At 35.7% G+C, this 143328-nt stretch overlaps 12 protein-coding genes and 2 long non-coding RNA genes across 22 annotated transcripts in view; 5 read left to right on the top strand and 9 right to left on the bottom strand.

The window, feature by feature from the left end:
• The window catches only part of LOC116298085 (glycine receptor subunit alphaZ1), a 15563-nt gene extending 7208 nt beyond the window's left edge, over positions 1 to 8355 (bottom strand). The window contains exons 1-3 of one of the 3 annotated variants that reach the window (XM_031706446.2): positions 3273 to 3382; positions 2641 to 2681; positions 1063 to 1155 (exon numbers count right to left, since the gene is read on the bottom strand). In XM_031706446.2, the coding sequence (XP_031562306.1) occupies positions 1063 to 1130 (68 nt within the window). In that variant the 5' untranslated portion in view covers positions 1131 to 1155; positions 2641 to 2681; positions 3273 to 3382. Of the gene's footprint in view, positions 1 to 1062; positions 1156 to 2640; positions 2682 to 3272; positions 3383 to 8280 lie in introns of those variants that run through there. The other 2 variants (XM_031706445.2, XM_089031015.1) reach the window with 2 other exon arrangements.
• Positions 8356 to 10805: 2450 nt separating this feature from the next.
• LOC116298090 (glycine receptor subunit alpha-3) lies at positions 10806 to 20125 on the bottom strand. Its single transcript, XM_031706454.2, has 9 exons — positions 20006 to 20125; positions 19613 to 19695; positions 16083 to 16230; positions 15426 to 15643; positions 15269 to 15351; positions 15015 to 15152; positions 13431 to 13645; positions 12822 to 13001; positions 10806 to 12354 (listed from the first exon to the last, which is right to left on the bottom strand). Exons 2-9 carry the CDS (start codon positions 19675 to 19677, stop codon positions 12085 to 12087), a joined length of 1317 nt encoding a protein of 438 aa, XP_031562314.1. The 5' UTR covers positions 19678 to 19695; positions 20006 to 20125; the 3' UTR covers positions 10806 to 12084.
• A 4432-nt stretch (positions 20126 to 24557) lies between these two features.
• Positions 24558 to 35562, bottom strand: LOC116298087 (gamma-aminobutyric acid receptor subunit beta-3-like). 2 transcript variants are annotated; one of them, XM_031706448.2, is made up of 10 exons: positions 35463 to 35562; positions 31847 to 31935; positions 30775 to 30842; positions 30368 to 30585; positions 30142 to 30224; positions 29900 to 30031; positions 28718 to 28932; positions 27810 to 28130; positions 25639 to 25697; positions 24558 to 25453 (listed from the first exon to the last, which is right to left on the bottom strand). In XM_031706448.2, the coding sequence occupies exons 1-10, from the start codon at positions 35555 to 35557 to the stop codon at positions 25309 to 25311; spliced, it is 1425 nt and encodes a 474-aa protein (XP_031562308.2). In that variant the 5' UTR covers positions 35558 to 35562; the 3' UTR covers positions 24558 to 25308. The 2 variants fall into 2 exon arrangements, with proteins under 2 accessions (XP_031562308.2, XP_088887413.1); XM_089031287.1 differs by lacking the exon at positions 25639 to 25697.
• A 1648-nt stretch (positions 35563 to 37210) lies between these two features.
• LOC116298083 (uncharacterized) lies at positions 37211 to 73847 on the top strand. Of its 3 annotated transcripts, XM_089031211.1 has the most exons (24): positions 37211 to 37317; positions 45145 to 45474; positions 47711 to 47782; positions 61281 to 61658; positions 61846 to 62109; positions 62612 to 63184; positions 63356 to 63463; positions 63603 to 63667; positions 64132 to 64194; positions 64312 to 64432; positions 64721 to 64828; positions 65889 to 65946; positions 66345 to 66444; positions 66988 to 67040; positions 67568 to 67697; positions 68624 to 68730; positions 69212 to 69314; positions 69785 to 69938; positions 70548 to 70614; positions 70733 to 70799; positions 71029 to 71108; positions 71388 to 71517; positions 71713 to 71754; positions 72552 to 73847. In XM_089031211.1, the coding sequence occupies exons 2-24, from the start codon at positions 45450 to 45452 to the stop codon at positions 72735 to 72737; spliced, it is 3054 nt and encodes a 1017-aa protein (XP_088887337.1). In that variant the 5' UTR covers positions 37211 to 37317; positions 45145 to 45449; the 3' UTR covers positions 72738 to 73847. The 3 variants fall into 3 exon arrangements, with proteins under 3 accessions (XP_088887337.1, XP_088887338.1, XP_088887336.1); XM_089031212.1 differs by lacking the exons at positions 37211 to 37317; positions 45145 to 45474; positions 47711 to 47782 and adding an exon at positions 49243 to 49343; XM_089031210.1 differs by lacking the exons at positions 37211 to 37317; positions 45145 to 45474; positions 47711 to 47782 and adding an exon at positions 57060 to 57283.
• Positions 73848 to 77548: 3701 nt separating this feature from the next.
• On the bottom strand, positions 77549 to 82960 carry LOC116298075 (uncharacterized). Of its 2 annotated transcripts, none has more exons than XM_031706423.2 (2): positions 82825 to 82960; positions 77549 to 79532 (listed from the first exon to the last, which is right to left on the bottom strand). In XM_031706423.2, the coding sequence occupies exon 2, from the start codon at positions 79432 to 79434 to the stop codon at positions 78397 to 78399; it is 1038 nt and encodes a 345-aa protein (XP_031562283.1). In that variant the 5' UTR covers positions 79435 to 79532; positions 82825 to 82960; the 3' UTR covers positions 77549 to 78396. The 2 variants fall into 2 exon arrangements, with proteins under 2 accessions (XP_031562283.1, XP_031562285.1); XM_031706425.2 differs by lacking the exon at positions 82825 to 82960 and adding an exon at positions 81202 to 81574.
• A 203-nt stretch (positions 82961 to 83163) lies between these two features.
• On the bottom strand, positions 83164 to 84253 carry LOC116298076 (uncharacterized). The gene has a single exon (XM_031706426.2). The coding sequence runs from the start codon at positions 84198 to 84200 to the stop codon at positions 83169 to 83171; it is 1032 nt and encodes a 343-aa protein (XP_031562286.1). The 5' UTR covers positions 84201 to 84253; the 3' UTR covers positions 83164 to 83168.
• A 1923-nt stretch (positions 84254 to 86176) lies between these two features.
• LOC116298074 (adhesion G protein-coupled receptor D1) lies at positions 86177 to 99848 on the bottom strand. 2 transcript variants are annotated; one of them, XM_089031181.1, is made up of 20 exons: positions 99643 to 99848; positions 97856 to 98380; positions 97400 to 97690; positions 97154 to 97218; positions 96804 to 96875; positions 95591 to 95708; positions 95276 to 95389; positions 94592 to 94661; positions 94181 to 94292; positions 94036 to 94079; positions 92686 to 92794; positions 92197 to 92303; positions 91798 to 91906; positions 91207 to 91357; positions 90452 to 90518; positions 90296 to 90362; positions 90081 to 90160; positions 87294 to 87423; positions 86876 to 86917; positions 86177 to 86416 (listed from the first exon to the last, which is right to left on the bottom strand). In XM_089031181.1, exons 1-20 carry the CDS (start codon positions 99713 to 99715, stop codon positions 86279 to 86281), a joined length of 2484 nt encoding a protein of 827 aa, XP_088887307.1. In that variant the 5' UTR covers positions 99716 to 99848; the 3' UTR covers positions 86177 to 86278. The 2 variants fall into 2 exon arrangements, with proteins under 2 accessions (XP_088887307.1, XP_088887308.1); XM_089031182.1 differs by lacking the exon at positions 99643 to 99848 and having other exon boundaries at positions 97993 to 98119.
• LOC116298078 (dickkopf-related protein 3) lies at positions 97988 to 107244 on the top strand. Of its 2 annotated transcripts, XM_031706429.2 has the most exons (5): positions 97988 to 98057; positions 105205 to 105332; positions 105696 to 105891; positions 106556 to 106769; positions 106939 to 107244. In XM_031706429.2, the coding sequence occupies exons 2-5, from the start codon at positions 105228 to 105230 to the stop codon at positions 107051 to 107053; spliced, it is 630 nt and encodes a 209-aa protein (XP_031562289.2). In that variant the 5' UTR covers positions 97988 to 98057; positions 105205 to 105227; the 3' UTR covers positions 107054 to 107244. The 2 variants fall into 2 exon arrangements, with proteins under 2 accessions (XP_031562289.2, XP_031562288.2); XM_031706428.2 differs by lacking the exon at positions 97988 to 98057 and having other exon boundaries at positions 105117 to 105332.
• LOC148910558 (uncharacterized) lies at positions 102175 to 103983 on the top strand. The gene is made up of 3 exons (XM_089031350.1): positions 102175 to 102886; positions 103215 to 103365; positions 103450 to 103983. The coding sequence occupies exons 1-3, from the start codon at positions 102608 to 102610 to the stop codon at positions 103527 to 103529; spliced, it is 510 nt and encodes a 169-aa protein (XP_088887476.1). The 5' UTR covers positions 102175 to 102607; the 3' UTR covers positions 103530 to 103983.
• LOC148910557 (uncharacterized) lies at positions 103411 to 104807 on the bottom strand. Its single transcript, XR_016119987.1, has 2 exons — positions 104467 to 104807; positions 103411 to 103517 (listed from the first exon to the last, which is right to left on the bottom strand). It is a non-coding gene; the product is annotated as an uncharacterized LOC148910557 (long non-coding RNA).
• Positions 107245 to 109358: 2114 nt separating the features above from the next.
• LOC116298077 (dickkopf-related protein 3) lies at positions 109359 to 116895 on the bottom strand. The gene is given in 6 exon segments (XM_031706427.2): positions 109359 to 109665; positions 111102 to 111126; positions 111129 to 111380; positions 111586 to 111772; positions 112446 to 112630; positions 116668 to 116895. Coding segments are annotated over 5 exon segments (657 nt in total). The 5' UTR covers positions 112593 to 112630; positions 116668 to 116895; the 3' UTR covers positions 109359 to 109619.
• Positions 113874 to 122193, top strand: LOC116298112 (dickkopf-related protein 3). The gene is made up of 5 exons (XM_031706481.2): positions 113874 to 114071; positions 118206 to 118338; positions 118561 to 118750; positions 119175 to 119333; positions 119683 to 122193. Exons 1-5 carry the CDS (start codon positions 113928 to 113930, stop codon positions 119729 to 119731), a joined length of 675 nt encoding a protein of 224 aa, XP_031562341.2. The 5' UTR covers positions 113874 to 113927; the 3' UTR covers positions 119732 to 122193.
• A 7412-nt stretch (positions 122194 to 129605) lies between these two features.
• LOC116298103 (histamine H2 receptor-like) lies at positions 129606 to 132499 on the bottom strand. The gene has a single exon (XM_031706473.2). It carries the CDS (start codon positions 132458 to 132460, stop codon positions 131282 to 131284), a length of 1179 nt encoding a protein of 392 aa, XP_031562333.2. The 5' UTR covers positions 132461 to 132499; the 3' UTR covers positions 129606 to 131281.
• Positions 132500 to 133941: 1442 nt separating this feature from the next.
• LOC148910556 (uncharacterized) lies at positions 133942 to 139000 on the top strand. Its single transcript, XR_016119959.1, has 2 exons — positions 133942 to 134160; positions 137250 to 139000. It is a non-coding gene; the product is annotated as an uncharacterized LOC148910556 (long non-coding RNA).
• The last annotated feature ends 4328 nt before the right edge of the window (positions 139001 to 143328 follow it).

The raw sequence follows: 143328 nt of genomic DNA, 5'->3' as shown, positions 1-143328 counted from the left end.
ATATTTAGTTGTTTAATAATGGAAATAGATAATAATGAATAATCACTTTGACAGACCAGAACTGCATGTCAGCACACAATCGAAATCACCTGTATGAAATAGAAAATATAGAAATATGAAATTTAGTTTTCAGTTTCTATAAACTTTTCTCGAATTTTCTAAAACCTATGTGATATTATTGAAACTACGGTTCTGACATAGAAACTAAAACCAAGGTGATTCGTTATATATATGTATGTATTTATTTTGCGGTTCAATGGCCAAGAGTCAGGTACTAGCTTTTAAAGTCTCTTTATCATAAAGCTCCTAATTGAAATCATGTTCTGGAGGCATTTAGCAGCAAAACTCCTTTGTAAGTCAAAACACGAATTTCAAGGTTATAGTGTTGTTTCCTGAGTCAAAGGAACCATTTTAAAGCTCTCGATTATTTGTGCTTAATTGTACAATTGCATCAGTTGGAATGGCCTATCGCCGTTGGCCTCATTGCTACGACTCCGACAACTTTAGTTTGAATAATGTCACGTATAAAAAATATTTTTAACGACTGAGAAGGTGGGGTCATCTTGTTCCCTCAAATATGATATGAAGCCTAATGACTTTGTAGCAATAAAGGTCAGCTTTAACTTCTTATTTTCCTCATATAAGCTGGCTTAGTATTCTATCTACATTGACATCCTTAGTCTATGTTTAAAGGAACTGCCATTAATTTCAAGGTTTGAGTCCATATCCGTTTTCGTAACTTTTAATTTTGCATATTATTCATAATGCAATTTTGATTCATTTCCACATAGTTTCATGCCTGTCTCATTTGTCGACTAGCATCAATCGAAGAACTGAAATATTAAAAAAAAACATTGCCTGTCTCGAGGGAGATGGATTGACTGAATTAAAGATTTTAGAGGACTGGAGGATTAAAATCTTTACTTTAGTCAAAAATCTCCTTCAATATATTGTAGAAGTTTTGAGTAGGGATGTCTTTAAACTATTTTTAAAGCTTTTAACGTTATTTAGGAGATCTTGACCTAAAAAAGTAGCTATTACCATTAATTCTAATCGGCTTACCTTTGTAGCTTTGCAAAAGAAGGAATTAGAACGAATAAAAGAATATTCAGCAAAACCTTTTCATTCATCTTGGCGTTCAAGGAAGACGTTATGCTGGAAAGTAATGAAATAATTTTCTTACTAAGTATATATCATGGAAACACTTCGTTGCAATTGCAGACTTGTTAAGAACAAGTGACTCATAATTTTCATGGTCTTTTCTAAACTCTCATTATAACTTTTTCTCAGTAGTATTTATACACGGAAATAAGAAAGCTATGAAGGCAATCTAAAAAATACAGGCATTTGCGATCAATACTCACTGTCTCAATGTTTTCAGTAGCAGTGAATTTTGACGGTCAAATGATATTTTAAATTCGAAATATCCATGGGTTCCTGCTATTTGACAATTTCTTATGGTATAATATCAGTAGCCTATATCATGGTTGCAAAACCTGTTAGGCTTTCCGTCCACTATGCAATGTGGTAAACGATTCAATTAGACTAGAACAGAATATCGATATATATTCAAATTAAATATATACTATATATATATTTGAAATTATAGCCAGGTGTCATGCTTATAAGAATTTTACTTGTTTTCTCTGACTCTTGAAATGTTTACATATGCATGTTTCTTTCCTTGTGATAGATCTTCTTCAGTATACGATGTTTACATTTATTTCAAATTATAAGAAACTATACGGGCTGTTTGGTTATATCACAACTCTGAGTCATCTAACAAGCATAAAATATCTGATAAGTCATTCATAGCTTGCGGTATGTTCTTCGGTTAACGCTATCATTGATAACCCTCGTCCTATCTTCAAATACAAACTTTTGTGTACGTTATTAAATTTTGAAATATATTTGTATTTTCTTTCCGATAAATTCCTGTGAATATAAAGAGTTACTTTTTTCAAGCTTGGCATAGGCGTAGGAAAGATGCTGGCATTTTTTTTCTATATTTCTTTCATTAATTTTGAAACTGATCTCCAATTACCTTGAAAGTGGTTTCTGCGACCAAAACCAAAATCCCTCAGCAATCTTACCGCAAAAAATCAAGCGATTTATGAGATTTATGAGACTGAGAAGAATTCAAGCTACTTATCTCTTACATATAAAAAAATTCTCGAAAACTGAAAAATGTGGATTATGAAAAAAAACAAAAAACAAAAAACAAAAACAAAACAAAACAAAACAAATAATAAAATGAAATTAAAAACACGGAAAGATGAAGCTTAAGACAAACTTTTTAACGAGGAAAACAATGGGAAAAAAAAAACAAAAAACAACAAATAATAAAATGAAATTGATAACACGGAAAGATGAAGCTTAAGACAAACATTTTAACGAGGAAAATAATGGACGCGGGATCGAACGAGTATCGAAAGTCCCTCATCAGTAACACTAAATCGAAAAGGCTCATCAGTAACCAACTCGAACAAAAACGAAATTGAAAAGCTAAGCATGGAAAATGAAACTGTACACGTGCGCTAATGTAATAGCATTTGCTATAGAAGATAAAATCAATAATTTTGGGTAGGAGAAAAAATTAAAATTGGTTATAGATTAGAAAATAATCGTAAAATATCTCACCTCTTTTGTTTTGAATTGTGCGAAGTTTCAAAATCTGTTTACTGAAATAATTTAGACTATATTAGTCATCACGATCGACATCAACCTTTAGATACAGGTGGAAATATATATAACATAAACGGAATAACTGATAAGCTTTCTAAATATATCAGTGAAATATATATATTCATTAGTTAATAAATATTGTCAGTGACAACCAATATTTCAAAATAGGCCTTTGACTAACGGTGCAATAAACAAACACAATCGACCACAGTCGAATCCTCAGTAATTAACCAAACATTTCAATGCAAGGAGTCACTACCACTGAGTTATGATATTAAAGGAATTGACTTACCATTTCGTAATAAAGATATCCGATTTTTTTAAGCTTTAACAGAGCCATGACATTGTATTATCTACTTATTTAGGATTTTAATCAAAATGCATGGGATTACTAAGGTTTTCAGAATCTGACATCAAGCGGTTGGTCCGTCGATTCAAAATCCTTTACCCACAGCAGCGCGTGCAAAATCTATGCGAACTGAGGTAAACGTAAATCTGGCGTTACTATAAAGCATTTCGTGAAATGATTAATGATTTAATCAAAAGGAATCAAAAGGTTGAATAATTTGAAATTAAGGTATACTAACCTGGTATATCTTTTTTCTGGTATATCCTTTTGGCTTTGGAACAGTTTTGAGTAAGGTCGTAAACGTAATTCCGAATTCTCTTTCATGTGACTGCTGAGTCTGCCCTTTCGAATATGAAAATTACCGCTGTGTTCAATGATTACAGTTTCATATATACTGGCTGAGTAAAGATTTTAAGTGGGATATCAATTCTCAAGAGCTATGTAAACACAAGTATCCTTCGAGCAAGTGTTTTTGAAAGACAATACGAGGAAATGAGATATTCCGCGCTAGTGTCAAGTAAAAGCATTTTATGACTATTTTATATCATTAACATTTAAAAAGAATCGTCTCATTTTCGGTAAATAGAATAAAATATAGACATACTGAAATACAACTCCTTTTTTGCGTCCCGATGGGCTTTATTTTCTGTGTAATACATAAATAATTTCAACTCTTCCCACTATCCCTTTCCTCAAAAAAGTGTTGTTTCACGTATGCGCACATCAATTTCCCTTAATCGTGACTCTTGCACCACAAACGAGTTTAGTTTTAATTTAAAGTACTTAAGTTATCTTGGTTCAATTATTATCCTCTTTTCATAATATCAAAATGCCTTTTTTTTCTTATTATCATTATAATAACGTGGTGCGTTAGGAGTGCGGAGAAAAAACATGCAAAACAGGTATAACATTAGAGAAGATGTAATATTTAGACCGCTATCTTTTATAGTGATTTTCGTCTAGTTATTGTTACTCTATCCACATTGCCCCACGTTGGATGATAACGATGATGAAAACTGGATAATCGTATCATTGTATTGGTATGACCATTGAAAGCGCTCATATTCCGCGAGGCCCGTTCGGCTAAATCCGAAGTTGGTTCGTTAGGTTTCGTTGGTTACACATCTGTCATCGCTGAGTAAACAAATTGCCACCGTACCTTTCACTTTAATCCTATTATACGAGCAGACGAGAGAACAATAGATTGGCCTTTCCTTTCCTGCCCCTGTTCATTCTTGGTTATTCAGGGGATTAACTTATTAACTTAGTAACCGACGCGTACGCTTACGTAAGCGGTCACGAGGCAGGTATAGGATACAGTAGTTCGTTACGTACGATTGGACCGTTGGTCACAGCAGTATTTTTGGCGTATACAGACGGGAAAACTGAAAAAGTCAAGCCAGCACATAACAGAACAGATAAGTAACAGTTTAAACAGTTTCTAGCGGCTAAAAAAAACACCAATATAACGGAGTCTAACCGCTAAAAAACCACCAACTTTTGCCCTAGCGCCCTGTACTGACTAATTTTTTTTAAAATTGTCAATGAGATAATCTGTCTAATTTTAATGTCATTGAACAAGCAATTTTAAAAGAGGCAATGTCTGTAAAAATCAAACATATTCGAAAATCGGTGGCCACGTTAAAAAAAATCGATTTTGTTCATATTTGGTCCAAAGATGTGGATACCACCCAAATAAACGTACTGATGTTCATTTTGAATAATTTCACTTTTATCATTTTGAACAAATAGTGAAAATCGATTTTGGCCGTCGGCGCCCTCATTTCAGCCTAAATCCGATGTGAAGGTGGTAGGTCTAAGAAGGCAAGAAAGGCGCTCGCAAATAAAAATGAAGCAAACTAGAGAAGATCTGTTTTTGGAATATGGTAAAGGAAAGATTAATGATTATTCTAAGCCAAAATGTAAATAGGGAAACTCGTTTTAAAAAGTGAACAGGAACGTTTTGTAAACTACATTTTTTTCAGGTTCTCAGACATTTAAATTTCACCCTTAATTTGCAAAGAACATTTTCATACGGCACCGGGTGTTCGGATTTATCTGAATTCCAGCCATAATACCATCAAATGTTAAGCTAAATCTTATATAAAATTCAGCTTGGACACTTTTTCGACATTAGTTTAAAATACTGTTACCTATGAATTACAATTTTGAAACAAGCATGCAAACACACGTACCGGTACGATCTATATGATACTTCGCAAGCCCCGTATACAACTTCAGAGTCCTAAAAAGAGTTACATTTAGGCCAGCTTTGGGACATTTAGACTGAAAAACACCGGGATATCCGAACTAAAAGATAAATTGTTTGATTATTGTTCATTACTGAATTTCGGCTTCTATAATTTTTACTCGTCGTATACTTAGACAGTATTGCGTAAATTACCTTTGATCCATCTGGCTCAAAATGAATCGGGCTGGAGCTGAGATCAATAAGCAAAATGAAGAGCTGTTAAAATTGATCTTGGGCTTTCTAGAAATGAAATTTATGAATCTAAAGAAAATACTTTGATGCAAAATTAGACGTAAAATAAAGTCATCCGGTCTCTGCTGAAGAGCCAATTAAAGGTAATTTACGCATTACTGTCTAAGTATAAGACGAGCAAAAATTATAGAAGCCAAAATTCAGTACTAAGTATGAACAATAATCAAGCAAGTACTTGTAAGGTATCATATAGATCGTGCCCATCCGTGAATTTACATGCTTGTTTCAAATTGTAATTTATAAGTAACAGTATTTTAAACTAATATCGAAAAAGTGCAAAAAAATACGATTTATTACACTCAATATTCAATCAACAAGTAATAATGATAATAATATCAAAACAAATGTCAGAACTGAACACCAAGAAAATATATTAAGGATATTGTTATGTCTGCCTCGAACAGGTTTCGTCGGATGCCGAGCCCAAACAACTCAAATTTCTCTGAATTCGAGAGTTTCGTATAAAGCGCTCATTGAATAACCTAAGCTGAATTTTATATATGATTTAGCTTAACATTGGAAGATATTATGGCTGGAATTTCAGAAAAATCCAAAAACTCGGTGCATATGAAAATGCGCTTTGCAAACTTATGGTGAAATTTATATATTTGGGAACCCAAAAAATGTAATTTGTAAAAATTCCTGTTCACTTATATAGCGTTTTCACGTGACGTCACAGCGGCCAGCATACCAAAACAATACATTTTCTATCCTCCGGGAATTGAACTCTATTTTTATGCAAATACTTTGCATAAAGTTTCTATTGTTTATGGTTGCCTTCTCACGTGAGTGAAAACGTTTCATTAGAACGCGTTTCCCCTATTTATATTTTAGCTTAAAATAATCATTAAACTTTCCTTTACCATATTCCCAGAACAAATCTTCTTTAATTTACTTCATTTTTATACACGAGCGCCTTTCTTAGACCTACGATTTTCACCTCGGATTTAGGCTGAATTGAGGGCCCCGACGGCCGAAATCGATTTTCACGATTTTCTCAAATAAACGTGAGATTATTCAAAATGAACATCCGTACGTTTATTTGGGTGGTATTCCACATCTTTGGACCAAATATGAATACGTAATCGATTTTTTCAACGTGGCCGCCGGATGTTTGATTTTTACAGACATGGTGCCTCTTAATGCCTTTACGAAAAAAAGCGAAAAACAGTGGGAAAATAAAGGGATATTCTTATTTTCCTATTGAAAAAATGTATCAAAAACCTGTTTTCCTTTCTTGTTTTGTTTTTGCCTTATTATAAATGACTAGCATGAAAGTTATCATGTACAGGTGACTAGATGGTGTCAATAAATACAGACTAAAATAAAATAAAGCGAGCTGGTGCCAAGTTTATTTTTTAACCTTCCATTTTGGTCCAGATACTTAAGTTTTTATACTTCATCTTCGTCATCAGTACTTAGTACTAATACTCTAAGTGAAATTGGTAGCCGTAAAGCAAACATTTACTTATTCCATCGAAATTCATCACATTTTGTTGACAGCACGGAAGATAAGTTGAGTCTCTTTTTTCGTAGGGAAATATAAAGCTTGAAGCAATAATGATGATGATGATAATAATAATACATAATCGAAATGCAGAACGTAAAACATGATTAAATACGATTGCTTAGCCACGACATTTTGTGGAAAATACTTCTTTAACTTGACTTTGTGCGATACCTATCTATCTGATACAATGCAAGATACAAGATACAAATATATTATATATATATATACTCTGGATTGCAGAAAGGTTGTAGTATACATTTATGCATATACACAAATACTAATTAGATGCAACAAAATGAAAAAAATGAATAATTCTTTACCCGTTCCTTAAAAAAAGTATATTTTTCGAGATGTTGTATCCGTGAAGAATATAAAATATTTTGTTTGAGCGCAATAAGATATTATTAAATATATATTAGAGAATTTTTAGGTGTAAAAGGTGAAATTATATAGATAAATATATTCTATTAAATCAGTTCTGGTACTTAAAAACCTTATGTATTTGACTTGTCTCGCATCAAAGTAAGGCATAATAGTAATAATAATATTTAAAATTTTCAATGAGATACCTACCTACTTTCAAGAAGTACTAGATAGATATGGCAGTGCGCCGTGTGGGATGGGCTCGGATATCAAATAAGAACATGCGTAATAAGTAAATTACGAGCCTTAGATGAAACGACTGAAGAAGAGTGCCATACAAGCCTTTCACAACTTCAAGTCGCGTAAAAAATGAGCCAGCTCAACTAGAAACTGTGGACAGCTGGCTCATTTTTTACGCGACTTGAAGTTGTGAAAGGCTTGTATGGCACTCTTCTTCAGTCGTTTCATCTAAGGCTCGTAATTTACTTATTACGCATGTTCTTACTTTCAAGAAGGTTGTCTTACAAGAATAGAACACTTTTAATTTAGTAGAATAGTGATTTAGTAAATTTACCGATTAGGAATAATTTTCCTATTGTCTATCCTTGAAAATCCAGGTAAAACAATAGGAAAAAATATGTGTATGTATATATATATCGCTGAAGTTGTCATGGAGTTTTAAGGATAATATATCAGTCCCCGATGAGTAAAAACAATAGGCTGCCGCAGTTATCACGAGTTATCAATGCAGAAAGCCAAGCATTCATGCGACATGCATCAATGATATATCAACAGTACAGATACGAATTAGTAAAAAAAGCCAAGGTCGATAACGATAAAACTTATTCCATTCATAAATCACCAACTTACCTATTAAGCAAATCTAAAGCACTTTTGATGTTCAGCTTCATGATATTTTCTAGTTAGCACTTTCATTAAGGCTCTTTATGATGTCAAAATATGATACCGTAATTTGTTTGTTTTTTGAGGTTTTTCATGAACGCATCACCTTAGAGATAATTGGCTGTAATATATATGAGCGGCATATGAACTGCCTAGTTCAAACCTCAATATCAAATATGTTATTGTTCTAAATTATGCTGATTCTAGTATTTACGGTCGGGATGTTTTTTTCCCGCGGGGCTGCCTCCTAATGCCATAACCGACAATGCAATATGCGGATGATACCGAAGTTTTAGTTTACACGGTCGAGTTTTACCGACGAATAATCAAGTGTAATCCTACAAATTGAGGTTTTAAAATGCAAATGTAAACTAAAATCTGGGTAATATACAAATACAGACAAAAAATGACAACTATTCTTGATGTTTTTGGAACAGGTATTTACAGTCAAACCACCTCAAGTGTAAACACGTAGAGGTCATTAATGACTTTATAAAGTCAATTTAAAAAACGTTGTCGTCAACCGGCTCAAGCCTACGTGACAAGCCTATTCGTTCTGAATTAGTAATAAGATAATAATGGCCAGAAACAATCCATCAAATGCATGTCTTTGGGTTTAGGGAAAGGAAAACAAAGTAGTTATGATTCAGTTCACAATTTCGAAAATATGAAGGCATTAACAAAAAGTCTAGTTCGACACTTCCCGCTCGCCTACGAAGTTTCGTGCTGTAAACCAAGCATAACTAGTCAAATAAAATTATGGAGTCAACTCGGCTTCAATGATTGCTACCCAGAGTTCCTTTCGGTCCAGTCGCGTAAGCTTGAGCTGGTCGACGACAACATTTTTTGAATTGACTGTATGTGGATTCTTGATTTCATTATTCGATTTGAGCATTCATTAAAGGGAGAGAAGAGGCTAGGGAAGCAAAGATTCAGAGCAATTTTTTCGTTCGCCAGGTTTTTTTTGATGGGCCGCCTGATCAGATTTCTTCCTGCGCGATTATTCGCTGGTTTTCGATTGGCTGTCAAAAAAAGATCACCTGATATACCACCTTGGGGACTCCTTGTTCGCTAAATATCTGCTTTATGATCTCGACCACTGTGTTGCTTGTTTTTGCCTTTCAACATTTGTCTTACGAATTGGAACATGGAGTAGAAGTCGTTGCCATCTATGTAGAGCAAATCAGTTCCCACAGTGTGCCATACCCTGGTGGTATTTCCGTTACAATCGTTGGTTCTCTTGTATTTCTAGGTTGCTGTTCATGGCATGTGCAGCGGGCCGTAACCAGGACTTTTACAGGGAGGGTGCACATCGAATAAAATCGGCCATTGATTGTTTGAGCTGGGAAGGAGATGGATGAGCGGACCTTAAGCTTTTATGGTGGTCCCCACCTGATTACGGCCCTGGTGTGGTGCATGTTCTCGTGATCTCGTCGATCCTTTTGTTCATATTTACCCAGTAAACTGCATGCGAAGTAGCTATCAATTTTAATGATTTCCTCATAAATTATTAGATTTATTCATTACTTGTGTTGAATCTATTTCTCAATTTGAGATTTCTGATCATATTTTACTTAATTTATAGGGAAGCTTTCTGGTGTTCTTAGTTGTATACTCGACAGCCTCTTGGGCTTTAAAAGTGCCTATCCAACCTCGTACAGGATTTCTTCCTGATTTCAGAGCCCTTATAAAATTTTCGCTTCCGAGATATTCAATAGAAGTCACAACATAATAACGTCAAACCAGGATCATTGTGAAAAAGTAAAATCATCAAATAGAGGAATATCTCTGTTAGAACTATAGCCGCTATAGTCCGCTTTTGAGTCAAAATGAATGAAACTTTTTCTTTTTGTGGTCATAGCGCATGCACTGTAACCAACATAATCGACAAACAATCAACAATCAACAATCGACAACAACAACAGCAAAAAGACAACGACGAAGAAAAAAACAACAACAACAACAAAAAAGCCAAACAAACACGCAAACGCACAGAAAAACGAAGACAACCACAAAGATATCGTAGCTTATTTTTACCCTGTGTAGTTTCATTTCCCAATCAAAAACAAACGACTTTTTAAAATTATCTTCATATGGATTTGTTCTTCCTTAGATTTATTGTACCAACTCATTTTATCAGTGAATCCCTTTTTTTTTTAACTGAATCTTTTCATGTTCTCATATCTAAAAACTGCGAAAGTAGGTGGCTTCATTATGGAGGAATCGACTGCAGTTCATTTTTCTCTTATATCAAAGTTGGAATTATAACATAATGACTGATGTAGTACCATGAGTGGAACTCATGCATGCCAATTGATTAATTGATCATCTTGCCGATTTTGATTGGTTGTCATTCCACTTAATTGATTTATTTCTCTGGATACTCTTATTTTTATTTCCTTTATCTCACCCTCTCCCCACCCCCCTCATATTTCAGTCTAAAAGGAGACAACATTGTTCGATCTAAGGTTTAGATATACAACCGACAAGGCTTTTTTGAACGTTTTTTAATTTGAACTAGGTGTATACAATAGTTTTGATAAAAGCTACCGACCTAATTCATATTAATGCATTAAGTATATAGGTATCTCTTAAGATTTCCCACTTGACTTGAGTAAACTCATTTTCTCTCCCGCTCATGCTCGCCATTTGCGCGCATCCAGAGCTTAGTACTAGAAAATAACTGTCGACATTTTTACTCACTGTTTTATTTTTTAATTTTTTGTATATTTTTATAGTTATCATATATTATTGAAAAATGCTTCAAGTTTCTTTTACTTGACATCGTACTGATAATTCGACTAGTTTTTTAATATCACATCTACATAAAATCCTTGTTTCTGAACTGAAGTGATTTCTTCTTAAAATCCGAAAACGTTTTACCATAGAGCTGAATGCTGTCAATTATTTATTTTTTTACTTCAGAAACGCGAATTTTTTATGAAGATTTATTATTAAAAGGAAACAACACCTTAGTTCTTGAAGAATTAATGAAAAAAACCACTGGCATTTTTTGAAAAAGGCTTAATATCACTCCTGCCAGTACGCACTTGTGATATTAAGCCACTTTCATCAAATGCAAGTGGTATTTTTCATTAATCCTTCTTAGTAGTTCTTATAGTAATCAATATCACTGTTCTTTTTATTCTGATATGAAGTTCGCATATGCCACATTGTATGCCAGCATATAAAATATTGCGAATATATGTATATGAAATTTTAAATTTAGCGTGTACCAAGTATACTGTGCCAAAGGCTATAGACGAAATTAGTAAGTTTCTTGAGGCATGCGTATTTAACGCGGAATTAAATAGTATTTAGAACACTCCAAGGTGGTACCTTTTCTCATGTTTTTAATTCAGTACGAGCATTATTCTTGACCGCAGGCCATTCCCATTCTGTGGCTGCCGTAATGGTATTCGTGGCCACTACAGATCAGTTGAAACGCAGGTCTACTGATTTTCATGTACAAGCGCCTACGAAACATGATTAAAGCGGAAGGTTTTATAAATTCATTAAGGTCTATTAATCTGTCATCATATTAGCATATATTAGGTTATTCGTGGTTCCTTATTTACTGTCCGTTTTTTAGATAAATCAGGTTTAGTTTCACAAGGTTAATTGAATACTAGCATGGTATCTTTGCTAGGCCAAACTTGATGCCGTCTAAATGGAAAGCACGATATCCAATGAATCAAAACGTCTGTCTTCCTGTTGCATGCCAAGCCAGCTGGAATGTAGTAATAATTTATTGAAGGAAAAAATAAACTTTCATTGCTTAGAATGCTTCATGGAACCGCTGCTCTTGAACGTTCCAAAAGAGTAATACATCCAATAAGCGATATTGAAAAAGGTGTATGCTAAGGGAAACATATATCTTGAGACCTTGTCAACTTTGCTTGCATTTTGTTCAATGAATGCAAAACGAACTAATTTCCTTGTCTTGTCTATTTTACTTCCACGTGCTATCCTATGTCGGAAACCCTTTTTAGAAAAGACGGTTTCGATGTCATCTCTTTGTTGATCGTTTTCTTGATTTTTCTGTTGATGCATACGATATAAAAATTATGATAATATACTTTTTTACGGATAATGCGGCCATCTATGCTAAGTTTGTTCGCGGTTTACCCCCCCCCCCCCCCCCCCCCCGGCATCCCACGATTCAAGATGGCAATCGTATAAGCAAAAAGGTCTATTCCTATCTTAATTGGCAATAAAGATTAATACATGAGCAAAGCCATAAAACGTAGCGACAAAATAAAAATAAAAAAAGGCTGCTGACATGGGCCCAGTTGCTCAAAAATGAACCACGTATTTGGTTTGATTACCAAGACAAGCAAGCCTTCAGTCATATGAGATTTAATTAAAGACCCTAAAACACTAAATTGACTGTGAACAAATTAAAGCATTTTGGTGTCTTCATTCAAAAACACAACTTGGTTTTTCTCTTAGCAAATTGTGACGTGGTGTACGTTTTTGCTCTTTGGGCTTGATTATGATTTACTTACGTCTAATACATCCAACATGATTTCTTCACTGGTATTGCGGTTATCATCATTGTTTTTGGCTTTTCTCTTTTGCTCGCGAACAGCAGTGCATAGCAAAACGACTACATATTCCAGGACCGCCCCAAAGACGAATATGAAAGATACGATGAAGAACAAATCGATGGCTTTTATGTAAGACACCTAGAGGGAAAATAAAGAACAAAACAAAACCTTATGAGAATTCTTATAAAAAGTGCTCTAGAAAGCAGATTAATTGCTGAAGAGCTTGCTGAAGGTTCTCGTTATATTTTTCTAACCCAGCTTTCGCAGTCTCACGTTCAAGTAGTACTTGGTTGAGTTACCTGTGGAACACATAACTTAAATTCTTAAGAGAGTAGCACTCATAGCAACTAAAAAGTATATTCAAAAATGATAACGATTTGGGAATCGAACCCGTCTGTTGAATCGCATGCAAAACGCTAAGCCACTGATAGGCCATCCGTACTTTTCCAATCCAAGTATTTCCAAATTATGAGTGTCATTGCCAAATACTGCTTTTGTCTTCTTAGTAACCCATGACCTCAGCTACCTCATTAGTCTAGTTAATTAGAAGTTATTTCATTAGTTTACCTTTGGAACCTGTGACCTGAACGATCCCATGAGAGTGACAATTGTAAGGACTGTCGTTACCCCAAGAGCTACTCTTGCTGGGACTGCGTCTTGGGATATCCAGAACGATAACCAAGATAACATAACTATCAATAAGGTCGGTGCATAAACCTGGATCAGGGAATAACCAAGCCGACGACTGAAAGAAAACGTTGCTGTCAAATGAGTCCATCGACCTAAAAATTCAAGCAAGAAGACAATAAGTAAATAAATATATATTATATGAATTGAAGAAAGGCTTCTGAAGGCACAAATTATATATACATATATACGACAATAACGATACTAAAACAATAATAATAACAACAACTCAAACAACAATAACGACAAAACACCAATGATAATAATACTACGAGCAATAATTAGGAGTTAGAGACGGATGTTAGTGATTGTTTACAAATACACGCACTTGAAGTCTGTACAGTGGGAGGATACATTTCCCAATATATGTTTCCAGCGTGAAGATATTTCAAGTTTATTGTACAGTCAGCAAGTGCGCGTTTTTGTTAACAAAACATGAACTTTAAGTCTCTAACTCTTTTGATATGCAATCTGAGTACACTGAGATACACGACTTTCGCCGATTCTGACGATGACAGACCAAACAAATATAAGCAAAAATATTGATAATGCGACTAAATAAGAAGAAAAACCTCAATGTATAAGCCAAAAATTGGGTAAATACATCGTAAACTGAATAAATAAATTTACAATTAGTTTCAGTCAAAGTTCGAAGAAAATAATCATCTTTCTATCTTTCTCTGACAAAGCTACATACGTAGCACAATTACATCCAAGATAACGCTGTGTTTTCGGAATTCAAAACATAGCAAAAGACCCAAAATTTCATTGTTTTTGTCTTGAAAATCGACACATCCCAATCAATTTGTTTTTCCTGTTTGATGGTATTGATTTATGACCATGTTTAATATATTTTCTCCTCTAAATCACTAAATATTTCAATAACACACAATTTTAAGACAAAGCAAAATCACTTGATCGATTTTTACCAATAATTTTGGGCAGCAAACAAAGATTGAATATTAATATTGAAAAATAAACCACCAACAATAACACGAACCATTAATAACGGCATAAACACCAGTAACAACAAGAACACGAACAACAATATTGACAAAAACACCCACCACCACCGCCAACAAGAACACGAACCATTAATAACGGCAAAAATACCAGTAACAACAAGAACACGAACAACAATATTGACAAAAACCGTTACTACCACCAACCACAACAGCACGAACAACAATAGGCAAAAGCACTTACAACAGCAAAATAATAGATCTAATTTAACGGTTGTCCCGTTTCAGATTACGTGTCATTCCGTAGACTATCGTTTCTTTGATTAACGGTTGCACATGAGAAGACACACAAATATGGATACAATTTAAACATGAATGAATATTATTCTCAAGGGAGTGACACGTGGTCTGAAATGGGCAAAACATTACGCTCATGAAATAGATTTGGTCCATTGACATGCCGTTGAACAGGCACGTATCGCCGGTACATCACCTCTCTCACCTGTTACGTAAGGGTATATTTCTTTCGAGGTTTCAAATCCACTCAAGTCAAACTCGTTCATGGCTTTGTTGATAACGATAATGGCTTTCGATGCTTTGCCATCCCAATTGTAATCGAGCTCGTGAGCCATAAATGCATCTAGTTTGAGGGAAAAAATACTAATTTTGTGCATGCCCATAAAGATAGGTGACGAAAGTAGTGTTGTAGTATATTACGCATGAAAAAAAAATAAGACCAATGAATATGTTACTTACAGCTAAGAATAGTTAGGTTACAAGATTGTTCATCGAGTGGATAATCTTTTAAGTTCATCTCACAGCCTGCAGTTATCGTCAACCTTGATTTAACAGATACGTTATGAGTACTGTACTTCAGTAATGATCTCTCTAGTTTATGGCTTGCCATTCTTACCTTGTACTATATCTTGTTCGACCATCAGGAAAGATGGATATTTTACTGTTATCAGCCGGCACGTTATGAAACTTTGCTGTCTTGACGTTGAGAAAAAATGTATCAGGCATCCAAATTAAGCGTCGGTATTCACCACCTAGGGTTATGGGATACCTTAGGTCATGCTTTAGACGCTCGTCATACCATTGTTGATAGAAGAATATATCAAGGGAAAAATCCTTAAAGAAAAAAAAAATTAAATTTTTTACCCTATTGGATTTGGCTATATATCTTTTCCCTTCCTTTTTTCTTCCCATTTCGACTCTTTTTAATTTTGTTTTGATTATTCCCTCTCCTCATTCAAGTTTCAAGTTTCAAGTTTCAAGTTTATTTTTACAAAATAATGACTATATATACGCAATTTATCACCCCCTCCTTTCCTTTCCTAGGTGATACTGATTAGCGGTTTGAGCAATGCGCAAGCCGTTCCTGTTGGTCAGTAGACGTTCTTAGGCGTTTTCTGTTATCGCATCAGTTATTTAGGAGTGACCGAAGCGATCAGGCGACCTGCCAATTGCTTTTATCCTCTACAGTCAAAAAGTAAAGTGCTGCTTTTGAAAATGGCTGTGAAAAAACTTAAGTACGGTCTTGGTAAATATGCATGTTTCACGTACATACCATGAAGACTTCACGGATTTGACCAAAATTGACCACAGACATACCCACTGTCACATTTATCTTGTCTGTTTGGAAAAAAGGTCTTATTCTTCTGTCATATCTGCTTTCATCAAATAACTTCTTCAACGCGTCTGTTGTCATATTATATCTATAAGTTAAGAAATAAAGTAAGTGGGGAATAACATCAAATGACTTGTGCTCAAGTTGAATCCTAGGGTTAAGTTCATTTGCCTTTCTTGTGAGGCAGCGATGCAGCTAATAAAAAAGTGAGCGTATATGTAAATATACGTTAGTCATGGGAATGAATGAATATCAGGCAAGGAACATGAATCTCTTTGATAATTGTTACCGCAGCAGGGGTAATTCACATTCTAGCAGAGCAGAAACCAAGCTGTGCAATTTTATAACATAGCTACGAGCCGGTTATGATTTATTAATTAGCGTGCACGAGCGTGCATCCAGAAACGAATGGTGCGCGCTGAGGTGATTGATTAGCGCGCGCCAAGTAATAAAGATTTCTTTAGAACAAAATTTGAATAATTTTTTTTGATAAAAAAATATTTTTCACGGTTTTGCAATGTTATAAAAGCAATGGTCAATGCGTAGTTGTGCGTATATCCAGTTCTGAATGCACGCGGGAGGTTGTTTAAGCACTCAAAAAGCTAGAGTTGCACTCGGCTATCCTCGTTCGATTCTTACTCTTCTTTCGTGCTTAGCAACCAGAACTGGACATACGCACGCTAAGCATTGACCATTCCTAAAATACAACGAACAGTCCTCTCTTGTGGACCGCTGGGGTAAAAGGGGTGGGGGGGGGGGGGGGGGGGCAGGTTTCTCTGGTAGCAAGAATATGTATAAACTCCGGCATCTTTAGCTTTCACTTATATACGTCTCGATTAGCAATTTACTATTTAAACAAAATAGCCAAAACCCGCTGGTACTTCTTGAGTGTAAGGTAGAAAGCAAATATACCATGTACGATGGCAAGCAAGTATGTGTAAAGAGCCAGTGTCTATAAATATATTCGTCTGTCCTTGTCATTTACCAGACGTATAGCTTAGGTAGTAAGAGCGTCGGTCTGTTGTGCGGGAGGTCGTGGTTCAAGCCTCGGCCGGACCAACACTCAGGGTCTTAAAATAACTGAGGAGAAGGTGCTGCCTTTGTAATTACATCTGCAAATGGTTAGACCTTCAAGTCTTCTCGGACAAGGAATTAAAACCGTATGCCCTGTCTCCCAACCCTTCCTAACCTACAGTAAATGGGAGACATAAAAGAACCTGTTGAATTATTCATGTAAGAGTAGGGGATTGTCTCCCGGTTCAACAGCCTATCCCAATCTGGAGGCATTAATACTAACTTACTAACAAATCACTCATGATTGTAAGCTGCACGGCTGCTACTAGCGCCTAAATACGCAGCCCGTAAAGTCCTCCACTGGTCATGATTGTGAAGCGCATTGAGACCATGTAAAATGCGCTATATAAGAACACCGTTATTATTATATAGAAGCTTGCATTAAAATTACCATTACTATCTACATTATATTTCGTGACCCTGCCTGACACTAATATTCAATTATGCATGAATGATTAATGATTAGAGGGTAATTAGATTAAGTACCCATGACATATGTGACAATATTCTCGGTATAGAATCTATGAGTAGTTCAATGACCAACTGAAACATTCATAGTTTAGATGATGCGTTTTGGAGTTGTAAAAGTTCATTTTTGTCGTATGCTAGTGCCTGTGACTTCAGGGATTTCATCATTATAAAAATCATTTTTCTAATTGGTTTCCACATATATAGTAACTAATTGGTTTCCACATATATAGTAGCTAATTGGTTTCCACATATGTAGTAGCTAATTGTTTTCCGCATATATAGTAGCTAATTGCATGGTTTCCACATATATAGTAGCTAATTGGTTTCCACAGTGTTTTGAATTACAAGGAACAACAAATTAACAAAAATGACTTTCCCGACTTTTATTCCAAACTAATAGTTATCATGTATTGTATGTGTTTGTGTGTGTAATATTTTGTCTTATATTTGATATTTATTTTCTCCTATATTTAATAATATTATTCCTAAACTACAAAATCTTGTACTCCGACCTACTAGTGTAATAGTTATTGCCAGAAGTCAGTGCCCTGCCATTATTTCCCTATTCGAATATATGTATATTTATTTATTATTATTATCTGTAAATATTGGTGGTCAGTGCTTCCTGACGTCACAGGCACTAGCAAACGACAATAACAAACCTTTGTAACTTCAAGAAGCATCATCTCAAACTATGAAAAAAGGTCATATACTACACACCTTATGTAGAATCTATACTGAGAATATTGTAAGATGTGTCAAACTTTAAAGAGCTTATACCACCCAACTCAATATTGATTCTACATAAAGTGAGTATTTGAATGGTGAAAAAAATTCACATGATTCGAGTGATGCATCTTGGAGAAACAGCAGAATAAGACTAAAGAAATAACGAAGAGTCGGACCACAGGTTTTGGTTCTACCGCACGGCGTCATGTCAATCAACAAAACTAGATGAAAAAGAAGGAAAAGAACACATTTTCCCAGATAGAAACTTATCTTTAGTTTCCGTAAACAGGTGATTAAAATGTACTAACGTATATACTGAAGTACTCGAACTTTGTTTTGTATACATGATGTGTTTGTGTGTACTATTCTATGTTTCTGTTATCATTGACTGGCCAGCAGATTCAACGTAACTTTGTCAATAAACTGAAGACCTGTTACAAAAGCAATAATATTTTTTTTCCAATTTAATTCAACAATACAACCTTAAATATTAAAATGAAGCAACTCTGCCGCGTATATTTACTTGCTTGTTACGTTTATCTTTTTACGATGAGAAGCCAATGTTTTTTTAAATATTGGAATTGATTTTTTATTTTATCTTATCGAATATTTATAGCATGATAAATCAAAGCGAAACGGCTAGCAGCTAGGGTTGCCCATATCAGTTCTTTTCGAAGAATTGTCAGTGCCGAGAGAAGATTTTTATCTGTATGCGGTACTCGCTTTAAAAGTGGTGATATTTTTAAATTCTCCTCGTGTTTCATAGTCGATGAAGTAGTAGTGGTAACTCTTCTGCACTAGTCATTCACTATAGTGATCCATATCTATTTATGTACTTTAAATCACAATGAGATTTCTATAAAGCGCTAAACCTATATATGAGCGCTAAAGGAGTTTATATCTACATATATAATTACAGCCAATATGCAGTTATATTCAAATGGTTATTACCCTTTATGATGCTAGAGAGACTCGTTTCCCCTGAGGGTTTTTAACATCCATACTTCAGTTAAAGTGACATTTTACGAATCATGAACATGGAAATTCAAAGGCATCAGAATTTCGCTAATTTTGTCGGACAGAAACACTAGCTGACACTGCACTGGGTCAATGCCGTGCTTGATTTTATAGTCATGGTGTGTTAGGGCAGACTCTCTCTACTTAGCGTTTGCGAAGGACCATGATATTATACTTACTTGTCGCCATGTGTTGAGCACAAGTGCAGTAATATTGACAAGCAAATGAATTCCCGTTTTCTCATACTTGGTGTTAATTAATCCTGTTGGAAAAAAAAAAAAAAAAAAAAAAAAAAAAAACACGTGCAATTCTACTAGTCCAATATCTGAAATATTATGAAGGAAAATCTGTGCTAGATACTTGGGAGAAAAACGAAGAATCCCATTAAAAGAACATATTTACAAAAAACTCAAAGAAGCAACACCTTGTCGCAATGCAACTGCTTGATTGTGATGAATCGAGAAAATAAATTCCAACTAATGTTGGATTAAACATGTTCAATTGTACTCAAGACTGCCTTCTAAGATGTTGTTATTGTGCGAGGGTGTTTTTGAACATTCCTTAAAACTTACCTTCTGGGTATTTGTGATGAGGTGTTTCGAACTAGGCAGGGATCTGTTTGCTCTGCGAACTTTTGTTTGCGGGTATGAGATGTATTGACACCAAACAAAGTGCCCAATGAATATTTATATAGAGAGCAATGGCATTAAGATCTTTCTGAAATCAATAAACGTCTTTGTTTAGGTCTACCACACTCAACATCACCCATTGTTTGGTAATGCTTTTCCTTTTTGACTTCCAGACTGCTAGACACGGAATTTTTTTTGTTATTGTCGTTTATATATATTTTTCCTTAGTATCTTTTGTCGTGTTTATTATTATCCTAATGATAATTATTATTATTTCTAGCCGAGATAAATGTTATGAATAATAAGTGAGTTAATTGTCTGTGACAAAGAAATAGAGAGACTGAATATCATAAATTCTAAAAAAAACACCTTTTATGTATACGATGAATATTTAATAAGACGTGAGAAAGTACTGATAACTAAGATATTGATCTAGATTGCTGTTATGTTCCGAACTAGTTTTCTCTCTATCCATCGATCAAAATCAAATTTGTAAATGATTGGAATTTGAGTTTAATTAAAGTAAAGAAAAAGATAAAATTTATCCAGTTGGAAGTCGTGTTGTGGTTTTCGTATTTTATCAAAAAGGAGTACAGTATGCAAACCCGTCCCTTTGTCCCCTTTTTTTCAAAATCTCTCTTGCGCCTTGTGGGCACAAAGTGGGTTGACAAGGAATTTCTCCCGTTTACGCAAAATCCAATACGGTGGAGGAAGCTATAGAGCCAATTGAGACTGATTTTTGGAACTATTTTTGCTTTTACTACTGAATTCAAGCGTTAGCTCCTCTTTATGCCTTAGGGTTTTAACTTAATAAGGAACAATAAAAGAAATAAGAAGTAAAGAAAAGAAAATCTAAAAATATGTCTACCGTTAGTCCTGAAGAAAATGAATAAAATATATTTTCCTGCTAAACTGAAACAAGAGGTTTGACATCCCGGTTGTAGTAAGCATTTAAATTCAAATTGGAAATGGTTCGATAACTGCCAGTGAAAATAGTATTTCATGATCATGTTAAATGAAATGTTCAAGTTATGTTAAAAAATAAAATAAAATACGTTAAAATTGCTCAGGAAATTATTAAAAAGATCTCAGAAAGAAGACTTTTTAATTTGGCTTTCAGAAAACTGTTAGTAGATTTACCGCAGGTGATTTGGTTGACCTATAAGTCTCCCTATTAAAATTATTTAAGCAATAGAGACTAAGTTCTATGACTCTACCGGTGAAATAGAGCACGCGGGATGTTGGGATAAACACGCTTGTTTCGAGGCGGAGGCGAGTGATTTTTGAACTTTTTCGAGTGTTTATCCCAACATCCCAAGTGCTCTATTTCCCCGGTAAAGTCATAAGAATTTAGTCTCTATCGCTTTAATGATATAGCAGAAGATATTTTAAGATTGTTAAATCGTTTTATCGTCTGATCAAATTTCGATTCTCCACACTTTGGCAAATAAGCGAATCACATTCGTCGTACCTTTTCTCATTCACACTGGAAAGACGAGTCTGAAAAATTAGTTTTCACGAAAATGTCTTGAAAAAATTAATGAAAAGGATGTAAACATAAAGATTCTACAAAAAGGATTGGAAAATCCGACTAAATATTCGAGAACAAGTGACATTTCCTTAAGATTTGTACATGATGTGCACATTTTTGGATCGTGCAAACTCAACAACATTGGGTTTTGTCAGGTTTGTTTTTAACCTGTTTTCCATACCTACATCAAAGCAAACCTCGTATCTTGGGTAAGTTTTATAGCTTTTTTTTTTTGAGGGACTGTTTAGGAACCTTTTTGTTCTATTCCTAAGTGAAACGAGACTGTTTTCGGGCCATAGTTTTCGCCGCTTTCGACCTAAACTGGCTGTAGGTTGCCTCGGCGGAAAATCATTTCGCAAAATTTGCTCTAGCATTTTGCAAGGTACTTCCTCGACTTTTACTTCCATATCCGTCTAAGAAAATCATTCTAATAGGAAAATGTGTGTGTTTGCTTTATATTCGATAGAAAGTTTTAGTTGTTATGCTTAAAAGTTTATAATAAGTCTCAACATTGTTCAAGCGTGTTTGCAAACAAGAAAAAATGTCGAATTTCAACAATCGAAAGAGTTTTCACTTTACAGACATGTTTTTATGTCTTTTTATCTGAAAAACTAAAACTTTATTAAATGAAAGTTTACTACAAATGATTAAAACTAGTCTTGAAAAACAGAAATCAACCATTTTGTGCAGATTTCTTGGAGAAGAAAATGTAGTAGAGAAACTTTCAAATGTGAGCTGTCAATCAAAAACTATGTCTTTACCGGCCAAATAGAGCATATGTTTTCAGTCAATCAGAGCGCGCACACTATCTAAGCGACTATCATAAAAAATAATAATCATAATAACGTTCATTATCATTTATGTAATAATGTAATACTTGATAATTCAAGAGAAAACAATTGAATACCAAACTTATGACCTGAAGTTAAAAGAGAAGGAAGTTTTTTGCTGTTATGTCTAAGATTTTAGCAGAGACTAAGAAAACTTGAAGTTTTTTTTTTAAAATATGCATAGGCTTCTAAAACCTCTGAGATGCCGCCAAATAGCGATTTGAAATAATAAGAAAGTCACCTCCTTAGTTTCTCCATCCTTTCTGTCCACATGAACAAAAGGTATCTTCAAAAATAAACTTTTCCCGAATCCGCTTAACTACTACAAAACAATTGTATCAAGTCGGTATGGACTGAGGGTACACCAGATTAGTGATGCAATAGATTATAAGGATGTCTTCATGTTTAAGTCGCTCACGGGTCAAGCATGCTCGAGAAACCTGTTAAAGAGTAACTGCTTCCGTGATAAAGCTGAGATTAAATAAGACGAAAGAAAATTAATAAAGGTCACTAAATGCCGAAAATCGAGAGTAATTTAAATAATAAAATCTAATGATGATCGTGTTCCAATCACCCTCCATTTTACTGGCTTTTCTATCTCAGCTGCCCGGCCCAAAACTTAACTGCATCTTGATGTGTTGCAATAAGACCCCTTGCATGTGACGTCAAAACAGCTCGGTCTGGGGGCAAAACAAAAGAATTCCAATCTCGTGAGAACTGGAACCTATTTTTTTTGTCCCCCAAATCGAGCTGGATTCCAATGTGTGGCCAGGAGTCTATAGTCAAATTAAGGAAACCGTGAACACCGTGAACAAAATATGCCTGGAATGTTGAACATCGTGTTCTGAGCAATGGCATGCGAGAATGAATCCATTTTTTAATTAAATGTCGCATCCGATTGGTCAAAACACGATGTTTAATGTTGTAGGCATATTTTAGCTGTTCACGTTTTTCATAAGAAGAAATAACTAGCTAAAAACTTGTGTGATCTGCGTTGGTAATATGCTATGTGTTAATTCAATAATAATAATAATAATAATAATAATAATAATAATAATAATAATAATAATGATAATAATAATAATAATAATTTGTTTATATCGCGCATTTTCCAATGTGCCCAATTGCGCCTGTCCGATGGGACTCTACTATATATTAAATGATATATAGCTAATATATAAATATCATATAACTAATACATAACTAAGATATAACTAAGATATGACTTATATACAGTCAACGTCGCTAACGTTGTCCACCGAAAAAAGACATTTAGGCATTTACACACTTAGACATTTACACATTTACACATTTAGACTAAAAGAAATATCACGTTTTTCCTCGAAAGTTCTGGCATAAAACAAACGCTGAAATACCCTTCTTCGTCTTAAATCCTCCCTCACTAAATGGTCGGGGCATTCTGGATTTTAGATCCACGAGTTGAATTTAACATTTAAAGTTCAGGCTGACGCTCACGAGGCAAAGAATACATAATGAAACGCGTGATATTTCTTTTAGTCTAAATGTCTAAATGTGTAAATACCTAAATGTCTAAATGTCTTTTTTCGGTGGACAACGTTAATGACATGGACTGTATACAGTCCTTTGACTAAACGTTGTCGTTGATCGGATCATCCCTACGCGCCTAGACCGAAAAGGATAACGGGTAAATTATCCCAGAACTTGCGTCATCCAAACTGCTCGCCAGTTTAAATCTTCGCCGTATGCTCAAGGCTTTTTTTTTTTGCAAATTAAATGGGATCGAAAAAAGGGAGCTCAAGACGTGTTAGATAACATATGCGGCAGCTAGTAACTGTGAATTAATTATCCCCATGGTCCTTTTCGGTCTAGGCGCTTAGGGATGAAGCCGATCAAACGACAACGTTTAGTCAAAGGACTGTAACTAATATATAACTTAGGTCCAGTCTAGACGTCGCATCCCGCACGCGCCGAATCCAACGCAAACGAGCAAACCTAAAGTTTCAATAATTTTTAATAATCTCTTGTTATAATTATAGAATAAGAACAAAAAAATGATTGAAGAAAACTCTTTCACTCATCTTTAGTAATATCATATATATATTATAATACAATATCCTTAATTTTATTGAATAAGAGAAAATCACAAGAGATCAAAGGTTCAAAGGTTTATTTATTTCAACGCACATACAAAAAAATAGTTGCAATTTAATTGAAAGTATAAATTACGACTATGAGATATAAGATGAAATGTAGAGGATGCAAGAGAAAAACCCTATAGGTTAAGCAAAGCTCTTATATTGCTGCAGCCAGTGACAATCGATCCTTTGCTCACCCTTCATTCCCCGCTAGCGGTAGTCAAAAAATTATGTTGTGAACTTTGTTTCCGTCGCGTGATCTTTTATGTGGTTTCACACTAAACATGCTATTCTATTTACTAGGTTTTGGCACACCACTATCTTTAATTGACGTTTTTTTAAAAAATGGAAATGACGACCATGAAAACATTATACCTATGACGTGGTATTGCAGTTTCGCGTACAACCCGTAGCGATTTATTCACAGTTGCACAAGTGAACACCCATACAGCTTATTTCTTACAATCATTGAAAATAATTTTTGTGATTTGATTTGTCGATGTTAACGCTGACTATGAAATGCTAATTGAAATAAAAAACTAATAATGAACGAATTCGACATACCTAAAAACATTAATACATCCTGTTCCCACATTTAATGATTGCCGCGTAGCGGTCAATTTTTCGTGATAAAAGAGTGATAGCTTGCGTGTCGCCGTTATATTCTATTTCACAGAAACTACATCACTTCACGTAATAACGTTTACATATAGTAAACGTAATAGCCGATGTTGAAGATTATGAAAGAGAAGGGGAATAATATACGTGCTAATCGGTCAAAAAGATCCACTTCATTGTCCTTTGTCGACTGAAAACATTTAAGTTTGGGTTTGCAAAACCAGTCGAAAAAGCTTGGCCTTGGCGGGGTGGCGGCATAGGGGCTGTGCGATATAGCAGGTCCGGGTATAAGAGTCTGAAACAAAATTGAATAAAATAAAAACTAAAGATGTTATAAACCGAATCGAAATATGGCGACCAATTTGAATAACCAAATTTGTCCTGGTATTGACTAGCTTCTCTTAAATATGAAACGGTTTAGTGTTTCCACTTGAACACAAGGCTACTCAGTCCACGTGCAAAATATTACTTATTACTTACATAATACTTATTGAAATATTGGTCGCCATATTCGATTTGATGTTTTTGCCAGCACAAGCCTAAATATAATTTAAAACCGTGATTAAATAATATGGCGGTATATGTGTAGTTATAGATATCTGCTTAGGTATTTTGCGGGTTTTTTCATTTAATTATGGGTTGAAATTTTGGTTTGTGGTTGATTCATTTTCTGGTTGTGCCATTTTGGTCAACCTAGTTAATGACACACATTTGGATTTTTATTACTATGGCTTACAGATGCATTGCGTAAGTTTCACATTTGTAGCTTTAATTTTTTCCCTAGATAGTTATACCAAATAACACCGACCCTAGACCAATTGCCCTATTTCACTATGACGTCACATCAAGACAATCTATTGTTTAAACGCAAAGGATCTTGGTCGTCGGAGGGGGTAAAATCAATGCAAATTCACCGAAAATCAATCAACCCTCATCAATCCACGAAGAGAAGTAAAATAGCCAGCAAACGCTCAGAATATTTTTAGTACATATTAACACACATTATATCTGAAAACCAGGCCATTTTAGATTAAACTGTGTCGCTAGGAGCAAATTTTATTGGATTTGGAGATTTTATACCCCACATAAACAAGCAGTGATATCGTAGTGAAATAGGGCAATTCCATAGTGACCTACAAAATCCATTTTTAAGTAAAAAATTTATACGAGGGGAATACATATCTCACCACCTATTCTGCGACAATGCTAATCGTGTACGTTGGGTTTGTAAGCAATTAGAAATCGATTCATCGTCAAGATTTAAACTTAAAATATACTATGAGCATACCCTCGGGGGTTTTGGTGCAGAATATGTTTTAGTACACAAAAAAACTGATATATATTTCACAATATATTACGTGCAACCCGCCTGCCCATCAGGTAAATTTGGTTTGGAATGAACAAATAATGGAAGATGTCTATGGAGTTACACTCTGTTGCCTTCAAACAATAGACCCATCCCGAATTCGCTTGACTGACCACGAAACAATGGTTTGTCGAGACTGGACTTGATTATTTTGTTCATCATGTTCAACCTCGACTTGAAACCATGTCTTCGTGGCCTGTCAAGCGAATTCGGGATAGGTCTATTGTTTCAAATCGAGGTATTTTGGTTTCAGACAGTGAAATGCACAAAAACTGAACAAAATGTGTTCACCTGCATAGAGTGTAACTCTCATATCTGATATTCATTACTACAGTTTCAAAGTTATGCCTAGATAGTGTTCTGCTACTAAGGCATTCAACGGGTTTTCTTTTGTTCCCAGCCCTTCTTGGCATGATATGCCATAGCCATGATATAATGATACAAACACGATATTACTTTATTGGGTCAATTTCTAAATAGTTGTAAAACAGAATTTATTCGATGTACTAACCCCAACGCTCCCGATTAGCAAAGTTGCAGATGTAAACATTAAGTGAACATTCTTATATTAGAATTATATTATAATATATATATATATGTATATATACTATAATATAATTATAATATACGAATGTTCACTTGACAGGAAAAAAAGGGAAAGATGCAGGGGTGCGTCAACGTCTTTACGCAATGTTTTCTCCTGAGATTTGGCGTGCTGTAAAAACCTTATAAAATTTGAGCTAAATTAGATTGGAAAGTCGCTAATAAGCCTATCAGTACATGGCCAGCATTCCCAATACAGTCATAAGATACATACATCGCGGAAATTTTGTGCGGTTAACAACGGATGCTAATTAGAAATATTTTGTTAAATAGCACCAACATGGCCACTTTGGCTTAATATGCAATCAAAGAATGTGTACACACTCAAATGAAGAATCGTTGTCGGGTTTAGAAACATAGAACATTAAAGGTGAGACCGAAATGGCACATAGGAAATGACATAATTATATTATAATTTATTCATTTTCGCCACCCATACAGTCGGTTTAGAATGCCAAACGCGTATTAAAAACAGTGGGTGATGCCACGGGTCGCCAGTCACAGCATGCATCGTACTTCCCATGTAGCATTTCGGTCTCAGCTTCTATGTTCCATGTTTCTGAACCCTGACAACGATTCTCTAATCGAGTGTATATGACATATTGTCTCCTTCCTCAATATTTTTAAAACTTTAGCTAAATGCAAATTAAAAAAGATTCTATATTCCTAAAAAAAATCTTACCGATCTTCTGTGTGGGTGTTGACCTGGGCCAGGTGGAGCTAGATGAATTCTGCTGGTATGTATGGGTGTAGGATCGTTATAAGAGAGTCGAGACATGGAAGTTCTCGAAGGTGAAGATGCCAGTGAGGAAGGACGATAAGTTATATTGGCAGCAAATCCATCGATGTCCAAATGCGCTCGGCTCTTTATCTTCTTTCCTTTCATTTTCTTTTTTGCGTTGTGTTGGCTGTGCATCAAGACTGCTATGTACTCAAGCAATACGCCAAACACGAAGAGGAAAGAAACGATAAGGTAGCAATCGATTGCCTTGATGTAAGACACCTGCAAGTTGATTCATTTGGTAGCCGTTTTAAGGAAAAGGTTTTGAAAATTACTCCCATCAAAGAACTAAGAAACACTTAGCAAAATATTGACGAGGCATCAGATATGCTAGTGTAGTCTTTACTCAATATAATGAATCGTTTGCGATACCAACGTGGTTGTATATTGTGGTTATTCTTAAAAACTTGATCTATCAATTTTTTTTAACCGGAGATATCTATGTCAGACCACAGCTGACGGTGAAAAAATAAAAATGGAATTTAGCATATGATTTGACTATAACCTGATTGTCAAAGTGCGTCCCTATTTCTAAAATATAGACGCATATTATGAATTGCTTGTCTGTAAATTTATATTGGATTACAACGTTAAGGTAGTACTATGGCAGATCGCTGTCATTTAAACTTTATCTGGGTCGTTTTGCATTGCTGGGGGGTAATCTAATAACCCTGCCCTATCCCCCTTGTTTCTCATGCAGGCCATATACATCATTATTACGAAAAGAAAATAGAAGAAACAGGGCTACCTAAGCACTTATTCCTTAGCTATACGTATTCCTTTTTGATTTACCTAGGGATGATTATTACCTTAGGAACTGTATTTCTCAAGGACCCCATCAAAGTAACAATAGTCAATACAGTAGTAATTCCCAGGGCTACTCGGGCGGGAACGGCATCTTTTGATATCCAAAAGGAGAGCCAAGACAATACAACGATTAGAAACGTTGGGGAGTAGATTTGGATGAACGAATAGGCGAGTCGACGTTGTAATACGAAATTGGCAACGAGATGAATGTAGGTCCCTGATATAAAAAATGGAAAAAACATAATATATATACATAAAATTGTAATCGTATCCAATAAGGTTTTTCCATTACGTCCCAACCATGACACGTAACAGAAACAGGGAAACCCCTTTGCATAAACAGTAGTCGCATAACCTTTTAAACAGAAATTATGTTAGTCAAAGTATTACATGATCATCCGGGTGGATGTAGTCCTGAGAAGGACTGTTTGATGTGGCTGACGTTTCGACAACCTGAGCGGAAGTCATCTTCAGAGTCAAGTGAAGAATAAAGTCAGATTGGTTATATTCATATCCTAATTGGTCATAATTATATACTAATATAAAGCACGAGAAAATTACTAAGTAATTAATAAGAATAAAAACTCGATCTTGTGTGTATGAGCATGGCTATTGTTGTGTTATGTGCTATTTTATGGAACCGTGGCCCAGCGAAAAAAATATTGATGCTCGCACTTTCTCATATTGTGTAATTGTTTCTTGTCTAACCAAATGCTTTTCCAGGCGGCTGATTAGTACCCAGTTTCCCATTCGCTTCTGTTCGCATTTAAAGGCAATCCTAATGGTATATTAACCCTAGCACATGACGTCACCTATCACGTGATCCTAGGAGGTCAATCAGACGCAATGTTTTCGTTATCGTACGATTTCTACTTAAATTAAAATGGCCTGCTTCTGTACGTTTTTTTTTGTTGTTGTTGTTGTTTTTTTTTTTTTTTTTTTTTTTTTTTTCTTTTTTTGGTTTTGTTTTGTTTTGTTTTTTGTTTCTCCAATCGGTCATAAACGCGTAGATTCAGTTTAAACACAATAGGAAAAAAGAAAAACTTAACTCAACTGACAAATTGAAATAGCATGATAAACATGCTAACAAAAATAACAAGTACAAGTAAAGAAAAGAAACTGAAAATAAATAAAAAAATGAGAGCTGCATCTTTGAAAAGATACAAATTGTCTAGTAGTCTTACCAATAACGTATTTCACTTGTTTTCTCTCTCCCTTGTAGTCAGATAATTCAAACTCAGACATCTCAGGATCAAGAATGATAAGATCCTCCTTTGGCTTCCAATAGTAATCAATATCGTTGACATCATAAGAGTCTGTCAACAAAAATACAGGCATTTGGGAAATTAGCGGATTTCTTATTTGAGTAGAAAAAAATCGAAATGAAAAGGAAACTGAATGAATGTGAATATTTTATTACACATACAACTCAATATCTCCAGAGCGCATGTTTGAATGTCTAATGGATATCTTCTAAGGTCCATACGGCAGGAAGCTGTGACAGTTAATCTGACGATAAAAACAAGGAGTTAAGGAAGTTCGTGCGCGGGCACTGTTTGTGCGCATCATTTCTACAAGCAAAATACTTATATTTACACCGTACATATTCCTCACGTCAGAATCAGGCTTTTGTAAAAAGAAATATTTCTTACCTTTCACTAAGTTCAATTTGGCCATTTTGCTCAATGACAATACGAACATTAGAAGCGGGTACGTTGTGAAACTTGGCTGTTTTGACATTGAGAATAAAAGTGTCAGGAATCCAGATATTTTCCTTGAGTTTGCCTGGCAGAATCAGAGGAAATCCTACTGAATGGCTTAATCTTGGGTCATTCCATGACTGCTTGAAAAATAAATCCAGAGAAAACTCCTGTGGAAAAAGAAACAACTAGTAATTTTTTATCATAATTTAAAATGTGAAATTTGAATTAATTCAACCTCATCTTGGGATACTGCTTTATATAAGACGGCAATCTGGTTGAACCTATTTCTGACTAGTTCTGTTTTCACAGATGGCTGTCATTTTCTTTAAAAAATCAGAAATGTTTTGAGATCTCACCATGTCCTTTTCTATGACGTTACTTATGGATACCACGGTTATGTACACAGATATATTCAGTGGTATACCTAAAAAACGATAATGATGTTAGATAAAAAGCATGCATTTGATTTCTATTGCTGGTTATCAATCATTTCTAAGGGAGTGAAATAGCAAAAGACACAATGGCCAAGTTGGTTGATATAACGTACAGAAGAATTCATTGGCAATCGACCAATATGTCGGCTATGATGTGTTGTGTAAACGAAGGTCTAGAATTAATTGAACAACCCGGCAAAAAATACAATGAAACGATTGTTTCTCTTGCTTTTCTATCGAGTGCTCCACAGCTCCCAGAGTGTTTATAACACTACACAGAAACGTATGCAGCCGTTTTATATTGTATTATAATATAACTAGATTATTACGCCCGCTCTGATTGGCCAAAAACCAATGAACTATTTCCCCATGGGCTGCACGCTCGCGCACGCTGATCTCAACGGACGCTCGCCTTTTTTCTCTAAATTTTCAAACCCGATGGCGTCAATAGCGCGCGCACGAGCGAGATGTGTGATATAACGTGCGCTCTGATTGGCTGAAATGCCTATGAACTATTTGCCCATGGGTCGCACGGTAGATTTTTGGTCATATTATAATTCAGTTAGACGACAAAAAAGCGCTCGCCCATGGCGATATAGACGCACTTGAGAAAATATAAATAACTCTTAACAAGCTAGAGTGTCACTCGGCTTCGCCTCGTGCCACTCTTTCGCTTGTTAATCGTTCTTTATATTTTCTCTCGTGCGTCTATATCGTCATGGGCGCGCGCTTTTATGTCGTCTAACTGATAATTAATAAAATCTTTTCGAACGATTTTGTGCGAGCGGGTCTCTTGATGTAAACACTGTAGATAGCCAGCCAATCAGCGCTCACGTTTTTTAGTTTCAATATTTTGTAAGAATCAAATAAAGAAATTAAAATGCTTCCTAAATCAGTTGAGTTTTTTTTCCCCGGTTTTTTTTCTAGGTTGCTATATATGACGTATTTCAAGACCCAAATTAATTTAATGCTGTACCCTAATTTATTTACTTACCACCGAAATAAGGTCTCAGGCGGTTGTCATATCCCACTAATAAATCATCGATGGCTTTTGTTACGTTCTCTGATTTTTTCGAATAATCCCTGAAATAGTTATAAAGAAAGCATAAATTTAAACCTAATCTTATTGAGTTTATGATAACTGAAAAAAGCTGAGTTCTAAAGACTGATCAGACACTACGCGTTGTGCTTCTCGTAACACTTATCTCGTGTTCTACCAACTCCCACTTCATAACTGCAAACTGCACTCGAAAGTTTAAATTCGCAGAGCGCACGCGCGCGCCACACACACACACACACACACACACACACACACACACACACACACACACACACACACACACACACACACACACACACACACACAAAACGCGTTAATTTTAGATACTTTCTTCTAAAATAGCATTTCGATTAATCAGAGCACGTGCATGTTAGAACTCAGTCAGTATCTCATGAAAGTGTATCCCACGAGCATTAATGATTCTTAAGCGGACATGAAGGTGAACTGGTCATTCAAACAGGAAAAAAAAAAAAAAAAAAAAATTGCAACAAACAACGGCTCATTTAGGCATAAAGTGAAATAGTTCATCAACGCTTTTATATTATTGTGAGTATGAGTAGTAGTGTAGGGACCGCACGATCCGGATTTTGGACGGGGAAGGGGACGGGGCGGGAAGGGGACGGGGAAGGACGGGGAAGGACGGGGACATTAATTATTCATCACATATTAGCATAAAACGACGAGCAGGTATCGTTTGAGGTTACCATGACGACCAATTGACCTCATCAGACTATTGTTTATTAAATCGTTACCATAAAATGAGGAGCAGACTATTGTTTATTAAACCATTACCATAAAATGACGAACAGACTATTGTTTATTAAATCGTTACCATAAAACGACGGGTAGATATTGTTATGCAAGTTTGGGCAAGTCTTTTGTTTAGCAATCCAATTTATAGACCTCGGGGATTTTGAATTTTTAACTCCAAAACTCAACCAACCAAGCAAGCAAGCAAGACCTAAAAATTTATTTTTGAGAAACGCAATGGCTACGTTATTCCAGTTAGGCTCTCGAGAATATCACGCTACCGTCAATGAATTCAAAAGACTAATGAAAATAAATGTTTTTTTGAAATGATATTATGTGTTGAGCAAATTCATGATAACATCCTTCCATAATTCTCTTGAAAGCAAACACCAAAGTTCAGCTATCAACCAAGCGTAAATCTTCCAAACTCATCAAACTCAAGAAATACTTCGAGTATTTGCTGACTTTTGTATCCAACACAATGCACTTAATAAACGATAAACAATAAGACCTACTAAGTTCTTCCTAATTCTGCAAAAATCAGCTGAAAATGATTAGTTCTGTTATCTTGTTCTTTATTATAAAAACAGCAATCGTTCTATTTCATACTGGACCATAGTACAATGATTCTGAGTTCCCTTGGCATTCAAGCTTATTAATGCTGTCATATCTCTTTCCTTCAATCATTTTTTGTCACGTGATAAATAAGACACGGCATCAAAACAATCTTGTGAATGCACAAATCTACAGGAAGCCCATATCCGATTTAGTTATTGAAAAACACAGGAGGCCCATGGCCAATTCGTATTTCCACAGGCAGCCCATCCGATTTAGTTATTGAAAACACAGCAAGCCCATGGCCAAGCCCATTTGAAATACCAAAATTAATAAATGATTTTATAATAATTTTATATTTGCCTATTTTTTCTATGATTGAGAGTCGGTGTAAGATTACCTTCTCTCCTCCTGCTATCTACAGGCTATCAATAGCTTAGCTATCAGGCTATCAATAGCTTAGCTATCAGGCTATCGATAACCTGGCTATCAATAGCTTAGTTTCTTGGCTATCAATAGCTTAGCTATCAGGCTATCGATAGCTTAGCTATCAGACTCTCAATAGCTTAGCTATCAGGCTATCGATAGCATGGCTATCAATAGATTAGTTTCTTGGCTATCAATACCTTAGCTATCAGGCTATCAAACTTGCATAACAATACCTAACCGTCGTTTTATGGTAGCCATTTAATAAACAATAGTCTGCTCGTCATTTTATGGAAACGATTTAATAAACAATAGTCTGCTCGTCATTTTATGGTAACGATTTAATAAACAATAGTCTGCTCGTCATTTTATGGTAGCGATTTAATAAACAATAGTCTGCTCGTCATTTTATGGTAACGATTTAATAAACAATAGTCTGATGAGGTCAATTGGTCGTCATGGTAACCTCAAACGATACCTGCTCGTCGTTTTATGCTAATATGTGATGAATAATTAATGTCCCCGTCCTTCCCCGTCCCCTTCCCCGTCCAAAATCCGGATCGTGCGGTCCCTACACTACTACTAGTATGGCATGACCTGAGGGTGATTAGTGACTAAATGTCCACGAAAGCCGAGGGAGGTTTTGTTGAAGTCCCGACGCCGTGAATGACCCGGTTGCTTTAAAAGTTCACTCCCATATACTGTCACACCATCACTGATGCAAATCTTTGAAAAAGATTAATATTATCTTGAGTTATCGTGACATATACAACATTTATGGCGATAGGTTTGTAAAACAAGTGAGAAAACTCGAGTTTGTAATCAAAAACGTCTAAGTGTTCAATTGTTTTAAGTACGATGAGTATGAGTAGCATTGAAGCCGAAAGGTCTACATTCATGTGGACATTCATTGTAAAAAATACAAGATTGTCAAGCCCTGGCTACCAGCTCTTGGAAGCCTGAATAGCACTCAGTCAGAGTGTCTAGTTTGCATGACGTGTGGCTGTTTGCAAAATTTTCGAATCATGATCAGCAATCGTACGTCATATATTATTCCCTCATTTGAGCTATAACAACGTTCAATCAAAAATCTTTATTTAAAAATAAATAAAAATGAAAATATATTATGCTATGTCATCCATTGCCTTAAAGTTTCAAGCAGTGACTGAGAAGTCGAAAACTCTTTCGATTAAGAGAAATATTGCTCAAACCGAGATTAAATACTTAAATTTGGTCGGGGATAGTGGATGTTGGAAGAAAACCGCCACCTTAGAAGAGCATAAAGCACATACAGGGCGGGAAATTTTTGTTCAGGAATTGATCAAGTATACCCATGAACGGTAACGCTTTAAAACACCTGCACACGCACTTTCGATGTGATGCACTTTCTCTCACCCTAGCACATTTGATGCAAGAAGCATTCTAATATCAGCAATAGCTAATGAAAAATACCACAGTATAAAAAATGCCGTTCAGATTATGGCTTTAAGTTGATTCTTTGGGCTTCTTAGGTATAAATTAGGAGGTCTATGACAGTTGTCTAAAATAGGTACCAAATTTTACTTTGATTTTGTTGGTAAGCCATGTGATCAAAGTTTAAGGCCGGCGGCTACTCATAAGGAAACTCATAAGGATTTCAGTTTCCTATGATGAAAAATGTTGTAACCTAATCTGTAAGAAATAAGAGGTGGCCAAAATCAAAATATGTAATGGGCCGCATTGTTTCGTTTTCTGTTTTACTAGAGTATTTAGCAAATAAGTATCGAAACTAATATTTCAAGTTTTGATACGCCCACAGTGGACTGTCTTACTGTCTTACCTTGCTTTTATCGATGCAGCTTGTACTGAACCAATGCAACAAATTATTAACATCTTTTGAAACAGAAGGCTGTCTGTCATCATTTTCTTCCTCATAAGAATAGAACTCTTTTAAAAGTAAAAATAAAATAAATTATGATATCAAATAAGATTATAATGTGACTTTCGACCAATGTGGAAAAGTTTTCTCTTTTATCAGTCAAAGAGTATTGCCTTTTTTCCCATTTCGGAACACGTGTCATTACCTAGAGGATCACTTCTTTGTTTAACGGTTGCAAAGACACGCATTAAATGGATTTAACTCAAACAACGTATCTCAAGGGTATGACAAGTGCTATTTATTGAGAAAAGATTACCCCCAAGATAAATGGGCCTATTTATTTTCGCTTTTCTCTAGGCCATTGGGTCCAGCAGTATGTTATAAATGAAATTAACGTCGCTGCTGCCCATGATAGCGGAGCTCCCGTGGAGCACCATACATAAGGGAGGTCTTACCTATATAAAAGCCACGGTTGCTATGGAAAGGATTAAACTCTGCTTTAAGAGGTTTTTCCTTAGTTTTACGCACATACATAAAGCCAATTTGTGAAATGGATCCATCTCAGATATATAAGATGACGTCATCACGCTCACGTAATTTATGACGTCATATTTCATATAGCAAAAAGCAAAAAACTAGCGTGCATTTGGTCGGTTTGACCCAAGAATAAACTAAAGTATAACTGAGATGAAATGGAACAAAGCTATGCATTAGTTTTGGAAATAGGTGAAAAGGCCAGGCTACCAAGTCATGTTGAAATTATTCAATTTAAATATCTTCCAAATTGCTTAACGTATAGTACAACCTATACACAACTTTGTATTAAAAATTCTCGAAGAATAGTTAAGGCTTATATGAAAGGAATAAAAATATTTTAATTAATAATTAGGATGAGAAAATTATTTTTTTAACTGCCAAATTTGGTTTTGTCGTTAATTCAGGGCCTCTCAAATTTGACAGAAAGAACCTATTGGCGGGGTAGACTGGGACAACTGGCGGATGGGAGTGGAAGGGCTGGTTTCAGCATATGAATGTATACGTAGTACTTAGTTCATGTGAGCTTCCGAAAATACCAGATAATAAAGTAGGTATTGCATGCCATGCACTGGAAAACGACATCGAAATATGTGATGTGATTGCTGTATGCGGATCTACTTTGACGGTTTTGTTCAACAACTTTCACAAGCCCCGCCCCACGGGGAATAAAATAAAAGTGAAGTCCCCGCGTCATCTTTTGAGCAGTTTATTTTAATATGTCAGCTGGATATTATATATATATTTTGCAGCAGAAATGTGTTCTCGCCGACAAAGAAATAGATTTAAGTGTTCAATATTAAAAAAAAAAAAAAAAACTTTCACAGACGTTTTATATGTAATGTAAAAAGTGCGCACCTAGAAGAAACAAGACGCCATAAAGGCTTATAACTAGTTTGCCTGTGTCATGCACAGACTCGACCTAGTACAGCTGTTTCATAAAAAAATAATGATTTCTTTTAAGTCCCCGGCACCTTTATAGCGGATCTCCCGCGCGGGCCACCATAGGTATACAATATGGTAAACTATCCAACTCAGTTTTCGTGGTCATCGCATGGCATGGGAACCCTGTGCGTAACGCTAAAAGTGTCGCCCGCCAGGTGTACATCGCGTTTCTGATTGGTCGAGCTAGCTTTTAAATCACACGTCACTTGGACCATTACGACTTTTTAGCGAGATCTTTAACTATTAAGTTGTTTGGTAAAATTGTAAAAACGAAACAAAAAATCATGGAAGAAATCGTGGAAAAAAAGACTTCGTTCGACACAGTGTGCAGATAGAGGTTAGTAGAAGATAATATAGGTAAGTTGTAGTGCTTGGGAACGAGGTTAGGGTATTTTCTGTTTTGTTTTATTTGTATATAACATAGCTACAATTACCAAAAAGCGACCAATGAACTAGAATGTCAAACGTGCGAAAAAAGTGTACCTGTTATTATGGTAAGAGTACTTTCATATTGACTTTCATTTAATAATTTTATATCTTTCTACAGATAATTTATTTAAATATTGAATGACATATAAAATTACATCAAATATTCAACTGTTTATTGAGCTTTTCGGCCTAGTACATGATTGTAAAAATGAGCTTAAATTTGTGTTGTTGAGAGGTATGTTATTGTATAAAGAGCGGTACCTTGTTTTTCACTTTCAAAAGCAAAAAAATATTCAAAAACATTTACAAATGCTAATTTACTGACAAAAAAATTGTTATTTTGTATTTTGCATTGCATTTTGCATTATTTTCTATTTTGTCTTAGTTGTTCTTGTCAAGTTTAAATGAATGTAAACTTCGTTTTTCGAAAACTTTTGTTGTTCGTGATTTCCCTATCTTTCTCACACATGAAAACGGATGAAGACTGGTAAAATTGAATTTCAAAATCTAGTAAGCTTATGTTTTCAAGCTTCTCGAATCAAAATAGTTAAGGCTTTTATGAATGAAAATACGGTTCTTGTAAAAACATAAAGCTTTTCATGTGGATAACTGACCAAACATTGTTATGTGTAAATGAAGTAAAGTAAGCTTATATATTTTGCTCACCTTTTTTAACCAGTTTCCAAGTCTGTTTAGTCTTGATTTGTCCATAAAAAGTTCGGAAACCTCCAAAATTTTGATTTCAATGAAAGACATCCAAGGTAAATTTCACTAACCCTGATATTGTATTGGATTATCAGTAGTTATCTTTCGTTTTATAATCAAAGTTAACCAGGAATTCAAAGCTTAAAAAATAGCGCTTATAAAACGCATGTGGTTACTGCCATTATCGAAATGCAATAGATGTTTCAGGGGCGTAGCGAGGACCTAGGAGCTGGCGGGGCACTGATCCCCCCCCCCCCCCCCCCAAAATAACTCCTCCCCCCATAAAACAAATAAACGAATAAACGCGCAAACAAAAAAGAAACAAATTCGTATTGGTATAAACTGATTTATACAGCGCACTTTCCTAGCTATATATAGGTTGCAATAATCTATTTTCCTCTTTTGTTTTGGTTTAATATGTTTTGATTTTGTTTTTTTTGTTTTTTTCGAAAAAGTTGTTTAAAAATTTGGGGGGGCACGTGCCCCCCCTTCCCCCCCCCCCCCCCCCCCTTCCTCCCTCGCTACGCTACTGAGATGTTTTGTTCAGTAGATATTGGTCTCATCAGTTACCGCATGCGTTGACACATTGTATGATTTGTATGATATCACTGTGATCAGAGTAGAAGTCGGAATTATTTGAGATAAAGAATATAAAAATTTAAAGTAAGACCAATTCCAATGGAGTTTTGAAGGAAGTTCGGCCAGTTTTGTCATTTAAATAAGCCGTTCTGAATAAAATGCCGGATTGATCGCCACACATACAAGATTACAAATAACCGAAGCAATGCTCAGATTATATGTTGAAATGTGCGAAGGTCTAACGAGAATTCGCTCCAATAAATAATCATTAATTTACAGACTTGGATGAAGACAAAATAAATAGCATTTCTAAACGAATTTCTATAAAATATTTGCTTAGTTCACGGAGTAAATAAATAGTGTCCGTGACCCTTGAAGGTCAAGATAAGTAGTAATGTAAATCAACACGCATAACGCAAAGCTTTATGTTGATTGTCCCCGTGTATCATAAACGGCCGATTATCTTGTATATATTTAGTTTTGAGTTCGTAGGTCGAATGATTCCTGGAACAAAACACACAGCCTGCCTTTGAAATTAAAAACAGAGAAAGCGTTTTCAAAGACTCATTTCGTAGTCGTCTTTCGCCGAGTCTCCCACCACGAGGTTCCAAGGCCGCCATCGGTTGTCATCCCCTTCGGCAATAATCGGAGTACAGCGAGATCTTGTTGTTCAAGCGTTGATTGGTTTCGTGTCGAATTGTTTATTATTGATGATGATTGCTGATTGGTTCCGAAGTTACTCACAATGCCTCGAAACCCTTTCGACTAATTCCGAACGTTTGCCGAGTCACACTCACTCTTACAGACGGACACAACTCGATGACATAGTGGCTTCGCCTCTTCGAGGCAGTAGCCACGAAAATGTCGGTCATGGAAAACATTGTCGAAGAATCTTCCAAAAACAAAACTAGCCCCTGGGGGGGGGGGGGGGGGGTTGATTCGGTTTCAGTACATGGTTTTCATCTCGAATAAAAGAATTAAAGATTTTCCCCCCGATTTTAATTTTATCTTCCACATTCATTCAAATTGGGCTTCCTGTGACTTGCGCATCGGGAGCTCCGCTTTTAGGCAGTGCCTAAAAATATATTATTAAGGTGTTATCCCTGTATTTCTAAAAGAGTTGCAGGCTCTGCAATTAATTTAGCATGCGTAGCAGGCGGTTTCGGGTTACGTTGATTATGTTATTTATGGTGTTATGCATGTCACACTACTTGTCAAATTGCCCAAGCTTGCTCGCTGTCGTGAAAGTGTACTAGGCTGACTGAAGAAGTGAATGTATTTCACTCAGAAAATATTCATTTACTCGCTAAAATAATAAACAAAGCTTTGCTGCAAATTCCATTAGAAATATCATTTACTTGTATTTATTCGGGTTTATAAATCACTGATTGTTTCTTGAAGCAAATTACCCAGTTGTTTACCGCGGAGACGATGTTCTTGTGTCTAATATAGCGATCAACTCGTAACAAGATCAGTTCGCACAAACATGTCTGACTGCTTAAGTCCTAAGAAATTAATTTACTCTCTCAGAAAACTATTGATTTACGCGGTCGAATTAGGGATTTTATAAGCAAATTCGTTCATAGGCCTTTTGCAAGGGTTTCTGTTGGTCTCTACGTTTTTTACTCGTTTTGGACTATACACTTAATTCTCTGGCGAGTAAATATAAAATAGTGCAAGATTTCGACCGTAAGCTTCACGATGAAGCGCAAGATAAGGTATGTTAGCCACTCCAAAATGACAGTCGTTTTCTCAGCAGTGAAGAATCAAAAACAACAACTAGCCACAAATGAAAATCAAAAAATGTCCGGTGGAGAGAGTTTTGTAACTATATAAAATACGTCGTGATCAGGGTGATAAGTCATATGACCCTGTAAGTCTAGAATATGACAGCGTCAATCATGCGCAAACAACGCTTTGTCATGGTACATGTCGAAGTCTTGTCCGTGTCGAACACACAAAAATCTTCATATGGATAACCAAAAATAGTCTTACTTAAAAAAATAAAAGTAAGCTTATATTTTGCATTATGCTTTGTTCATTTTTTTCAATAAGTTTTCAAGTCTGGCTTGTGGTGTTGATTTGTCCTTAAATTGTTCAGAAATTTCCAAAATTTGGATTCGAAAGAAAGGCGTCAAAGCTAAATTTCAGTAAACCTGATATATATTGTATAGGTTTATCTGTAGTTATCTTTCGTTTTTCAAGTCTAATTAACCAGGGATTCAAAGCGTAAGAATGTCGGCCATGGAAAACTTTGTAGAACATTTTTTAAGAGCAAAACAAGCTCCTGAGGTGGCTGGTGGTGGATTGTGTATATGTGACTAAATTCCTAAGTGGGAGGGTAGTAAAGTCGAAAAAAAGACTCGTGTTACGATGTAGTGTATTTCGATTTTGATTTTTTCACTGCATGTTTTTCACAATATCTTCATCTCGTAATAAAAACATAATAATTCAAAATCCCCCCCCCCCTCCCCCCTCCCGATTTTTTTTTTTTTTTTTCACCTTTCATCTAAATTGGGCTGTCTGTGCCTATTGGGAGATCTGCTTTTAGGCAAGGCCTAAATTTATATATTAGTTCATGGTCTGTGGTTGTTCTGTGTAATATACTTGAACCTTGTCATGAGAAATTTCGATCAATAGCAGGTAATTTTATTATCAATCACTTGAAAATAACAATAATAAATATACGAATATCCCACAATCAGTTTGTTATGTGCTTCAAACGGTTACATCTGGGCATCAACTGATATTAATATTTAAAAGAGATTTTGTATTTTCACAATAGATTGGATCCACGAACCTGAAGCGTTATTTAAGTTTGTTTTGATATAAATGTACATGCATGTAAATATGAACACATACATTGTGAGGAATGACTGGAGGTAAACACAGCATGAAAATAATAAATCAAAACTTTAAATAAGGATATATTATAATGATGATACTGATATAACACTAAAAAAAATCTAGATGGATTGAAGTGAAATTTTTAAACAACGTTTTATATCTCATATAGTATATTACCTTATTTATATTCTTTTTTTATCATTTTAAAGTTATAGGATGATCAGAATATATATATTTTTTATGTAAGCCGTTTTAGTAGAGTATATATTTCGATTCATATTCTTATGGTAGCTTGCATACCACGCATCACTTGATGTTCTGATCGTCTTTGTCCCTGCTCCCTCTAAGTTTTATAATTTACAGTATCTCTTTATTATTCGTTTATTTTACCTGATCTTTATTCCTTGCGTTTCTCGGTATCTGCGCAGTCTTACTCGTCTAATTCCCTCGCAATCCTTCTCTTGCTTGTTTTCTTAGCATTTCAGATATTTGTGAATTATTTCAGTGTGCCAATGAACCGATTTGATTCAAAGCAGGTAGTTTTAGTACATCTGAACAAACGTTATAACGGGATGCTTAGTTACGGATTTGCAACTCACCCAACTCACTATTCTATAATTGTATTTCATTTCTTATTGACTAGATTTTAATATTTCATTCTAACCACGTTCGGTTCTGTGGGTTTTCTTTTTCAAAAGATATAATACTTTCAGCATTCTCGCTTTCACCTCATTGGCTGTTACTTATAACTGTTACCGATTTGGGCGATGTGAGATAATTAGATCAATAATAAAGCAGACGTAATTGCCAATAAACCGATTTTAGGGAAGCACGGGTGGTGTAGCGGTATGAGCGCTCGCCTCTCATCAATGTGACCCGAGTTCGAATCCCGCCGGGTTCGGTGTTGTATATGAGTAGAGTTGTTTGTTGGTTCTCTCCTGTACTTCGAGGGTTTTCCGGGTTCTCCGGTTTTCCTCCCTCCGCAAAAATCTACTTCGATCATGGAATGAGGGCCACAGGTTTGTTAGCCACTGGCTATGAAGTGCTCCTCGTGAAAAAAGGACGTTTTTTTTTAATATATAACTTCGGTGGAATAAGTAAATGGGATGTCGATCAGAAGGACTTAGAACATTTTCTTTTTTGTGGTTATGTCAAGATCGTAAGATAAAGGTCATCTTGAATTATGGGGTGGCTGGCAACCAGAAAAGCTTTTAGCTACAATGCAACGCCTTGAAATAGTAGATGTAATTGGCCATTGTTGGGTTAGAACTTTTAATTGATGCAAATGTTAAAAGAGATGAGCAAGCCCCATCATCCCTCGCCTCAGCCAGATAGAGACAAGACCCTTCACAAGTTGCGTTTTCATTTTTATAACAAAAATATAGCCGGTCTAGCCCCAGCTAGTGCATTTTTTTAAGCGGGAATAAAATGTCCCAAAGTTTAAGTGGCGTACATACGCTAGTGATTTTTTTGGTAACCAGGCGGCTGTCATGACAAAACTCAAAACTTGTTAGCATTGACCCCATGCAAATATAAACTGTCTCCAAGGAAAACTTTGCATATTTCGAAATATCTAATTAAAGTGGCTATCTAATATTTTGTGATTAAAGTATAGAGAACTCACGAGCGAAAAAACGGCTTTAGACGTGAACTAATATACTGCATGTTACTGCAAGGGCGGATCCAGGGGGGGGGGGGGGGGGCAAATGAGGGCTGAAGCCCCCCCCCTTCAGCAGAAAAAACTATGCTTTTTTATATTGTTTTCCATTGTCTTGACGGAAGAAACTCAATTAGCAATTAGCCCCCCCCCCCCCCCCCCCCCTCCTTCCCTAACCCTAAAATTTTGGCTGGATCCGCCCTTGTACTGGTATATTTATGGGGCAAAAAAACACACACACGAGCAGTTTTGCATGTCATTTTAGTATGATATTCAACGCAAACCAAACAAGCTTAAAATCAATTTATGTTTTAGTTGAAGTCCCAAGTCATTCCAGACTATTTTCAACTAAACCCCAAATCAGAGTCTATCTCGTTTGAATAAGAGTTCTGCATCAGGAAAAAAGCTCTAAAGAGAGCGAACTAAAAACCAGCTACCCATCACGTTCCTACCAAAACCGAAGCTAATCCAGAGAATTTAATATGTATAATTTCTTTAAGATTGGTGCCTACCATTGCGAACCATTTTTATTTATTTTAAAATTGTGTCAGTCTTTTAAAACGCTCAAAAAGCCACTGGAATGTGAAAAGGGGGGAGGGGTAACGTGCATCTAAAAGCGAGATAATCACGTTAAACACCAATGATTTAAGCATCTTTCTTTCTTGAAGTAAAAGAAAAAATTCAAACTTTTTTGACCGATTTTATTTGAAACTTTATATAACATTTTATGTATCTCATGAAAAAAATTTTTTTAACCAAATTTTTCCCTCAATTCAACATGTAGCGGGCAAACACGGGCTAGAAGGACTGAACAATGTCTCATTTTGGCAAAACGTTATTGTATTTCGTTAAAATTTCTTGAAACTTGGTAACATTGAAGAGTTTAACTGACAAATCCTACAACATTTTTGGCGGGAAAATGACGTAATCAATTTTAACGGAAAATCGAAACACTCCTCAATGGAAAATTCTAACTGGCGCATTTGAAAGAACTGCACATGAGAAGTTCAAAAATGCAAAACTTGTTCATTTTTCAAATATTCATGAAGTCGCCATCTCGTTTCTAAAAATAGAAACAAAATGGCAGCTTCATGAATATTCAAAATATCATATCTTTTGGTTCCCATATCAGAAATAAACAAGCATGCTTTCGAATGATTGTCAAACGCCATGCTATTAGACTGATGGAAACTTCATTTAAAAACGTGATAAATATGTTTTGATAAATACAACCAAACCTTCTTGAATATATTTTGAAATTAAGAGTCTTCTTTTGCTGAATATGTGGAATGCGTCAGACATGTGTCTGAGATAAACGGACACGCAGCGTATTTGCATTGAAGACAAGTCAACTCTTAATAAAATATTAATGATTTGTCAGCCGTGCTTTAATAAGACGATTTTAATATAACTTTGAAAACAACATTAACATTAATATAATATTGCACGTTCAACAAGGATGTTGGTGGAAGAAGACATCGGTCATAAGAGTGACACTGCGTCTTCTATTGAAGATGACAACATCAGACAGATTTGACATGATGATATTTCGTTTTCATGTCAGACATGTATTGGGTCATGCTTCCATCCTTCTTTTTAAAACTGACTATTGTTATTCTTTTTGTAAGTATTTCCTAGACTTGATGTTTAATTTATGCGATAAATATATGCAACATCAATTTCCTAACTTTTTATGCTTTCTTTGAATGTTGAATTTTAAGCACAATTCACTGTCTGACAGTCCGGTTCTGTTGAAGCAGCACGTCTTGGTAACACGCGGAAGAACGACTCAAGACACTACCCTGATCTTGATCCTAAATCAGAAATTAAAGACCTTGAAACGATGTATGAGACCGATGTATATATAGGATAAATGGCTTCGGTGAAAGAATAAATATACCTTACTTAAAAATCCTTTTATCAGCTGACACGATGTTTTCTTTGCAGTTCTTAAAATACAAAGGCATTAGCAAATAACGCTTTATAATCTACAAGTGGAATTCAATAATATCTTGTGAGAGTCAAAGGTTTTGGAGTCGATCAATGGCTTAAGCAAACACTCCTCCCTCGCTATGGTCAACTATTCCAATTAAAAAGACAAGACTATCAGACAAGTATTCTTATTGGTGGAAAAGAGGGACTGTATAAAGTACAAAAGCATCGAGAAGTCATCTTAATCAGACTGCTATTATCTATTTGAAATCGTGCTATTAAAGGAATATTTGGCATTGAGTTGGTGTGGTACTTTGAAGATGGCGATGAAGATCCTAACTTTTGGTAAGTTCTTTTTGGTGTTAACTGCTAAATGTATTCTTTGAGAAAATAATTGTACCACGTTTAGTTTTTCTTACTTTTCGTGCATTTCTTTTCATTCTGATTCCCAACTACAGTTTAAAACTTGGTTATTTTTGGAAGGAAAAATTGAGCTACAAAATGTGTGTCAGTTGGTTGAGCAAATTGCTGATTGTAGTAATTTTTGGTTTATAAATACCTTCTTTTACTCATGCTTGAAATCATTCACTCAATTTAGGATATTGAATATAATTTTATATTTTGTAATTTAAATATTGTTATAAAACCCTGATTGAAAGCTTTGCATGATGTGTCAGGTGGGAATAGAAAGCTGCTAGAACTTTCTTTTCAACATTGCGTAAACGGATTTAGCCCTCTGAGCTCAAAGTCTATTTTTTGAATGTTTCTGAGCGGAGCATTTAATTTTAAGGGTATCAATTAATAATGTACTGTAGTTTGTTATTGAATTTGAATATGCGATTGATATATTCTGCTCTTGAATTTATAATTAGTTGAGGACCAACGAGTCGTGATTAATTCAGAGAAGAGGGAACACTTATTACTATCTCTCTCGCTCATTCTTTGCTTGTGTTCGTAAACGCTAGGTTCGGAAGCTATACATTTATCCGTGATCCCATCGGTCTTCTCTTAGAGGCAATATACTATTTAATTTGGCCCTTAGAGTGCCTATGAGCCTCATTTTTTTACTTTTTTATATCGAAATATAAGCTATTCTAAGAAACGTGTCGATGAGAACTGGAAAAGGAATATTTAGATAATGAACTTCCTCATAGAAGCCCAAGAAAGCAGTTAAAAGTCCAAAGACTGCTAAAAAAACCCAAGAAACGCAATGAAGTTTTCAGTATCCCATACATTTCTTTGTAAATCAAGAAGAACGTGTTGCTACTATGACGTCACCAGCCCAGTCTCCCCTGTCGCTCGGTTTTGGAATCTTCCTATTTTCGCACTTTTGACCGCTCGAAGAAAAAAATAGAAAGAAGCGTCAGAATCAAAAACTTTTTCGACACGTTTCTTAGAATAGCTTATATTTTGATATAAAAAAGTAAAAAAAAAAAAACAAGGGTCATAGGCTTTTTAACCTATTTTGTTGTGAAGTGTGATCGTCCTGGTGAGTTTGTGGTAACGGAAGTTTCGCTCAGGTTGTCGTTCAAACGTCAATCACAACCAACAACGATCTTCAAGACTACACAATCACCTGGACGATCACACTTTACAACAAACTTCGGTTCAAATCAGTTACTCTTAACCTATACTTTTGGGTGGTAGTTTAGAATAAATTCAAGACGAGAAACAACAGTGGTAGCTGAAGCCCACTGTGATGTTTGCTGTTATTTCAAGTTCATTTTATCTGCCGTCAGAATTAAAGGTGACCCAAATGATTCAATCTCCATGTACCATGCATAAAATGGTTTTGAGTAGACACAAATAGAGCTACTCCATGTGACTCACAACTATCTAGCCAGAATCTTATTGACTGTGTGCTTAGTATCTTATACTTTTTTGGAATTTTCTCTAGCCAAATGTTGGCAGCATCGTCTTCACTAAATTTTATCCTTCTCAAGTTAATGAAGACTTATTGTGAACACTTTTAACAGCTAAAAACTGTAAAATTGAAATTATAGTTGTAGATGCCAATCATGCATCCAGTCATCATCATCAATTCGTTTTTTATTTTTATTAGCTAGTACACTCAGCACCTAATTGCAAAAACGCTGTCATAAGAAGGAAAAAAAAAGACTAATAGGAAATAATTATAAATTTTTAATATTGTCGTTCTAAAGCTAGCCCCCTAGATTGATGGAAATAACTATTTTAGTATATGATAAAAAGGTAATATTAAAGATATCAGTCTATACCTTCAAAACTGTAAAAATACAGTACCTTTTTGCTTAGAAATTGATATTGATTAATAATTGCTATCTATTGCAATGAGATAAAAAGCCTTCAAAAATCATTCGTCTTTTGTTTTAATTCTGAAGTAATGTAAATAAAGTTCGAGTCACGATGCTCGATGAGTAACCATTATAGAATAAAGTCAATGTTTTAGAAGAAAAAAACGTAGTATAGTCATAGCTATCATGATGCGAAAGCGTTGTCTCGTAATAAACGTAAATATCCTAAGGGTAATCCATACCTGAAGTATGTTACCCATCACTCTAAATATATTTCTCAATCTTTCTTTTTATACTCTCTCCTAAAGCGTTACTCAAGTGCTTGGTAATATTGTGGACTCACGATTCGACAGCGGAGCTGAGCGCTACACAGAAACCTGGTAAGTTGTATTTATATGCATATCAGAGCAATTATTCGTTATTAACCAGAACAAATCACCATGGTAACGTTTTGATGCCGATCTTCATTGAATTCGGAGGAAAGAAAATTGTCCCAAATCGAAATTTCATCTAACTCAAAGTTTTTAGGTTGCCAATATTAATAGGTAATGTATCTTTTTTTTCTATTTGGAAAGGTCTCGTGTTTCATCAACCATGCACTTGCATGTCAGCAGAAACATAATTGCCATGGAAACGAGACATCGGCATATTTTTAGACCAAATATCAGAAATACAATGACCATTACCATGTATATTAGACTTTTTTCAAAATTTTGCAACATTTGTCCGTATTTCATAAGAAAAGAAATAAGTATTTCAAAACCTGCTACCAGCGGAATCGCGAAGATTATTCTTTCTGGATTTAAGGTGTCTCGAGGTAGTTTTTTAGTGACAACGCCTTCAATTTTCATTATGCGAGTTGATAGACTTCCCCTAGACTGAACGAAACGACTTTTGCACCCTTTATCAGGCTTAGATGGAAGGTTCGATTGATGTCAAATTTGGCTTGATCCTCGTTAACTTGGCAAGGAAAACCAAAGCATTAATATATAATATTGGGGGGGGGGGGGGGTAAAATATCCCTCTCTTTCGATGAGCTCCAGTTAAATGACTATATATGTGATAAACTACACACCAAGGCACAGTAAATGAAAAAGTGTTCACGCTATTTAATTAGAGCGATTTTGAAACAATCGTATAAACTTACTGAGTCATTATATTTTTATGTTTGAAACTAAAGCGAAATAAACAATCTCCTCGGTGTTTGTGAATGTACCAATAGGAGCAGCAAGGGGTATAAACATGCATTTGCAAGCTGGTTTATGTGCGATTTATGTGCTAAGTACGCCAACTTTGGCGCTTAAATGTTCCAGCCTATCAATTCGAATGAGTCATTAAAATATGTTATTGCCAATCAACTTAATAGGTTGATATAAATAGGACACGGGAATGTTAGCCTTATTTTTGCAGCCGTTTTAAAATTATTTTGAAAACGCTAAAAAGTGAAAAACAGGGAAATTCTCCACAAAATACATGATATCAATCAATTAACAGGGTTATCAAAGAAACAATTTATAAGGAGCGCTTATTTTTCATTCGATTATAATGTTCTTATTTAATGTACCGACAGAGAATAGAATAAAATATTTTTTTGGAATGTGAGATTAAGATAGGAATTGATGACCAGTTGGTTAAGTTCCGGCTCGATTAGTAGCGACCTTCAATTCTATCGATAGATAAATGGAATTTTCAATACCTCGAGATTAAAACTATCTAAATGAAATATGACACCAATGGCGATAAGCGTCAGCCAATAGAAATGCGTCCTTGCACATCTGGCGCGCGACAGCAGGGGTACTGGATATTGTACAAGCTAAGATTTATCACTTGAAAACAGTAGCTGCGTTAATGAGCAAAGGTGACTCAACGACATGGAGAATGAAAATATTCTAAGAATGATGGCATACTTAACACTGCTAAGCCCTCTCTACTCACATATGTGTAAGTATATTTATATGTATATAATGGTATATGAGTGAAGTCCTTGGTGCCAGCCCTACGTGCCACACAGGCGTAGAGGATAATGATGATGACGATAGTATGCGAGTGGAAGTTCAGCGTTTGGAAGCAGAGACTATGTATTTCTGTTTTTTCCCCCTTTATGTTTATGAATGAATTTCTTTTCTCTAATACAAGGTCATCCTTGTCATGTCCAGGCATAAGGTTAACGCAATATATCCATACAACATATACAGGAATTCTATGTTTAGAAGCCCATGATTATGAACAGTCATTTCTGCTCGCGCGGTTTTAACTGACAATGTCTTTCCACAGGACTATTTGTTGAAAAAATTTACATTTTTTGACAAGTTTTACGTTTTACATTAAGTTTTCTTTCAGTGTTTTCAGGCTACTTTCTAAGTGTTTTAAAGTTCATCTTTATTGAATACTTTTTTTTTCATCATGGCATTCGCTACAACAGTATGATTATTTATTTGGTACCAGGTAATATTGGAAGAAGACTCTTAACTATTTCCCGGAATAATTTTAAATTGATGAAACCTCATGTAGGCGATAACTTAGATTTAAGCACTCAATAATAGTCGAATACTAAAGACTAGACATGTTTATTCTTGTATTTTCTTGTAACTCAAATAATACTTTTCTGATACTTCAAAATGATAAGAATCTTAACGCGGCCCTTCAAAGCCAGACCAATGAAAGCAGAATACAAATTAAATTTGCCGAGAAAAATATCTAAAAAGAATTATGTTTTTTAACCTTTTTCATTATTGTTCATTGATTAATGCACATAGCAATTCTTGTGATGACGAATTCCTAATAACAACTGATTTCTATAAACGAACTCTAAAAAAAAATAAATAATAATAATTAAAAAAAAAATAATAATAATAATAGCCGAATCACTTTCTAAAAAAAGATGCTTCGTGCTGCTGGCTATTAGTTTGATGTGGATAATTTAACACGGATCACACCAATGACTCTCATATAGTTATGCCTTGGAAAGTAACCACGTGGCTCTTAGTTCAAAGGCAGACCAATGAAAGCAGAATACAAATTAAATCTGTCGAGAAAAACATCTGAAAACTTTTATGTTTTTATCCTTCTTCATTATTGTTCATCGATTGATGCACATAGCAATTCTTGTGATGAAGAATTCCTAATAACAACTGATTTCTATAAACGAACTCTAAAAGAAAAACCAAATTAAGAGCCGGATCACTTACAGATGCTTCGTGCTGCTGGCTATTAGTTTGGTGTGGATAATTTAACACTGATCACACCAATGACTCTCATATAGTTATGCCTTGGAAAGCAACCACGTGACTCGAAATCCCTCGAGATATAAATAATATTGGTTGGTCTAGCAAGAGAAGCTAATGAAGAATGAATCGTCAACCAACAAGGTGGCTATGACTTAACACTATTCACCCCAACCTCAGAAAATCATAAAACGTACCAAGCACACTCGGTAAATTGATTACCTTATTGGTTTTTGGACTGGATAATCAAAGATAATTGATGACACCATCAGCTTTAATATGATGAAAAAGGACGCGGTCATAAGATGTGTTAAGTATTGCACGGTGGCTCACCATTTCTAGTTTCTTTAATATAATTTTAATTTCAGAACTTTTTATCTTACTTGTATTTTGATTAGAAAGTTTCGGCTAGGACCGAAGTTTCTATAGTTATATACCAATATGTTGTTGACGTCCACATACAACCAAAACGAAGGGCATAAAAACCTCCTCCAGCAGGGTAGCTACCAAATGAAAAGCTTACAAAGTGGGCGGAATGCCCCGAGGGAATGAGGATATTTTTCATTTTTCCCATTATTCGGCTGGCGATGTCTCCAAACTAATAGAGGATGTACACTGAATAGGGTCGTTAAGCTAAGCTAAGTTGAAGCTGAGGTTATAATAAATCATCACGTACATCAGAAAAAATCTGTTAACATTTGGTCAGCTACGATTTCAAGCCCACGCCCCTCATATGAGCCCATACAAATTATGTCTCAAAAACACGGTTTTGGATCTTTTCTCAAAATAATCTAGACAAAAAACAGAAGTGGATTCAACTATTCACGGACTGTATTATATGGTTTAGATTGAATTCTATTGAAAAAAAACACCGTACTTTTTGAGTTGAATGTACGCTATTGGACGTATTTTACAAAAGAAAATGCATGACATAACCGAGGTCAAGCTAGAAAATCGTCTCTCCTTGAAATAAAACAGAACCTGTCAAAAAAACAGAAGTGGATTCAGCTAATTATTCAGCTAAAGATTCAACTATTCACGGACTGTATTATATGGTTTAGATTAAATTCCATTGAAAAAAACCACCGTACTTTTTTGAGTTGAATGTACGCTATTGGATGTATTTTACAAGGGAAAATACATGACATAACCGAGGTCAAGCTAGAAAATCGTCTCTCCTTGATATAAAGCAAAGCCTGTCAAAAAAAAAACAGAAGTGGATTTGAAAACCCCGGGCTTTACTGAACATTTTGGTATATAATTCATAGGAATTTGTTGAAGAAATAGAAAACGCGCGCGCGTGCTGTGTGCTGCCATAAAGCACGCAGGCGTTGGCAGAACACGAGAGAAGTGTTAGGAGAAACACGACGCGTAGCAGAGTGCTTCTCGACACTTCTCGAGTGTTCTGCCAACCCCCAAGTGCTTTATGACTGCACACAGCACAGCAAGCAAGTTTTTTATTTCTTTTATAAAATACAAATTACAATAATAGATAGGAATGACGCAACGGAAAGTGCGAGCGCGTGCAATGTGCTCTCATAAAGCACGCGCTCCAAACCAATCAGAATGCGACATTCATAACAGTTATTTTATAATAAAATTTAGAACCGTATTTTTGCTGATTTTATAAGCTTATACTATGTGTTGGCCTATACATTCGCCTCTTATGATTTCTTAGGTTTCGTAGCCTCGAAAACATGCTAACTACGGTAGTTAGCGAAAGAACAGAAGATTTACGGGTCATTTAGGATGTTTTGTCACGCATTTTACTTGTGCTATATAACTTTACTTTTAAGAACAACCTTTTGCTTTGGAAAGAGAGGAAAAAGACCGAAAAGGGCAAATATTCCAAATGTATGGGCAATTTTTTCCAATTTTGCACTAAAAACTAGGTCATGACCGTCTTATAGTCGCGTTATAGTTTTACAAGTCCAGAATCGCCTTAGTCTTTGAGCTTGTATAAACGTTTTCACCATTTACGTCCTCCATTAAATATGCTATAACTATCCGCGCCAACAACAACTTTCAAGATTTCCCGGGAACAATTTTGGCCCCAAGCCTCGCGCGGTTTGCTTCCTTGACTCTAAACCTCCAAACGGGGTTCGCTCGGTTTAAAAAAGTGCGCCTTCAATAGAAACTGGTGACATAGAGCGTTGTTTCCAAGCCAACGAGGAACCTGGCTACTCAATATGGCGGCCGAAGAATGGTAAAAACGATTGTAAATTTGACGCAATTCTCGAGCGATTCTGGACTTCTCATCTCAAAACCAGCCTCCACAGTGACTGAACAAATACTTCAAAAATCGCATATCACATTTAAAGCCGAAAGTAAAAAATACAGGATTCATTTAAGGCAGTGAATGTACATCAAATTTCCTGTTACATTTTTTAGAATGGTATTTACGAAGACTAACTATGGCGTTTCTTAAAGGCATTGTTGTACTTTCCATACAAATGGACGCCATTTTGACACAGTATTCACTCAAAGAAAATCGCCGGATTGGCCAAGAGCTAAGAGTTAAGATTAAAGCACACTAAACTATCGTTGTATTACTTTTATTTCCCAGTGCTACATTTTTTTGACACTTTCCAGTTATTGCGATCGAGAGTGGAAAGTATGAATTCTTCCTTATTCTTCGTAATTCCTTGAGGTTAATTAGCATGAAATGTGACAGGCGATCCGTTATATAGTATGCAAATGAGCAGAATCACCGGAAGTGACCCGGAATTGTACGCGATGTCCTAAGCGGGCGAGATTGTGTTTAATATATCGTGCATCATTCGATCATTTCTACTCGTCTCCAATCTAGAAACAAACTAACACCAAAGCAGGGATCCGAGCAAGGATTCGAGCCAGAATCCGAGCCACGATTTGGGCTTAAAAATTATATATTATACTTTTCAATTAATTTTTTGGATGATTTGATTTGACAACATATCTATAATCTGTCAAATTACAGGGCTGGAAATCGTAGCCTAAGTAGTAAGTAATACTAAATAGTGAGTTCGCAAGTAGCCTAAGCTATGTTTCAGTGGTATCCGTATTAATACAAGAAAATGTAGTCAAGAAAATGTGAAACAAAGTAATAAAACTTTAGCTGACCTCTGAAAAGTAGTACCTCTAGTCGCCGAGTGAATAGATTTGGGATTTATCCAGTTTAATGATTTTTTCCTCAAAATTTTTCTTTCTTAACCGTGCGGCCAAGGGAAAAAATGTTGACAAACTATATTTCAAAATCTAACCACACGGCAATAGACTTTTCGAAGGTCAGCTAAATTTTAAGATTTTCCCTTTACTTTGTTTCACATTTTGACGACTTTATTTCTTGTCAAGCTATCTAGGTTTCTGTGGTATACTTGGCCACTGAATAAATAGTAGTATCGACACCAATCATGTTTTTTCTTTTCTTTCGCTTGTTAGTCACTAGACTTGTATACAAATTTGTTTCGTGGGCCAAGTAAAATTTCTCCATGAACATACACGCTATGTAGTCTGGTCGAGTTGGGATTGGTACCGAGTTTCATGAAAACGAGGCTGGTCAGCTATGCTATCCACTCCATAGCTGGTATTTTAATTCTTGTGATTATAAATCGCTAAATTCAACGTTTTTTGACTCAAAAATGCCTTCCCACTGCTGTGTCCCATAATGCACCTTCAAAGGACACAGAATTGAAGATTTCTTTTTTTTTAATTTTCCCAAATCAGAGGGATTGAGGACGAAATTGATCGTGGCTTTTAGACGAGATCCTGTCTGCTAAAGCCGCGCAGAAGGCGGGAGCTTTTAAGGGGGAAAGTTGAGACCCTGGGGGAATGCGATTTCCAGTGTTTTGAGGGCAGTCTACAAAATATTTCAGTTTTGCATTAAAGTTTTCAGTTGTGTTTCCGAAATTTTTCGTGTTCTCGTAGCCGCCAGTCTACTGCTGGGATCGCTGGTCTTCGTCTTGTTCAGCATTTTGTTACGATTAATTTATCGAGAAGAGCAAGAATAACTTTGCATATATAGAGGATATTACATGGGCGCGCGGAGGTATAAATTTTATCTTCGAGTGTTGAATGATATGCCACGAGTGAGCACAGCGAACGAGTGGGATATCTTATCAACACGAGAAGGTAAAATTCAATTTTCCAAGCGCCCATGTAATGTTCTGTTTATTATATAACATTATAAAATAAATGTAGAAAAAAATAAAAATGAAAAATAAATAATCAACAATGGTTTCGTTAGAACTTGTTTTGAAGTTTTATTAATATTGTTGGCGCCAAATTTGTAGGAGTTAAATATAAGAAAAATGAAAATAGCATATGAATAAATATTTGCAATTTTTTGAAATAAAGTCATAAAGTACATTAAAAACAAATTTGTTTTTTCCAGACATGCCAAATCCTTTCGCTTTTGTCTTGTTTTGAGGGAAGCCATGGTTCCTTTGAATTGAGCATCGTTAATAATTGTCAAACCGTAGCTTTCTTTGTTTAAATGTCGTTGAATACTTGAAAGAAATCCTCGTAAACTCGATGGCTCGTATTCAGAACCGTCTTTCTTTCTAACTCCATAAAGAAACTTAGACAGAAGCTCGTTTAAGACAGATGGTTTCAGTCCATGAAGCAATCAATCTTGAAGCAATTCGGCATGATTTTTCTGGACGAACGCCTTGAACAGCTCCACATAATACACTGTTTTCCTCTTTGAGTTCACATTTTCCTGCTCTTCTAATAACTCACTCAGCTCTTCATCAGTTATATCAACAAATCTGCTTGATGCCATAGTTTTATCGTTTTTTTAGCAATGAAAAAGACGAAAAAGCACAAGATAAACAATCTCGATTGAAAGTTGAAGCACTTGACACTGTGACAGCGCGCGAAAATACTGAGAGCTGATTGGTCGCTATCAAGTTTAGAAACCCCATCCCAGTTAATTATTAAACAGTACCTAAGGAATATCTCCGCTACGCGCGCCCTTGTGCATTGTTGGTTGCCATGCATGATTATTACTTGCAGCTTGAAAAAGGTAAATCATTCGAATTCTTAGTGACTGGTTGGACCTCTTTGGTTGAAGAAGTACAGTATCAAATTCTTTTAATTTATGCAAAAAGAGAAATTAATAATCAAAGTTTAAAAAGGCGAGACAAGTAATAGAAATTGCCAGATGTTCGCTACCTTCATATTTATTACCTATATGAATGAATGTCTAATGCACTCACACGATCTCAACGAAATGATGTATGCCGGCTGATGATAATGCCATATAAAAATATGAAATTCATTTTAAAAGAGCAACTGCCAGGAAAAATGCGCGAAAACCATTCATTTCGAGTCGTTAACCGTAAAACAGCTCAAGCTGCATTAAACTTCAGTTTCACATGCGAAAGTAATTTTGCCATTTGAATTTAATGGCTTTTTAAAATCAATCCTTCTGGAAAGTTGTTTGTCTAGTTAACTTATTAACGTAATTTATAACAATATTTTCAATACTTAGAAAACAAACACATTTAATTCGTTGTCTTTTAAATTGAACTAAACCCGAACAGATCCCAAGGTCATTTCACGTTGAAGCCTTTTCTTTGCTCTTTTTTTATCTTTCTCTCTTAAAATGGTCCTTCGTGGTTGAAATATAAAATTTCAAGTTTAGTAACAACACAAAAGGTAAAACATTGAATCGTGGTCATCCCGAAGCTTCGCTGAAATAAAATGGGTCACTAATGTATATGTCATTTATTAATGTCAACCGAGTCTGTTAGAACCGGGGGGCCAGACCTTCTTGATCCCGGCGACCAAGCTTTCCTATCGTGGAAATGGCTCAATTTGAAATAAAATTGCAAAGAAATACTAGCAAATAAATTAAAGAAAGTTGATGTCTCCTATGCCTAATTGAATTGCCACACTTGATCAGTCTCTAGCTGTACATACATAGTTCATCCCGCCTGGCATATAGTTCGCAATTTCTGAAGAAGAAATATCTTAAAGAAACACGATTTACCTATTTAATCCCAGACGTTGTTTCAGGATCAGTGGACAAAGTTTGAAAGTTGAAATACTAAGGACCTCCAGGGTCCAATTGAATTTTGAGATTGAATAAAAGAGGATTTTAATTGAATGAATCAATGCATGCGTCATTTGGATCTTCATTAGCTCCATTTGTTTATCGAATTGAAAGTCAGAAATTACAAAATATAAAAGAGGAACTAATAGTTTCTAATATGCAGACATGGACACTTTGATGAAAACATCCAATTACTATTTTTAACACGAAGGCTTTCCTATGCAGTTCCTACCAAGTTAGTGCATACTTTGAATTTATGGTTTCCGCCTACAGGGTATGTCAATGTGATGTTAGATAACAGCATAATTCATATTGTTAACGAACTGTATTAGACTTAATTTCCTTGAATGACGTGTTCCTCTTTTAATATAACACCTGTGAGAGGCGGCCACAGTCCATTTCACTCCTGACCTCAGCTCAGACTAACACAACTTTAATCATTCGCATAGTGAGTTGAATTAATCATCAATGTGAGAAAGCGTTCTTCGAAGTATTCCCCGAAGGATTTTTGTCTTGAAGCATGGAATTCAGAAGGAATTTCGTCTTTGGGGTTTGGTTAATGGTTCTTTACGGCTATTGTGGCTGTTACTCCTCTCTTTACTACTCCAGTACATCACAAGGTAAAGAAATTATATTTCATTTATATCATTCGCCCATCGTTAAGATATTTATATCGAACAATGACTGCCGGAATACCAATATATCATAAAAAACGTCACGTTTCCTGCTTCTCAAAGTTTAACAGCACCTTTGTTTATACTTAGCTTCATTCCACAATACTAAGAAAAGTATTAGTCATAAGTAATATCCAACCGAACAGTAGATGGTTTAGCTATCTTGGTGTTTAAATGTTTTCTAATCGCGTGAGTCTAGTCTTTCTTTTTTAGGACGAATAGAATTAAGTTCAAAACGTCTTCCAGTTACGATACGCAAAGATAGGCAAAGAGAAGTCCACTTCACCACACACAATAATATTTATACAAAATAAGCTTTAATCACGAGAAGTCTGAGCGAGAACACCCAAATATATTATTATTATCATCCATACTAATCAATAATTTACAAATTTGTGCTCATGCCATTAATATAATATATATTTGAGTTAAAATCGATTTAATTCCTACAAATCTTTCATCATGTGCTTCGACTATCTTTAGCTTCCTCGAAATGTCGTATTAGTCCAACGTTTACCGAGAACTTTCTGCCACATTTTTTCACGGAAGAATATATTCTAGAACATATCGATCGTTTTTGGCAAACCAAAGGCACGTCAAGTAGGGATGACTTCTGGTTTTCGATTGTATAGGGTTCTATATGAGAAATGTTGGTTATTTGGCTGAGTCTGATAATATAACTAAGTATTTCAGCCAACCGTAACATTGAACCTCAATTCTAACAATTTAGGGTTAAAAGCTGCTTGGATGTCTAATCATTATCGCCAGCCACAAGTAGCCCTTCCGGCTATTAAATACCCTAATTTGGTCCGAGATGCATAACATGCGGTATGAATTGGACCGTTAATGTTCATAACATCATTTGTTCTAATAGGAACAACAAAGCTCATATGCAATAATTAGTGTAAGAATTCAAAGCCAAGTACTGTTACTTGGCCAAAATTATACATCGATCAAACAATTATGCAACGAAGTTGGAGCCGCTGAAAACACTAATCCATGTCACTCATTTATGTATATTGCTTACACATCTGTTGATATATACAGACTATCACATGATAACTGATCTGATCGTTTTTTTCACGAGTTTCCATATCATATCGTCAGTCCAGCCAGCCCGTGAGCTTATGTTATGAAAAACGAGGGAATAAAAAAGATACTAGGCTCTTAACATTTAGTAATTTGTTTATTACACATTTAGGGTCGATACAATAACAAAACTCACAGCTTCCATTTTATTGTAAAGTGATATCGTATCACTTCACTGATATGTTTTTTATTCACGGCTTTTTCACACTGATATGGAATCTAAATTCATATAATAAAAAAATTATGTATAGAATTTATGGTGAAAAAATAAAAATAAAGATAAAAGTCAAGAGATTTAGATAATTTGTTCTAATTTTCGTCGAAAGCAAAATATCTAACAGTATTTTGTGAACAGTATTCATGCATTCTTCTCAACTGCCACAGTCGTGAGACAAATGAAAAAGTATAGTCTTTGTGTATTCATGATGACGACTGAGAGCTTTGAGCTTCTGTCTGACTTATCTTAATGTTGGCGAAAAATAACGAGAAAATTTTTGAACATTCGAGCTTTTACTTAATGATTATTGACATCACCTCAACACTCCGTAACTCCGAAAAATCCATAATTCCGCGTAGCCATGTTTTTAGTGTTTACCTGTTGTTTTTTAAGCCCTATTTTTTAGAGCAGTCGACTCTTGGCAAGGGAAAGGTGCGGACACAGATCGACAAGCTAAAACGGTTAATCAGAGTACATTGCATGCGTATGAAATACATGTTGAGAGTGTTTTTCTCTAGGTAGTGCTCAAATTAGTCAAAAAAATTTGTCCCGATTGTTAATCGTAAGATTGGTATCATGAAGTGATCGTTCCTTGAGTTAAAAATCCTAAATATAGGTTATTAAGTTAAATGATGCCGATAAAACGAACAATTTAATATTCAAATATAAAAGGACTGAGACCGCTACCTCTCGAGGATTAACAGAAAAATATATGCATCATGCAGTGTTTAATAATTTATTAAAAAAACAGCTGTCAGTAATTACAAAAATATATTTATTCGCAACTTGCAGCCTTTAGCAGATAAAAGTGGCTCAAAACCTTCTATTGAAAATCAATCAACTGAGTTCCTTTCAGTTTTCATTTTAGATAAATCTTCTAATTACCTGTTACTTTAAGTCTCTAATACTTATGTTTACGATGTAGGGTAATAATTGCTGTAATTAGAATCAAAATTTAACTTAAAAGTTAGCGAGTCATAACAAGTTTAATTAACATGTCGTAAAGCCTGGTGTAGGAAAGAAGGCCAATAACCAATCCGAGACGCAGCGGACGCTATCTTTAAGGCTGCGAGTTAAAACAAGTTTAAATATTCCGTAAAGCTTGATGTCGGGCAGTCTAAGGACTTTGAAACTTAAGCCGCCCAGACATACTTCTTTGGCGCAAAGACAAAATCTGTAAATTAACTTTCATTTCTTGCTGTTCCTTCAATTTCGTCTTAATCATCGCCATTTACGATAAAGCCGTTAATACAATATTCATTAAAAATAATTCGAATTTGTGTGAAATGGTCAAATTACTTGTATTTTCGCCCTTGGCCCAGTTCCTGAAGTACTGCATTAGCCCTAAAGCGCTTATCATATAATATACGAGCCGCTATTTTAACATGTTCATTACCGTTTGTTTGCTTTTAATTAACCGATGTTGAGACGTGTTTGCCGGGCTAGAGATCTTAATTAGGGTAAGCAGGCGGTTGGCCGCTGAAAATAAAACTACAAGCAGAAGTGAATAACTAACGAAGTGTCGATTAATATTCTTTCTGCACATAAATGAGAAAGATAAATGTCAGTGCGAAAAAGAAGAAAAAAGGGGGGAAATGGTTATTTTTCTATATTTTTTGGTATATATATTGGAAGCGGCCATAATTTTTGCAAATATATATATATATATCAGTTCGATATTCTTTAACAAATCTCCGAGCTCCGAGGCTGACGGATGTAGTTTTATCTAGAGGCACTGAAGTAAATGGTGTGAATCATCATCCAAGATGCACCACGCAATCTCTTTTTTAACGTAATTTTTTTTAACAGATGTCAAAACTAATATGTACTACTAACACCACACAGGAACCTTTCTCTGAAAGCAGACACCGCAATACGCCATAGTTATCCATTTACCTTTGTCCATATTTTCCATTACCGTGAAGAGAACAGGCTGCCAGCCAAGAAAGATGATTGGTTCCATGCAACACAGCCGTTGTCGTACGATGGAAGAAAGTCCATAAAAAGATTCAATTTACATTATGTTATCTGCTCTTTCTTTTAAGTCATTTCGCTTATTATTGCTAATTATAGTTCATTTTACCGAGTTTGTGTAATTATCAGGTTAATGTACACTCTTGAATAGTAAGAACAAAAACCAGTATTTCTGAACGCATTTTACCTACTGAGTACGTCAAATAAAAGATGTGGCAAACCGAGTCATTAGCATCAAATATTAACCACTAAAACTGAATAATATTTTTATTTAGAACAATTTTGACGTATTCCACCGTACGTTTATTCAAGGACCTTATTCTTTGCGGTGCTAAAAATTACCAACACACTGACGTCATAAATGTGAACTTTACGTTTTAGACCACGAGTATGATTGTTAGACAATGCGACTAGTGGATGATATTCCAGTTATCATTCTTATTTCAATGAACCGCATACTTATCATTCCGAACCAACTTAAGCCAATTTTTTTAAACAAAAAAATAACCGAGATAATTAATAGCCCACCGCTTTTATTTCATAAGCGAAGACGTATTGGGTTTATTTTATTTTATTTTATTTTGTATTGTTTTTTTCTTTCCCAAAAGACTAGTCACAAGATGGCCTACCACGATCATTTTACAATTCTTTCACTTTTCACAGACCTTCCAAGGACATATCTTTTTAACAAGTCCTCAACATTTACGATTCCTGGGACAACACATCGACTAAGAGTTCTTCTTGTTGGAGGCGGAGGGTATGGATGCCGAGGCAATGCGCCTGGGAAGGCAGGTCGCGCGGGAAAAGTGAAGGTGGTTATCATCGACAATATCTACTTAAAGAACAGAACTTTGGAAGTCAAAGTTGGCAAAGGAGGAAAGTTTCCAAGAAGTTTTGCCCCAGGAAAAGACGATACAAGTAAAGAGTCTTCATTTATTAGCTATAGGGCCGAAGGTGGAAAAAACTGTGATTATATTGCTTCGAGCTTTTCGACTGACACCAGATGTTTTGAACACTTTAAAATCAGTCATGTTACTCCAGGTAATTATTATATCATCTTTAGAATCATAATGTTTTTTGAGTAAACTTTACTCACGGATTAATGATGGAGGGATTTGTCAATCTATGAACACGATATAAGACAAGATAGACAAACGTTGTTTCAGTAAAATTAGACCTAAACGCACTGAATTTTCCTTTTTATTGTTATATATGTTTTTAAATTTAGCTAAGGATGTAAAGAGCATTAATATATCGGCATGTCAAATTCAATCCCCCACCGTGTTACTAAGTGGCGATGGCGGAGTTTTAATCGATAACAATGGGCCATCAGCTATGCCAGGAAAGAGCAATAGATCTTCTGCGGGTGGTATTGGTTACGGCGCAGGCGGTGGGTCAGGTGGAAATCACAAGACATCTGAAGAAGGATGTGATCTGGTTGATGGTGGAGATGGTGCTCCAGGAGTGGTCTACATTGAGGTTGTTCCAAAAGGTATGTTATTATATCTGTTTACTCAAAGAATCGTGGACTATATGTTTTAGGTGAGCTTATTTTTCATGTTTATTTATTTATTTATTTATTTTCAATTTGAATATCTTGCTTCATATTCACCAATATTCATAAATTGAACGCTAAGAAGAGCTAAGTATTCCGTGATTATTCATAAATTCTGAAATTCCACGCCGCTGCAAAGACTGAGTTGGAACTGAGAGGTGTTCATTTCTATAATGTCAGTTATAGAGGTGCGCACCCTTAAACCTTACTTCACAATAAACCGCAGTAGACCGCATTGCTCTTGCCGTCTTTGCTAGAACGTTCTTTGGTGCTTTTCCAGGGCATAGAGAGAACGGCAACGCCAAGGACGACGGCGCGCTTTTACGGATTCATCAAAACGTGCTTACGTCATCATTTCATTTCCCGTCCTTAATATGTAAGCGAACAGGCGAACGAAAGCGTCGATATTTAATTACTAATTCTTATCATTTCTACTTAGTTTGTAGAAAACCCGTTAGCGTTTTGTTCGCAATTGCGTACTCCTCAAACAGTTCCTTCACAAGCCAGAAGAAAACCATCCAAAATATCATCAAACTGATTCCTCAGCGAAAAGTGGGAGTTTTAACCTTCAAAGACAAAACGTTCCAGAAAGTTAAGCTTAGAGAGTACAACGACAACCAACAACTATTCTCCGCCATCACCAACCTAAAAATTGCCTACTCCACTGAAATTATAAATTTCACTAACGTTTATTCAGAGGCAATATTGGCATTTCGTGAGGAAGAAGCATCCAGGAACAAGGCAAATCTGAAGGTTAGCTTTTCGAAGACATTGGTTATGTTTACTCATAGTTGGAAAAAGCATGTCCGCCGGAGCCAACTACTAAGCCTGAAAAAAGAACTAAAATTGTTAGGCGTCAAAATAATTTTGGTTGGACTTGATGAAGACCTTACCGATGTGCAGCTTCGAGAAATGGTCAATGACGATGACTTCGTATACACTAGTGATGGTGATGATTATGATCTGGTGCTCCCCATGAAAGAACCATATATCATAGATACGATATGTAGAGGTAAGATACTTTTTCATAGTTAGCCTCGTAAAGTGCTTTAAAAATTTGTTGATTTAAAAAAGAATGTTTAAGAGGACAAGAAGCGCTAGCCTACACGGTGTAGACTGCCCAAATTCCTTATCTTATATACGTCCAAGCAGCTAACAACCTTATCCCTTACGTTATCGGTAGACCCATTGTATTTCCATAATTTAACGGGAACTCCAACTAAAAGCATTACTACTAATAGAGTGCCTTCTACTTCATCTCGTGAAAAGAACGCGAATGGACTTCAAAAAGGTAATATATTTTAAAACGTTTTTCAGTATCTGAAAGCTAAAAATTATAAATACTTTTTTGATAAAAAGTTAATGATATCAATTTATATAACAAATTGAAAATTATAAATGCAAATTGTATTCTAATGTTATATTATTAGACTTTGAGTTCTTATTAAACTACGACATGAAGAAAGTTAATATAAAGAATACGACCGAAATTGAAGTAAGTGTGATCACATGTAGCTCAATATAGTTTTGAGTAGATGAGATTGAGAGTTGGAGAGCTAGGGCGCTGGCGCGCGTTTTGGCGCGAATGAGCTCGCGCTCGACAAAATCATAGGGACTGCGTCAGCATAAGACATTCCTAGAAATATTAGATTATACAGGCCAAGGTTTTTCTCCGCGTATTCCGAAATAACACTACTCTACAAATTAATTAATAGACAAAACAATAGATAAACACTTGAATTTCAGGCGACGCTGTCTGATACCCTTCCTACGCCACCGAGTACACACGCACGTGGGTGTAATTAATTAACCTTCGTTCCCAACACACGGCATGAAGACATCCATTTCCCATTAGTTGAAGTCACTACTCGCGAGTACTAATAAGAGTTCTAAGACAGTCATGTAAAGGAGAGTGTGTACTAATTTTTTTTCTTTTATTTAAACATTGATTATTTGAAGCGTGTCATGAACATTGCTGATAATCTGATACTAAACAGTCACAGAATACCAAATAATACCAAGGTATGCATGGTTATTGATTGTGTGAACTGTAGCTTTGACGGCCTTTCTTTGATCACATCCTCTTATTGTCGCTGTTCCAGAATAACTTACTGTTCCTTCGTGGATTTTTTTCAACAGACAGCTCCTGGATTAAAGGTCATCCAGTTCTTGGAAAATTTTGGGCTCCAAATGGCATCAACAGTGGCTTCATTTGCAGATGGCGACAGCGGTCCTCGTAATTTTAACACCAAACATTTAGGTATTGCATAAGACCTTGACCATGTGAATCATATACTTATTTCATTAGCCTATCTTCGGATTGAGTGATCGAGAGCAAAACTATCAAAATAGAGGCCCTGGGGACGATAGATGAATAGATTAATAAATAGACTAATCGTTTTATTGTTTCCCTGAAGCCTTGATTAAATTCTGACCACACAAGGTTACCTCATTCAACCACAATATGAAAATTCCCGCACTGTTGCGTTCTTCGCCCTTTGCCACAATTGATCCAAATCTTTATGTTATACCGTCTTTTTCACTTAAGGCTTAACAGTCGCTACCGTGAATTTGATTTCAACAACTAGCATAGATCTGTCAAATGCATTGAATAAAGGTCACGTGATTGTACCTAAAGATGCGTTCCAAGGCAATGGTAAGAGATGTGACAAATTAGCTAGTATGATTATGATAAATGTTTTTTTTTCTCGTCATAATCATCATCGCACTGATAATTATGATGACGATGGCGTAGGCATGTCATTGGAACTTGCAAAAGTAAAACTTCGTCCCCAAAAACTGTCTGATTCAAAACGGAAAGAAAAAGATATATGTTTTTTTTAATTTGACACCTGATTCATGCTCTATATTCTGATCCTATATTTATAAGTCCGATATGTAAAATATGTAGGTCTGTATGTGTATGTAAAAATTTTAAAGTACTAAACTTTAGCCCAGGGTTTCATAATGTAGGCATTCGTTTGGGTTTTTAATACCAAAATCGAACTATTAAAAAACAGGACGTGGTGAGTTTTTAACCTTGTTTCAAGTTGATCGCTACGATCGTTACGATCACTGCGATCGCTCAAAAATGCATTTCAGCCATCAAATGGTAACAACACGGCCTTCAGCATTCGCAGCGATCGCAGCGGTCATATGAACTACTCTTCGACGATCGCATGTTCGTTGCGATCGTAATGTGAAGGATGTTTTGGCCAAACATTAAGAGAAGAAATTGCTCGTATCTTTCAAAAAATATTCTTTTATACCAGTTTAATTACACGAAATAGGATCAAAGTCTGTGTTATTCGAAGATCATCAAAAAACAAACTACGACAGATTGTTAATTCCTCTCTGTTTTGGAAGATATCTCGTATATGAAAAATGATTCTGTCGTCTTTGTTAAAGCAAAGCCGGAAGACTTAAAGCGATAGATTAGAGCACAAAACTTTCTGCTGTAAGTTGATTTGTGTTTGGCGCCAAATGCGCAATCCATTTTTCCAATTTTATGTTGTCCGAGGGATTCCTCGAATTACAGCGATTGCAGCGATCAACGAGAAACATCACAATCGCTACGATCACCAACTGCGATCGCCGAAACATGTTTGTTGGGCGATCGTGGGCATCTAATGTAAAGCACGCTTGATGTGATAGTGTGAATTAAAAAAAGCCTTTTAACGAATTAAAATTAAAATTAAAATTTCTTCGTGTTCCAGGCCGTGGAACTGTGGTGATGTTATCTTCAAATCCCGTTGCCTCGATGAAGAAAGAAAAGTAAGCAGAATAAATGATTAAAAGAGCAATGGTTGATCAATAGAAAATACAGCGAAGGGTCCCCAGTGGAGGCTAGGAGAGGGGGGGATAGGATGCCAGTTTTCCAGTAGCCTACTCTTTATTGTTAATGTATACTATTATTTTTAAAAGCATAACGAAATCCTTTATATTAATGGACTATTAGCCTTTCCTTATTTATTCGGTTTAGATAGACATTTATAAAATAATCTAGTAGTCTTTTTTCCTTATTTCTGTTGTTTCCTACGCTTCTCGCGTGTTCTCTTCGTAACCCTCTTCATGATAACAGCAGACCATCGAATACGAAATAGTCTTCTTTTTAATATTATATATTTAGCATTAATTATATATTTAACAATGCATCTCTAAATATCATACAGTGGCACAGTTATTACCAGCCAGCTCGTGTCCATCAATATCAACCCCAAGTCACCAGACGTCTTCAAAAAACCTGTAGAAATAACGTTTGATATTAACCAGGCAAGTTTCTTATTTATTAGAGTAAAGTCTGCCTGCCTTCTTTTAGGTGTTAGGTATATTTGGGGGAAATCCTCAAATTTTAAGGGTGGCAATTTCAAAGAAAATATTTTTGGAATCTAACTGCTCTAGTGATCAAAGGAACCAAACACATGAGATACAGGGGAATTTACCTATAAGAGTACTACAGTTCAACTTATTCCTCTTGCAAAAACCAAATTATGAGGAACCAAAGAGCCTGAATTCCATGCTGCAGCTTTTTCCAATAAGACCTGCTTTTTTTTCTCAATCCTTAAATAAGAATCAGTTGACTTTGGAAGCGCACTTTACCTGCTAAAAGATGTACAATGAAAATGTTTAATACGCGCAGCACATAAGGTAGCCAGAGCTCTCGCTATCGCGCGCTAGGGTTTTCTAGAGTCACTGGCAGTGAGATGAGCTTGTGTAGTAAGAATGAAAGGGCTCTGACGTCGAGAGTGTATCAAGCACTTTGTTGTTTGAGTTTCTAGCGCTTTAAATGTACTAACAACCCTTGTACCTTCTAAGGATCTATTAGACGGAAAACGAGCAAGCTGTGAATTCTGGGAACAGAAGAAACGGTAAGAAAGTATAAAAGTCTCGTTGTAAGAGCTCGAGTGGCGAATCCTCAAACAGTTGAGAGTGAATATTGATTTGACTAAAATACCATTTGCGACAAATTATGTTCGAAAATTCGAGATTTATGGCTTTTTTTCTTTATGAAAGTACCAGTCCAAAAACGTTTTTACTTTCGTTCCCTTCTATTAAAATTATGAAACTGAAAAGAAATGAAATGAAACGATTCAATGTGGCCACAGTGAAAACATCACACCAATATAAAATACACCTTTTACGATCAATTTCGAGCGTAGCAGATAGCGCAAGGAATTAGCTGTAGGTTCTAGGGGGCGGATTGTCTCTTCCCTTATCCTTCGGGCTAAAACCTTATTTTACGTAACCCTTATACAAAGGATGGATCGGTCTCAATTCTAGTCAGGTCCTACGTCCATACAATGCCTCAGCTCTATGTAGAAGTAATGTTTCCGCAATATATGTGAATACCTAGATCGAGGTGTTCTTAATTCTAGCTTTACTTCTTTTTTCAAAGAGAGGACTTCCCTCATGGTTTTTGGTCGCCAGAAGGATGTAAAATAGTGAGCAAGGATGATGCAAGTGTTACCTGCCATTGCAATCATCTCACTAGCTTTGCTGTGCTAACAAGAGTGCACGTAGACGAGGTATGCAAAGCGGTTCGTTGCACAAATGTTACAAATATGACAGATTTGGAATTTACTGTTGGTTACATTGTCACTGTTAAAACTGGAAGTGTCAAGTGTGGGTTGTAAATTTGTGGTGCGTCTGGGGTAGAAAGAGGAAAACTCAGTCACATGCTGCATGAGAATTAGAATGCTTTCGATGCTCTATGATGAATCCGGTTTATTTTTTACTAGCTGAAGCATTTTCAAGCCATAGTATTATGAACCAATTACGATTTTGAGACGACAACACCACGAAGTATCGCGACCCTCCTATAAGTTTGATCGAGAGAGAGCCGCCAATATAGACCCGTATTGTCGGCTTCAGAATTACCGCGCGTGCTTGGCTTATGAGATTTGATTGACGGCGAAAACATTGGTATCTCAGTCTAGTTTGTGAATGCAACGGTTCTTATTGGAATCTCAACATCGATGGCGAAAAATTTATTTTTTACAACTTTGATCTTCATAACTTATTTCGTCTCAAAATCGTAATAAGTTTGGAATCGCGATTCTAAAGAATTTAGCACATAAAAAAGAAGAAAAAAACTGACCGAATTTGTTGATTAAAAGCGAAATTCTCCTTCCCAGCGCGCGCTTTGGCGCAAGCAAGAAGCTTAAAAATGTACGTGACGCGCGCGCGATCAACCTTTCCTTAGCCAATCAGAAACCCTAATTTTGAAACCACAATACCAATATAAGAAACTATTCAGTGAATCGCGATACTACTTAACAATATAGAAGTATTTGTTGCCTTGAAGCTATGTAGCCGCAGCTTCACATGTTAAACATCTAGACAACAAGGGAGCGTGATCAAATTTACAGAATGTTTCTCCAACAGTATATATTTTGTAGTTAATAACGTTATAACTGGTAGTACACGCTAATGTGGATTTTTTCGCAAGCAGACGCCCTCTGAAAATCATGCAAGATATCTGACTATCATTACATATGTCGGATGCTCCCTGTCTATGTTGGGATGCCTTCTTACGATCATTATACATGCTGTTCTACCGTAAGTATTCCGTCGCTTTCAATCGGAAACCTTTAGGTTACTGGAAACCTATTTGAAACAATGCCAGAGCCTTAAACACAAATCGGGCACGCTCGGTAAAGGTGAATTAATGGACATGGAGTTAGCTCGTTTCAAGTTAAAAAACAATTGCTGTCAAACAATATTTTTGAAATCTTTATCATCTGACCTTTAAAAAGATATATAGTATTAAGGGTTTTTGTTGAACGTAATGCGTAGAGAAAGTTTAAGAGAAACATACCCCTGAAGGTCTCCAGTTACATTAATACTAAATCGATCTGGTAGTTTATTGTGCATACATTCTCGCATATCTTATGATTAGAAATTACTGATGCATGATGAAACTACTACCTTTGCATAATTCCTCAAAAACACAAGGCATGACGTCAGATTGTTGCTAAATTATTTATCTTGAATTTGGGAAGTTTTTTAAATGATATAAAATTGTTGCCTTTCTTTTTAGGAGCCTGCGAACGGAAAGGGCTTTCATCCATATTAATCTAGTGACAGCTATCTTTCTTGGCCAAGGATTCTTTTTTATTGCTGCGTTGTTGGAAGGACCTAGGGTAATTAAACATCCTTGTAAATATACTAATGCTTAACAGCCGTACCATCTTGCGCAAGAACTCATGACATTTGAATGAACGTCAACCCTTTTTGAATGATTTTTTTTAAATGTCGCAAGTCCTCTAAGAACTTAGTGATATTTGACTTTTTGACTCCTGAAATATTTCGGAGAACGGGATGATGTGGTAGTACACTCGCCTGTCATTTCTGCAGGGGTCTCGGGTTCAATTCCCAGACTCGACATCACATTTCAGCTGTAGAGTTTGTCAGGTCTCTACCTTGATTCAAGGGCTTTTTCTCCTCGGCATGTGCAATTCTCCTCCCTTAATATTCCTATTTGATCTGGTTATTCCAGGGTGTAGTTTAATTTCAAAGTTTTGAAAGATTTCAAAGCATTTATCAAAGTCTCATTCCTTCAGCTTAAATTAAAGCCCGCGCAAGTAAAGACAATCTTTGATTATATTTTCAGGCCATGTGCTATTTTACAGCCGTTGCGTTATATTTCTTTTATCTGAGTGTATTTACGTGGATGTTGGTGGAAGGTCTGCATATCTATTGCTTGGTGATTCGTGTTTTCCACTCTGGTCATGAGAGAAAAAGATTATACACAGCCATAGGCTGGCGTAAGTGTTTTCTGAACTTTCTTTAGCTTTTCCCCAGGTTGCAACATATTTAAGTGTGGGTTTGTCTGTTGTGGCTTTAAATTTCAGGTTTAGGCGGGGGGGCGTGCACATAATCTTGGGTTCAAAAACGTCTATGCTATTATGCACCTTCACATCTCTAGTAATAGGGGGAAAAATCTAAATTTCAAATCTATGAAGAAATTCTTATTACAATAAAATAACTGCAAAAATTGGATGACAGCAAACTGCGGCTGGCAGGAATAAAAAAAACCCTGAAGAATTAGATGCTTTTTTTTTGTTATTGCTTTCCGTTGTGTTGACGGAAGAAATTCAATTAGCCCCCTCCCCTCCCCAAATTAATTACCCCCCCCCCCCCCCCCCCGCTTAAAATTTTGGCTAGATCCGCCCTTGAATACACCAAAGAGTTTCAGATGGTATCTTTATTACTACAATCATGGTTGTCATGTCTTTCGTTATCAGCAACTATTAGAATACAGCAACTATCAATAAATATTGCTATAGCAATTCAAATGAGCATGCGTTAAGTATTAAAAAATTCCGTTTCCTGGATATTGTATAATGACAAAGTATTATTTGCCTTTTTCTCAGTTCTTCCTTTAATTATCACTGTCGTTTGTGCCTCTGCTTTCCGTGGTGATTTTGTATCAAACAAACTGTAAGTCCATCGCTATGTCATGCTTTTTGTCTTTTCTTTAGTTGCGGATTTTATCTTGACAAGATTTTTCATAAAAAAACTAACTAGATAACTATTGCAATACTTTTTTCTATAACAGGTGTTGGTTGTCAGTTGAAAGTGGAGCTATATGGGCGTTTGTTGGACCTGCCATTGCAATCATAGCGGTAAAATATACTAGCATAGAACTTGTCTTTCTTTAGCAGAGATAAAATATAATTTTCTCTTCAACTTTTCTTGCAATTTTTGTGAGTTTCAATGCAATCGCTGCTAACGAACAGGTCGATAGTTATTTCTAACGTGAGCTAGTTCCCCTCCAAATGAAAGAAAGAGCCCTTTCTTGACTGATTTACGATCTTTTGTCTTCAATTATTCAAGTAAGTCAATGTTTTACAGGTGAACCTAGTAATCCTGATACTGGTTCTAAGAGTGACAGCTGGAGTGATGGTAAAAGATGAAATCCAAAATCGATCCAAGTAAGTATTCACCTCACCTCACCTCACCTCACCTCACCTCACCTCACCTCACCTCACCTCACCTCACCTCACCTCACCTCACCTCACCTCACCTCACCTCACCTCACCTCACCTCACCTCACCTCACCTCACCTCACCTCACCTCACCTCACCTCACCTCACCTCACCTCACCTCACCTCACCTCACCTCACCTCACCTCACCTCACCTCACCCGATCAGTATGCGTATTACCATATATTCGAATGTACCTTATCATGTATATTAATTTGTACTCTCAGCAGGTCTCTGGTCAGAGCATGCATCACTCTTCTTCCGATCCTGGGACTTACATGGATGTTTGGTATTCTTACCTTTAACAATAGAACTGTGGCTTTCGAATATCTTTTTTGTATCTTCAGTTCTTTGCAGGTTAGTAAGTCAGGGTATTTTCGATATACATTTTAGTAATTAGGAGCAGAGGTCAACGCTATACATCCATAGAGGAGGGAGCTGCGAAAAAGAGCGATAAGGTTATAGCTAGTTTTTTGTTGTTGCTGATACTGCTGTTGTGATGCTGCCCTTAGCTTGTTCTGCTTTATGATATTTCAATGTTCTATTTTCCAGGGTTTATTTATCTTCCTGTTTTACTGCGTTGGAAGTTCAGAAGTAAGTTGCCTGAATACTTTTCTTGTCATATATAGAGGATATTACATATTACATGGGCGCGCGGAGATACGAAATTTATCTTCGAGTGTTGAAAAGATCTCTCACGAGTGAGCGCAGCGAAGGAGTGAGAGATTTTCAACACGAGAAGATAAATTTCGTATCTCCCAGCGCCCATGTAATATTCTGTTTATCATATAATTATCAATGAAAGTATGTTTTGGCTTTTTCAGGCAATTCTTTTCGTGTATTTTTGAATAGCCATCGCAATGGTGTTATTTTCACACGTGAAAATAACATGTTATTTTCACGTGTGAAGATATCAATTTTTCGAAATAGAGAAAAATAGATATTTCATTGGTAATTATATAATAAATAGATGATATTACATATTACATGGCCGCGCGGCGGAGATACAGATTCTATCTTCGAGTGTTGAGGTGGCTTACAAGTAAACGCAGCGAACGAGTAAGATATTCTCAACACAAGAAGGTAAAATCCGTATCTCCAAGCGACCATGTAATATTCTGTTTAATACATTATGAAATGATGAAATACAATATTGATGGATTTTTACTATTTAATACGATTCCTAAGAATTCTAACCATAGTGTTATTTTCACATGTGAAGATGCCACATTTTAGTGATAGAAAAAAAAAAAAAAAAAAAAAAAAAAAAAAGAACAACAATTTCATCATGCATGCGCCAAATACGATGATCCTCATCCAAAGCTAATCCACTAAAAGAAAATAGAAAAGCTATCAGATATCATTCGTATTTTACCCAAAATTAATCCTAGGTTCGAAGGGAATGCAGACGTAAGCTTCATACCTACGAGACCAAACGCAGCCTCAGGATTTCCCACAATACATCTGGCTATACAAAATCAGGAAAGCCAACCCTGAATTCTTCGAAAATATCAAGGAACTCAGAGACCACGGGAAAAGATAAAGACCAGTCAAATTATGAAAATACTTTATTATGAATGTAGGCGCAAAAAATAGTATGGCTGGTATAATATATGGATGGTATGAGATATGGATGGTTAAAGTGCATATGACACGAAAACATTTCAATGTTAAAAATGTGAAGTTTATTGGCATTAATAAGCATATCACGGTTAAATTTGTTTCAAAAACGTATTTCTTAAGAAAATCATTTTGTTTAAAAGTCTCCAGATTTAGTTGCAAATACACGAAATATGTTTGAATGTAGAATCTTAATTTCAGGTAGTACACTTTTCAGTTATCCAGCATTTGAAGAATACTACGTAAGCTTTCAAATATAGCTGAATAGAATATGCCTTTTGCTGTTATTTTATACGAATTACAATTTATATTTAGAACATTACTACTGAATCTAATTGGGCTTAATTTTCCCACGTATCTCAAGAAATAAGCTTTTGAAACGAATTTCATTACGATATGATTATTATTACTAACAAACTATACATTTTAAACGATGAAATTTTTTCGTGTCATATACACTTTAAATATGGCTAATATCTAGTCTGTTTGCGTGATCCACTGTTTTCCCATATTCCCACTGTTATAACCTTAAGTACTAGTTCTTGCTTTACCCGCTTACATAAGATGCATCATATGGGCAAGAAGTATCACATGGATAAGACTCAACAAAGAAGACTATTCTATAAATAGAATGGCACGTGGTACAAGTAAATTGGTTCTGTTGAAGTCAAACTCATCAGTATTATTAACGCGGGAATTTGTATAACTTTGACAAAAGTCATGATGCATCTTAAGGACAATAATGGGGTGGAAAAATCAAGTCGCACGAATTATTTCATTTCAATTCATAGAAACCACATTATTAAGGGATTACAGGATGACATGACACAGACATAAACAGTTGTGGAAATCGATTCTGTTTGCCTATTGGTTCCGATTGGTCAATTGCTGACCATTTTTTGACCAGTCCGCAATGAACGATTCATTTCAGAGAAAGTCTTAACAAAAAGCGTGTGTGAAGCGTGTAAGAAATCTAGAAGAGATAACTAGCTAAAAACTAGAGTGAGCTGCGTCGGTGTTTCTAATGAAACAGTAATGATAAAAGGGTAAATTTTACACCGTAAAAAGATGAAAAAACATACTGACGTTTCGGACGCTAGTCCTTCGTCGGAGTTAAAGAAAAAGCTCTTTTACCTCCGACGAAGGACTAACGTCCGAAACGTCAGTACGTTTTTTCATCTTTTCACGGTGTAAAATTTACCCTTTTATCATTACTGTAAGAAATCTACATCTTTTATGCATCTTTTACCTTTAATCCTTAAGGAAAAGTTTCAAAAGGCGTTTCATTTCGCCGTAGGTTATTTTACCTTGCATTGCTTTCCGTGGAGTGTGTATTTTTGTAGTGTGTAAACAAAATCGTGATAAAATGTGCAAAAAGGCACTTTGCCAGTGGACTACTTTGACGATTCGGCGGCCGTATTGAATCGTAATGCACTATGGGTCGTCAACGGGGCAAATAAAGCTTTCGTACAGTAATGAGCTGATGTCGATTGACATGAACGACTCATCACAAGAAAATACAAAAAAGATGTATTGAGGTGGCACATCTATCACCTTTACCCATAAGAAAAAGAAAAACTCACAAAAATCTATGTATTTTCCGTCAGCTTTGTTTTGTTTTGCACCCTGGCAAGATGGCAGCCGTATCGACGAAGTAGTCGATTCAGAAACATCATTTCTGAGAGAATCCATTACAGCTTACTTCAATCTTAAAGCTTCCTTTAAAAAAAGCTTAAATTAATATAAGAAGACATTTTCAGTTGTCCTCCATTTCGGGTCACTTCTTGTCAACTGATAACGCTGAAAAGATATATGAAATTGATAAATCTCAAACAAGGGATGGGTTAATACATGGTCTAATTATAAAATGGATATTAAAACGTTACATTAAAGGTGAAAAGATCTGTTATATGCATATTGTATCAAGAAAATGAAAAATAATGATTATTATAGCGATGTAACTTTAATCGAGTCACGTGGCTTGCTAGTAGGAAAACTAATAGTAGTTCGTGTGATATATGAATAGAATGTATATAATGTACAAATAAACTAGCAAATAGAACTACTTTTAATGTCTCTTTTTAATTGTTTATTTTGCCCCCTACTTTGAATTTCAGATGCCGTCTGATACCTTAATAAGATTTCTAATGTAGAGCGGCGCCGGTACGAGATGGGGTTAAGTGTACAGGTCCATTAATGCAAGCTATTTAATAAATTATTATTCAATATATTAATGAAGAAAAACTTTATTTACAATCTATAAAAACTATATAAGCTGCATATTGAATCGTAAATTAATTTAAAAATTTGATTTAAAAAAATGAATAATATGATAGTAAAAAATAAAATAAAATAAACTGGACACCCGAATGATGGGTTATATATGTGTATGACTAAAAGAAAAAAAAGAAAAAAATCTAATAATAATCTAATTCAATTCTATAAAAACTAGTTACAGTTTGTGCATTGTTTATGTCATAAATTAATTTCTTAATAGTTCTCGTTCCTCGTATATATAGTACTGCGGACCTTATTAAATTTATGGAAAGTTTTACTCTGAGCCAATGAATTAATATGTTGTACTCAAGCTGTTTCTTCTTAGATAGTTTTAATGCAAGTTCTGAAATAAACCGTCCTGCTTCCTTGTCATTTCCTCCATATGGTGTGAAGAGGAGTGGTGTGAATGTACATTGTCCTACCTCAATTACCATTCAATAAACAAAATGACATGTACAATGGTAAAATAAAGCAAAGTTATGAGAACTCTGATCCCAAAGAATCTACCGATTAATTTGAACGATAGATAGTAAAGTATAATCACGCTATTCATGAGGAACAGAAGTGCAAACGTGAATAATCTTTTATAGCTTGGTATTCTCACCCAAGGCAATGTGTAATATTAAGTTAATAAAGTTGTGAGGAAAAGTGTTCAATGTCAAGGCTGATAGAGACATACTTGAAAGTTAATTATTTAATTATAGAGTAAAATCATGATAGACATTGTTTTATATAGAACGCAAATCAGATTAAACAACCAAAAAGGTTATCAAAAGAAGAACTTCATGAACCTTAAGTAAATGCGGTAGGTTACATATTTTAAGGTCAATATCGTTGTATATATAATGAACGGTTATCTTAATCATTCCTAAGAACGAAATGCAGCAACGAATTATTCGATTGTTATTTGTTTATTAAATAGACACAAAGTTATAAAAGGTTAGAAAATAGGGTTCAAAAAAACATGGCGGCGATGATGTCAGTTTTTAAACTATTAAAGCGAACAGGGAATGTTATTGCTCCAACAACAACAACAACAACAACAACAACAACAACAACAACAAAATGAATCTAACATAAATATAAAACCAAAACCAAAAAAACTCTGTATGGTATTGGATTATACATTTTAAAAAATTTAAGGTTTTTTTTTTTAATCTCAAAAACTGGGAAACTTATCGGATACAATAATAAGCATCTGTTCTATTCTTCATTTGTCATTTATACATCGCATATATATATTTTTATATATCAGATAAATGTCACTTGTGTTTGAGATCTTTAATAGCCCTAAATAGTTTGTAATGATCTAAGATATGAAGATCATGCCATGGTCAAAAACACTGGAGAAAATAGACCTCAGTGCAAACAGCTGATCAATTTGTCTTTATCAATGTTCAATCATGATCAGGCCGCTCTTGTTTTCATTTTCGTGTTTGTGTACAGTTTATTTTGAACTCGCTTTCAGTCAGCAAAGGACACGCCTGTTTGTCGACCATAGGGCTCGAAACCGCGAATAAAGTGTAACAGTTACATGCTAGCTATTCTCTAAGCCTGTTAACTGACTGGAGCCAAGAAAGGAACTATGGTAAAGGTCTTTTCTGGATGTGATCTATTGGTAGTTCGTGACTCAAAACACGTTTTATGGGAGGGAAATTCGGGCTTCCTCTTCTTGATTTTAACGGCATACTAACTAAAAACTTTAAACATTATGTAAAGTCTACAACTATACAATCATATCCCATTCCCTTCTTACTGTCATTCTGCACTTTATATAATATTTTCATTCTTGGTGAGCATGTTACGTCATAGCCGCCATGTTGGTTGACCGATGACAAAGTATTCCTAGTTAGCTTCTCTGGATAGATCAACCAACATGGCGGCTGTTATTGTCATTGATATTGTCATTGTCATTTTTATTTATATCTCAAGGGATTTCGAGTCATGTTGTTGCACCCCAAGAATCTTGAATACTCAACCGTTCGTGAACTTCTAAAGTCTACTTCAGAATTGCTAAAAAATAAAATAAATAGATAGAAATAAAACCATCCATTATTTGCATAGTTATATTGAAGAAATAGAAAACGCTGCTTTGTGCAGTTATAAAGCACGCGGAGGTTGGCAGAACACGAGAGAAGTGTCAGGAGAAGCGCGACGCGTAGCGGAGTGCTTCTTCACACTTCTCTAGTGATCTGCCAATCCCCAAGTGCTTTATAACTCCACACAGCAAAGCAAGCAATTTTTTCATTTCTTTTATAAAATACAAATTACATGAATGACAAAACCGAAAGTGCGTGTGTGTGCTGTGTGCTGTGTGCTCTCATAAAGCACGCGCTCCCAACCAATCAGTACGCGAGATTTAGAGCAGTTATTTTATAAAGAAACTTTGTATTTATTGCTATATATGAATCAAAATGTATATGTGGCCATGGCAAAGGTTTGGCATGTGACCTAATTAGGTTGCAGTAACAACGAATCGAAGGCTATAGCGTAAGTTTTCGCACACAATTTTAATTTAAATTTCAACAAAACTCTGCTGGCAGGGTAGACTGGGATACCTGGAGGACCTGGAGGACCTTGTTTCAACATGCATGAAGGATTTAGTTGGTTGAGTTTCTAAAAATACTGATAAAGTATTTCGTGACGTCTCGAAGTAATGATAAACCAGACCCTGGTTGGGACGGTTTACTAGTATCAGAGTCTCTGAGAATCTAAAGGAGAACTACAAATAAGTTACAAAATTTCGAACAGCAGTGTTAAAAGCCGTTTATAGGCAGAGCGTTTATGCCTTACTCATCAAACTCATCGAATAACTCAATCTGGAAATCCAATTCCAGTCCCGGGTTCCGGATTTTGGCATACGTAATTAGCAACACGTTTCAAAAGTATGCAAAATACTCATACTCATAATCACTTGACAACATAGTGACATTGATTGACATCTGGTACATGATTATTGATTGGACTATAGACTGGAACCCTATAGCAGATACCCGCAAACGTCTCTTGGCTAAGTTCCTGAAGACCCCTGGGTAACTATTGCGCAACAGTTAATCATTTTGTCGCGGAAGAAAAAAAATACAAAAAAAGGCATTTTACGACTGTGATACCACAGGTATCCCAGTAAAAAGCACACGTGCACTATAATAACTTTACTTAATATAATGATATTAATTGATTAATTTCTACGACCTCAGAAATGCCCTATTGGACAATCTATTTAATCAGCTCTGATGTATCAGTAAACCATAATAAGTTTTAAAATTTACTGCTGGAATCAAACATCCTATCTATATATCTAGCTAATAACATTAGCTTATGTGATAACATTTCTTAATATCAAAGACACTCAGACTCTTCGCCGAGAGCAAAACTCTCGAGGTACTCCAATTTGTTTTCTATTTTTGTTAAACGTTTGTCGCTTTTTGCAACCAAATTTTCGTACCTGTTCAATTTACTCTCCATTTTATCGAGCTCTCGGAACATTTCTGCTAGTTCGCTCTCTCTATTATCGTTTATCGAAGTTGTTGTAGTCTTGGTGAAGTTCGATCTGGGCCGAGTAGTTGAGGAAGTTTCTTTCTTGTCTATTTCGTCATGAGCAGTTTTGGAACAACAATACCAATTTGGATATAAAGTAGGGTTAACGAAGGCCTCGAGTTCTTGATGCTTCCCTGAATGGCTTTCTTTATCGTATTTGTGGTTAAATCTCTTATTCGATGGCGCATTACCCACGGACCCCATGGGTTGGCCTTCACTTAAGCCTTCCTCGAAATGAACTGGATTCAAAATATTATTATGTCCAATGTTATGACCACTAGAGAAAGAAGCAAGGTTGTCTTTAACCAAATCATCATCAGAAGACGAACTATTCTCAAGATTTTCTAAACGTAAGTCATCCGATGATCGTGAAACATTTTCTTTGTAAACACGCGGTCGATTGACCCCTTGGTATGGAGAAAATCCTTGACTGTCTTCTTCGCTTCCTCTCACAAGACAACTCTGCAAAGATAACGGAGTTTTGTTTCGGGGTTGTTCAGATGGTAGCATCAAACGTCCCGTGGCATCACCTTTCCTATGCTGGGTCGTTATTATTTGATACTTCTTACGCGCAGATTCAATCTTCGTGTGTATATCCCCTTCGTGAGCTTTTTTTGGATCAGTTTTAAGATCTGTGTCGTGATACATTTTCACGACAGCTGGTGGCGAGGACGAGTTGCTCTTGCTGTTGGATCGTAGTAACTGTTCATAATTTTTAATCACCCCATGTAGGTACTTAACCATCTCTTTTTCTTCCCCTAGTACACTAGAAAGTTCATTTTGCTGTATCTTAAGCTTCGAGTTTTCTATAAGCAATCTTTTGGCGTCTAAGTCTCCCATGAGATTTAGTTATCTTGGTCGGAATCTGCTCAGTTGGGAAAGAGTTATGGCGTGATACATAAAAGGTCGAGTCCAGAACAACTCGTAGTATCATGTTTCTGAAACATAAAGACATGTCGTCACAAAGGTAATCATAGAACCAAATGTAATTCTTCTAAATGCCTGCAGCATTTGTAAGATATTGACATAATATTTTGTAATGAGACGTAAATTTTATTGTATACTTTTTAAACCTATTTTTGCTGGGTTAGGCGGGTGCGAACTTGATATTGTTTGGTAGGTAGATGCGTGGACGGATGGATGGATTTGGGAAGGGAAGCGTGGGGGTGGCGTGCGCTGCACATGCTTATGCACCGACTCTCACCAATTCAGGTTCGATTGCCTCCTCGGTCTTCGTGTCAAAAAGCCCGACTTCTAGATTCTAAATCGAACTATGGGCTGCCTTAACTTAAAATCTGTGAGGCATTAGAAGTTTTTGGTAAATTGAAAGGAGAGGGAGATGGAATTTAAAGGAATGAAGGAAGAAAAAGTTGCTATTCGAAGATAGTAAGAGAACAATGGCCGTATTAGCGTTCAGCCATGCACTGAAATACAATTTTAATCTTAATCGGCTAAAAGCCAATCTAAAAAAAGTTGGACTACAATTTGCATGAGCGAGTTCTTTCTTCTTTCTTTCATCAGGAACTGATTTAATTCCTAGGGGCTTATAAACCTAATCTCACATTTAATGCTCGCAATAATTGGGCAGCTAATGTTAGGAATGTTTTTCAATTTGATCAATTGAGGCTTCCAGTCATCAGGCACATTGAAAGGTTTTGATTTGGGCCAAGGGTACTATCTGTCAGTTGGGGTGGTTAATTCGTAGACATCTTCAACCACCGACTGAAAGCAGTTGAAAAGCAGGCTGGTTATGATCTTGATAGGAATTGTCCACAATGCTTTTTGAGGACATATTCAGTTGAGGTGGTGTAGGAAAAGCCAGGAAGGAAAACTATGAGCAGCTCTTCAATGGCCAATAACTGCACTTTTTGCAACATTAGTTCTCATAACAAAAAAATTTAAGCAAATCGGCTTTCAATCTTAAAGTTTCTATATATATATATTTTTTAAATATAGAAACTTTTTTTGCATTACTAATTTTCGCGCGACAACTTTTTTCGTGGTCTTAAATTTTGCGATTTTTTTGAAATAGCGAAGATTTAGTCGCCCGAAAATTGTCACCAATGACGTAATTCAAAGCCTGTGTATCAGTTCCCCATAGGTTTTTTCCATTCCCAGCCTAATCAAGTTTTACGTCTTTCACACAGTCACAAACAATTGACTAAAGGAGATAACTGGTGTGAAAATATGAAAGGCAACAACTATAAATTTTGAATAATTCTAGAAACAAAGCCGCTATATCAAGAATGTATATTCCATTTTTAAAAACAACACAACAATTTTAAATTTGAAAGACATGTTTCGACTTGTCACAAAGCCATCTTCAGTTAAGCTAATTACAATTTAGGCCAATGTATAACCTTGTAAATTGTAATTAGCTTCACTTAACTGAAGATGGCTTTGTGACAAGTCGAAACATGTCTTTCAAATTTAAAAGTGTTGTGTCTTTTGTGCTATTACGCTCATATGGAAATGTATATTCCACGGTACAGTTATACGTTTTTGTTGATTAATTACTGTCAATGCAGACGAGAATCAAATGATAACATATTTTTGTGGCATTAAAAAAGCGAAAAATAAAACCAAGACCGTATACCCACGCCTCACCATCTACAATTTGACACACTCCTAACTTCGTGGTGCTTGCTGAAAGATTGTCTTTGTCCAATCGATTGCGTCATCTCAACAATCTTTCATTTCTTAAACATTTCCGGTTTGTCACTAACTATATGTCGATGTGTTTTTTAATGACATTAGCTAAATTGGTTTCATCATGGATCAGCCTTACTTCTTGCCCCGGGTTATCTTTGATAAGTAAAGATGTTCATAATTGCATCAATATTTTGCCTTCTGCCAACTTCTAAGTGCGTAAAATCATTTCTAGCTGGTTGAATTACAAAACAGCTGACAATTAAAAGCATGGTTTATCTGTCATATCTGTTCGAGAATGAGTCGGAAAGCAACAGAAGATATCTTGCAAATCATTTATAATTGGTCTTTGTTTAGATGTGACATCCAAGGCTATCTGTTTACAGAAAAATATTGACTAAGTTTCTTCAAGCGTGAAACAACGACCGACAATTTGGTTTTGGGTAATAAATGTTCTATAGATGCAAGAAGCGGTGTAAATATTGATGCATTATTGGTGTATGTCTATATTTAGATTTAATGATATATGCAAACTGTCCAAAGCCATATTGAAGAACTTTGCGCCTGGATTCAGTAGTTACCAAGACGACATCACAAACAGCAAAAAAAAATGTTTATTCCAACATTCCTGCAAAATAAGCTGGATATGCCAAATAATTGGGCAGTTTTAATCACAGCTTAATTAGAAATATAATTTTAGCAAGAACCCGCTTTTGACAGAAAATAAACAAACAAAAGCAACATATAAATACCAAATAATTTACATTTATGAACAAAAAGTATGTATATCATTTAGAAAAGTGCTCAAGGAAAAGCGAATATAAAATAATGCAAATGACTGGCTAAAGATAAAAAAAGAGGTTAGCTATGATTAAGAAAACGTCATGATTAATAGTGTTAATTCAGCCTAAAGTTTTGTCCTTTTGGCAATCTTTTTGTATCGAATGATAAGAGTAAATTAGCTTGAAGAGGCACTTGGACAATGCACAGTTATAAATAATGTTTTCCTAAAGGCCCTTGCGAATGACACTCAAGGCGTCTAAACCAATAAACCAAAGGTCAAAATCTATAGACATAGCAGACGTTTATAAAAAACCTTATAATTTATATTTTGATTGCGTTAAAACTGGTTTTGCGGTGAGGCGACAAGTATGTGGTAAATAGATAATGGATGGGACTGTTCTGCAAAATAGAAAAGTTGAACAAATCTTTCCTAAGTAAATACCATAATTTTACTTATTAACAATAGATAGTCGTTTGGTTCACAGTGGTTATCACAAAACTCTAAATTTGAGTCACGAAATGCGAACGAAGAAAGGTTCTTAAAAAGTATAAAAGGCCAAGGATGACAAAGACACCGTCGTTTCAAAAATGTCTGATATGCGAGTTTTCATGTTGTGCTCGCAGCGTGAAACGAAGAAATAACAGATTATATATCTATTATCACCCCCGGTCTTTATTCTTTCGCTAAATCATAAAGCAAATACTTTGTCATCCCTCTTTATTCTGAAGTATCTTACGGAACACAAAGCAATATATTTTTTTTCTTAGATGGTGTACAAATTGATATGCACAATTTACCGGTTGAGTGGAAGGCCAAGCAGTCGGATGACAGCCATCCATATAAAAGCCGCAGCATCGCTTGATCGAATTTGACGTAGTCACTGAACACTTAATGTAGATGTACACAAACCTCAATAATCAGTTTGCATTGTACATGTCATCAAGTTTGTTCTTCCTTGAAAGACAACATTTCAGACTCTTTGGGTCCCGTCAAAACAAAACTTTTCCTTGATAGAAATTTCATTTGTTGGAGGTCCATCAATCCCAGACAGACATTTTTAATAATAATCTCAATTATGAAGTAAATAGATTCAAATTACTGACAGCGTCAAAAAGATTCCTTATAAGAATAAAAGATAATTTTATTTCCCTGGTTCGATGGTCTCACACGATGAGTTAGAGGTCGATCCACCACTTTCCACCAAAAGTCGTTCAAACTGATTTACTTTTTCATTAAGAAAGCCAAGAACATCACTAACATCATCCCATTCAGACGTGTCTTCCTCAGCTGACGTTTTATTAAGCGTTCTGTCCTTTGCTTCTTTATTTTTTGCCATCGAATCAGTTGATTTTGACCTCGGTAGACTGGAGATATCCGAGTAGGCTTCAGTCAAAGCCGAATCTGAGTTATAAGCGTTAGAAGCATTTGCTTTGGATTTTTCGCCTCGTTGTATTACAAAAGGCCTTGAGCCATTTCTCTTCACATTAAAAGAATCAGATCGCTTAGGCGGCTGAGGTCTTGCCTTTTCTTTAAACGAATTATCTAATGCGGAATGAGGTGGATCATTTATAAGTGTTTGAATATAATCATCGTTTAGCCTGTTTTGAACTTCATTAGGCTTTTCACTTGCATTCTCCTGCTTCGGTGGTAGATCAGGCGGTGTTGTAGTGTTATTTCGATCTAATTTCTCAGGTAAATCGGGAGTTTTTTCGCGGGGTCTATCGTGCTCACGAGCTTCCCGCTTTAATTGTCTGTATTCCGCATCCTTCTTCTGAATGGTGCGCTCGTGTTTCTTAGATATACCATGCAGATACTTAACCATATCCCGCTCACGCTTTAATTCATTCTTTAGCTGATTCTGTGTGATTTTGTACCTGTCGTTCTGATACTCCAGTTCTCTCATCTTTTTATGAACCTTCTGATTCTCCGCTTTGAGTAAAATAATTATTTTTTCCAAGTTGGAATTTTCTGCTTTCAACAGCTTGATCGCCATGTGAAGATTAGAACCTTGATCAATTGGCTCAGCCAGCCTTGCATCTTTTGCTGCTGTCGACACAGCCAGTCGATTTTTATTAGTGGGGCCTAGAAATGATCTGTCGATACCTAATGAGGCTTCTATGTGATCCCCAACTCTAGTATTGTGATCTCTGCGATGCATTCGGCGTACAGACATGACTGTTATAACGTACTGCAGTAGTACGTTGCTCGTACGCTAGAGTAGTTTCATGGAGGCATGCATATTTTAAATGGTTCAGTTGTAGTTGCGTGACAAGAGGCATTCAAAAAACCGGACACCCTGTGGCCAAGCTTTAGATTATCAGTGAGACAGACTTCTGTTGAGAGTTCAAGTGCTTCCTGTAGCGTAAAACTCAGCTTTGTGTATTTCAAAAGAAAACTTCATCTCAAATGCACGGAAATATATTGCAATTTATAGACATAAAAACCTAATCATTATCAATACATTAGCCAAGAAGACCAATGCAAGCCAATCAAAATTGATGTGAACTTTTTGCCTTGTACTAATGTCAGTTTTATTCATGAAAACTGTGACTTATCCAAGGATCGCACCACTTTATATCGCCAATAAATAGGCTTCTCTTTTCATAATGGAACTACTGCCTAATGTCTTCTTTAAAGTTAACAAGGAACAATGGTGTCCATGCGGAAACGAATAGTTACGTCTGGAGTGGAGAAATTGACTAGGAACAATAAAGTTGGTTCGCATTGACGTAGTACAACTAGAAGGGTCGTTAATTACAGGTTCTGGGGTACGAATCGATAATAATAATAACAGTAATAATAATATAACTTCACTTGTTTATTTATCTAATTCATTATTCATATTTCCTATATTTCCGCCATTGCATCATCAGTCATGACGCAGTACTGATTAAGAATCAATAAACTTCAGTGAATTAAGCAAACATTCCGTTTTCCCAGAGACATACAATTCCCACGCACGTTTAACTACTATGCATTCAGTTTTTAGTTTTCGAACATCCGACGGCAGACTAAATGTGTTTGATGTCACTCAATACCTTAACGAAACTAAGAATTATATCTTGAAAGTCTACAAGAAATATCTATAATTCGAATTTTTGTAATTGGTTTTAGATCATTGTTGCGGAAGCAAATTTCTTTAACTAACGTTTTGTTTCATGCATCACTGACACCTATTTCAGAAAAAGCACTAACGCATGCCGGCGTTATAAATCCAACTTCCTACTCAATGTATTTGCGCGTATTATAATCTTAAGAAGAGGGGCCCTCTAGCTATTCACCAGCCGAGGTTGCTAGGGAAAGGATTAAAATATTTAATCTTTAAAGGTTTTTCATACGATGTTTTACACTTATACTGATAAAACCAATTAATAAAATGGATCGTTTTCTGATATGTGTGATGACGTCATCACCCTACGTAATTAATGACGTCACATTTCATTAAAAAAATAAAAAAACAAGCTTGTACAAACAAACATGTTGAAAATTTTAAATTTAAAGTTAATTAAGGTCAAAGTAACCAAATGCATGCTTGTTTTTTCTTGTATATAATAATAATAATGATAATAATATTTTTATTATTATTATTATTATTATTATCATTATTATCATTATTAATGATAATAATAATAATAATAATAATAATAACAATAATAATAATAATAACTTTATTTTGTATTGGGCATTCTACATGCGTACTCAAATGCGTATTACAGACAATAAAGTAAATCATAATAAGTAACTTATATAAGTAAAAAGTAAATATATGCTTACCGATAAGAATAGTATCAATAAAAAGCCAGTTTCCTTAATAAAAATGTCTTAAGATGAAATTTAAAAGATCAAATAGAACTGGAACTCCTAATTTGGAAAGAGAAAGCCGGATCGTTCCATAACTTAAGCGCCGCGCGCGAGAAAGCGCGATCACTAGTTCATTAGAATAAGCAGGATGATAACTAAGAAGAACACCATTGTCATTTCAATGGCATCACAGAGATAAGATAAATTAGGTAACTCGGTGCCAATATGTGGAGTATTCATATTTAGGCAGGAATCAAACATTACGCCGTTTCACAGGCTACAGGATATCAGCCTGGGCAGCCTGTGATTTTACAAATTAGTTTTATGCACGAGCTTAAAACATAAAAAAATGTTTTATATATTTTAATGTTTTTAATATGGCAACTGACAAGCAGTGGCTGGTAAATAGGTAAGAGCCCATGTAAAAGGCTCGACCCAAACATAGAGCTGTTAGGCTTTCTTATGATTAGCATCATAAGATTCCATTGAGATCGGTTCGACTTTATTTGTCGTCACGGTGTTAGTCGTGCTTGAGAAACTCTTCCTTAAGTTCCATTGAGCTGTTTTGCGAAAAAACTCTTTTCTGACCTGTATAGAAAAGAAGTGCATAAGGTTATTCAATATGTTCCCACCAAAGCTACACTGAAGAACTTTATTAGTAAAAGTCCCGAGGGGGGGGGGGGGGGGGGTACTCCCCTATATTCGCTATACGGGTACGCGCCGCCAAACAGGGTATGGTTTTCAGCAATTCTACTCTGGAACAGGGTATATAAAATCGCGTTCGCTCTGGGACAAGGTATATGAAATCACGCTCTCCCCTCTCTGGAACAGCAGAGTATCCACCTTCGCAATACCGGAACAGGTTATGATTTTCAACGATCTTGCTCTGGAACAGGGTATGAATTTCAGCGATTTCACTCTGGAACAGGGTCAGGGTTCAGAGGGCTCAGCGGCACATTCCTACCCTAAATGGGCAAGAGTACCCCCCCCCCGCCGGGTAAAAGTCATGGAAAGGACCGCCATTTTTTTTGCTATGGTCATGATTACCTCTGAGTTTCCAACACAATGGAACACAAACACCATCAGGCCCTAAGTGACAAAAAAACACATATTAGGCTTCACGCTAGCTTTTGGGCTACACTTTGAATATTTAATGCTTAAGAAGTATTAAAGTATTGATAGACATCACATCGAGTTAAAACTTATTTCATCAGTTTGGCTCCGTGTACACCTTTTGAATCACTAAAGTACCCATTCATCCTATTTATTATAAAGCGCTACTTTACTGCTCATCTGTCTCAAATCGAGAAAGATTCAGTTAAAATAAAAAAGAATTTGAAATACTGTATGAAATTGGTATCCAAACCAATTAATTCACTAGAGCTTGTTTGGCTTGGTCGAGTCTATATCATTGCTATAGAAACATTGATGAACTGATTATAACATTTTTGAACTCTACATTCACCTGCAAAGAGTTGGTGATGGCGAATAAATACTGAAACACAATGCCAAATCCTGGTATGACTGAAAAGAAGCCAAAAATCCAGGTCATCCCAAGAAGAGGCAAAAGGACAATAGAAACTCGGGCACCAGTCCTGACGAATGAACAGAAGAAAAACAGCCCATCAAACACCAAATCAAATCAATCTAATATCAATCTGCCCGCCAAGCGAGCAGCAGCATTATGTTTTGATATTGCACTGGGGTCAGTCTATGTTACATGCTTGTAAAATCTCGATTGGTGTATTTTGTGGCGAGATGCTGATTTTCAGAACATGTAGCACGTTCTTCCAACCGAAAAATCAACTTCCATTACGTATGTCGCGTGGACCGTCCGAGAGTCTGGCGTTTATAGCACGTCCCTTAGATCAATAAAGATAATGTTTTAATCTTAGCTACTTCAACCAAAACTGTTCAGGCCAAACTCAAGCATCTTTATTGCTGATAGCATTTATTAAGGTGGATGTCAACTTTTGAACGTTCGATTTGAGCCCACGATATGCTCAAAAACCGCTGAAAAATCTACAAGATTTTATTAAAGAACCATAGGTGTTTTGCGCTTCAACAGGGCAAAACCCTCAAATTTTGCATGGTACTCTCTATTTTTTAATAGCTCATTCGAAAAAAACTTCAAAAAGTCTAGGTTATATTAACATTTTAGAAAAAGTTTATATTTTTAACATATGAAAAAGATAAATTTTGTAGGGATTTTTGTTCTACTACAAAACCGAAACTACAAAATATGACAAATCAATGCATTTCTTTGTCTTTTCATCAAAAATATCCATGTATTATTGTAGAATGATTGACTAGCCGTCATTATTCGTGCAATTATAGAGTCTGCAAATAATTAATATCTTATGAATCTTAATTTTTTCTAAACACTTCCGGTGGCGCAAGTCTGACCAGTGTGGCATGTTGAAGACTAATAACTCGAGAAAACACATGACATGATATGGATACAACTCAAAAAAAGAATCACAAAAGAATGACATGTGGTCGAAATGGGAAAACATTGCGCCCGACCCAAGAAGGCCTAATTAGCTCTAGACATATGTACGGCACAGACAAATTCTCGCTATCACCTATTGAGGTCGAAAAATACAATTCATCTACTTTAGATATCATCTCACATGTATTGCATACTTGGAATATGCAACTGCTAGTATAATCATTATTTAATGTTTTTGAATCATATTTCTGATATGTATGGGACATATTGCGGCCATATTGGTAATCAAGTATGGCCCAAAATATGGCTACTATAATCATAGCGTCAGAAGATATAACTGTTTCTCAATAAAAAGTTCAGTACTGGATTTAAGTCTCAGCAAATTAATAGGAACAATTTCTAGTTCGGTAGTATATGAAACTTCTTTTCGTAATATTGTGACGTAGAGTGATATTCCGACGAAGCCTCTAGATCTCCGTGGGCCATCCAATCTTGGGAGAGGCTACGTAGCAAGCAGTTGATGTAATGTATTCTTAAAAATAAAATGATTCGCATCTAATACAATAGATAGAACGACAATATCATACAATAGTTTTCCCGAATAAACTACATCAACTATGTGCTATGTGCTATGTAGGTTCTCCCATCTAATCTTATGGGGGTCCTGTGGTGTGGCGATATACCTGGGCCTTACAAAACATTACTTCTATCTTCTCTTCATTACATCAAAGACTAAGACTTTTCTTAATTCGGTTTCAAGCTTTAATTTTAGTCTCGTTCATTATTATGGAGAGAGGGAGAGAAAAAGAAAGAAAGAAAGAAAGAAAAAGAAAGAAAGAAAAAGAGAGAAAGAGAGAAAGGACATGGCCTCTCTACGCAGTTTTCTAGTAAGGCTGTTTTAGGGTTAAGTTGCATGTGTTACAAAATAGGTTTCTGTCTTTTTATTTTTGAGGTTTTAGCCTCTACGCCGACTTTTTTTTTTTACAAGAATGGCAAGGTTATTCTGCCTTAATAGTTTGAGTTCTTTGAGGAAAACAGAGATTAACCATTCTCCTCCTTAAAAAGCGTTTTAACATCCCCCACACACTACCGCCGCCACCACATTAAAAAGTGTTCCGCCGTCCCTGTTCAAAACCTTACAAATGCAAATCAGCGCTAGTCAACTATCACCTCTGGGCTTTGTTTCTCAGTACGATATGAGAATTTGGCGAAAACAATGTAAATATTGTGATAAGTTATCGTTCTCTTGACCCTGTACGTGTCATTAACTGAATGAGTTTAAGCATACTCGAGAAAAAACATTGTCGTACAAGAGCCAGTAGTCGCTTACTGCGCGACGATATCTTAATTAACAGCACTTCTAAGCTCGTATTTTTACATCTAACCCTCCATCTACGTTTAACAATTAACACTTTTCCTTTGTGCAGTGGCTGCACGTTTGCAGCTCAGGCCTGGGTCAAGGATTTTATTTTCAGAGCAGTATAAAATTAAACATAATCCTCTTTTAGCCAAATCCAGTCTTTAGACATCAATCGAACAAATTAACACTTATCAATTGTCCATACATGCCAGTGCATGTGCTTTATGTCATCTGTTTATTTTCCTCGAAAGCTAGGGCAGTAAAAACATTAACAGCAACGCAATTTCTTTTCATTTAATCCTCCAATGAACAAACATTACAACACTCATCGAGTGATCGCGTGTCTAGGTCACGGGCAGGCGTTAAGCTTTTTCCGTTTCAGACAAGAGATCAGTGGTGCGCCACCCTTTGAAAATAAGGCTATAATCAGTGCGACTTACTTGGCTACTTGTCGCATTTCATTCGAGATGTCTAACTTTACTCTCAGTCTCAAAACAGACACCAGTACAAACATATTAGCCTATGGACAAAAAATAAATTATGGTTAATAGAAAAGATAATCGATAAATTAGGGAGGGTATAAAAGGACAATGACAAAATTATTTGGTTCATTATTATCAATATTATGTTTTCTTAACAGTCATTTCATAATTACCAAAATAATGCATGCTGCAGGACCTGTGAATGCCCAAATCGTACCACCACGCAGAGAAATCCAGCAGCTAATCAAAATGATTCATCAAAGTTAAAATGAGACTGAAAATTTAACCTTGCGATTGGAACTGGTCTGCCAGGGTTCAGTTATACTTACAAATTAGGGGTGCCATAATCCTTATACGCGATGGCTGTTGTAACGATCACAGTTACAGCTGGGAAACCTTAAAAAGATATATTGGCGGTTTCAGTTTTATCCGAATGAATCAGAATAAAAAGGCTTAAGGACGTTATAGGGCAAATAAATGTTTTTAACCTTGGCATAAGCATATCCAACATATTTTTCCTTAAAAAAAGATAAATAAAAAATTGAGTTCGACACGGTATTCGTTATTTTTCTAAAGAACCGCACTAAGGCGCAACCTAAGTTATGAAAGAAGCACTTAGATTAATTTACGACATCAAAGAAATTCAGAAAACAATCCATGGCCATTTTAACATTTCTGAATTAAAAGCATTTGCGTAACAGTTAGTGCTATGAACTATGTTACGTTCAATTCCTGCGATGCAGTCAAACTGCGTAGAATTATAATCTGGTAAAAGGTTTTCACTATAAATTTGGAGCGAGAGAGAGAGGTCAGTGATTTTAACAGTTGATTTAGGACCGACAACAGAAGTGTGAGAGACAATGTGAGGACAAATATAACAACGTTTACGAGAACAGCGAAAAGTACTTATAAAAGTGGTTATACTAATAAGATGGACTAATTTGCATATATATGCAAATACCATCAACGGCAATTTGCACGTTTGACCATTAAAGGCCCGTGAGGACTTTGTATTCAACATTATTTGTACTATATATATGACCAGTGCAACAATGATATAACTGTGCAAGTGTCCTATACTTACCCCATCCAAGCGCGTAGTAAAACTTCATCATTGGTCCACTAACGAATGCAATTATAACCATTTGATAAAGATGAATTCCCTCCACCAACATCCAGGTAAAGACAGAAATGAAGAAATATAGCATAGCAGCAGCGTAGAGTTTACACGCCACCTGACCATAAGCAAAAATAGGAAGTCATAATATTATATATTTTTTCTTCCTTCCTTCCTTCCTTCCTTCCTTCATTTCTCTCTTTCTTTCTCTCTTTCTTTCTTTTTATCTTTCTTTCTTTCGATCCTTTGTCCTTTCTTCCTTTTCCCATGTATTCATGCATATTTTTTTCTATTTGTTTATTTATTTATCCATCCATCCATCTCGTAAATTTATTAATCCAGGCCATCTATCTTTCCATCCATCCACTCTATACATCCATTCTATACATCCATTCTATACATCCACTCTATACATCCATTCTATACATCCATTTTATACATCCATTCTATACATCATCCATTCGATCCATTGATAGATGGATGGATATACATTCATCCCATCCCATATCATCCGTCCATCCATTTTTTTTTTAATACCAATTAAGAGTCTTAACCTACCGTGTTTTGTGTAAGCTCCTCAGTACCAGCTGCAAGAAACAGGGTTTGTGCTGATCCAATAGCAAGGCAAAGATTACAATGAATTCTCGTCCTCTCTGATTTCAAAACCCTGAAAACAGAATGTTTTTTTTTTACCTCCTAGCTTTCCACTCCAATTTTTTTGATGGTCATCCAGTTATCAATCTTAAGTTTAAAAACATCGTCTACATAAAGCTGCATAATTTTTTATTAGCTTGTCAATTCTTTCAACTAAAATGTGCACGTGATAAAATTTAGGCCCGTCGGTTGGATGTAAGTGTATAAGGATTTCATGTAGTGTTTAGGTGACTAAATAGTGTTTTATAGTATACCTTTATAGTGATTGTGAAATATTTCATTGATAGGATAATTTCTCCTTACGGTAAACTGAAGAATGTGATTGTGGTTAAGAAGATCCCCATGATGGATAGAGAGCAGCCAATGTACGTAATCATGGTCATGACCTGATGATGTTTCTTTGGGATGACCTGCAAAACATAAAAGAGCAAAATTTTTAATATATTAGTTGAAGGTTGTGGAGGGATTGGTAAATGAGTGAGTAACAGAAAAGAGAGCATTGAATAGCTAATAGTTTTGATCTTTTCGGAGTAAAATTATTATTGTTAATCAATAAATCCATGGAGTGAGCTTTTCATTTAACATTATAAAAATTTTGTTATATAGAAAAGTATGAAGGATAAATGGATAGACAATTATCTGCTTGATTCAGAGAGGGACGGAGAACTCATTTTGTTTTGAGAAAAGGTGTGATGGATAAATGGATCGAGGAATGTCTGCGCGAAGTGATGGAGTACACAAAACATAATAGAAAGGCCCCTTTAGAGCTGGTGATACTTATAGGTTCCTTACTTGGTCATCAAGTGACATCAGCACAGCGTAATGAGTCATGTGATTGCACTGACACTCTGTTAAATTCCCATGGGTTCTCGTGACAGAACAACCAGCTGTTGACCAGCCACTGCAGAGAAAAACAAGGGCTACCAAAAAATCCACATAAAATAATGAGTCAATTAATATTAAACGAGAGCAAAAAAATCTAAATTGCTTATATTTAATTGACCTATAAACTCTTTCCAAAAATACAACTCAGCTTCTGTGCACTTTTTTTTTTCAGAAATCGCTATATGTCGAATTTGGGGCCAAAAGTTGGGTATCCTGTTTCCAAAAGGTTTTCTCGGCGTTTGTACGGCTTCTCGTTATTCTATTTCATCCAAATCATTATATTGCTCAGAAAAAGTCACATTCTAGTAGTGTAAAAACGTTTTCGCCTTTGTTTGTTTTAATTACAGAGTTTTAAAAGGTCAACCCTATTTTGACGATCCCACTAACAATAGAGGGTGGTTTTGCACTATCACGTGATGACATGATGGCAGCCTTAAGAGGAGACAAGAAAAATTGGACCTGGTCTAATCTGATTTACATGAGAAAGTATTCAGTTTCAAAAGTGAAAATGACTGTACCGTCGTTATTGCTGTTATCAGGTGTTGCAAAGCATCTTTGGTGATTTTTCGTTATTTTCAATATGCCTAAATGAGCTATGGTTGAAATGAAATATATAACGCTCTTAACCTAATTTCAAGTGTCTCACGTATGCCAGAAAAATAATTGGGGCTAACGCTAGGGCTAACCGATGTTTTAGAGGAAGTGCACCAACTGAGTGACTGTTACTTTTTGGCCACCCTGATGATATTTCACCGAATCCAAGGTTCTTACAATAGCCGATGTGGGTACAAAGGAATACACATTCTTAATAGATAACTTTCAAGAGGAAGAATAAAAGAAGGTTCTTGCAATAGCCCATGTGGGTACGAAGGAATACACATTCTTAATAGATAACTTTCAAGAGGAAGAATAAAAGAAGGTTCTTGCAATAGCCCACGTGGGTTCACTTAAAATGTAATACACATTCTCAAGAAATAACATTCTAACTGAAGAAGAATGTAACTTTGTCGGAGCAAAATAATTGGCCGCGGGTCGAATGAAATAAGACGCAAAGACACAGGATGCCCAAGCCTGTGGAATGATGACTTTTTAAAGACGCGTTGTTTCTTAAGTACCGCGATAGTGAAATAGGAGAATTTTGCCCACCTTCCAAGTATTTGCAATGCGATGTGAAAAATCAGCCCCTGTATACGGAATCCATCACTACTCAAGGGTATTTTTAAGGGAATAGTATTAGGTATTTCTTAGTTTACAAACCCTAAAGATGTCTCCCAAAACACGCAGCTTGGTTTGGACCCTGCCTGGAAATAAATTCAAAGTCATTGGTTTATTGTTACAAAATTGACAAAGAGAGTCACATTTCGATAGTAAAATCATATATGTCACACTGCAAATTAAGTACCATTTCATTTTTGCTGTATACTCGTAGTGTTACTGGTCTTTCCAATGGATATGATGGACGAGGCAGCACATCAACCATGATAATCTTCCCAGCTACCGTTGTATTGCTGTTTCTGGTTTACAAAGTAAACAAATTGACAAAAGGCAGAGGGGGGGGGGGGGGGGGGGGGAGAAATCAAAGCCAAAACACTTTATTTTCAACTTTATCTTCAACTCTGGATTGGATTTTTTTTTTTCTTTTTCTTTTTTTTTTTTGTTTAACTTTGTTCAAATGAACATGTAAATTATATAAGAGGCATATAGGAGGAGAGACTAGTATGTGTATTATTTAATACATAAAGGTTGTAAGAAAAGAGCATTCATGTCTTGTATACCACAATGTTCTAAGAACAATGGGGATGTAGCGACTTACTGATCTATAAGCTTTCCGTCTATAAACGGCTTTACGGGATCAAATATCATCACTACAATGGCTCCAATTGCTGCCAGTAAAAAAACAATAAAATAAAACATTTCATTTGATTATTTCCTATTAGATATCCTTGATAATGTGTTTTGTTACAAGAAATGAAGATAGTGATGATGAATATGATGCTAATAATCTTAGTAATGAGGAAAGGAAAAATATGAGAATGGTGGAAATTGGATATAGCAAAAAGCAAACATATTAAGATCATCTATATATGCTGTCAACGATTTTAATGGTAAGTTTCCAAGTTGTCATGTGAATTAACCTTTTGGTTTGTATTCCCACTACAATGTGAAATAGTCCTCATATTATCACGTTTGCCCTCCAAAGCTTCGCCTCTCGGCCAACTGTTCTAACTTTTTAGGACCATTTTTTCATTGTTCATGCTCGCACATTATCCGGCAGCCGATATCCAATGCAAGCCGCGAGAATGGGTTTATTTACAGTAATTGTTATGCATTGAATTGCTATACATAGAATGAGGATGAGGATGAGGATGAGGATGAGGATGAGGATGAGGATGAGGATGAGGATGAGGATGAGGATGAGGATGAGGATGAGGATGAGGATGAGGATGAGGATGAGGATGAGGATGAGGATGAGGATGATAAAATCATTATAGTATACCACTTTCTTTCTTGAAAACTTCTAGAGGGATCTTGATTGTTCCCTTTTCAACACCAACATCACCAAATTCATACCCACTAAAGTTAGTGAGGTCCACCAAAGATAAGCGAATAACTGAAACGATCGGAATACACAACATCTATTACTTTTTCTGGGCTTGTCTTAAACAGGCCAAAAAAATTACAAAATCGAAACTTTTTTTTTACATATGAAGGTAAAAACTAGTAATAAAGTATCTCAATAATAAAGTTGTATTCTATTTTGACAGGTAAAGCAAATCAATGTCAGAGTTACAAATATTGAGTCGTGACTCACCCAGATTGTCTGTATATGCTTCCAGTGATTTTCCAGTCATTCCTTTGTTAATCATGGCTTCAGCGATACCAATACAGAACTTTTCTAATAAAACTGAGATACTCCATCCATACGATACCTTGCGCCCGAAAAATAAAGGAATGACACAACCAAAAGATTACGACGCCATTGATTTTGTTTTTTAATTAGAAGTAAATAAATGGGTTGGTCGCATTCTAAGTTCGTTAACTGTTTCGTTATTTTGTTGCCTGTTAGGTTGTTTAATTAAATTAGAATCAGATAACTTCGTTTGTTGTTGCTTAAATGGAACTTATGTGCGTTTGCTAATTATTGCCTTTAAGGTATCGGGGTACCCCAGAATTGCTCAAAAGTATCGATTTTTACATTTTTACATTTTGCGATAAAATACATAATATTCTTCGATTCCCCCCAAAAATTTGATAGTGATTTTTAATAGCGAGTAATAAAGAAAATACGTTATCGTGGATTTTGGCTTGAATGCATGTGATATAGCAGCGTCATAACTTTAAGAGCGTAAAAAAAGCAACGGGGCATTTAATCAAAAATCGGAGACATACTTTTGACAAGTGATGTCTTGTGATCTCGGAAATACAATAAGCATTGGTTTCCGATCATTACCAGCTGTCATCGAACTCCGCGAAGGTGCCACGGTGAAAATTTGAATAATTCGTTCTAACTTATAAGGATAAATATATTTCACAAAAAGGAAATAAGGAATAGTTTCTGCATTTATTCAGCTTTCAGAAAATGTATACTTTGTTGAGGTTTCGATTAAAAGGTTTTTTGCTATTAAGAGTTGAATGCACAATGGTCGCTAGGGGTACCCTGATACCTTTATAATGTGAAAACGTACGCGCAGTTTCAATTGGTGATACATCGTCAAAAATGATCGTGAGACATTAAAATTTATTTCACTATCCCAAGTTTCCCTTTCCTTTCCTTTCCTTTCCTTTCCTTTCCTTTCCTTTCCTTTCCTTTCCTTTCCTTTCCTTTCCTTTCCTTTCCTTTCCTTTCCTTTCCTTTTCTTTATTTTTCCCTTTCCTTTCCGTGTTCTTTTCGAATCTTTTTCTTTCTAACCCTTTTTAAATGGTTTGTGAATTTGACTATCATTCAGTTTTTACTTTTTTTATTTTTTACAAATGTCCTTCTAAATCTTTTTTTTAGCATTGCAATAGACATGGCTGTTACTTACATTATTTATTTCGAGTCCCGCATCGAGAGCAGGGATGTTTTTTAAGAGTTTTGATGTACTGTTTACAAAAGTCTAAAACAAAAATAAAACTTTGAAATAACTTTACTAAATTCGTTTCTAACTACATTATAAAAAATAAAATATGATAATTATAAACTCCGCCAAATTTTAAAGTTAATTTGCTCCTTGTACCCCCTCCCCCCTCCCCCTCCCCCCCCCCCCCCCCCCCCCCAAAAAAAGCGAAAACCCCAACAATAACAAGCCTTCTTGGAGTTACTAAGTACTGATCTGAATAGCACCCTTTTTTCATCAGCTATTCAAACATGGATCAAGAGTTACATTAACCTTACCAAAAAATCAGCATCATTACTAAGGTTCACTTGCTTAACTTCGTAGTTCAAAAGTTCTTCATATTCTGAAAACAATTTACATGTAATATACTTTAGCCTATGGTTTTAATAACTATGCAAAAATATATTTCGTATATTTCGTTGTTGCTGCTGCTGCTGTTGTTTGTTTGTTCGTTCAGTTAGGGTTTCAACAGGCTTCGCGTGCTATGTATTTTTAGATTGACAGAAATCAGTGGCAAAACTCACCTTGTCGAAGCTTGTATGCTGATCGTTGACCAGATGACATTACAGATGTTGTGGGCGTTATTAAAGAAAATACTGGACTACTATTTTGACCAAGCAAAGACTGAGTTGTAGTTGATGCAACTATGCTTTCGGTACTATAATAAGGTATTTGCGCAAAGGCTGACGAATGTGTAAGTGACGTCATTGGTGAGGTCATACGTATCTCTGACTTATGAAGAGATGAGATGGCTGATGGGGAAGGCGTCAGAACCGAACTTGGTATAATGGATATCGGTAGAGGTTGGTATTTTTCTACAAATGTTCATGCAAAACCATAGAAAGAGTACAATCTCAACCTTTATCATCATAAATTATATTTATATATTTCATTTTTGGATGGATGGGGGAGGGAAGGGAGGGAGGGAGGGATTGAACTGCTGTGGCTTCAAAATAAGAAAGACTAAACCATGTACTTACTGCAGTTTGACCGAATGGAACGCACAATGTTATTGAAATTCATCTTTTCGATGGATTTATTAACTCGTAGTCCACTATAAAGCAAATCCGTGAGGTTTGTTATCTTTCTTAGGTATTGCAAGTGTTCCCGTCCATACCTTAGAGCTATTTTAGTCACTGGGTCCTTATATCCCATGGGAGCATAAGTCGAATTACATTCAGGGTGAGTATAATTATCACTGTTTCTGATGAACCAAAGACAGTCAGGTCTTGCGTTGAATGTCACACCAAACAGCATTGTCGGGTCAAAGCCATAAATACTTGTCTCCAAATAGTTAACGTCATTCATATTTATCGTTGTGTTATCAAAATCCTTGAATATTTTTTTTGTATCTGCAGTGTACACTGCTATAGCATATTGTATGGCTTTCGTCTTCATTACTTCTGTAAGTACTTTCTTTACTAACGTTTTCTGGTCTTTGAACTCCTGTCGAGTTGTCATCTTTGTTGAATCCATTGCAATTGCAAGTCGAAAATCATACGATGCTAAAAAATAATGATTTAACCAAAATCGCTCAAAAAATATTGGGCTGATATGACTGCTGATATAACAATAGCCGGCAGCAGTATGAGAGGTGAATGAAAGAAACTTTTTCTCTCCTCACTCCTCTCCCATTATACTTTCTTATTCCTTTCGGAATAAAGCCCTGCAGAATAATTGGGAATTCATGTTTTTCAATACAAAACTACATTATGTTTTTCAATTGATTTACGGCAAACGTGAAACGTCAGTTGGCCATTAAAAATTTCTTTACAATTAGTAAAAAGGAATCGCAAAAAGCTCCAAATAGTCGATAAACAAAAGAATGCTTGCCTTTGTCGAGAAAGTTTGCAAAAGGCAAAGTGAAATGTAGGGAAACGATGAAAACGTGGTCACGTTTGCCGTTTTCGGGAAGGAAAAACGTGAATCTAAATCTGCCTAACATTTACTCGTTACGTCAATACTCTTTGGTGACATCAATTTCCCGAAGCTTAGTTTGCTTGCTAAAAAAATGGCAGTTTTGTTTTTAAGCTAATATCGATATGTGTCAAATCAGGAATTTAGGATATAGGAACCAAAGGTTCTAAAATTATCTCTATAATGCATTACAACAGCAACTTGCAATTGCTAAAATGTGAAATACGATGGAACAAAACGTCAATATTGTCATAACGCGTAACATTAGACGATCATTTCTATTTAAATTTTTATTCCTCGTTTCATATTCCTATTACTACTGCTTTCTCTTTCTCTTTCTCTTTCTCTTTCACTTTCTCCTTTTCTCTTTTTTTTCGAGTTCGTTTGCTTTATTACTTTTCATACTCCTATCCTCTATACCATGTAGAGTGTTAATAGGTTTTTTAACAATCGCTAAAGGTTTTTTGTTTTGAATCCGAGATTTTTCTGTTCATCGACCAATTGAAGATCTTTTTTTTTAGATAACGCCACTCATGAGAAATCAAACACGACAAGGGGAAAAAATGGTGAATTCAATTTTCCTACAATCTTATCCTGTTTGAATAGTTTAGATTTACCAAGCACTATTATTCCATTATTGATACTAGCGCATTCTTTAAGTTCCAGGTTTTGGGGAAAAAAAAGATCTCTAAAAACGTTCCGTCTTTGAGGCTTCCCAGAAAGAGATATCCAAGATCAAAAACACATTGGAAAGAGATGTAGAGAAATATTTAGAGATTTATATTTATATATTAGAGATTTATATAAAGAAAGGATCACACATATTCTTTTCAGATTTATTCTCACTTACCTTGAATTTCATTAGGAATTGAGAATACAAGAAGAAGGATCACTAAAGCTTCTTTTAAATTTGTGATGTCCATTCTTAGGGGAGAAGCCGAAATGATTAGATATATTTCCTTGTCAGCTTTTTGACTTGTAGCTTTTTTTCTTTAATTATTTATTTTGTCAAAATGCCTCATCCACTTTTGAATCAAATTTGACGAAATGAATAAAAACAATTGCTATTTCTTATTACAATAAAATAACATTACAACGCTTTTTATATATACTGTTGCTTGAAAGTGACCAAATATGTTATATAAACATTTCAACACGTTCGACAAATAATCTTGAAAGCTTGAACACCTTGAGCATGCGCAGCTGGAGCTCATAACATCTTACACATGAGTATTGCGAAATAGAATTCCGCCTATTTAATTTCCAAAAAGAAATACAGCTCAATGAATACAATTGTACAATTACTTTCCTAGCTTCAATAGAAGACATGTGAAGATGGTCCGACAAAAGCCGCGGAAGCTCCTGTCAATTATGTTTAAACAGAGTTTCTCTTTTGACACAACGGAAGCCTTAAGCTGTTAGTTTAAACTTTTTGAATCGCTTTGTATAATAAACCTTGCATTTTCTGTTTGACTTGGCTGTTTTAAGCTTTAATCGCATGAAATCTGACCACTGTAAGCGGACCGTAAAGGGGTGAAGTCTAATTTTACCAACAATCTATTGCTGCCATTTGGTCTTTAGTTGGTTGATATTATGAACCACTGGCACCAGTAGCTTTTTGGGGCTCGTATTTTTTTGCGGAAATGTAGGAAAAAATAAAAATGCAGGAACGTTAAGATGCTCTCTTTTCATCAGTAATGAAAATCTAAACTTTAGAAATTTAAAAAACTTAACTGGGTTTCACGTATTTTGAGAAACTCTGAGCTATGTGAATCGCCAATCAGCTATACCGATATGAAAATTGTAAACATTACAACCTATTCCTCGCCTAGTTTATGAATAAAAAAAAAAGAAAGAAATCATTATAATTAACATGAATAAATACTTTCCCAAAGGGAAAATATTCCAGTCAGCAATGTATAAAGTCTAAGAAAACAATAAAATCATTAAATTTCGGGAATACATGCAAAACTTGTTTGGTCGCCGGCAAAGTTTACGTGATACTTAGTAACCTTATTTCATCACAACATTCATCATTTAGCTTGATGACGGTTCATTACATATGAAAATCTGGGAGAAAAAGTACTCAAAATGAAAAACAAAACATATTTCAAAACGAAGCAGGCACGAAAATTCAGTAGCACACATCTACTCAACCACAACCATTGTGCGGCGACACCGTCGTCATAAACTAGAAAAACAACGACAAAAAGAAGAACCAACGAAAGCTGGAAAACTGGAAAGAATTGTCGAGGTTGGAGTTCTTATCGAAGAAATAAAAGCTTGCGATAAATGTAATCGAAAGCAAGCTTTTTAACATGTCCGAACGTTTGACACACAGGACGCACCGATATAAATCTCTCTGTCATTGGTTCACATAAGCCAATGAAAATAATTCTTATATGCAAACCTTCATCATGTATTTCAGGTTGACTTTTTTCGCACTTTTTAGGGCGTAAAATCCCTTATTTTTTGCAAGGGACCCTATAATTTTTAAGTGCTTATTTGAAAAAGCATCTACAAATGTACCTCATATCCATTTTTTTTTAGAAAAGTTAATTTTTTAAGCATGAAAAAAAGTCGGCATTTTTGTTTGACTTTCTACTAATTGTTGAGACCACCGAAAGGACGAAATATGAAGAATACAGGTTTTTTATTTGTCTTTTCGTCAATAAGTCATTTCCTTGATGCTGTACAATGGTTCACTTGCCATCATTTGTGCGTTTATTTAGTTTGATAAAGCTATAATTTTATGCCTATCGATTTTTGTTCTAATCACTTCCGGTGGCTCAATTTTTGCTTCAAAAACCCCTGCGTAGGCTTCCATTACATGCTGATCATAGCCAGAAATATGGAACCGACATGCGCAGTAAGGTTCGCTTTCCGAGCAAAATATGGCGTCAGCAAGCATAAAAGAAATGTATGGAGTAAAAATAAAAAGCCCCGAAAGCTTGGAAATAAATATATGTAACTCACCGTCCTCACTCTTCTTTAAATGTTAGTGTAGAAACCTTCAATGAAGCACCAATTTTAGACCGAATTAATTTGTTAATCGTGCGGTTTTAGGAATTTTGAGAAGACGAATTTTGTATCGAAGACTCCATACTGTTCTTCTAAATATAAGAGAGTGTGAGTTCTTTCTCTTGTAATCTTGTATTTCCCACAATTCGAATTCATCGGTCCTCACTCTTGTCTTGTAGCACTGGCATAGACGATCCAAAAGAGCATAAACAATACGAAATATCTGTTAAATCCAACACGGTTTTTCACTTTGAAAAAGGCTATTTTGCACCTTTGCTCTTCCCTTGCCATACCTTAGGAATTTGAGGCGAAACCAAGAAAGGATAAAGAGAAATGAAGTCTCAAATTTTTTATACTTTCAAGGAACATTCCGTCCGCCATGTTTAAACGAGACCATGAGTCTTTTCGGCCCCAGATGGCCATTGTTCCTGGGAAGGAGTTGATTTGGCGGAATTTTTTCGCGGGATTTTTCAAAACATCTGAAGAAGGCATATATCACAACAAACCAGACAATGAGTTTTCCCAATGAATTTCAAGACAAAAGATACCTAGAAATCAGTGAATCCCCAAACTCTCAGTTAAACTATGTGAAAAAACAAAGAAATCATCATTCAGAAGAAGTGTTTTGCTGGTAAAAAGCTAAAAATCTCTTATTCATCAAACTAAGCAATGTTTCTGACCACCTGACAAGAATAAAAATAATCAACAGCCTTATTCCTGGAAACACTTTCAAACTTCATGAAAAACTTCCAAGTAGAATAAGTAAATTGATTGCAAGAAAATGCTACAATGTAATGCAAGAGGTCAAAACTCTTAACCGAAAAGGCACAAAGAAGGAAAGAGAGAAGTTTCAAGATGACTGTACTATGTTTTCCATACAGTTTGGAGACATTATAAGGGCAAGTGAATGGGAAGAAGAAATCACCACTCTCTCAAGGGAAATTGAAAACTGGAAACTGAAATACAAGAACCTTGAAAATGAAAAGAAAAAATTGTTGAATCACCTACCTGAAAAACTGGACTCCGATGTAATCCAGGGAGAGACAGTAGAAGAAGTCAAAAAGTTGTGGATGGTATGTATGCTAGACTTGGTTTTTTGTATCCTTTATACATACAGGTGTATGCATGTGTTTTAAGAATTAATCAAGTGAGGTAACTGGGTCAACAGCAATGCTTTTTGTCTCATGTGTATTTCATTTGCATGTATCTATTAAAAACAGCCATTACTTCACCAATTAATATTGTGGTATTATAAGGGATGTTATATTTCAATTACATAACTTCTTGGACCCCACCATCGGCTACTGAATATATGAGCAAGGTATTCTATAAAACCATATCATATATCATTTATATAAAATGTAAATCAATACTAATAGTTAAACTTTGTCATTTTTGAAGATACAAAATTGGATAAATGACTTCACTGCCCTTGGTACTAAGAGAAAAGGCTATCACTTTGAAAATGTTACCTGCTACATGCCCGCAGCTGCCTATCATTTAGGAAACATGATGTCCAAGTACAAAAACATCAAGCAGTTTAGTTGCCAAGGTAGTTTTAAAGCAAGTTATGTAATACAACTTTGAAAAGAAACACTTATCTAGGAAATTATATTTATTTCTTGTTTATATGTAGGCGTAGAAAATAACAACCACACAGCAAGACCGTTGTCATCAGAAAGTGCCAACAGCATGATCCACCAGCTGAAGTATTAAAGGCACAGTATCGCATTAAGAAACTCCAACATAGACAGCGTCTACCTAACAAGTACACTAAACTAAAGCTAACATATTGGATGGAGGAGATCCATGACCAACCCCAAAGGAAGAAGAAAAGGGCTAAATTCTATACCCCTTTTGACTCGCAACCAAATCATGATCCTGTGCAAAAGTGTAATGGTAAAACCAAGCAAAAGCCAAAAGTAGTTAAGAACAAAAAAGCACCCAAGAAAAAGAAGAGATGATGTTTCTAGGATTTTTCATCACAGGAAAAAAGGAGAAAAAAAACATGATAGGTATTTTTGAATGGGAATTGCATATTAACCATAAAAAAACATGAATGGTTTCGCCGAACAGAAAACCATCATAGTTTATATTGATAACATTCATGATTTATTTTACTTCTTTTCCTGTGATGTATACCCATCTACAGTGTTAATAATTGTTAACTAAGCACCAGCTGCTCTTCTCCTGATTGCAAAAGTAATTTTTTCTTCAAATGCTCTAGGAGTGACTTCAAAACTACCATTGCTTGTTTTGGTATATTTCTTAGTAGAGAATGACAGCAGTGTTCTAACTTTTATGGGGAAGAATATTTTTGTTCCTTGTCCATGGGAATCTATACATTTATCCCAGCTATATATATAAAGTACTCTAAGTCATGCAATTAAGTTTTCGAGATCAAAATTTTTTAAATCAGTTTTAAAATTATAGCCCTATGACGACCATGTGCTTCGGGGGTGAAGTAAACCGGAGTTGTTTATTGTCACTTTTTTGGCTCGTGGTTCAACCATTTCCCAAAAACTCAAATTTAGGATTTAAAATCAAACTTTATTATCTTTAGCTTGATGACAATAATGAAGGGCTATTTCCCAAATGAACTAGAAGAAGCTCGAAGAGTAGTATTAAAGTCAGTCATTGCATTTCAACTTACTTGATGCATTCTGTTGTTATATTTTCTGACGGTTCCCAGGATGCTTCGTATATGGAATAATATTTCCACTTTACCAAATATTCGAGTTGTTTGCCATTGACTTTTCGACTTGATATCAACCTTTCAACCTCATAAAAAGATGTATCACACTTTCTCTTCTTCGAAAGTTCATCGGGCCTAGCTCAGTCGAGTCCGCCATGTTTAAACCCAAATGTACAGATTGATTCGGGTTAAGCGATTAGCCAATCACAATTGTTCAACACAGTGATTTGATTGACCTATGCTAATTTATGCTAATATAGCCGAAAATAAGCTCCGCCTGTTCCGGTTCCATATTTCTGGCTATGTTACCTCAAAAACAAGCTCGGGACACCCTATTTTTTCTTTCCAGATTTAGAATCAGCATTGAATTTCAATTCGAGAAATCGAAGTTTTAAAAAAAGTTTAAATGTTTTTTTCAAAAGTAGGCATTCACTTTATTAAAAAAAATTTTAAACTGAAATATATTCTCCATGTTTCAGTTTTGACGATAAAAGTAACATTTTATTTTAACCATTTCTCAATAATTCAACCACCAGAAATATTGTTCGACCACCTGTTATGTTCTCTTACGTTATAAACACATAAATAATTAAACAAAAACAACGATCAAAAAATCTAGGTTTTCGCCATTTTTTTGCTTGGGGAAACATTGTATTTCATAGTGAAATATATATAAATATATTGGTAATGTTGTAGCAGGAATAACTGATTCAGCAGTCATGTATAAGGAGATATTGTTCATTTGCTCGGTGCTTATCGCTGTTCAAGCAAGTAAATCAGTTATGAAAAAAGATGAACTGTACGACACAGAAAGAGATGCCAGGGTGAGTTATTTGAAATATATTTTCTATGATTGATTTTTTTATTTGTATTTTTAATGGCCATAAATTGGGTTAAAAGTATGAATAGCTCAAATGAATAAAAAGTATCATTGCTGTTACAGTTGCTAAAAATATTTGTTTTGATTAAAACGATGTACCTCTTGCTGTTTGAAATTGTCAATAAAATATCATTTATATTGTAAACCGATTTTTTCAGTCATTATTTGAAACAGAAGCTAATAAAGTTCATATAAAACGTTTGGTTAACTTACACTCGTTAACGGTGTTATTCTAAAGATAAAGATTTACAACTTAGATACATTTATGCATTTATAGTAGTCATAAGAATTCCATATTATTTGATAGGCCATTACGCCTGGATATTATAGCCAAGAATGTAATAGCCACAAAGTCTGCAAAGATCCAACTAAATACTGCCATATGTTCTTGTGTGTCGACTGTCTAAAAGAAAATGTCGCTTGTACTCAAAATGGACAGTGCTGTCCTGGATCAGAGTGCGTGTATGGACGTTGTAAGGCTGGCTCCAAGCCTGGACAATCAGGTGAATGCATAGACTTTTTGCTTGTTATTGATAGTGGTGGATTTGGGGTGGTGGTGGACATGGTGTTATGGTATAGTGACAATGAGTCTACAGATATGGATGCTTTCGTTCTTGTTGGTAGTGATATGGTGATGACAGTTGGTTCGATGAAAGTATGGATGCTGTTGTTCTTGTTGTTCTTGTTGTTCTTGTTGGTAGTTGTTACGTCCCAGGAAAGGACCTTGTTATAAATATTAATAAGACTTGAAGCGCATACCGGAAATGCTAATTATCATACAGTAGTATGCACGTGTATCAGAGATGTAGGTATGGATGCTTTTGTTATTCTTGTTCTTGTTCTTGTTGTTGGTAGTGATATGGTGATGGCAGTGGGTATGGTGCAGGTATGGATGCTGTTGTGGATGTTGTCGTTCTTGTTGGTGTCCATATGGTGCGTGATGGCAGCGGATTGGATGCTTTGGTGATTGTGTTGTTCTCGTTTGTGGTAATGGATACGGCTATTAGGCTAGATTCTGATCATTGTGCTAGCTGTTCTGGCGTCTTTCGATTAATATCTGTTTTGTTGTTGGGGATGTTTTTGTAGGTGATAATCTAGTGGTGTTGAGTTAAGATATGGGGCGTTATTTCTATGAAGTTGTACTTAATTCATTGTTGTATTTCACAGGAACATTTTGTGATCGTCAAAGTGACTGTAAAGACCAAGATCTTTGCTGTGTACGTGAGCCCGCAATCAACCCAGCCATCTCTATTTGCAAGCCGGGTTTAGATGAACACCAAACATGTGGACCTTACAACCAATACAGAACAGTCTATGTGGGCGGCACAGTACAGCCTTCATGCGGACCTTGTAAGCAAGGCCTAACCTGTAAACAAGTCGGGTAAGAAGTGAATAGATTATATTGTTCTTATTTGTGAGAAGGGATAACAAAAGCTTGTCATTCATTCTCTTGTCCACTACATTCATTCACTTTTTATACCCAATGTCTTAGTTATGCTGCAACAACAGTCGTCATGTTTTCAAATGTTATTGTTACGCATCTGTTACAGAATATTTGGGGTCCATCAAGTGTGCCTGCCCCAAGCCGCAGGAGCAGCAGCCGCACCTAAGACCAAGAAATCGAGTTTGAAGGAACCAATCAGTGACAGTTTTACTACCCTTTAACGGCGTGATTGATTTTGTTGACTTTGCCACTTTCATGACAGTAATTGGGATGCATAAAGTATACCCATAAAACAAGGAATGATATAATATATAGCGTTTCATTGCATGCCAAAACTATTTGCAAAATGTAACACTGCATGTTTTTTTTTTATGAAATACACATTTCATTTGATTAAATATTTTAAATATTTCTTGAATTTGTCGATCAACTGCTAAGGGGAATGCCTTGGGGGAGGGGGGATCTTTTCACAAAGCCAAACCAATCACAAACAGTCAAACAATCCCAAAAAAACTTCATGCGACATTTAAAATTTGAAGTACAAGTATCATCCTTGAAAAGGTAAAGTTAATCCAAATGGATTTGTATCCGAATGAGAGAACCAGATACATGCTGGTCATGCTGTAAACGTACGGGTTGCGAAATATGGCGACCATTCGAATAGCTATTGTTCTTGCCTGTCTAACCCCTCTCACATATGACTGACACATTTGGTTTTGGCGTTAAGGGCCTTCATTTGACTAGATTAGTTAGTTAATGATCTCCAGCACTACCTGGAAACGACTTCCATATCCGACAATAGCTTCTGGTCACCATGGATACGCAACAGTAAACAACTATAAAAACTTTGCACTATGCACCCGGCTAGCTCAGTTGGTAAGAGTGTCGGTCTGTTGTGAGGGAGGTCGTGGTTCAAGCCTCGGCCGGACCAACACTCAGGGTCTTAAAATAACTGAGGAGAAGGTGCTGCCTTTGTAATTATATCTACAAATGGCTGCACCTTCAAGTCTTCTCGGACAAGGACTCAAAGCTTTAAAATGTCAGCCATAGAAAATTTTGTCCAATAACAAAACTAGCCCCTGGGGGGCTGGTGGTGAGTTGTGAACAAAATCCCTGAGCCGGCATACTCGCGCAAAGAAAACGACGTATAGTGCATTTCGATTCGATTTCACTGTATTATTTTGAGAGAAATTATCTTCATCTCGAATAAAAAATAATTGAAGATTTTTTCCCGATTTAATTATTCTTCCCTGTGACTTGCGCAACGGGAGCTCCGCTTTTAGGCACTGCCTAAATATATAATATATTAAACGTCGCTTTGGTACTAAATTTGGACCAATAATAACAGCATGAAAATCATTTTTTATGTCGTTAAAGATGGATCAAGAAGTGCTCTTCAAGTGTTTCGTTAAGTTCGCCTGCTATCGCGTCCTATATCGGCAAATCAAATTAGTCTTTCTTTAATAGTTCTAATACGATTTTTATAGCTAATGCATTTAAATAATTATAAAAAGGAGTACATATTAAACCAAGTATTTGTCATTTGTGTAGCTTTTCAAGCAAAAATGATTACTAGCCTCTAGTTTGTCAAGTGGAAAATTTGGTTTTTAGATGTGAACTCGCTTTTCAACCCGGAACTTTCAACCTCAAAAAAAAAAAAAGGTTTCATGCATACCATTTGCTCAATGAATCAGTTTTTGTACATAATAGAAACATTTAAACCGTGAGAAATAAAGCGGAAAATGGGAGCTAATAATCTGTTGTTCAAAGACTTTTCAAAGCATTTGCAGTACGTAGACGGGAATGGGTTACACTATGGCGGATTAAAAGTGTAAAAAATATTTATAAGGTATATATCTATTCGCTTTAGAGTGTCTTAAAAAAAGAAAAAAATTTTCAAAAAAGAAAATTCAAAAACAGTTTTGGTTAACTATAAATTTCAGGTCACCCATCCAAGTACTAATCATACTCAAACGTGCTTGACTTAGTGTCTTGGAAGTCCAAGTTTTTTCCACTGGGCCACGATTTTAGAAAATTAGCATAACAATAGCCATGAAAACAAGGCACAAGATAGACTAGATTATTTTCCACTTCAAATCAACGTGCCAGTGCGTGGCAGAGTGCAAGGGATTAGCTGTAGATATGGTCTGGGGGCCGGCTAGTCTCTCCCCTGATGCTTCGGCTAGAACACTATCCTGCGTAATCCGTACACCCAAGGGCAGAGGGCCTTAATCGCCGTCATGTCCGAAGTCCATACGACGACCCAGCGGAAGTCTCGGGGTATGGCATGAAGGCACTGTTTTTTTCTTCTTCTGTATTTTGGAGTTAATTATCTAATTAAAGTTGGTGGACGCGAGTTCGATTCCCACCGTATTGAGAGTACTTTTTTTCCCTTCTTTTCCGTTTCCTCTAGCCTTAGATTTTTTAAAATATTTATTTATTATTTTTGTAAGCGACTTTTATTAATTCAAGAAAATGAAGATTATTATTTTTGTCTTTCAAGTAGAAAGAATGTCTACTCCTGTCTGATTTTCCCAATTTTATTTTCGCCTTTAGTTTTATTTTCAGTCGTGTCTAAAACAATTCGGGGAGCTCCGCTCTTAGGCAGCGCCTAAATTAGTTATAGTTATCCAAAATGGTCGTCATACATCGATTTGGTGCATGGCGTGGCGTATACTAAAGAATACACCATAGTTTAAAAACAACTTTTTTTTATTTACACAAACTATAAAAAATTATCATACTGAAGAATTTTGATTGACAGGAATTAAAAAAGGAAAATATTGTCTAGTCCTCATCTTCCTTTAGGCAGACATAATGTAATCCATGGATTCTGCAATAAAAGGAACAAAAATATATAACTAACTCATTTTCTAAGGACAAAGCTGTGTCAATCTACAGCTCGAAGTTCGAGAATGGGTAAAACATTTTGTGAGACGGGAATCGGTTACACTATACAGCCATTTCAAAAACAAAGTTGGTGAAAGTTTTGCTTGCATGTTGCATGCTGCATCTCCCAAGTTGCTTACTGAGTTTGCGGGAATATATTACCTTAATATGTAGATTATGTCAACACAAAAATATACCGGAAAAACTTTCAAATCGTTGTTACCGTTCAGATGATGATGTTCACATCGCCCGTAGCGCAACTGGGGCTTAATATGCAACATGCAACGACACCTTCACCTTCATTTTTTGAAACAGCTTTATATGGCAAATTGCGAGCAAAGATATCAATTTCTACATTTATTTAAAGTATCTTTAAAATAAAGATATAAGGGACGTAAAAGCTTTAGTAGATATACGATTAAGGTCACCCATCAACTTTTCACATGAAAGGTTGTATTCAGTATATAGTCACATTAGTCACGTGGTTACTGAGGGGGCAAACAGCTTTAAATTAGGATATTTCGACTGATTAAGCAATACAATCCTAATGCTTTTCTTTTCTTTTCTTGTTTTATATCATTCTTTTTTTTCCTTCTTTTTTATTTTTTATTTTTTATATATATATAAATGAAATGCTTGAATTTGGACTGCTTTGGGCGTCAGTTTAACGAATAAGAAAATGAATAGCTTTTAAAATTGTCCTTGTATGATTTGCCAAGTAAGGAACAAATGTAACAGTTCCAAAACTACATGCAGATTATTTGCTTTTGGATAGTTTGAAACTGAAGATATATAGTTCAAATTCTCTAGGTCGAGGCGATGTTTTAAAAATGGTCTTCTTCCAATGTTTGCCCCCAAGAAGACCCCATAGCATGAGTCAATACAACCTATTTATTTGCTTTCCTCTCAAACAGCAACCTAAAATAGTCCCCTTTTAATTTGATTCACTCGACCGACCCAGGAAGTCCAAGCAAGGTTAGGGCTAGTTCAAAAGCGGAACGATTGGAGTCTCATGTGGTTTGAAAATATGTCTTTATACACTAGATAATAAATAGGAACAGTATCTTGTGATATAACTGGTGAAATCATCAACAAATGATTGCACTGACAGAAAGCCTTGATTGTTACGCAGGTTTCATCTCAATATCTCAAATATATACGTTAAAAGAAAAGGATGTCATTTCCCAGAATACCTTTCGGTCTCAGCTTCTATGTCGATTTAGCTAGGAAAACAGAACAAAATACTGTGTAATAATTGAAGAATATTGAGACTCCTTAGATAGAATCACACAATGCTTTTAGTACTTTTTTTAGCCCAATGCCTGCGTCTCACTTGATCAGCATCCTTTAGCTTTACAAACCAAAAAATGCGAAACTCACCCAACATTTTTACATTGCAATCCAGTTTACATGGTCCGCATGCTGGTTCTACTTTCCCACCGTTGTAAACTTGATGAAATAAGTTTATTGGTCCACAAGATTCGTACTCATCGAGCATTGGCTTGCAAATTGATGTTCGAGGGTTAATAGACACTTCTCTCACACAGCAGCTATTGCTATCACACTGAGATGATTTATCGCAGTAAGTACCGGGATCTCCCTGCTTCACGCCTTTAGTACACTGGCCATACTGACAAACCAATGGTTTACAACACGTCCCTATGAGATTCCAATACAATACGATTAAAATGGTTAATTATTATGTTTCTGAAAAATTTATTAAAATAAGCAGGGATAGACTGCTGGATGACTGCCTTAGAAGATGACTTTGCTGTAATTAGTTATAAAGCTTATATATTTTTTTCTTTGTATTTCAAGAGATGTGTTAGGACCGAGCATGACTGCATGACTCCCTCAATCTTACCTATATAATGACACGGGGTATTTTCATGAAGACACGACCGACACACGTGCACGTCACAAAACTGGTCAGAGGGACACGCCTTATTGATATTGCACTCTTCTTCGACGTGTTCTGGAAAGGAGAGACGAGGACGGAATGGAGAATACATGTTCATCATGTTATATTGCATGTTGTGGTAAAGAAGTTGCTGAAACAAAATCAAAATGTAAAATGAAAATTTGGTTTGTAATCCGTTTAACAGTTTCCGAGATTCAAAGGCAAAACCCAAAGACAGATCAGACGGACAATGCCGTTTATTGATTTAAATAACCTAGTACCCAAAATCCAGCCTACAAATCCTATTCTCCCTAAATTGCAATTGATTGCCTTCTCCAGTCATCACTATAAGTGGTCCCCTATTTATTATTCCCCTCCAGATTCTACTCCGCTAAGCCAGCCAATCACAGACATATACCTACAGACTGAAAGAAGGAATTCAAAACAGATTGGAAATTCATAAACAACATTAATCAAAAAATATTCTAGCGGTATATGACAGACACACCATCCAGTCTACACCATCGCCTGATAAAAGCTAGCAGCTTGCAGACAAAACATGATCGCAGTACTTCAGTGGCATTCGAATTTCTTTGATCTGGGTTCTCTTTCGACTGCCTTAAATCTGCATTTTAAGTCTATGTTAATCTAAATTACATAACTCTCGTAACTATAAATGTTACATTTATTGCATTTTAAGTCCATGTTAGTCTAAATTATATAACTCTCATAACTATAAATGTTTACCTAAATGAAGAATGGAAGGTAGACTAGTTAGTATTTTTCATACATGTCATATGATATAGAAAGACAAAAAAACTTACTCTCTTGACCGACTGAACGTCTGTGGATTGTCCATCATTGTTCCTTACACTTACAGCAATAGTTTTACGAATCTCTAGCATCCATAATAATATAAAAACAGCAATGGCTTCCATGTTTTGTCTTACTAATACCACAACAGAAGACATATTAAGTTTTCTGGGGTAAGAAAGAATCTAGCAGGTATCTGTGACAGAAACAAAAGAAAGCCATTAAAGTTTTATACCTGCCTATCCGATGCCTATGAAAAATGTTATCATTTATTCGCCATGGCGTCTTTTTAAAAGCTCTTTTCCTTGCAAAATATAACTGCTAGGTTTGTTGATTTCTATTAGGTAGATTAGGTTTGGCAAATTTTACTTCCTCTCCCTCTCTGTGCCTTACACGAACATTTTTAAATCGTTTGGTGGGTTGGTGGGTTGGTGGGTTGGTGGGTTGGTGGGTTGGTGGGTTGGTGGGTTGGTGGGTTGGTGGGTTGATGGGTTGGTGGGTTGGTGGGTTGGTGGGTTGGTGGGTTGGTGGGTTGGTGGGTTGGTGGGTTGGTGGGTTGGTGGGTTGGTGGGTTGGTGGGTTGGTGGGTTGGTGGGTTGGTGGGTTGGTGGGTTGGTGGGTTGGTAAGTTGGTGAGTTGGTCGGTCGGTTGGTCGGTCGGTTTGTGGGTTGGTAAGTTGGTGAGTTGGTCGGTCGGTTGGTCGGTTTGTGGGTTGGCTGGTTGGCCAGTTGGTTAGTCGCTTGGTTGGTCGGTCGGTAGGTTGGTTGGCTGGTTGGTTGGTTGGTTGGTTGGTTGGTTGGTTGGTTGGTTGGTTGGTTGGTTGGTTGGTGGTTGGTTGGTTGGTTGGTTGGTTGGTTGGTTGGTGGTTGGGTGGTTGGGTGGTTGGTTGGTTGGGTGGTTGGTTGGTTGGTCCCTTTCAAAAGTTAGCTTCTTATAAGTAAATATTGATCGGCTTAACAAGGAACATCTAAATGTAACATAGTGTGTTATCAACCAATTCCAAAAACGACATTCATAGATCGTTTATAATTTCTTTTTTAATCTCACACATTTTTGCCATCCAAAATAACGAACAAACGCTTGGGTTAATTTTTCTTTGTCTTTTCGATCCTGTCATTAGTGAGTTTAACGCGATTCTTCGTCAAATCGCTTGTAATCCTGTGTTGTCTACTGCAGGTACCTGCCAACAAGATTGTGTTGCTTTTGGACTAAAATAGGTCAAATGTGATGGATATAAGAAATAAAACTTAGTCACATACTTTAAAGTATGTTTTTTCCCCTTTATTTTAAGTCTCGGAATATTTGTCGATCCATTGTTTAACTATATAGATGAAATGCAAGTTGTTATTGCAAAAAAAGATAAAAGTCAATCAATTATGAATAAGTTATGAAATAATAACCCAGTGATGCATAAACAAAATCATTTGTAATAATTTTTTTTGAATATTAACTGCTACGGAAGATATCGTTCCTTTGGCCCAAAAACGGCAATAATGGACCACAGAACCATTCTCTGGTCATCTTTAATCTTATTCATGTTACATATATGGATTCCTTCATTTGTTTCAGGAGATCATGACTTAAAAAGGTCAAAACCAAAACGAGTAAGTCGAGCTGTTAGTGACATCTTTAGAAAGGTAAGAAGGTCAAAAAACGCCATTTTAGACAAAATGAAGTCGAAATATTCAAATTCACAGACATTTAGACACTTCCTACGCAATATATTTATAATGTTAATGACGTTTAGCTTCAACAAACCTTTTATCAGCATTTGGTGGTCATTTTAGTTTACGACTTATCAAAAGATACTGTACTAAACTGTAAACATCAACACGCCATGGTGATCTTGTATGACTGAGAGATAAGAACAGATAAGTTTTCTTTGGAACTCACCAACAGTCATTGAAATAATGGTCGTAAAAAGTTTTCATTTGTCGATGATTATAATTTGGTTTTCGATTTTAAAACCGACAAAAGAAATCCGTGGCAAACTTATTGAATGACAAATAATAAGAGTTGTTATATTGATTATATTTTATGCTTAAATTTATTTTTATGTTATCTACAGCCGGCTATTCATCTTAAAATCATTTTTTACCAAATAAGTTTATAACTTTTACTATTTAATTTGTGTATACGCAGGAATCTTAACGCGTATTGGCTTTCATGAAAAGGAAAATCCGATTCTCTACTTAAATTCCCATAATACTTTGCGGCAATCGGGAATAACCATTCAAAATACTGTCAGATATAACTAAACGTTCATCAATCACAAATGTTCAATACTGCTGTTTTTATTTCTAAAACGAATATCGGTTATGATATTTCCTGACAATTATTTTGTATGTTCAGGTTAGCAAGAGGGATGGTGTTACGGAAAAGGAATTCATTATGTATTCATTTTCAGGAAGTGATTTATGTTCATTCCTGTGTTTGTTTGTTTGTTTTGTTTTGTTTTGTTTAATTTCGTTGTTTCAAATAACGTATAAATTATAGTAACTTTCACAACGTCCCCCCCCCCCCCCCCCCCCCCTCTTACTTCTCCGTCCCCCTCCTAAGCCGCAAAGTTTTGTGGGTTTACGAATGTAGAGGTTTTAAGAAATGAAAGCAAATAAAGGTCGAAGAGTCAAACAAAGGATGAGATTTGCATTGCTTATTTTGTCATAGGCATATAATTCCCCGATTGAAACCGCATGCTTATTTATATAGTTTTGTTCATAGCATCAGAAAAAATCTGTTAACATTTGGTCAGCTACGATTTCAAGCTCACGCCCCCTCATGTGAGCCCATACAAATTGTCTCAAAAACACGGTTTTGGGATCTTTTCTTAAAATAATGACTATCTAGGCAAAAAACAGAAGTGGATTCAGTTAATTCAACTATTCACGGACTGTATTATATGGTTTAGATTGAATTATATTGAAAAAAAAAACCCACAGAACATTGATGTCGAAACATTAAACTGTTGTTAAACCCGGTAATCCAACTAGATGAATCCGTATATCCCAGATCGACCAACAGGATGCATGAATACTGTTACGTAGCAGTATAGTACTTAAAGTGCCCCTAATGCCTAATCACAGACCTTATGCAAGTTGAAGATATATTCATAACAAGTTTTGACACGGGAAAACGTGTCAAATGTGCTGGGCACATTGGATACTTTGAATACAGTATTTGGGATTTAGTCATTGTAAGACAGAAGAAAGTCCATGGATTCGGTTTGACTTAGATAAAATATTTTGTTATGCTGATAGAAGAGATATGTTTTTCGTCGAGGCAAGATTTTTTTACGGTCAAATTGAAGCAGCATAAACGATTCTTGGTCGCAAACCCCAAAGCAAGCCTCCATCTCTCTGAGAACCAGTGTTATGGTGGCTCCATCGGCTCAAAAACACCACATAAAACATTGAACAGAGGATTCTCCATCTACAGAAAAAGTTTGGTCTCGAAAATTTACCTTCCCCCGAGTGAGAGAAAGGAAAGAAGACTCTTTCCTTTTTCTCTCTCGGGGAAAGTAAAGGAGACTCTGCTCGCAGGGTAACCTCAGAATGGAAATATTGCGAAAAACGTATCTCTTTCCCTACGCTTCTCAGTAAATTTTGACCCCCACCCCCCCCCCCCCCCCCCCCCCAAACAATATGGCCCCGGAAACCGTGAAAGGATCTATAAATAAACTAATATAAAACTCGTGCAAGTACTCTTTCATGCAAATTATGACGCAGTAAATTCCTCGTCCACCCACTCATTGAAGGTTTCGGCATGAAAGCCCCTTTTTCATAAAAATCTTCGACTAGAAATAGATACGTTTAGCTAACCAAAACAAAAATCATTACTTCAGTTGATACAATAACATATAACTCGTGCGAGTACTATTTTAGATCAATGACGCAGTAGAAATTCCTGGCCCGCCTCCATTCAAGCATTCGGCATGAAATACGTTTTTTCATAAAAATATTTGACTAGAAATAAATATGTTTTGCTAATCAAACCAAATATCATTTTTCTAGCTAATGAAATAATATAAAACTCGTGCGAGTACTATTTTACATCAATGACGCAGTAGAAATTCCTGGCCTGTCCATTTATAATCTTTTGTTTACGTAACTAATTCGAGTTGTACCAAAAAACAAAAATCGCACTTTAAGTTTCTAATTTAGCTCCAGTTTCTAATTATCTGCTTAGAATACTACCAAATTAAGTTTAGAGTAAGTTGGATTAAGGCAATCTTACCACGAAAACCACATATGTTCAACCTCTTTCAACTCTTCCGTGTCCCGATCTGAGAGATCTCGACATGCATGCATTTTCACCTCGTGTTTCACCAATGGCATCTTCGATATAGGTCTCATGTTCATAACACTAAATTCCCATCATACCTAAGCCACCAAAAACAAATGTACTGTGCCCATAGGCCCAGCACAAAAAATGCGAAAATCCAAATTTGTTTGAAATTGGATGCATTCCTGATTCTTAAATGAGTTTTTCAAAACGCACCTTTTCATATAAGGACAGCGCGTAAGGGGGACTGGTGCGATTACGTCATCGGGGTGATACGTTCCAAAAGTGAAAGACTTGCGCATTCTTCCAAGTTGGATTCACTCGTACAATAAGTAAAAGCTCAATATTTTGGCATTTTTTGTTTCTTAAAACTTTTAAAAACAGCACTTTTGACTCACAAAAAAATTGGTGTATCACCCCGATGAAGTAAGTCTATACAATTTTTCAGGCTCCTCGAACGCGTTACTAAAATTTCGAGAGTGAGTGGACATGAGAATTTTGCCATTTCGTGCCGTAAAAAAATCAGGAATTCGTTTGAAACGAAAAAAAAAATATTTGAAAAACGCGTTTATGACAATGTGAGTATTTGTTCTAAATTGGTCTGTAATCAGGTATGGGGCACTTTAAGGGGCGTCTAAGTACCACACGGCCTCTTTCCTATTATTCTCGCAGTCGAGGAAGTTCACTTAAAATCATCCCACCACCACCCCTGCGGCCTACCGGTTGGATTATCGTATTTAGTTATTCTAGATTTGGCGGCGTGTTTATTCTCGCCCCACCTTTGCCGAATATATCGCTTCTTTGGGGTTTTGGTATTTTGTACGATTATATATGTTTATTGATTATTAAACTTGCCACTAGCGTGGCCAAATTATTCCAATACCAATGTATCCTGTCTTCTCTTTCGCAAACTAGTGCGTCGCGATGCAAGGCCTGGACGTTGGTTAAACTTTAGTCTAAATAAATTTACAGAAAGCTTCGACATAAAAACCTTATAACTAATATCTTATAACTCTAAAACCAAGTACTTTATAATACCTAATTTTAGAGGCAAAATATAAAAAATCTGACGATGGGATGAAAAAACTAACCTATTTTGTGCATAAATGGAATTGAATTTCACGTAACGCGAAGGTTTCAAGTCCAAACTCTTAGCTAGAGTTCAGTGAAAAATGGGGACCATCAATTTATTTTTTTCAGTAAAATATGGATTATTTATGACAGCATTCCATGTTTACGTGATTAGCGCGATACGTTCATCATACAATCGTAGTAATTTTTCGACGATGGAATCTTTTGCCCATTAACGTCCTTACCGTACGCTGGAGAAGAAGAATCGGGAGAGAAGCAGAGAGAGAGAAAGGCTATTATAGACAATGATATGATCATATTATGTTGAAAATATACACATATTACATTGAATCAACGAACCGTATTTCCATTTTTGATTTTTTTATTTTAATTTTTTATTTTTTACTGCCAATTTGTAGGCGTTTACTCCCTCCAGTCCATTTGACTCTGATATGTCATCGGTGGTAGGTGGTGACGAGAAGCCTCGTGCGAGAATGCTTTTACCAGGCTACTACTCACAAGAATGCAATGCACATAAGCCCTGCGATAAAGGTAACGAGTTTAATAATATATTGACATTATATGTTAAGATATAGATATTTTAAAAAGTAGTTGCCATATTTTCAGTCCCTTTCCATAATATAGACAACAAAACAGTTCCGTAGGCCCTGTTTATAAATCTTTTCAGTCGTTTTTGTCTTAAAAAACATTTTCCATTAACGTCAGCCAACAAATTGCAGCTAAACGAACCTTTTCTTCTACTATGATTTCAAGGTAAATACTGTCACATGTTTCTTTGTGTACACTGCTTGAAGGAAAATGTGGCTTGCACCCAGAACGGTCAGTGTTGTGCAGGTCAGTGTACTTATGGAAGATGTAAGAAGGATGCTCAGGAGGGTTCGCCTGGAACATTCTGTGATCGTCATGACGACTGTAAGGATCCTGCTGGCACGTGTTGTGTAAGGTAAGCCTGTTTGACGTCATTAGCATTAGCATTAGCATTAGCATTAGCATTAGCATTAGCATTAGCATTAGCATTAGCATTAGCATTAGCATTAGCATTAGCATTAGCATTAGCATTAGCATTAGCATTAGCATTAGCATTAGCATTAGCATTAGCATTAGCATTAGCATTAGCATTAGCATTAGCATTAGCATTAGCATTAGCATTAGCATTAGCATTAGCCTTAGCATTAGCCTTAGCCTTAGCATTAGCATTAGCATTAGCATTAGCATTAGCATTAGCATTAGCATTAGCATTAGCATTAGCATTAGCATTAGCATTAGCATTAGCATTAGCATTAGCATTAGCATTAGCATTAGCATTAGCATTAGCATTAGCATTAGCATTAGCATTACATATAACTTCCTCTATCTAATCATCGCAGAGAACCAGCTATCAATCCACATATATCGGTATGTAAACCACCCTTGGAAGTGAACATGGTATGCGGTCCAATAAACTTTTTCAAGAATGTGTATGTCGGTGCACAAGTACAAAAATCATGTGGACCATGCAAAGAAGGGTTAATGTGTAAACAAGTCGGGTAAGACAAACACGCATAACTTGCTTTATTGTAATGAAATATCAATACCGCCACACTGTTAGCTCGATTGTTGGTCCCGGCCAACCTGAAGAGAAGAAGCTGGGTTTGTAATTACGAGCTGTTAGATTTTGACTGTGGCTCTGATGACCACGTTAATGGTGGTCCCGTACCTATAATCAACAATGTACTTTAAAAGAGGAACACGATCAGTTGAACTTACAGTCAAGTGTCATCATCTAAAAAAGGTTTTATAACCGATTCCTCACAATTCTGCTAACTACAATTCCGGTATCCCATTCTTATTAAATTAATTCTAATTTCTCTTTTATATATATATTTTTTTTCGTAGCATTTTTGGAGTTCACGAGATATGTGTCAAGGAGGACGACAAGAAATAAACATCAACACAAATCCATGACGTCATACCATATTTGTTTAAGAATACAATCAAACATGTACATTGAAATTTTAAGAAATCCATCGATCAGACATTTTGGCAATGACTTCAGTGATTTCGACTCTTTCACTTGTGTGATTCCTCGCCATCTTTGATGAGCTTCTTCCATACCACAGGGAGTCCAACCTGAAACTTTGTGACCCTTTTAAAAACAAATTTTCGAATGAAGAATAATATACTTCATAAGGCTAAATGAATGCTAAAAGAACCGTATCTTAATTTTCCCCTGTATATATATATTTTAAAAATTTTTTTCTGAAAAAAGTTACGTTGGGCTTCCTGCGTACACGTTCTTATGTGACACGAAACCTGAAAAGTGCATGAATTGCGTTTGTTGGATCATTAACAAATATTATTACTATAACTAATCAATAACCCAGAAAGACCTTAAGGAATCATTCATACTTTTATACAATAAAAAGTGAAGATTGTTTCATCGCTTACCAAAACTAGTGCATTGGATAATGTTCGATCAAATAGCTAAACATCTGCTTAGGCATTTTCTCTCAGCTCAAACTAAGCTAAAAAAAAATAGCTAAAAATCTACTTAGGCATTTTCTCTTAGCTCAAACTAAGGTACTCACTGCACAGACATAATGAATAAGGGTTTAAGTTTATAATAATGGGTGTGGCATGAAATCAGCATATTTATACTACGGATAAATCAAGGAAAAACATCTTAATGGCCCTAAAAGTCCAAAATATGTCATTTTACTTTGAAAATATGAAAATTGTGGGAAAGCGTTATTCTTGAAGAGCAAGCTACATCATAGCCGCCATGTTTTTGGTTGACCATAACAAAACGTTCCTCATTAGCTTCTTAAATCAACGAAAATGGTAGCCGTTCCATTGTTATTTACATCTCAAGATTTTTAGTCATATTGTTGCACCCCAATATGTCCCCAATATTTTGCCATTAGTATAGTGCTTTTTTTTTTTTTTTTTACAACTGTTACAACTCTATTTAATGACGTACCAACACACAATAGCAAGTTAAAGATTGTCTGATTTCATACACTTTGCCTGATCAAATCAAATCAATGCAATACCACTTCCTATATGTTTTTTTATTGATATCCATCGCAATAAAATTCTTTCGTCTCCAGTAACTCAGGTGGAAAAAAATGATGTTGCTGAAAAGATTGACGGCTTTGTTGCGGTAGACATCTGTGGGCATAGGGACTAGTGAAACTTGGGACTGAGGCCTTCTATGTTATGAACTAAGTCCTTCTTGTCTTAATTTGACAGAATATCGAAGCTACAAAGAAAAGGAATGTACATAACATGAGATAAAACATGAACTGTTTATGTTTATCCTATAACGCCGGAGAAGATCGACAAGGGGTTGATAACATTTAATTAACGACAGACTGATGGCAACTACAGCTAAGTAATATCTTAATCAAACGCTTCGACAAGAATAACAGATATTCGTAAGAAAGGCATCTGGTTCTTTCGAATTCCAGAGCAATCACAATAAGTATATTCAAGGGCTTAAATATAAACTTGTAGCTGTCGTTCTATTATTGCCAATGACGAGTGAACTTACAAATGACTAATAAAGTAGCCAAACACTTAAAGTAAAATTTCTCTTAAAAGGATGAGGACGTAATATCTCGTTGAAATGGAAAAACTAAGATCGATTAATCAAATAGAACGAATATGGACTTGAATGAGGGGGCGGGTAACAAAGTGGCATGCAGTCACTTCAACACTTTTAACTTAAATAATGCCTTCAAGGAAAGAAAAAAAGTTGTTTTTATTTTATTCCTTTATTTTAATTGTTAAGTTGTTTTATTATTGCTTTCACTCTTCCTTTGATTTAAAGGCTTTCATTTTGTTTCTTTTCCTTTCCTACTTAGAGCACTAGACCTTAACCCGAATGACGTTTTATACCTAAACTACCACCGACAATCCTTTTCAAAATCTCTTTTCATATACCAATGTTAAACCTCCTTTACCTCTGAATACCAAGAGAATATAGTAAAAGAAAAAAGCATAACAGAAAAAAGGATCTTGGAAGTGTAGGTACAAAACGTCATGCATGATGCTTGAGGCTTCTGACTATAAGTGCTACCATTACGTTGCAAAATCTTAACCTCGTGAATTTCTTTATTTACATATCGATATTTCACTTCAAAAAGTCCTGTAAAAACATGTATTTAGTTAGAATAGCTATCTATATCTCTGTTGTACTTAACATTCATAAAACATAAAAGAAGCAACAACGAGTATATCAATTTAACCCCTCACATACCCACACACCCACTCACAAACAATGTATATTTTAACGCCTTTAACGAGCAAGGATCCCCAAGCCAAAAATACGGGATGGTGCTTGCATAGAACTTTTTGTTTAAAAAATGAAATAAAATAAAAGGAAAATATAGTGAGCATGTGCAATTGTGGCCTAGCTTGGATACAAACGTCGTTTATTAATCATGCCTTGTTTGTTGTTGTTGTTGCTTATTTTTCAGTCAAACGACTTTCGACAACATCCCTCTAGCAGTGTACTTCCAACTTCCCGATTGTATCCCTCACCTAGGCCATGCTAATATTCAATCCCCACCTGAAGCTCGTTGAACCATGCTGATGTTGTTGGGGTCTGGGAAGAATATATTATTAAAATATAACGTTCTTTCCCAACGCAGTTTTTATTTCATGATGGAGATCATCACTAATCATCATCGATCCCGCCGAAAATGGCCTGGATCTAAACTGACGGTACAACGGTTGGACGAGAAAAATCGCAAAAACGGGAGCTGTTCTTTTTAAAAAGCTATAAAATGTAGAGTAAAGGCGAGAAAAACTGTAAAAAAAATCCTTCTTTCGGAATAAGTATCGTGCGAAATATCATGGGATGGTGGACAGATTAATAAGACCTTGAATTTCCCACAAGAAAACCCACTAAGGCCCCGTCCACACTATGCCGGATAAATGTGAATCCGAATTTTTTATTTATACCGTCCACACTAGTCCGGGCGAATCCGGGACAATTCTTTACCGAAAACGATTTTTTTCGAATACGGTTTCCAGAGTGGAAAGAACATTTCGTAACCGAATTTTTTTCGAATACAATGACGTCATGATTGTCATGGGAACATGGCTGGGAGGGCTAAAAATTCAGCGCGGGCTCAATTTTAGCTTCGATGCACATGCTGAGATGTGCAATGAACCGTCTTTGCCGCCTCTGATCGGACAAGTGTGGACGCGGAAACATTTTATCCGTTTTCATGTGTGGACGGAAAACTTTTTTTTTCGGTTTCGGTGTGAAAGTTGCGGATTCAAATTTATCCGGCATAATGTGGACGGGGCCTAAGATGCCCAAATTTTTGTTGGTAACATATATAACTTCAGAAAGAAATTGCTAGTATGCTAAGGAGTAGGGATAGAAAAATATTCAAAGCCAGAGCGCGGGCTGTAGTCCAAAATTATAGAGCAACTCTTATCGATAAGCGCGCGGCAAACATTATAAACTAGTAATACAGAGACTGACGGATGCGTATTTTGAGCGCGCGGTGCGCGCCGGCTTATATTTTCTTTTTCTCTTATTTCAGGAACATAGATTAGCTAGAGTATGAAAAAAATGGAAAACTGGAGAGATAAAAAACCTTTATTCATAGAATAAATAACAATTAAAGAGCCCTTGAAACAAAATGTGTCTTAATCAATGAACGCAAAGCCGAAAAAATCTAATTAGAAGAATTCAATGATAAAAAATGTATTTGTGTGCGAAAGCATTTAACAGGTCGATAGATGGAATGTAATCAATCACGACTTAATCGACTTAAGATTGGCTTTTATATTCGGATTCCACCTACGACAAGATGTTGGAAAATTTAAAGCTACGAGTTTCAAGTAGAAATCTGGATTCTCTTGCCGAGAAGACAGGATGATTAGCAAATAATTATTTACCATCTGCGGAACTTTGAACTTAAGTCACACTATAAACAGAACTCTTGGTTCACCTGAGTTTGTCCAAACTGATTGACGAGTAGCCTTGCAATCAATCTTCAAAATAACCCGTTCAATAGGTTTATCACGAAGAACCTGTGGCAAGTAAAATGCATTTTACCAATGATATATTGGCATAGAAGTATGTTTTCAAGTACACTGAAGAGCATTGATCATATCTGATAATTGAAAGATATAACCAAAGTATGTAGAAATTAAAATTGTAGAGAACTTCAAACCTAATTTACCGCTTTTCATTTTGTCATAACATCAATATAACCTTTTTATTTGTCGGAAAGAACCAGCTCACGTTCAATTTTTCTTTCCTTTTTCTTTTTTTTATCGTTTATCTTTCGGGTCAATTTTGTAGTTAATAAAGCTAAAAAGAACAGATTGAGAAATTAGTCACGAAATATTTCAGCATACGACTATTATTATAACTAGTTGAAATATCATTTATATTATTTGAAATATTATTTTTTTCTTCAGCCTCACATTATGGCTTTTGTATAAGAAATACTTTTTCCATTTATACTACGATATTCTAAGATAGCGGTAAGAGTATTGAAATTAAATTGGCTCCCTTAATGAATTTTTCCTCTTGAAGAGCAAAACGATTTTCACCGCTTGCCGCACGCTTATCTTCAAATTGAGGTTGACTTATTTTGAAAAAGTAGCCGCACTAAAAACACTTTTTACCGAGTCCTATGAAATGGATCGTATGCTTACCGCAACTGAAACCGGCTTCTATATGAGACCTTAATTGAATACTTAGCCGCAACCCTTAAGCATTCTTATGAATAGAGTACAGCCTTAGGAAAATATGAAAAGCTCTTAAAAGCCTTCGATTACAGCAGTTAGTTATCAAGAATGTCAAAACCGAGGGAGGAAGGCAGGCAGGCACTGGCCGTAACTTGTCTGCATAAGTCAACGTTTCCTGATAAATTTGTTGTCCTTTTTGAACGTTTATAGTTGGTTAGGAATGGGAATGCCATTAACGTGGTCATCCTAGCCAAGCGAAGGTTACTAAGCAATTGTAGAAATAATTAACAAGACACAACACCTTTTTCTCACTAGCGACTTATTTTAAGACCCAAAACCTCGAAACCTCTCGCACAATAGTCCGATCGCTAATATACTAATGGAGCTAACGGGACAGCGACACTATTTAAACGAATTATTTTTCAGCCGATAACCCAATAAACTGCCAATCAATTATGTGTCTGTCTTAGAGCTGTCTGCTGTCTGCAATTCTTACTATAGTGAACTTTTCATCAGACTTTACTTTACAACAGAAGTTTGCAGAATATCGCCATACTTATGTACAAAGTTAAAAACAATCTAGTACCTCAGAATGTGTTGGAATTATTCAGTTCTTCGCCTTCTAGTTCAGATAGCCTAATTAACAGTGACTTCTTTACCGAGAGTAAAAACTACCATATATATATGGAAAACACTCAATTAGATTCTTTTATAGTCGAAACTTTGTAGCAGTATTAGAAACTCGGCTTAGGTAGGAGATTTCTACTCTTGTCTGGTGGCTTTGAGGTGAGGGTCTTTTGCCAGTATTGAGAAGGTCATATCTACACAATTGTATCATTAACTATATTATTATGGCTATAATTTTATCATATTATCATGATTACTATATTTATTAGCACACTATTTCACAATAGGGCTTGATTCTCTTGGAGCTGGTGGTGATTCTTTTGTTTTGGGGTCCCCAGATGGTAGTTTCATTCTTATACCATGGACTCTGGTCTGGTGGCCTGTCAGTGGAGGTCTTTTGCCGGTATTTTGGGAGAGTCAAGTTTTAGAGTGTTAATGTAAGCGTTCGTTTGCCTATAATATGTGTATATGTCATAATCGTACCTTAAACTTACTATGTACGCGTTGTACGACACCTACATAACTGATTCGTTTTGGTTGTCTGTTATTTCTTAAAGTGCCTATAACCTTTATAGGATTATTATCAATTTTGATTTTCTGTGTGTTGGAGATGAATAAACAAAAAAAAAAAATTTCGACTGACTAAATATTCTCGGAGATATAACGCCCTAAAGTACGCAGTTTTGCCACGCCCCATCAATTTGGACGGGATAAAGGGAAACTGGGACCGAGCAGAGTCTCGCTGAGTGGTGACGTCACAACAAGAACGAATGTTTTGATAAGCAAAGATTCTTACTAGTTCTTCGGTCAGAATATGAGAAAATGCCGACTAGATGTGTTGTTGCCGGGTGCTCAAACACCCCAGATTTTACGAAAAGGTATATACTTGCATAAGATCCCATTTCATAACGACAATCGTCCCAGAAGCAAAGATGGATTGATTTTGTGAAGAGAAAGCAAGCAAATTTCAACCCCTCGGCTACCTCCGTCATATTTTCTACTACACTTCCTACCAGAGGATTATAATCAGAGATTTTATTTTATCTCGTAAAATCGTCCTCAGTTAATTAAAGATGAGGTTGGGACTGTTGCCATCCCAAGGATTTATGTCTGCAACCATGAAGAGCAAACCAAACTGTCGGATCGTAATCGCCGAAAAGTGTCGCTGGTCAAATCTCCAGGAATGTTTACTGGTTCGATAGTTCTAATTCCCTGATTTTATTTTTCAAACTGTTTAAATTATCTATTTTCCAAAGGTTTTAAAAGATGCAATTGCCGCCGTGTCTTCACCTAAAGAAGTTGAGTTGCCGGTGCGAGAAGTAGTCGAACAACAACAATAATTTTAATCTAATACATTTGGTGGCTAGTTGTAGGGAAAAGTATTCTTTATTTACATGTAAACATAACATATACTTTATTTGTTGTACCTAAATTGTGTCAGTAACAGGTTTTATTAAGCAAAATATTGACTAGTTTTATTATTGCATGCCGCATCTTTCGTAATATCTACAACATAGAATGATAATAAAGTCAAACTTTTTAACCCAAATTTACAAAACACTTCTTGAGGGTTTTTTTGGAGGATGGGTGTTGATTCAGTAAGTCATATTTTTAAGTAACTATAAAACTGGGGCCAGCTATAACAATGAAAGAAACTAGCATGGAACTATTTGACAGGATAAAACCCAAGTGTCATAAACTTCTTCATCAGAATATTCCTGTTCGCCGGGATATCCATGAACGGCTTCGTCTAATTCTTCGTCCTCGAGGTCGTAAATACTCTCATTCTCGTCGCTTGAATCAAAGTATTCATCAGCATTATCAATGAATTTCATCTTACAGCCTTTCTTTGACAACTGGTTAATTTCAAAGATACAAAGAGGCAAATAAAGCGACCAAAACAGGTAAAAACACTGGAAGGAACAGCCAAGCTCTACTTTGTTTTACTTATTGGAAGCCGAGTCGTTCTTGTTGTGACGTCATTCGACGCCAACTAGGTACCAGACCTCGCGATCCCGTCCAAATTGATGGGGCGTGGCAAAACTGCGTACTTTAGGGCGTTATATCTCCGAGAATATTTAGTCAATCGAAAAATTTTTTTTTGTTTATTCATCTCCGACACACAGAAAATCAAAATTGATCATAATCCTATAAAGGTTATAGGCACTTTAAATGAATAATCGAGTATTATGTAGTGCAAAAAATAAAAAAAAAAAAATAAAAGATTAGATGCGATCAGTAGACTTGCTGGCTTGGCTGGTATCTGTTCGTCTAAAATAATATAGCAATAAACAAAATTGAAATATACCAATAAGTAATCGAAACAATCTTCTTCACTGCATTATCTTTTATCTTTTCTGCATATTTTTTTCCTTTCACGGGTGGAAATATTCTTAGCCGTTTCTATGCTTACGCATGTTTGTCTGAGAATCTATGCGGGTATAATAAGCCTGATACACCGAGGTATAGGTAGTCAATGGTAATATTAAATCATAAGTATTTTTCAGTCTGGAAATTATTTTAATTTCATTGAAATTTCGAATAAGTATCTTTTGATTATAAGCATAAGGTAAGGATTATAGCAAATTTTAACATCATCATCGTCTTCTAGCTTCTTCTTTTTTCTCAAGGGAGTAAGCCTGGATTTTACCTTGGGGGGAATAATGTGGGCGGAAAGACCCAAAACCCGCTTTCAGAACATCGTAAGTCGAACTTATCACGATCATACTACGCCCCTGTCCTCTTTCTCTTGCTCTTCTTATTTCTAGTTTCTATTTTTTCTTTTCTTCTTCTTCTATGTCCTCTCCTCATGCAGTCTTCCTCAATGTTCAGCTCTTCTCATTGTAGTCTTTGTCATTTGTTAATATCATCTTAATATTCTTGTCAGCAAAAGTTAATGTCAACATTTACCCGGCAAGAATTATAATATAATTTCACAAAAATAAAATCAAATAATGGAAAATTTATTTTTAAAATAAATGTATACTTTTCTTAGGGTGTGAACGCAAATAATCCTTTAAGAAAGTGATTTTAATCCGGCAATTTAACCCCTTTTCATTTTGGTAAGTCCAAAAACCATTAGAAAAGATTAATGATCAAGACGTTTTTAAATTAAATGTTAGTATTTGAAGCTGAATCGTCTCACTATTCTTTGTTTTCTGCACTTGATACAGGAAGCAGAGTTTCTTCAAGTTCGCGGCTAAAATCTCGCAGGAAAATTATTCACTCTATTTTGCACTTCATTTCTCTTTTTTTTCCCCCCAAAAGAACAATAATATCAGCAAGCGAGCAAAAACCCACGGTTTCCATCTTAGAATAATATTGTTTTTATTAGGGTTTTTCATGACCAGTAGCCTTACGATGATTTGTTTCATCCTCACCAACTACGCTATTGCTGTAAATTAATCATTAAAGTTGGCGGCTCATTTGTTATCTTGATAAAACAAGAATTGAAAAGCGGCCAATCTTCCTTTAAGGAAGAAGGCCTTGAAGACCTCTGAAAAGCGAAATATACTTATTTACACACTGTCACGTGGCACACATTTAGAGTTCTTCTTGAGATCCTGCTTTGATCACGAAGCAATTTACGAAAACTAAGAGAGAAGCGTGATTTACCATGTGATGGGGAAAAAATTGTATTTAAGTTGTCGTTGTTTGTCAAAGTCTGTACGACACACAGGTAAAAATGAAAAAAATAGTTAAGTCATTATGGAAAGCTCCCCTATTTGGTTAAAATGTATTAAAACAAGAAATATCATTTATCCGGTTTATTCTATGATTCAAATTTGATTAAATCAATAAATAATACAATAAATATGCCTCAGAGCTATAGTCTGACGCGTGCGTACTTAATCTTATGGCCATATATACAGCAAACACACATACTTCAAACACACAAGTCTTTTTACTTCAATTTCCACATTATAGAATTCTTCTTGAGATCCTGCTTTGATCATGAAGCAATTTACGAAAACCAAGAGAGAAGCGTGATTTACCATGTGATGGGGGAAAAATTGTATTTAAGTTTGTCGTTGTTTGTCGATCAAAGTCTGTACGACACACAGGTAAAAATGAAAAAAATAGTTATTGATAAGTCATTATGGAAAGCCCTTACAAAGCTTGTGAATATATCTTGAAAATAGTTCCCTCTAGGCCTCTGTGCCATTTTGTGTCACCACGTTTTAGCATCACGAAATAAAAGAAAGGTTATTGTTTTCATTGGAAAAATACATCACCTATTTCAGTAGACGGAAACAATACGATCTTATAGGTCTAACAAATCTCCAAGGTTATTGGTTTCAGCTTTGCTCGAGGGAGCATCAGAAAAGCACACCATTTTTGAAGGGAGTGGGCTGGGCTGGGGTGGAGTGGGGTGGAGTGGGGGTGGAGTGGGGGTGGAGTGGGGGAAGGAGGAGCTTCAACATCAACATTTCTGGGTCCCCTATTTGGTTAAAATGTATTAAAACAAGAAATATCATTTATCCAGTTTATTCTATGTTTCAAATTTGATTTAATAAATAATACAATAAATATGCCCCACAGCTATAGTCTGACGCGTGCGTACTAAATCTTATGGCCATATATACAGCAAACACACATACTTCAAACACAACAGTCTTTTTACTTCCACATTTTAGAATTCTAGAGGAACTGAAAACTAAACGTATTTCAAACTCAATAAGTTGCCATGATTACCTTATTTTGTTATTAGAATACCATTTAAATAGTGAAACTAAGAGCTAGGCTAGGATTAAAAGTTGTAATAGGAATTTCAAATGAGACTATTGATCGTTTGCGTTTTTGGAGCTTAATTATACCGCCGAGAAGACTACCAGAAAATTTTACTTTCTAATTTTTTTTTTTGGTTTCGTTTACCTTTATTTTTAGATTTAAATTTCTTTCTCATTTATTATCACCGAAAATTTCTCAACAGGCACCATACATTAATACTTGAAACCTTAGCTTTTTCAAAAAACGTTGTCAGTTGGAGATCTGAAATCTGAGAACGAGTAGCACGATTCAAGTTTTAATACATTCACTGCCGAACAACGTAGTTTCCTTTACGGATTGGAATATGCATAAGGCACAAGCTTTGAGAAAAATGATTTTTCGTATTATTTTAGTCCCCAAAACATTAAATAACAAAAATTCCGTTCAAACTCAGATCGTTCATTCCATCAGATCTCGAACCAAAGACGTTTTTTTTCCTTTTTTGCATTTGGTTTTAATAGGAAACATTTCAGCTGCGCAATTGATACGAAAATGTATTTTCCTAGATTATTTTCTTCAACTGCTTCCATGCTTCTTTTGTATCGTTAATAAATTTATCTTTTAGATTCGCTAAGGAATTACTTCCGTTAATATTTTTATGGTCTACCACAAGTTTATAGATCAAGTAGAAATAGAGGTTTTTGTTAGACAAATCAGTATGTCAATAAAGAGGGTTAGTTTACATTTCTTTGTGTGTGTGTGTGTGTGTGTTCATTCGTTTTTTTGTTTTTGTTTGTTTTTTGTTTTTTGATTTTGATTTTTTCTTTTTTCTTCTTTCTTCTTTCTGCTCTTTTTTGTTATAACTTTTAGTACCTTTTATTTATAGAATTTATTTCGTTCCTTCCTTTCCATTCCAGGGTTCGTCCGCAACCATCCATTCCTTCATTCGTTCTTTTCATTCGATCGTACGTTCGTTCGTTCTATGGTTCATTCATTCATTCATCTACTCATCCATTCATTCATTCATTCATTCATTCATTCATTCATTCATTCATTCATCCATCCACTCCTTCCTTCCTTCCTTCCTTCCTTCCTTCCTTCATTCTTCCATTCATTCATTCATCGATTCATTTATTCATTTTTTCCCACTGTATTTTAGTTCTTTGCTATCTTATGCTTGCTAACATGCAATCGCTACTTTGCTAAGTTATCTGTCGGTTTAGCTTTCTTTCTTTTCGGTTTCAATGTATACAATTGTTACTAATACTTTCCCAAGTAGCCTCAATAGAGCAATTATTCATCGCTAGCTGTTGTCTCCTATTATCACTCAAGCAAGGTTATACTGACTTTGCCAAGTAGCTTTGACATCGTATTGCCGGCCAAAATAAAAAATGAATAAACAATTATCTTTATTTAGTGTCTAGTATAGGCTGGAAATCTAGTTGGAGTGCATCAAGCTGTCGAACTCAACATCGTCGCTGCTTGTTGATACAAGTGATGATCTCGATCCAAACGTTTTTCGTCCTACTTGTGTTGATAACTGAATGTTATTGTTTTGGTTGGAGCTTATACTTCGTTGGTGTAGGACATTTAATGGTGTTCTAAGATAGTCTCCTGACGAGTTCCCAATTGACCTCATGCTGCTTAAGAATTGCCTGTAGATTTTTCGAAATGCCGAATTGAAGTCCTCGCATAGTCCTGCGTAAAGAAACGGGTTTATCGCCGAATTGCTGTAGGTAAGGAACATTATGAGATAGTGATAGACGAAAGGGATTAGCTCATAGTTGTCTAGCTGGCTAAGAAAACACTTAATTATAAATGGCAACCAGCATACCAAATACACAGCGACGATTTTCGAGAGGCTGATGGCTCCTTTTAGTAGATAATTACGCCTCTTGCGTTCACTTTTTTCCAAGGTGATTTGGTTCTTGGCAATTTTCTTGGCTTGTATTCGGGTAATTCTGAAAATGAGCCCATAAAACACAAAGACGGCTAAAGCCGGCAGAAACCAGTTTACACCAATAGTAAAAAAAATGAAGCCCCTGTCGAAAGTGAAATCACAGAATTGGTAATCGACAGAACTAGGTTGAGAACGCCATCCTAAGACTGGGAGCATTGCGGTGATTGCAGAATAAGCCCAGATAAGAGCTACTACATAGAGTACCTGGTTCTTTACGATTCTCTTGGAGAGGAATGGATAGCAAATGGTCAAGTAACGGTATCCACTGACCGCCATGAGGTTAAGGCAGGAACAAGAGATTATAAAGTAATACACAGTGCACATCATCTCGCATACGAGCAACGAATGAATAAATATTTTCTTCAAGTGCCATTCCAGTTGTAGAGGAAGAAAAGCAATGAGAAATGTCAAATCAGAAAATGCTAAACTTATCAAGAAAAAATTGATCTTGGTCCTCAGCTTGCGAACCCTGAAGAAAGCAACTAAGATAGCTAGGTTGCCGGCTATTCCAATGATCTCGACGAAAAGATAAAGTGTGGTGAATATATGTACGAGCACGGGGCTCATTTGTTCACCTTCCGTGCTATTGCCGAATCCTTCTTCATTAGTGGACTTCAACGTGGGAGTGAAGTTAAAACCTCGAGATAAACCCGTCATGACTTGATGTTTAACGGACGATCTCACTGCTGACAAATCGCCAAATGGCTTTAAAGCCGATCACCTAGACTTATAAAGCCAACGCACGCCTGCGTTAAATTTGATCACGTGACCTACAAACATCCGTCTTTTGAAGTAGCTGTATTTTTAACGCAAGTTTTCTATTATTCTGTATGTTGTGGGACTATTCGCTTCGTTTTATCTCAAAGGCAATGTCAAGGAGTTTTTTCTTAGATGCTTTACCAAAAAAACAAAAAGGAAGAAAAACAACAAACCCCCAAAAACGGGAACTTGTTCGGTAAATTTTGGTTGTTTATGTTTTTAAAGATTTAAGTCAAAAACGAACACAACGGAAATGTCCACAACTCACCAAGGAAACTTAGAGTGCTTAAAACCTTTTTTTTTTTTTCATTCGATTTTGAATTATTGTTCGTACAAAGAAATCACTACGAAGAAGCCGACTGTTGTCGATTGTGCTTCGTGTACCGAACCTGCTTATACCAGAGTTAATATCTGGGAACTCAGAGTGCTTAAATCCTTTTCTCCATTCGATTTTGAATTATCGTTCGTACGACGAAATGGCTACAAACAAAGACGACTCTTGTCGATTGTGCTTCGTGTACCGAACCTGCTTATACTAGAGTTAATATCTGGAAACTTAGAGTGCTTAAGTCCTTTTTTCCTTTCAGTTTTGAATTATCGTTCGTACAAAAAATGGCTACAAATAAGACGAGTCTTGTCGATTGTGCTTCGTGTACCGAACCTGCTTATACTAGAGTTAATATTAACTCTACTTATACATAACACGTTTTTGTAAAAAGCGCAATATCTTTTCGAATAAGTGTGGAGGATTACAGTTTTATGGATCCCAATTTTTTTATATGGGTTTTTCATAGAGGAGAAAAATTCCGCTTTCATGATTACTTGTCTGAGCCTAAGAGTTTTATTAAATAAGTCATTAATGGTCAGAGAACATGGTTTTTATCTCAAAAACCTGGAGGTAGGATTTAGAATTCGATTCCGCTTCCTGCAATTAAAACTCCCGTCTGAGTCGTGAAAACGTCGATTGACCACTATTTTTCTCTCGCGGAGGCTTCGATAAACTGGCTTAAAAGATTCCTTTCCAATGGATTAAAGCTTTGAAAAATGACCATGTTTTTTATAGAATATTAATAAGTAATCTGTCAAAGGAATCGTTCCCTCGCGTACTGAAGTGTTGTTGTTTTTTATCCAGTGATTTTCTCACTGGGTATTTTTTTTATCGCTTCTTTTAGAGTGGTTCACCACACTATAGCTCGAACCTTCTATAATTTCAATTATTTATCAAGGCTATTATATTTTTTATGAACAATCTTAATTATTTCATATGTAAACGAAGGTAGTATTTACTTGAATTTTTGATGAAATACGAGTATACAGACTAAGCAATTTCAATAAAAAGGAAATTCGATATATCATTTTTTGTCATTATATTCACAACATTTGCATTGCAGACATGTTAGTACCAGAGGTTTAGCTCGAAGACTAATATCAGGATCCTAACACGTACATGTTGGGGCGACATTGATAACCTGGACTCATTGATACGGCAAGAAAATTCACCACAACAAGCCTGTATTTCCTACTCTTATGAATAAATATATAACGATGAACATGAACGTTCGAGTTGTTTGTCAACCGGTGAGACGCAACGTACTTAGGTAAGAGCGGTCTGTTACTTTTTGGATTATTCTTTAATTCAGACAATATACAATTTCCCCGATACGATATCTATTTGCTTATGATTTTCTTCCGACTATGGGTGCTAGATCTTCCGTTGGCGACCTCCTATCATGAATTAAACAAAATGAATCAAAATGGGCCCAAAAGCATGGCAATTTCTAATTCATTTTTTAATACAAATTCTATTCTATTCTATTTGTGTTCTCCCTCATTGCAAAGAAGTGCATGAAGATAAGGTTTTTCAATGACCATCAAAGTAGCAAACAAATACCCAGCCTGATTGTTCGGTGACTCTAATGCTTCTATATCATTCATTTGGCAATAATTTTTCAAACTCATTTTTCCTGCCTCACACACAACCCTACTTCCATTAAAACGCACTTTGCTGTCTGCCTCTAAGTTATAGGCGTTTTAAAAACATTGACACTGATTAAAACAACATGGGAGTACCGTGAAACAAAGTGTAAGTACTCCTTCAGTAGGAAATGCTTTTCCTCTCGTTGTTGTTTAAGATTTATATCATGCTGATCGCAAAATGAAGGCGCCTTTGCCCTTTTCATAAAACATCATGTAAATTATATCCATTTGTTTGGAAGTTTTTAAAAACTCCTACGACTCAAAGCAAAATATTTTGTCCAAGGATAATATATTAGGTCCTTTTAAATAGTTTAATGTCTATTTATTGTATGCATATTTTTCTTCGTTTGGTTGTTTTCCAATAATGGCTGTGACTCCTTTTGGAAAGTCTTACAAGCAAGTATGGCACTTTAAACGACTCCTATGACAATTCGGTAAAAAAATCACTTTGACATGATAAATCTTAAGCGCTGTACTTTTTTGAAATATATTAATCAATCACAAGCATTTGATTTATCTCTACACCGTATATATAAATGCTTCTTTTTTTATTTCGTCGATGAAAAATGTTTATGATCAAATTGTTTTAAGTCGAATCCTTATTGAGCTATTCTAGCAAGTCTACGATTGCTTCTTTTTTTAGTTTAGTGCATAAGAGCAAAGATAATATACATATATATTTAATTACACTTGTTTATTCGCTGAACACTGACACCATGGATTAATTAAATAGCAGAAAGATAAAAGCAGAAATGCAAGATTGAGATGCTCTAAAAACTCGACAATGGTTTATTTTTATGTTTATTCATTGACAGGCTTTTTTTTTTTTTTCGCTTTTTTAATTTCAATTTTTGCCAGCTGTTGATTAGGCTCAAACCTGCTAAGATTTTGACAGTTTGATTAGGGTTGGTGAGTATGGAGAACTGGGTGGATAGTAGCTATATACTTATTTCCTAAATTGCTCACAGAAGCAAGGATCAAACACGCCAAAAACCTTAGTGTTCAATTAAAACGAATTTAGCATAGTATTTTCTTTTAAGTACTGTTTTTCATTGTAAACACCATGTTCTTACGACTCAGATCTAGACGGGGAAAAATATGACAACTTCATGCTGCAAAAAAATAACAACTTTTTTCCGTTGAAAAAACGTAAATTTCCTTATTTTTCACAGAAAAATATTAATCGCTGGGTGTCTACAGGCCTCTTTAAATCAGGCTGCAGTTTGCTTATCAGATGGCAAAATTCTAACGACTATCTTATCTTTGGCGAATCATTATATACTTAAAGTGAACGACTATTTTTTGGGTCAGCAAGATTGCCTTTCTTCCAAATTGTCTATCATTTGAGATCCATTAAGTCATCTATCCATTTGAAAAGATAAATATATATAAAACTTACTATCTATCAATTTCCATGCATGCAAATACCATCCCTTCGTTTATCCACCCGCCTATCCAATCCAATCCTTTCCTCCCCTTTTACCCACCCATTAAACAACGCTATCTATTAATCCATTCCGTTTAGTTCAATTTATTTACTTCATCTTCTTTTGTAACCACTGTTTTTGTGTTTTTTTTTTTTTTGTTTTTTGTTTTTGTTTTTTGCATTTTTGCATCTCTCTCTGACTGTTTTTCTGACTCTCTACCTCTTTTTGTCTTTCTCTATTTAAGAAATTAACAATATTAAACGCACACGCTTATCTCTGTACTGTGATATAAAAACGCTGGGAGCTATAAAGCACGAGAGAAACACGTTTAGGAACTCGAGGTGTAGCCGAGTGTTTTTCTTGCTTCGCCGGCAAGTGTTCTGCAACTCCCGGAGTGTATATATCAAAGTACGGAGATATAAGCTGCCTTTTTATATTGGTTTCATAAAATATTTTTGAACGGTTTTGTGTGAGTGTGTCTCTGTCCTCTAATATAAAATATTTGATCATGAGATATAACGCGCGCGCTGATTGGCTGACTACCGTCATAATATATAAGAGGATAGAAATTAGATGCTCGCGCAAAGCTGCTCAAAAATATTATATAAAAGTAATATAAAACGGTTGCTTATGTCTCTGCACTGTGATCTAAAGACTTTGGGAGCTGTAGAGCACTCGAGAAGCCGAAGAAACTCTCGGCTACGCCTCGTGTTCCTAAGCTTGCTTCACTTGTGCTCTATGAGCTACCAGCATATTTATATCAAACAAACAGAACTGATACTGGTCAATGAATAATTCTATTTAAGGATAATCGGCTTATAGCTCTGATGAAAAGATGACCGATTTGAATAAACAGAAAGTTTAATGGATGAAAAGCTAGCGCTGAACGAAATGAGTTTTGCGATGAAATTTAATCACAGCTTATGTATGCTTTCAGTTTGCAGATTACTGTACAAAAAAAGTAGGCATTATGCGTCACTAATTACTTAATATACATCGATATTTATCTGATAAATCTTAATCATCACCTACGTTTACGAACAAAGAGATAAATTAATAGAACTATTAAAGTAGTGGCCATGTATTGAAGTCACATCCTTGATAGTAGAATTATTACGTCTTTAATTGTTGTCTAACTCAGTTTCCCACTTTCTGCACGTAAAGGTCTAATATCATTTATCTTATCTCCCTGTGTATTTACATGAACATTTTAAAATCCCCTAATGCGCAGATTACAGGAAAATACAAACTAATACTTTGTAAATAATCTTTTCGTTTTTCAGTATGAAGCAAAAAAGGAGACAACATTAAGGATGTTCTTAAGTGATCTTTTATGGTGTGCCTCGGGCTCAGTTATAGGCCCCTTGATGTAAAATAACGGTTGCGGTCAGAGATATAGGAAGTAGGAAATCTGAGGGGTCTTTAATCAATATGCTCTATTGTATTATATATGTTTTTTCAACCTCAATCCTTCAGATTGCTAAAGATTAAGGCTTTATCTTCATAATACGGTTTATTTTTCCAGCAGTGAACATGAGAAAGACGTCAATTGCACCGTATCTATAGGTTAGAGCGTTGGCGCTCATACTATTAGGCTAAGATGCTTTGAAAATATCCTACAGCACTTTATGAAACCTACTCATATAATGTTTTTATTGCGTTTTTTCTTTGGCAAAACGCTACGAAATGACTTCACTTCAGGGAATATTTCCGTAAACATTGTTTATGATATATACTAAAGGTTGTCTGGCTTTTAAAGAGCAACAATGTTCGGCGCGAGTAATAATGGAAACGATGCCTTTGAAGCGAGAACGCTTGCACATATTCCTTTTGATTGAAAGGAAATTTTCAATATATCTTAAGAGAAACTAATCATACATCGTACGTGGTGTAATATATACAATAGAGCGTTTTCACTCACGTGAGAAGGCAGCCATAAACAATAGAAACTTTCTGTACGGTATTTGCATAAAAATAGAGTTAAATTCCTGGAGGATAGAAAATGTATTATTTTGGTACCCCATAATGGCCACTGTGACGTCACGTGAAAACGCTCTATATAATTGTGTGCCAAAGGACCAGGAGTCTAAATTCTCCCTGTGTGACGTATGATAAACTACAAAAAGATGTACGTAAATCCAATTGATAAGCCAGTCTGAAAGATTTAGATTCTCTCAGTTTACGATGGTTAGAATTTTTAAAGTTATGCCCCAGGGCTCAGCTGTCGGACCTAATGTGTCCACTTAATGCCTTCGAGCCACACACTTAGCCAGGAATCAACAATCACATTTATTATGAAAATCCTTAAAAAAAACCAATAATAATAAATATAGATAGTACATGAAAAAGCAAGGTTGCGATTCTAATATATACATGTACTATAAAGTAATTGAAAGGAAATTGATTAGAACACACGGTGTGATTGTGATACACCGAATCATGGCTTCAATGTACTAAAGTTACGACTATCTAGGATAAAGTAATTAGTTTGATGTCGTGCATAGTGGCGCATTTACCGGAGTGAAGCAAATGTTTTGATTATAGGTAACTTTCTAGACTCGCATCTTATATATTTTCAAACGGCGCATTATATATGAATGGCATGCAATTGTGACTATTTTGGAAGAGAGACGCTGTCTGATCTGAAGAAAATAAAATATTTTGTTTCAGATAATTGCCTCCCTCTACAACAGTTTGCTTTATCTTACAGTTTTGGACTATCCGTAGCGTCCTTGTGATTATCTTAGGTAATCCAACAGAAAAGTGTTAAGTATTCTGCCCATTCAGCTAAACATAATGCCTTTGTCTTTCTTAACACCAGATGTTGAAAGACGATGAATGACCGACAACGCATTAACAGCGTTTGCCACCCATGCCACCCTTCGTACTATATATCAAGCTGTGATCATGAATGGAGAGTGTTTCGCATGCACTGTGCACAGACTGTAAACAAGGGGAACAAGTAACTAATTCTTAATTTTTATCTTAGATACTGAATATACAGAACAAAATAAAATTCAGTAATTCCACCTCATTCCAATCTGTCGATTATAATAATTCCTTTATCCATACCAATCTGACGGATGTTAATAACCATCATCCTTGCTAATCGCCATCCTTCCTTTTGCTCAAATAAAAAGATGATCGGCCATTGAAAAATTAAGAAAGATACACAATTCCTTTTAGTAGCCACCATGGGGGAAAATCGTCTATGTCGTAATTAAGAATACTTGTCAATTAAGAGTAGTTGCCTAATATCATTAGGGATCGAATTTCGACAGTTCAATATTTTGACATATCTTGAAAAACCTGCGTACTTACTTACGACGGTGGTTCTTGAGTTTGTACTATTGCATCAAACTTCTTGTTTATTTTGTTCGAGTATTTTTGACAGCAAGGGTTGAAAAAGGATTAAAGATAGAAAGGGATTTGTTCAAATAATTAAATAAATCATTTGATGCACCACAATTTCTACAAGGTTGCACTCGCTGGAAAACGTTCTTCGTTGTAAACATGACAGTCGTGTTTTTGCCTAAGGCTAATGAAGGGCTTTTCTGAGGGTATATGTTAGAAGTTGTCATTTGCCCTCCATGCATCCATGCATGCATCCATGCATGCATGCATGCATGCATGCATCCATCCATCCATCCATCCATCCATCCATCCATCTATTTAAATTCATTCTTTACGAATACTAAGAAAAATTTAACGGAAATCTTTTCACCTGTGCATTTGGCATTCGGTCCAATTCAACCCGCAAACGTAGAAATCGCTGTAATAATAAAGACCTTAGTTATATGTTAGTCGCCCCTGCAATGACATGTCCGGATACTAACATGATAGATGTGACTACCATTGACAGTAACAATCTTGGATAATGAAATTCTGTCTTGTTAGAGCAGACAAACAGACTTCCTATATGATCTTGTAACCCTCTATTTTGCTTTGTTCCTATTATATCCATGTATACCTTGATTTCCGACGCCAATCCTGAAGTTGCTGTTCAGGATCATAGTAGCTTATTCAGGTTTAGAATAAAGCGCAAACTTGTAAAAAGAATTAATTGTCACGATAAAAAAATATGTGTGTATCTCAACCCTCCCTTATCATAATAGGCGATCGACTAAATGGGACGGCTTACCTCCAAGTTTCCTGCGCGTTAGATAAAACAAAATGAAACTTATCTGATCATTATTAATGCAAGTCAGGGGGTCGATGGGACAAAAAAATATGTTTAAGGTTTTTTTTAAACACGAATATTCCTAAGCCATCACCTAACCATGAGCTTAATGATATCAGATATTGATCCTTGGCTAGAAGAAGAGATATCAAATGAATGTTAAAGTGTTAATGGCTTAAAGTCTTAAGTGAGCTCAGTAAAATCAATGGTGGAGCCAGGATGATTTTTTCTTTCAGATTCTTATTTGAAAAAGTAAAAGGAGGTAAGGAGGTGGCTGGTTGCCATCCCGTATTAAAAAAAGCCGGCTTTAAGTGACATTTAAAAGGGTGCCTTATAAATTAGGCTCAGAATAGTTTGACCCTTTCTACTGAAGCGCACTCTTAAGAAAATCTGAGCCGTATTATTTCAGGGGAACACAGAAGTATTCAAATTAAGCTACAGAAAAAGTATTTTTACATTAAGAATTTAAAGGCTTATCATAAGAGAGAAAGTTTCCGAAGTTTATACATTTATACAAATATCTAATGAGATGCATAATGCAAAATAACCATTTTCAACGCTTAAAACCAACTGATTTATAATCTGTACGATCTAATAGACACGAAAAAAATATTTTGACAGTCATTGAATGAAACAGACAATAAATAAAGCGATTTTCCTGTTTGCATATCATTAAGTATACTGAATAAATTAGATATATGTATAAATGTATACTACAACGTTTCTGCAATCGAGTGTATATATATATATATATATATTATTTATTTATTTATTTATTCATTTATTTATTTATCTATTTATTTATTTACAATAACTTACAAATTTCTCGCGCGCTGATTGGTTATTTTTTATCATCAATAAGAAGACAGACAGATAAAGCTGACCTCAACTTGTGCGCGCTCTTTTTTAGTTGTTTTGATCAATGAAAATCAGACGTTTTTATTGTTTTTGTGATTGTAAAAAACAAATTGACATCAGGTTTTTACGTGTTTGTCCTCCTATTGACGATAATTTCGTCATCACATTGTCAAAGTAGCTAGTATGCGGATCCACACTACTTTGACAATGTGATGATGCAATTTATCGTCAATAAGAGGACAGAAACATATAAAAACTGATGTCAATTTGTTATAGATATATGCACCGCTTTAAGATTTGAAAATTTGAGAATAGATAGATACACATATATAGATATTGAATAGATATACACATATATATATATTCCCCTTTTTCCTATTGTCTTTCCTTGAAAATTCAGGATATTTATATCTTATATTGGTCCCTTATATATTTATACATATAATCATTTATAGGTTTGATATATGGTACTAGTGTTGTTGACTCTCGACTACAAAAGGAATAACGTTGGAATAGGCACTAATAAATACATGCTTTATTTCCTACTGCACAACTCTAGGGCTTTTTGTGAATAGTATTGTCAAGCGAAGATATAAACCTTTTCATACCCCCTTTTGTTTGACATTGATCGCGGAGCCCTTCTAAATGATAATGTATGGTTGTAACACCCGGCGGTCCACCTGAGCGCCGTTTAACTCCGAGTCAAACAAAACAACACCAAACGAAAGCAATTTTAATTCAAAAAGCGTGGGTTTGGCTTTTGCCAGACAAATATAGCCTACAGGGCACCCATCCTTTCATCTGGAACGTACGTCATGAGGCCCTTCAGCTATCGACGGATGCATCCCAGCTGTACTACACTGTTCCCATCTACCATATTATGCTGTCTATTTTCAGCGATATATCTGATAACGTACTGTCACGATTCAAGGGTTAACCTTTTTTTTCTGCGTCTTGTTTCCATTTTTAGTGGTTGTGTAATTAAAATAAATTTTTACCGGTGCTACTTTTATGATGTTTTGAAAAGCTTCCCCTTAATCTCTTCTTCTGCGGTTACAGGAATAGTTAGAGTTAGGGAATGGCAATAAATATCAAGATTGCGTGCCGCTTTACTTCCACTGACCTTTAGATTATGCTGCTAGAGGTAGATCTTTGGCTTTTTTTTTCTGTCAGAGAGTTGACTTCATGTTCCACTTTTCAGTTAATGAGTCTGAAAGGGTGTTTTTCAGGTTCCCCTCCTAATAATTCTTGTACAATCCCATAATAAAATTGTTGTCCAATATAGTTTATCGGTACCCTGCTTAAAATGTTTTCGAGAAGACTATATATTTGGGTGCCAATTGAACTCCCTTTATGTCCAGTCCAGGGAGTGAAGTCATCCAAAATATGAGCAATGACAAGCAGGCAGGCAACTAAACTTTGTGTTTGGGTGAGAGTAGACTGTGTTGGGGTAAGAATATACATTGTGTTTGGGTGAGAGTAGACTGTGTTGGGGTAAGAATATACATTGTGTTTAGGTGAGAGTGGACTGTGTTGGGGTAAGAATAAACACTGTGTTTAAGGTGAGAGTAGACTGTGTTGGGGTAAGAATATACATTGTGTTTGGGTGAGAGTAGACTGTGTTGGGGTAAGAATATACACATTGTTTGGGTGAAAGTGGACTTTGTTGGGGTAAGAATAAACATTGTGTTTGGGTGGACCGTGGACCGTGTTGGGGTAAGAATAAACATTGTGTTTGGGTGAGAGTGGACTGCGTTGGGGTAAGAATATACATTGCGTTAGGGTGAGAGTAAACCGTTTTGGGGTAAGAATATACATTGTGTTAGGGTGAGAGTAGACTGTGTTGGGATAATATAGTATACTGGTATAGTGTTTTGGGTTGAGAATGAATATTGTGTTGGGTTTAAGCTGAATAGTGTATTGCGGTGAGTATGGATACTGTATTGGGTTGAGTATGGATAGTGTATGGGGGTGAGTATGGATAGTGTATTGGGGTGAGTATGGATAGTGTATTGGGGTGAGTATGGATAGTGTATTGGGGTGAGTATGGATAGTGTATTGGGGTGAGTATGGATAGTGTATTGGTGTGAGTATGGACAGTGTATTGGTGTGAGTATGGATAGTGTATTGGTGTGAGTATGGATAGTGTATTGGTGTGAGTAAGGATAGTGTATTGGGGTGAGTATGGAAAGTGTATTGGTGTGAGTATGGATAGTGTATTGGGGTGAGTATGGATAGTGTATTGGGGTGAGTATGGACAGGTATTGGGTGAGTACGGATAGTGTATTGGGTGAGTATGGATAGTGTATTGGGGTGAGTATGGA

Source organism: Actinia tenebrosa, unplaced genomic scaffold (genome assembly GCF_029948245.1).
Source record: "Actinia tenebrosa isolate PJP-AT-01 unplaced genomic scaffold, QUT_ActTen_1.0 PGA_scaffold16__25_contigs__length_10494907, whole genome shotgun sequence".
Taxonomy (NCBI): domain Eukaryota; kingdom Metazoa; phylum Cnidaria; class Anthozoa; order Actiniaria; family Actiniidae; genus Actinia; species Actinia tenebrosa.
This window is presented reverse-complemented; position numbering and strand designations above follow the sequence as displayed.

Bases quoted from the DNA above. Each gene is read 5' to 3' on its own strand.
- LOC116298090 (XM_031706454.2), bottom strand. From the start codon at position 19,677: ATGAGAAAACGGGAATTCATTTGCTTGTCAATATTACTGCACTTGTGC. The intron at 16,231-19,612 runs GTAAGTATAATA...CTTAACTTATAG, and splicing joins TGCTCAACACATGGCGACAA to ATATAATATGACAACAGACG. The intron at 13,002-13,430 runs GTAAACTAATGA...TTTTCCCTCTAG, and splicing joins TCAGGTCACAGGTTCCAAAG to GTGTCTTACATAAAAGCCAT.
- LOC116298087 (XM_089031287.1), bottom strand. From the start codon at position 35,557: ATGAGGAAGAAAATGATGACAGACAGCCTTCTGTTTCAAAAGATGTTA. The intron at 31,936-35,462 runs GTAAGACAGTAA...TAACTATTTCAG, and splicing joins GCTGCATCGATAAAAGCAAG to GGATTATTCGAAAAAATCAG. The intron at 30,225-30,367 runs GTAAGAAATATT...TTTTATCGTCAG, and splicing joins CAAATTGAACTTAGTGAAAG to ATTAACTGTCACAGCTTCCT.
- LOC116298083 (XM_089031210.1), top strand. From the start codon at position 57,184: ATGGAATTCAGAAGGAATTTCGTCTTTGGGGTTTGGTTAATGGTTCTT. The intron at 57,284-61,280 runs GTAAAGAAATTA...CACTTTTCACAG, and splicing joins CTACTCCAGTACATCACAAG to ACCTTCCAAGGACATATCTT. The intron at 63,464-63,602 runs GTAATATATTTT...TTATATTATTAG, and splicing joins CGCGAATGGACTTCAAAAAG to ACTTTGAGTTCTTATTAAAC.
- LOC116298075 (XM_031706423.2), bottom strand. From the start codon at position 79,434: ATGGGAGACTTAGACGCCAAAAGATTGCTTATAGAAAACTCGAAGCTT.
- LOC116298076 (XM_031706426.2), bottom strand. From the start codon at position 84,200: ATGTCTGTACGCCGAATGCATCGCAGAGATCACAATACTAGAGTTGGG.
- LOC116298074 (XM_089031181.1), bottom strand. From the start codon at position 99,715: ATGGACATCACAAATTTAAAAGAAGCTTTAGTGATCCTTCTTCTTGTA. The intron at 96,876-97,153 runs GTAAGGTTAATG...TTTTTGTTTTAG, and splicing joins GTAATGATGCTGATTTTTTG to ACTTTTGTAAACAGTACATC. The intron at 87,424-90,080 runs GTAAGTCGCACT...TTCATTCGTCAG, and splicing joins GAAATGCGACAAGTAGCCAA to GACTGGTGCCCGAGTTTCTA.
- LOC148910558 (XM_089031350.1), top strand. From the start codon at position 102,608: ATGCAAGAGGTCAAAACTCTTAACCGAAAAGGCACAAAGAAGGAAAGA. The intron at 102,887-103,214 runs GTATGTATGCTA...TCATTTTTGAAG, and splicing joins AAGTCAAAAAGTTGTGGATG to ATACAAAATTGGATAAATGA. The intron at 103,366-103,449 runs GTAGTTTTAAAG...GTTTATATGTAG, and splicing joins CAAGCAGTTTAGTTGCCAAG to GCGTAGAAAATAACAACCAC.
- LOC116298078 (XM_031706429.2), top strand. From the start codon at position 105,228: ATGTATAAGGAGATATTGTTCATTTGCTCGGTGCTTATCGCTGTTCAA. The intron at 105,892-106,555 runs GTGAATGCATAG...TGTATTTCACAG, and splicing joins CTCCAAGCCTGGACAATCAG to GAACATTTTGTGATCGTCAA. The intron at 106,770-106,938 runs GTAAGAAGTGAA...CATCTGTTACAG, and splicing joins CTAACCTGTAAACAAGTCGG to AATATTTGGGGTCCATCAAG.
- LOC116298112 (XM_031706481.2), top strand. From the start codon at position 113,928: ATGGACCACAGAACCATTCTCTGGTCATCTTTAATCTTATTCATGTTA. The intron at 114,072-118,205 runs GTAAGAAGGTCA...GCCAATTTGTAG, and splicing joins TTAGTGACATCTTTAGAAAG to GCGTTTACTCCCTCCAGTCC. The intron at 118,751-119,174 runs GTAAGCCTGTTT...TAATCATCGCAG, and splicing joins GCTGGCACGTGTTGTGTAAG to AGAACCAGCTATCAATCCAC.
- LOC116298103 (XM_031706473.2), bottom strand. From the start codon at position 132,460: ATGACGGGTTTATCTCGAGGTTTTAACTTCACTCCCACGTTGAAGTCC.